The sequence below is a fragment of the Carcharodon carcharias genome, chromosome 17 (assembly GCF_017639515.1).
Source record: "Carcharodon carcharias isolate sCarCar2 chromosome 17, sCarCar2.pri, whole genome shotgun sequence".
NCBI lineage: Eukaryota > Metazoa > Chordata > Chondrichthyes > Lamniformes > Lamnidae > Carcharodon > Carcharodon carcharias.
In genome coordinates this window covers 44,100,898-44,245,076 of record NC_054483.1, presented here as the reverse complement: position 1 = coordinate 44,245,076, position 144,179 = coordinate 44,100,898, and the positions used below count along the sequence as shown (strand labels likewise).

General features: G+C 42.7%; 2 protein-coding genes across 3 annotated transcripts; both read right to left on the bottom strand.

The window, feature by feature from the left end:
• Window positions 1-59,025: 59,025 nt before the first annotated feature.
• LOC121290011 (neuropeptide Y receptor type 4-2-like) lies at window positions 59,026-61,197 on the bottom strand. Of its 2 annotated transcripts, none has more exons than XM_041210133.1 (2): window positions 61,126-61,197; window positions 59,026-60,786 (listed from the first exon to the last, which is right to left on the bottom strand). In XM_041210133.1, the coding sequence occupies exons 1-2, from the start codon at window positions 61,186-61,188 to the stop codon at window positions 59,596-59,598; spliced, it is 1,254 nt and encodes a 417-aa protein (XP_041066067.1). In that variant the 5' UTR covers window positions 61,189-61,197; the 3' UTR covers window positions 59,026-59,595. The 2 variants fall into 2 exon arrangements, with proteins under 2 accessions (XP_041066067.1, XP_041066069.1); XM_041210135.1 differs by lacking the exon at window positions 61,126-61,197 and adding an exon at window positions 61,034-61,092.
• Window positions 61,198-72,682: 11,485 nt separating this feature from the next.
• hells (helicase, lymphoid specific) lies at window positions 72,683-136,183 on the bottom strand. The gene is made up of 23 exons (XM_041210116.1): window positions 135,949-136,183; window positions 133,187-133,272; window positions 130,940-131,061; window positions 123,847-123,969; window positions 117,671-117,730; window positions 116,471-116,510; window positions 113,276-113,340; window positions 111,588-111,626; window positions 110,285-110,515; window positions 108,630-108,812; window positions 108,388-108,531; window positions 106,962-107,158; window positions 103,417-103,513; window positions 97,361-97,519; window positions 97,122-97,264; window positions 91,003-91,144; window positions 89,220-89,303; window positions 82,199-82,318; window positions 80,743-80,859; window positions 79,612-79,771; window positions 78,649-78,745; window positions 77,640-77,716; window positions 72,683-74,410 (listed from the first exon to the last, which is right to left on the bottom strand). Exons 1-23 carry the CDS (start codon window positions 135,954-135,956, stop codon window positions 74,304-74,306), a joined length of 2,601 nt encoding a protein of 866 aa, XP_041066050.1. The 5' UTR covers window positions 135,957-136,183; the 3' UTR covers window positions 72,683-74,303.
• Between the last annotated feature and the right edge of the window lie 7,996 nt (window positions 136,184-144,179).

Below are 144,179 nucleotides of genomic sequence, written 5' to 3'. Positions count from 1 at the left end.
ATTAGTGTGTGTGTGCCATGTTTGGTAGGATGATAGTGTGTTTGCAATGTTTGGATGGGCGATAGTGTTTGTGTGCAATGTTTGGAAGGATGATACTGTGTGTATGTCCTGTTTGGAAGGATGTTAGTGCATGTGTACAACGTTTGGAAGGATGATAGTGTTTGTGTGCCATTTTTGGAAAGATTTTAGTGTGTGTGTGCCATGTTTGGAAGGATGTCAGTGCATGTGTGCAACGTTTGGAAGGATGATAGTGTTTGTGTGCCATTTTTGGAAAGATTTTAGTGCGTGTGTGCCATGTTTGTAAGGATGATAGTGCGTGTGTGTCATGTTTGGAAGGATAATAGTGTGTATCTGCCATGTCTGGAAGCATGTTAGTGTGTGTGTGTCATGTTAGGTAGGATGTATGTGCATATGTGCAATGTTTGGAGGGATGTTAGTGAGATTATGCAATGTTTGGAATAATGGTAGTGTGTGTGTGTGCCATGTTTGGATGATTGTTAGTGTGTGTGGCATGTTTGGAAGGATGGTAGTGAATGTGTGCCATTTTTGGAAGGATGATTGTGTGTGCGTGCCATGTTTGTAAGGCTGATAGTGTGTGTGTGCCATGTTTGGAAGGGCATTATTGTGTGCATGCCATGTCTGGATGGATGATAATGTGTATGTGCCATCTTCGGAAGGATGTTAGAGAGTGTGTGCCCTGCTTGGAAGGATGATAGTGATTGTGTACCATGTTTTAAAGAAAATTAGTATATATGTGCCACATTTGGAAGGATGTTATTGTGTGTGTCCAATGCTTGGAAGGATCATAGTGCGTGTGTGCCACATTTGAAGGATCTTAGTGCGTGTGTGCAATGTTTGAAAGAATATTATTATGCATGTGCCATGTTTGGAAGGATGTTAGTCTGTGTGTGTGCATGTTTGGAACGATGTTAGTACGTGTGTGTGCGATATTCAGAAGGATGTTAGAGCATGTGTGCAATGCTTGGAAGTATGATCGTGTGTGTGTGCCATGTTCGTAAGGATGATAATGTGTGCGTGCCATGTTTGGAAGGACATTAGTGTGTGCGTGCCATGTTTGGAGGAATGATAGTGTGTGTGTACTATGTTCACAAGAATGTTAGTGAGTGTGTGACATGTTTGGAAGGATGATAATGATTGTGTACCATGTCTTAAAGAATTTTACTATGTTTATGACATGGTTGGAAGGATGTTAGTGTGTGTGTACAATGCTTGGAAGGATGCTACTGCATGTGTGCCACAGTTGAAGGATGTTAGTGCATGTGTGCCATGTTTGGAAGAATGTTAGTGTGTGTGTGCCGTGTTTGAAAGGATGTTAGTGTATGTGTGTGCCATGTTTAGAACGATGTTAGTATGTGTGTGTGCCATGTTCGGAAGGATGTTATTGCGTGTGTGCAATGTTTGGAAGGATGATCGTGTATGTGTGCCATGTTTGGAAGTATGATAGTGTGTGTGCCATGTTTGGAAGCATGTTAGTGTGCGTGTGTCATGTTTGGAATGATGTTAGTACGTGTGTGTGCGATATTCAGAAGGATGTTAGAGCATGTGTGCAATGCTTGGAAGTATGATCGTGTGTGTGTGTGTGCCATGTTCGTAAGGATGATAATGTGTGCGTGCCATGTTTGGAAGAACATTAGTGTGTGCGTGCCATGTTTGGAGGAATGATAGTGTGTGTGTACTATGTTCACAAGAATGTTAGTGAGTGTGTGCCATGTTTGGAAGGATGATACTGATTGTGTACCATGTTTTAAAGAATTTTACTATGTTTATGACCTGGTTGGAAGGATGTTAGTGTGTGTGTACAATGCTTGGAAGGATGCTACTGCATGTGTGCCACAGTTGAAGGATGTTAGTGCATGTGTGCCATGTTTGGAAGAATGTTAGTGTGCGTGTGCCATGTTTGAAAGGATGTTAGTGTATGTGTGTGCCATGTTTAGAATGATGTTAGTATGTGTGTGCCATGTTCAGAAGGAGGTTATTGCGTGTGTGCAATGTTTGGAAGGATGATCGTGTGTGTGTGCCATGTTTGGAAGTATGATAGTGTGTGTGCCATGTTTGGAAGCATGTTAGTGTGCGTGTGTCATGTTTGGAATGATGTTAGTGCGTGGGTGCTATATTTGGAAGACTATTAGTTTGTGTGTGCCATTTTTGGAAGAATGTTTTTGCATGTGTGCTATGTTTGGACGGACGTTAGTACGCGTGTGGAATGTTTGGATGGATGATAGTGTGTGTGCCATGTTCGGAAGGCTGTTAGTGAGTGTGTGCCATGTTTGGAAGGATGATAGTGATTGTGTGCCATGTTTTAAAGAATATTAGTATGTAAGTGCTATATTTGGAAGGATGATAGGGTGTCTGTGCCATGTTTGGAATGATATTAGTATTTGTCTGCCATGTTTGGAAGGAAGTTAGTACATGTGTACAATGTTTTAAAGAATATTATTATGCCTGAGCCATGTTTGGAAGGATTTTAGTGCGTGTGTGCCACGTTTGGAAGGATGTCAGTGTGTGTGTACCATGTTTGGAAGGATGTTAGTGAGTGTGTGCAATGTTTGGAAAAATGATAGTTTCTGTATGCCATGTTTGGAATAGTAATAGTGTGTGTGTGTGCCACATTGATAAGGATGGTAGTGTGTTTGTACCATGTTTGGAAGGACGTTAGTGCATGTTTGCCACGTTTGGAAGGATGTCAGTATGCATGTGCCATGTTTGGAAGGATGTTAGTGTGTATGTGCCATGTTTGGAAGGATTATAGAGGCTGTGTGCTATGTTTAGAAGAATATTAGTATGTTTCTGTTCTGTTTGGAAGGATGTTAATGTGTGTGTGCCATGTTTGGAAGGATGTTAGTGTGCGTGTGCAATGTTTGGAAGCATGATAGTTTCTGTATGCCATGTTTGGAAGGATGATAATGTGTGTGTGCCATGTTGTTATGGATGATAGTGTGAGTGTGCCATGTTTGGAAGAATGATAGTGTGTGTGTGTGAGACATGTTTGGAAGAATATTAGTATGTTTCTGTTATGTTTGGTAGGATGTTAGTGCATGTGTTCCATGTTTGGAAGGCTGTTACTACGTGTGTGCCATGTTAGGTAGGATGTATGTGCGTATGTGCAATGTTTGGAGGGATGTTAGTGAGATTATGCCATGTTTGGAATAATGTTAGTGTGTGTTTGCGCCACGTTTGGAGGGATGTTAGTGAGATTATGCAGTGTTTGGAATAATGGTAGTGTGTGTGTGTGCCATGTTTGGATGATTGTTAGTGTGTGTGTCATGTTTGGAAGGATGGTAGTACATGTGTGCCATTTTTGGCAGGATGATTGTGTGTGCGTGCCATGTTTGTAAGGCTGATAGTGCGTGTGTGCCATGTTTGGAAGGGCATTATTATGTGCGTGCCACGTCTGGATGGATGATAATGTGTATGTGCCATCTTTGGAAGGATGTTAGAGAGTGTGTGCCTTGTTTGGAAGGATGATAGTGATTGTGTACCATGTTTTAAAGAAAATTAGTATATATGTGCCATGTTTGGCAGGATGTTAGTGTGTGTGTCCAATGCTTGGAAGGATCATATGCGTGTGTGCCACATTTGAAGGATCTTAGTGCGTGTGTGCAATGCTTTAAAGAATATTATTATGCATGTGCCATGTTTGAAAGGATGTTAGTCTGTGTGTGTGCCATGTTTGGAACGGTGTTAGAACGTGTGTGTGCCATGTTTGGAAGGATGATACTGTGTGTATGCCCTGTTTGGAAGGATGTTAGTGCATGTGTGCAACGTTTGGAAGGATGATAGTGATTATGTGCCATTTTTGGAAAGATTTTAGTGTGTGTGTGCCATGTTTGGAAGGATGTTAGTGCGCGTGTGCAATGTTTGTAAAGGATGATAGTGCGTGTGTGTCATGTTTTGAAGGATAATAGTGTGTACCTGCTATGTTTGGAAGGATAATATTGTGTATTTGCCATGTCTGGAAACAGGTTAGTGTGTATGTGCCATGTTTGGTAGGATGTTAGTGTTTGCATGCCATGTTTGTAAGTATGATAGTGTGTATGTGCCATGTTAGGTAGGATGTATGTACATATGTGCAATGTTTGGAGGGATGTTAGTGAGAGTATGCAATGTTTGGAAGTATGGTAGTGTGTGTGTGTGCCATGTTTGGATGATTGTTAGTGTGTGTGTCATGTTTGGAAGGATGGTAGTGCATGTGTGCCATTTTTGGAAGGATGATTGTGTGTGCGTGCCATGTTTGTAAAGATGATTTTGTGTGTGTGTCATGTTTGGAAGGGCATTATTGTGTGTGTGCCATGTTTGGAAGAATGATAGTGTGAGTGTGCCATGTTCAGTACAATGCAAGTGTGTGTGTGCAATGTTTGGAAGGATGTTAGTGAGACCATACAATGTTTGGAACATGATAGTGTGTGTGTGCCATGTTTGGACGATGGTTATCATGTGTGTGTCATGTTTGGAAGGATGTTAGCACATTTGTGCCATGTTTGGAAGGATGATTGTGTGTGCATGCCATGTTTGTAAGCATGATGGTATGTGTGTGCCATGTTTGGAAGAAGGATAGTGTTTGTGTGCTAAGTTCGGAAGGATGTTAGTGAGTGTTTGCCATGTTTGGAAGGATGATAGTGATTGTATACCATATTTCCAAGAATTTATTATGTATGTGCCATATTTGGAAAGATGTTAGAGTGAGTATCCAATGCTTGGAAAGATGCTAGTGCGTGTGTGCCATGTTTGAATGATGTTAGTGCGTGTGTGCCATGTTTGGAAGGATGTTAGTGCGTGTGTGCCATGTTTGGAAGGATGTTGGTACATGTGTGCAATGTTTGAAAGAATGTTATTATGCATGTGTCTTGTTTGGAAGGATGTTGGTGTGTGAATGTGCCAGGTTTGGAACGGTGTTAGTACGTGTGTGTACCATATTCAGAAGGATGTTAGAGCGTGTGTGCAATGTTTGGAAGAATGATAAAGTGTGTATGCCATGTTTGGAAGGATGTTAGTGCTCATGTGCTATGTTTGGAAGAATATTAGCATGGTTCTGCCATGTTTGGAAGGACGTTAGTGTGTGTGTGCCATGTTTGGAAGGATGTTAGTGAGTGTGTATCATGTTTGGAAGGATGATAGTGATTGTATACCATGTTTTCAAGAATATTAGTATGTATGTGCCATGTTTGGAAGCATGTTATTGTGTGTGTGCCATGTTTGGAAAGATGTTAGTAAGTGCATGCCATGTTGTTAAGGATCATATAGTCAGTGTGCCATGTTTGGAAGAATGATAGTGTCTTTGTGCCATGTTTGGAAGATTTATAGTGATTGTCTACCATGTTTTCAAGAATATTAGTATATATATGCCATGTTTGGGAGGATGTATGTCGTTGTGAGCAATGCTTGGAAGGATTCTAGTGCGTGTGTACCATGTCTGGAAGAATGTTAGTCCGTGTGCGCCATGTTCGGAAAGATGTTAGTACATGTGTGCAATGTTTGAAAGAAAATTAATATGCATGTACCACGTTTGCAAGGATGGTAGTGTGTGTGTGTGTGTGTGTGTGCCATGTTTGAAAGGATAATAGTGATTGTGTACCATGTTTTCAATAATAGTATGTATGTGCCATGTTTGGGAGGATGTTAGTGTTTGGGAGCAATGCTTGGCAGGATGCTAGTGCGTGTGTGCCACGTTTGAAGGATGTTAGTGCGTGTGTGCCATGTCTGGAAGAATGTTATTCCGTGTATGCCATTTTTGGAAAGATATTAGTATGTGTGTGCAATGTTTGAAAGAATATTATTATGCATGTGCCATGTTTGGAAGGATGTTAGTGTGTGTGTGTGAGCCATGTTTGGAATGATGTTAGTACGTGTGTGTGCCATATTTGAAAGGATGTTTGTGTGTGTTTGCAATGTTTGTAAGGATGATCATGTGTTTGCCAAATCTGGAAGGATGATGGTGTGTATATGCCATGTTTCGAAGCATGTTAGTGCACGTGTGCAGTGTTTGGATGGACGATATTGTGTCTGTGCCATGTTTGGAAGAATGATAGTGTTTGAGTCCTGTGTTTGGAAGGAAGTTAATTTGCATGTGCCAAGTTTGAAAAAATGATAGTGTGTGTGTGTATCATGTTCGCAAGGATGTTAGTATACGTGTGCCACATTTGGATGGATGACATAATGTGTGCTTTCCATATTTGGAAGGACATTAGTGGGTGTGTGCCACATTTGGAAGGATGCTAGAGTATCTGTTCCTTGTATGGAAGAATTATGGTGTTTGAGTGCTGTGTTTGGAAGGAAGTTAGTTTGTGTGTGCCATGTTTGGAAGGATGATAGTGTGTTTGTGTATGTCATGTTTGGAAGGATGTTCATGTCCTTGTGCCATGTTTGTTAGGATATTAGTGCATGCGTGCTATGTTTGGAAGAATATTGTTATTTGTGTGCCATGTTTGGATGAATATTAGTGTGTGTGTGCTATGTTTTGAAAGAGCCTGGTGTGTGCATACCATATTTGTAAGGATGATTATGTGTGTGTCCCATGTATGGAAGCATGTTAGTGCGTGAGTGCCACGTTTGGAAGGATTTCAGTGTGGGCGTGCCATGTTTGGCAGGATGTTACTATGAGTCTGCCATGTTTGGAAAGCTGCTGGTGTGCTGGTGCCATGTTTGGATGGATGTTAGTGCATGTGTGACACATTTGGAAGGATGACAGTGTGCATGTGCCATGGTTGGAAGGACTTTGTGTGTATGTGCTATGATTGGAAGCATATTAGTGTGTGTGAGCAATGCTTGGAAGGATGCCTGTGCATTTATGCCATGTTTGAAGGATGTTACTGCATGTGTGCCATGTTTGGGAGGATGTTAGTATGTGTGTGCAATGTTTGAAAGAATATTATTATGCATGTGCAATATTTGGAAGGGAGATAGTGCATGTGTGCCATGTTTGGAATGATGTTAGTGCATGTGTACTATGTTTGGAAGTATATTAGCATGGTCCTGCAATGTTTAGATGAATGTTAGTGTGCGTGTGCCAGGTTTGGAAGGATGTTAGTGAGTGTGTGTCATGTTTGGAAGGATGATAATGATTGTGTACAATGTTTTCAAGAACATTAGTATATATGTGCCATGTTTGGAAGGATGTTAGTGTGTGTGTGTGCCATGTTCGCAAGGATGTTAGTATACGTGTGCCATATTTGGATGGATGATAAAATGTGTGTTTCCCATATTAGGAAGGACGTTATTGTGTGTGTGCCACGTTTGGAAGGATGCTAGAGTATCAGTTCCATGTTTGGAAGAATTATGGTGTTTGAGTGCTTTGTTTGGAAGGAAGTTAGTTTGTGTGTGCCATGTTTGGAAGGATAATATTTTTTGTATGCCATGTTTGGAAGTATGATAGTGTGTGTGTGTATGTCATGTTTGGAAGGATGTTCGTGCGTGTGTGTGCCATGTTTGGTAGGATGTTAGTGCATGTGTGCTATGTTTCGAAGAATATTGTTATTTGTGTGCCATGTTTGGATGAATATTAGTGTGTGTGTGCTATGTTTCGAAGGAGCCTGGTGTGTGCATACCATGTTTGTAAGGATGATTATGTGTGTGTCCCATGTATGGAAGGATGTTAGTGCATGAGTGCCATGCTTGGAAGGATTTCAGTGTGGGTGTGCCATGTTTGGCAGGATGTTACTATGAGTGTGCCATGTTTGGAAGGATGATAGTGTGTCTGTTACATGTTTGGAAGAATGATAGTGTTTGAGTGCTGTTTTTGGAAGGAAGTTAGTTTGTGTGTGCCAGGTTTGGAAGAATGCTAGTGTACGTGGGCCATGTTTGGAAAGATGTTAGTGCATGTGTGACACATTTGGAAGGATGACAGTGTGCATGTGCCATGGTTGGAAGGACTTTGTGTGTGTGTGCTATGATTGGAAGCATATTAGTATGGTTCTGCCATGTTTGGAAGAATGTCAGTGTACGTGTGCCATGTTTGGAAGGATATTAGTGCCTGTGTGCTATGTTTGGAAGGATGTTAGTGCTTGTGTGCAAAGTTTGGTATGATGACAATGTGTCTATGCAATATTTGGGAGGATGTTAGTGCATGTGTGCTATGTTTAGAAGAATATTAGTATGTTTTTTCCATGTTTGGAATGATGTTAGTGTGTGTGTGCCATGATTGGAAGGATGTTTGTAAGTGCATGCCATATCTGTAAGGATGATAGAGAATGTGTGCCATGTTTGTAAGGATGTTAGTGCATGAGCGCCACGTTTGGAAGGATGTCATTGTGTGTGTGCCATGTTTGGCAGGATGTTATTGTGTGTGTGCCATGTTTGGAAGGATGATTGTGTGTCTGCTCCACTTTTGGAAGAAAAATAGTGTTTGAGTGTTGTGTTTGGAAGGAAGTTAGTTTGTGCGTGCCATATTTGGAAGAATGATAGTATGTTTGTGCCATGTTTGGAAGGATGTTAGTGCATGTGTACTATGTTTGGAAGAAAATTAACATGGTTCTGCAATGTTTGGAAGAGTGCTAGTGTGTGTGTGCCATGTTTGGAAGGATGTTAGTGAGTGTGTGTCATGTTTGGAACGATGATATTGATTGTGTACCATGTTTTCAAGAATATTAGTATGTATGTGCCATGTCTGGAAGAATGTTAGTGTGTGTGAGCAATGCTTGGAAGGATGCTAATGCGTGCATGCCATGTTTGAAGGATGTTACTGCATGTGTGCCATGTTTGGAAGGATGTTATTACATGTGTGCAATGTTTGTAAGAATATTATCATGCAAGTGCCATATTTGGAAGGGAGATAGTGCATGTGTGCCATGTTTGGAAGAATGCCATTGTGCGTGTGCCATGTTTGGAAGGATATTAGTGCCTGTGTGCCACGTTTGGAAAGAAGACATTGTGCATGTGCCATATTTGGAATGATGTTAGTGAATGGGTATTATGTTTGGAAGTATATTAGCATGGTCCTGCAATGTTTGGATGAATGTTAGTGTGGGTTTGCCAGGTTTGGAAGGATGTTAGTGAGTGTGTGTCATGTTTGGAAGGATGATAATGATTGTGTATAATGTTTTCAAGTACATTAGTATGTATGTGCCATGTTTGGAAGGATGTTAGTGTATGTGTGTGCCATGTTCGCCAGGATGTTAGTATACGTGTGCCATATTTGGATGGATAATATAATGTGTGCTTCCCATATTAGGAAGGACATTAGTGTGTCTGCGCCATGTTTGGAAGGATGCTAGAGTATCTGTTCCATGTTTGGAAGAATGATGGTGTTTGAGTGCTATGTTTGGAAGGAAGTTAGTTTGTATGTGCCATGTTTGGGAGGATAATATTGTGTGTATGCCATGTTTGGAAGTATGATAGTGTGTGTGTGTGTGTCATGTTTGGAAGGATGTTTCTGTGTGTGTGTGCCATGTTTGGTAGGATGTTAGTGCATGCGTGCTCTGTTTGGAAGAATATTGTTATTTGTGTGCCATGTTTGGATGAATATTAGTGTGTGTGTGCTATGTTTCGAAGGAGCCTGGTGTGTGCATATCATGTTTGTAAGGATGATTATGTGTGTGTCCCATGTATGGAAGGATATTAGTGCGTGAGTGCCATGTTTGGAAGGATTTCAGTGTGGGTGTGCCATGTTTGGCAGGATGTTACTATGAGTGTGCCATGTTTGGAAGGATGATAGTGTGTCTGTTTCATGTTTGGAAGAATGATAGTGTTTGAGTGCTGTTTTTGGAAGGAAGTTAGTTTGTGTGTGCCAGGTTTGGAAGGATGCTAGTGTACGTGGGCCATGTTTGGAAAGATGTTAGTGCATGTGTGACACATTTGGAAGGATGACAGTGTGCATGTGCCATGGTTGGAAGGACTTTGTGTGTGTGTGCTTTGATTGGAAGCATATTAGCATGGTTCTGCAATGTTTGGAAGAATGTCAGTGTACGTGTGCCATGTTTGGAAGGATATTAGTGCCTGTGTGCTATGTTTGGAAGGATGTTAGGGCTTGTGTGCAAAGTTTGGTATGGTGACAATGTGTCTATGCAATATTTGGAAGGATGTTAGTGCATGTGTGCTATGTTTAGAAGAATATTAGTATGTTTCTTCCATGTTTGGAAGGATGTTAGTGTGTGTACCATGTTTGGAAGTATGTTTGTAAGTGCATGCCATGTCTGTAAGGATGATAGAGAGAGTGTGCCACGTTTGTAAGGATGTCATTGTGTGTGTGCCATGTTTGGCAGGATGTTTGTGCGTGTGTGCCATGTTTGGAAGGATGATTGTTTGTCTGTTCCACGTTTGGAAGAAAGATAGTGTTTGAGTGCTACGTTTGGAAGGAAGACATTGTGCATGTGCCATATTTTGAATGATGTTAGTGCATGTGTACTATGTTTGGAAGAATATTAGCATGGTTCTGCAATGTGTGGAAGAGTGTTAGTGTGTGTGTGCCATGTTTGGAAGGATGTTAGTAAGTGTGTGTCATGTTTGGAACGATGATATTGATTGTGTACCATGTTTTCAAGAATATTAGTATGTATGTGCCATGTTTGGAAGGATGTTAGTGTGTGTGAGCAATGCTTGGAAGGATGCTAGTGTGTGTATGCCATGTTTGAAGGATGTTACTGCATGTGTGCCATGTTTGGAAGGATGTTAGTACGTGTGTGCAATGTTTGAAAGAATATTATCATGCATGTGCCATATTTGGAAGGGAGATAGTGCATGTGTGCCATGTTTGGAAGAATGACAGTGTGTGTGTGCCATGTTTGGAAGGATATTAGTGCCTGCGTGCAACGTTTGGAAGGATGACATTGTGCATGTGCCATATTTGGAATGATGTTAGTGCATGTGTACTATGTTTGCAAGTATATTAGCATGGTCCTGCAATGTTTGGAAGAATGTTAGTGTGGGTGTGCCAGGTTTGGAAGGATGTTAGTGAGTGTGTGTCATGTTTGGAAGGATGATAGTGATTGTGTACAATGTTTTCAAGAACATTAGTATGTGTGTACCATGTTTGGAAGGATGTTAGTGTGTGTGTGTGCCATGTTTGCAAGGATGTTAGTATACGTGTGCCATATTTGGATGGATGATATAATGTGTGTTTCCTATATTAGGAAGGACATTAGTGTGTGTGTGCCACGTTTGGAAGGATGCTAGTGTATCAGTTCCATGTTTGGATGAATTATGATGTGTGAGTGCTGTGTTTGGAAGGAAGTTAGTTTGTGTGTGCCATGTTTGGAAGGATAATATTGTGTGTATGCCATGTTTGGAAGTATGATAGTGTGTGTGTGTATGTCATGTTTGGTATGATGTTCATGTGTGTGTGCCATGTTTGGTAGGATGTTAGTGCATGCGTGCTATGTTTGGAAGAATATTGTTATTTGTTCACCATGTTTGGATGAATATTAGTGTTGTGTGCTATGTTTTGAAGGAGCCTGGTGTGTGCATACCATGTTTGTAAGGATGATTATGTGTGTGTCCCATGTATGGAAGAAAGTTAGTGCGTGAGTGCCACGTTTGGAAGGATTTAAGCAGTGGTGTGCCATGTTTGGCAGGATAGTACTATGAGTGTGCCATGTTTGGAAGGATGATAGTGTGTCTGTTCCATGTATGGAAGAATGATAGTGTTTGAGCGCTGTTTTTGGAAGGAAGTTATTTTGTGTGTGCCATGTTTGGAAGGATGCTGGTGTGCATGTGCCATGTTTGGAAGTATGTTAGTGCATGTGACACATTTGGAAGGATGACAGTGAGCATGTGCCATGGTTGGAAGGACTTTGTGTGTGTGTGTGCTATGATTGGAAGCATATTAGCATGGTTCTGCCATGTTTGGAAGAATGTCAGTGTACGTGTGCCATGTTTGGAAGGATATTAGTGCCTGTGTGCTATGTTTGGAAGGATGTTAGTGCTTGTGTGCAAAGATTGGTATGGTGACAATGTGTCTATGCAATATTTGGAAGGATGTTAGTGCATGTGTGCTATGTTTAGAAGAATATTAGTATGTTTCTTCCATGTTTGGAAGGATGTCAGTGTGTGTGTGCCATGTTTGGAAGGATGTTTGTAAGTGCATGCCATGTCTGTAAGGATGATAGAGAGTGTGTGCCACGTTTGGAAGGATGTCATTGTGTGTGTGCCATGTTTGTCAGGATGCTTGTGTGTGTGTGCCATGTTTGGAAGGATGATTGTGTGTCTGTTCCACGTTTAGAAGAATGATAGTGTTTGAGTGTTGTGTTTGGAAGGAAGTTAGTTTGTGCGTGCCATATTTGGAAGGATGATAGTATGTTTGTGCCATGTTTGGAAGAATGTTAGTGTGTGAGTGCTAAGTTTGGAAGGAAGACATTGTGCCTGTGCCATATTTGGAATGATGTTATTGCGTGTGTACTATGTTTGGAAGAATATTAGCATGGTTCTTCAATGTTTGGAAGAGTGTTAGTGTGTGTGTGCCATGTTTGGAAGGATGTTAGTGAGTGTGTGTCATGTTTGGAACGATGATATTGATTGTGTACCATGTTTTCAAGAATATTAGTATGTATGTGCCATGTTTGGAAGGATGTTAATGTGTTTGAGCAATGCTTGGAAGGATGCTAGTGTGTGTATGCCATGTTTGAAGGATGTTACTGCATGTGTGCCATGTTTGGAAGGATGTTAGTACGTGTGTGCAATGTTTGATAGAATTTTATTATGCATGTGCCATATTTGTAAGGGAGATAGTGCATGTGTGCCATGTTTGGAAGGATGTTAGTGCATGTGACACATTTGGAAGGATGACAGTGAGCATGTGCCATGGTTGGAAGGACTTTGTGTGTGTGTGCCATGATTGGAAGCATATTAGCATGGTTCTGCCATGGTTGGAAGAATGTCAGTGTACGTGTGCCATGTTTGGAAGGATATTGGTGCCTATGTGCTATGTTTGGAAGGATGTTAGTGCTTGTGTGCTATGTTTAGAAGAATATTAGTATGTTTCTTCCATGTTTGGAAGGATGTCAGTGTGTGTGTGTGTGCCATGTTTGGAAGGATGTTTTTAAGTGCATGCCATGTCTGTAAGGATGATAGAGAGTGTGTGCCACGTTTGGAAGGATGTCAGTGTGTGTGTGCCATGTTTGGCAGGATGTTTGTGTGTGTGTGCCATGTTTGGAAGAAAGATAGTGTTTGAGTGTTGTGTTTGGAAGGAAGTTAGTTTGTGCGTGCCATATTTGGAAGGATGATAGTATGTTTGTGCCATGTTTGGAAGAATGTTAGTGCATGAGTGCTAAGTTTGGAAGGAAGACATTGTGCGTGTGCCATAGTTGGAATGATGTTATTGCGTGTGTACTATGTTTTGAAGAATATTAGCATGGTTCTGCAATGTTTGGAAGAGTGTTAGTGTGTGTGTGCCATGTTTGGAAGGATGTTAGTGAGTGTGTGTCATGTTTGGAGCGATGATATTGATTGTGTACCATGTTTTCAAGAATATTAGTATGTATGTGCCATGTTTGGAAGGATGTTAGTGTGTTTGAGCAACGCTTGGAAGGATGCTAGTGTGTGTATGCCATGTTTGAAGGATGTTACTGCATGTGTGCCATGTTTGGAAGGATGTTAGTATGTGTGTGCAATGTTTGAAAGAATTTTATTATGCATGTGCCATATTTGGAAGGGAGATAGTGCATGTGTGCCATGTTTGGAAGAATGACATTGTGCGTGTGCCATGTTTGGAAGGATATTAGTGCCTGTGTGCCACGTTTGGAAGGAAGACATTGCGCATGTGCCATATTTGGAAGTATGATAGTGTGTGTGTGTATGTCATGTTTGGAATGATGTTCATGTGTGTGTGCCATGTTTGGTAGGATGTTAGTGCATGTGTGCAATGTTTGGAAGAATGATCGTGCGTATGTGCCATGTTTGGAAGGATGTTAGTGAGTGTGTGCCATGTTTGGAAGGATGATGGTGTTGTGTACCATGTTTTCAAGAATATTACCATGTATGTGCCATGTTTGGAAGGATGTTAGTGTGTGTAAGCAATGCTTGGAAGGATGCTAGTGCATGTGTGCCATGTTTGAAGGATGTTAGTGCGTGTGTGCCATGTGTGGAAGAATGTTAGTGCGTGTGTGCCATGTTTGGAAGTATGTTAGTATGTGTGTGCAATGTTTGAAATAATATTATTATGCATGTGCCATGTTTGGAAGGATGTTAGTACATGTGTGCAACATTTAGAGAGATGTTAGTGAGAGCATGAAAATGTTTGGAAGGATGATAGTGTGTGTGTACCATGTTTGGACAATTGTTAGTGTGTGTGTGTCATGTTTGAAAGGATGTTAGTGCGTGAGTGCCACGTTTGGAACGATGTCAGTGTGTATGTGCCATATTTGGAAGGATGTTAGTGTTATGTTTAGAAGAATATTAATATGTTTCTGCCATGTCTGGATGGATGTTAGTGTGTGTGTTCCATGTTTGGAAAGATGTTAGTAAGTGCATGCCATGTCTGTAAGGATGATAGAGTGTGCGTGCCATTACTGGAAGGATGTTAGAACATGTGTGATAAGTTTGGAAGGAGGATAGTGTGTCTGTGCCATGTTTGGAAGGATGATGTTGTTTGTCAGCCATGTTTGGAAGGAAGTTAGAGCATGTGTGCCATGTTTGGAAGGATGTTAATGCACGTGTGCAAGGTTCGGAAGAATGATAATGTTTGTGTGCCATGTTCGGAAGGATGATAGTGCGTCTGTGTCATGTTTGGATGTATGATAGTGTATGTGTGCCATGTTTGGACGGAAGTTAGTGCGTGTGTGCCATCTTTGGAAGGATGTTAGTGCGCGTGTACTATATGTGGATGGATAATAGTGTTTGTGTGCCATGATGGTAAGGATGTTAGTGAGTGGGTGCCATGTCTGGATTGATGATATTGATTGTGTGCCATGTTTTGAAGAATATTAGTTTGTATGTGCCAGGTTTGGAAGAATGTTAGTGTCTGTGTGCAATGTTTGGAAGGATGCTAGTGCGTGTGTGCCACATTTGAATGATATTAGTGCGTGTGTGTCATGTTCTGGAGGAAGTTAGTACATGTGGGCAAAGTTTCAAAGAATATTAGTATGCATGTGCCATGTTTGGAAGGATGTTAGTGTGTGTGTGCCACGTTTGTAATGATGTTAGTAGGTTTGTGTGCCATATTTGGAAGGATGTTAGTGCGTGTGTGCTATTTCTGGAAGAATATTCATATGTGTGTGCCATGTTTGGAAGGATGTTAGTTCCTGTGTGCTATGTTTGGAAGAATATTCATGTGTGTGCCATGTTTGGAAGGATGTTAGTGAGTGTATGCCATGTTTGGAAGGATGATGGTGATTGTGTACCATGTTTTAAAGAAAATTAGCATGTATGTGCCATGTTTGGAAGGAATTTAGTGTGTGTGAGCAATGCTTGGAAGGATGCTAGTGCATGTGTGCCACATTTGGAAGTACATTAATATGTGTGTGCAATGTTTGAAAGAATATTATTATTCCATGTGCCATGATTGGAACGATGTTAGTACATGTGTGCAATGTTTAGAGGGATGTTCGTGAGAGCATGTAATGTTTAGAAGGATGACAGTGTGTGTGTGTCATGTTTGGACGATTGTTAGTATTTGTCTGTCATGTTTGGAAGAATATTAGTGCATGTGTGCCATTTTTGGAAGGATGATAGTGTGTGTGTGCCATGATCAGAAGGATGTTTGTGAGTGTGTGCCATGTTTGGAAGGATGATGGTGATTGTGTGCCATGATTTAAAAAATATTAGTATGTATGTGCCATGTTTGGAAGGATGATAGTGTTTGTCCGCCCAGTTTGGATGGAAGTTAGTGCATGTGCGCAATGTTTAGAAGTATCTTAGAATGTGTGTACAATGTTTGAAAGAATATTATTATGCAAGTGCCATGTTTGAATGGGAGTTAGTGCGTGTGTGCCATGTTGGAAGGATGTCAGTGCACTTGTGCAATGTTTGGATGGATGATAGTGTTTGTGTGCCATGTTCAGAAGGATATCAGTGAGTGTGTGCCATGTTTGGATTGATGATGGTGATTGTGTGCCATGTTTAAATGAATATTAGTTTGTATGTGCCAAGTTTGGAAGAATGTTAGTGCGGGTGCAATGTTTGGAAGGGTGCTTGTGCATGTGTGCCACGTTTGAAGGATATTAGTGCTTGTGTGCCATGTTTGGAAGAATGTTAGTGCATGTGTGCCATGTTTTGGACGAAGTTAGTACGTGTGAGCAAAGATTGAAAGAATATTAGTATGCATGTGCCATGTTTGAAAGAATGTTAGTGTGTGTGTGCCATGTTAGTAGATGATGTTAGTAGATGTGGGTGCCATATTTGGAAGGATGTTAAGACATGTCTACAATGTTTGGAAGAATGGTCGTGCATATGTGCCATGTTTGGAAGGATGTTAGTGAGTGTGTGCCATGTTTGGAGGATGATAGTGATTGTGTACCATGTTTTCAAGAATATTAGCATGTATGTGCCATGTTTGGAAGGATGTTAGTGTGTGCAAGCAATGATTGGAAGGATGCTAGTGCATGTGTGCCACGATTGAAGGATGTTAGTGCTTGTGTGCCATGTGTGGAAGAATATTATTATGCATGTGCCATGTTTGGAAGGATGTTAGTACATGTGTGCAACGTTTAGAGGGATGTTAGTGAGAGCATGTAATGTTTGGAAGGATGTTAGTGTGTGTGTACCATGTTTGGACAATTGTTAGTGTGTGTGTGTCATGTTTGGAAGGATGATAGTGCGTTTGTGCCATGTTTGGAACGATGTCAGTGTGTATGTGCCATATTTGGAAGGATGTCAGTGTTATCTTTAGAAGAATATTAATATGTTTCTGCCATGTCTGGATGGATGTTAGTGTGTGTGTGCCATATTTGGAAAGATGTTAGTAAGTGCATGCCATGTCTGTAATGATGATAGAGTGTGCGTGCTATTATTGGAAGGATGTTAGGACATGTGTGCCAAGTTTGGAAGGAGGATAGTGTGTCTGTGCCATGTTTGGAAGGATGATATTGTTTGTCAGCCATGTTTGGAAGGAAGTTAGAGCATGTGTGCCATGTTTGGAAGGATGTTAATGCACGTGTGCAAGGTTCAGAAGAATGATAATGTTTGTGTGCCATTTCCGGAAGGATGATAGTGCGTCTGTGTCATGTTTGGATGTATGATAGTGTATGTGTGCCATGTTTGGACGGAAGTTAGTGCGCGTGTGCAATGTTTGGATGGATAATAGTGTTTGTGTGCCATGATGGTAAGGATGTTAGTGAGTGTGTGCCATGTTTGGATTGATGATATTGATTGTGTGCCATGTTTTAAAGAATATTAGTTTGCATATGCCAAGTTTGGAAGAATGTTAGTGTGCGTGTGTGCAATGTTTGGAAGGATGCTAGTGTGTGTGTGCCACGTTTGAATGATATTAGTGCGTGTGTGCCATGTTTTGGTGGAAGTTGGTACATGTGGGCAAAGTTTCAAAGAATATTAGTATGCATGTGCCATGTTTGGAAGGATGTTAGTGTGTGTGTGTGTGTGCCACGTTTGTAATGATGTTAGTAGGTTTGTGTGCCATATTTGGAAGGATGTTAGTGCGTGTGTGCTATGTTTGGAAGAATATTCATATGTGTGTGCCATGTTTGGAAGGATGTTAGTGAGTGTGTGCCATGTTTGGAAGGATGATGGTGATTGTGTACCATGTTTTAAAGAAAGTTAGCATGTATGTGCCATGTTTGGAATGAGGTTAGTGTGTGTGAGCAATGCTTGGAAGGCTGCTAGTGCATGTGTGCCACGTTTGGAAGTACGTTAATAAGTGTGTGCAATGTTTGAAAGAATATTATTATTCCATGTGCCATGATTGGAACGATGTTAGTACATGTGTGCAATGTTTAGAGGGATGTTTGTGAGAGCATGTAATATTTAGAAGGATGATAGTGTGTGTGTACCATGTTTGGACAATTGTCAGTGTGTGTGTGTCATGTTTGGAAGGATGTTAATGCATGTGTGCCACATTTGGAACAATGTCAGTGTGTGTGTGCCAAATTTGGAAGGATGTTGGTGCTGTGTTTAGATGAATATTAATGTGTTTCTGCCATGTCTGTAAGGATGATAGAGTGTGTATGCAATGCTTGGAAGGATGTTTGGGCATGTGTGCAATGTTTGGAAGGAGGATAGAGTGTCTGTGCCATGTTTGGAAGGATGATATTGTGTGTCAGCCATGTTTGGAAGGGAGTTAGAGCATGTGTGCCATGTTTGGAAGGATGTTAATGCACGTGTGCAAGGTTCGGAAGAATGATAATGTTTGTGTGCCATGTTTTCAAGAAGATTAGCATGTATGTGCCATGTTTGGAAGGATGTTAGTGTGTGTAAGCAATTCTTGGAAGGATGCTAGTGCATGTGTGCCATGTTTGAATTATTTTAGTATGTGTGTGCAATGTTTGAAATAATATTATTATGCATGTGCCATGTTTGGAAGGATGTTAGTACATGTGTGCAATGTTTAGAGGGATGTTAGTGAGAGCATGTAATGATTGGAAGGATGATAGTGTGTGTGTACCATTTTTGGACAATTGTTAGTGTGTGTGTGTCATGTTTGGAACAATGTCAGTGTGTGTGTGCCCAATTTGGAAGGATGTTAGTGCTGTGTTTAGGAGAATATTAATGTGTTTCTGCCATGTCTGTAAGGATGATAAAGTGTGTGTACCATGCTTGGAAGGATGTTTGGGCATGTGTGCAAAGTTTGGAAGAAGGATAGCGTGTCTGCGCCATGTTTGGAAGGATGATATTGTGCGTCAGCCATGTTTGGAAGGAAGTTAGAGCATGTGAGCCATGTTTGGAAGGATTTTAATGCACGTGTGCAATGTTTGCAAGAATGATAATGTTTGTGTGCCATGTTCGGAAGGATGATAGTGTGTCTGTGTCATGTTTGGATGTATGATAGTGTATGTGTACCATGTTTGGACGGAAGTTAGTGTGTGTGTGCAATGTTTGGATGGATAATAGTTTCTGTGTGCCATGATGGTAAGGATGCTAGTGAGTGTGTGCCATGTTTGGATTGATGTTATTGATTGTGTGCCATGTTTTGAAGAATATTAGTTTGTATGTGCCAAGTTTGGAAGAATGTTAGTGTGTGTGTGCAATGTTTGGAAGGATGCTAGTGCATGTGTGCCATTTTTGAATGATATTAGTGCGTGTGTGCCATGTTTTGGAGGAAGTTAGTACATGTGGGCAAAGTTTCAAAGAATATTAGTATGCATTTGCCATGTTTGGAAGGATGTTAGTGCGTGTGTGCCATGTTTGTAATTATGTTAGTAGGTTTGTGTGCCATATTTGGAAGGATGTTAGTGCGTGTGTGCTATGTTTGGAAGAATATTCATATGTGTGTGCCATGTTTGGAAGGATGTTAGTTCGTGTGTGCTATGTTTGGAAGAATATTCATATGTGTGTGCCATGTTTGGAAGTATGTTAGTGAGTGTATGCCATGTTTGGAAGGATGATGGTGATTGTGTACCATGTTTTAAAGAATATTAGCATGTATGTACCATGTTTGGAAGGATGTTAGTGTGTGTGAGCAATGCTTGGAAGGATGCTAGTGCATGTGTGCCACATTTGGAAGTATGTTAATGCCTGAATGTTATTGTTTGAAGGAATATTATTATTCCATGTGCCATGATTGGAACGATGTTAGTACATGTGTGCAATGTTTAGAGGGATGTTCGTGAGAGCATGTAATGTTTAGAAGGATGATAGTGTGTGTGTACCATGTTTGGACAATTGTCAGTGTGTGTGTGTCATGTTTGGAAGGATGTTAGTACATGTGTGCCACATTTGGAACAATGTCAGTGTGTGTGTGCCAAATTTGGAAGGATGTTAGCGCTGTGTTTAGATGAATATTAATGTGTTTCTGCCATGGCTGTAAGGATGATAGAGTGTGTGTGCAATGCTTGGAAGGATGTTTGGGCATGTGTGCAAAGTTTGGAAGGAGGATAGAGTGTCTGTGCCATGTTTGGAAGGATGATATTGTGTGTCAGCCATGTTTGGAAGGGAGTTACGGCATGTGTGCCATGTCTGGAAGGATTTTAATGCACGTGTGCAATGTTTGCAAGAATGATAGTGTTTGTGTGCCATGTTCGGAAGGATGGTAGTGCGTCTGTGTCATGTTTGGATGTATGATAGTTTATGTGTGCCATGTTTGGACGGAAGTTAGTGCGTGTGTGCAATGTTTGGATGGATAATAGTGTTTGTGTGCCATGATGGTAAGGATGCTAGTGAGTGTGTGCCATGTTTGGATTGATGTTATTGATTGTGTGCCATGTTTTGAAGAATATTAGTTTGTATGTGCCAAGTTTGGAAGAATGTTAGTGTGTGTGTGCAATGTTTTGAAGGATGCTAGTGCATGTGTGCCGCGTTTGAATGATATTAGTGCGTGTGTGCCATGTTTTGGAGGAAGTTAGTACATGTGGGCAAAGTTTCAAAGAATATTAGTATGCATTTTCCATGTTTGGAAGGATGTTAGTGTGTGTGTGCCATGTTTGTAATTATGTTAGTAGGTTTGTGTGCCATATTTGGAAGGATGTTAGTGCGTGTGTGCTATGTTTGGAAGGATGTTAGTGCGTGTGTGCTATGTTTGGAAGGATGATGGTGATTGTGTACCATGTTTTCAAGAATATTAGCATGTATGTGCCATGTTTGGAAGGAAGTTAGTGTGTGTGAGCAATGCTTGGAAGGATGCTAGTGCATGTGTGCCACATTTGGAAGTATGTTAATGCTTGACTGTTATTGTTTGAAAGACTATTATTATTCCATGTGCCATGATTGGAACGATGTTAGTAAATGTGTGCAAAGTTTAGAGGGATGTTCGTGAGAGCATGTAATGTTTAGAAGGATGATAGTGTGTGTGTACCATGTTTGGACGATTGTTAGTATGTGTGGGTCATGTTTGGAAGGATGTTAGTGCATGTGTGCCACATTTGGAACAATGTCAATGAGTGTGCCAAATTTGGAAGGATGTTAGTGCTGTGTTTAGAAGAATATTAATGTGTTTCTGCTATGTCTGTAAGGATGATAGAGTGTGTGTGCCATGCTTAGAAGGATGTTAGGACATGCGTGCCAAGTTTGGAAGGAGGATAGAGTGTCTGTGCCATGTTTGGAAGGATGATATTGTGTGTCAGCCATGTTTGGAAGGAAGTTAGAGCATGTGTGCCATGTTTGGAAGGATGTTAATGCACGTGTGCAATGTTTGCAAGAATGATAGTGTTTGTGTGCCTTGTTCGGAAGGATGATAGTGCATCTGTGCCATGTTTGGAAGGATGATATTGTATGTGTGCCATGTTTGGAAGGAAGTTAGTGGGTTTGTGCCATTTTGGAAGGATGTTAGTGCACGTGTGTAATGTTTGGATGGATGAAAATGTTTGTGTGCCATGTTCGGAAGGATGTTAGTGAGTGTGTGCCATATTTGGATTGATGATATTGATTGTGTGCCATGTTTTAAACAATATTAGTTTGTATGTGCCAAGTTTGGAAGAATGTTAATGTGTGTGTGCAATGTTTGGAAGGATGCTAGTGCGTGTATGCCATGTTTTGTAGGAAGTTAGTACATGTGGGCAAAGTTTCAAAGAATATTAGTATGCATGTGCCATGTTTGGAAAGATGTTAGTGTGTGTGCCATATTTGTAATGATGTTAGTAGAGGTGTGTGCCATATATCGAAGAATATTCGTGCATGTGTGCAATGTTTGGAAGGATGATCGTGCATGTGCCATGTTTGGAAGGATGTTACTGCGTGTGTGCAAGTTTGGAAGAATATTCATATGTGTGTGCCATGTTTGGAAGGATGTTAGTGAGTGGGTGCCATGTTTGGAAGGATGTTAGTGTGAGTGAGCAATGCTTGGAAGGATGCTAGTGCGTGTGTGCCATGTTTGAAGGATGTTAGTGCATGTGTGCCATGTTTGGAAGAATGTTAGTGCGTGTGTGCCATGTTTGGAGCGATGGTAGTACATGTGTGTGCCATATTCGGAAGGATGATAGTGATTGTGTGCCTTGTTTGGAACGATGTTAGTATATGTGTGTGCCATATTCTGAAGGATGTTAGTGTGTTTGTGCAATGTTTGGAAGGATGATCTTGTGTGTGCTATGTTTGGAAGAATATTAGTTTGTGTGTGCCATTTTTGGAAGGATGTTAGTGCGTGTGTACAATGTTTGGATGGATGATAGTGTGCGTGTGCCATGATTTAAAGAATATTAGTATGGCTGTGCCATGTTTGGAAGGATGATAGTGTTTGTCTGCCCAGTTAGAATGGAAGTTAGTGCACGTGTGCAATGTTTGGAAGGATGTAAGAATGTGTGTACAATGTTTGGGTGGTTGATAGTGTGTCTGTGCCATGCTTGGAAGTATGATAGTGTATGTGTGCCATGTTTGGAAGGATGATAGGTTGTGTGTACCCTGTTCAGAAGGATGTTAGTGCGTGTTTGCAATGTTTGGAAGGATGAAAGAGTTTGTGTGCCATGTTTGGAAGATTGTCAGTGTGCATGTGCCATGTTTGAAAGGATGTTAGTGCCTGTGTGCTAAGTTTGGAAGAATATTAGTATTTTTCTGCTCTGTTTGGAAGGATGTTAGTGTGTATGTGCCATGTTTGGAAGAATGATCTTATGTGTGTGCCATGTTTGGAAGGATGTTAGTGTGCGTATGCCATGTTTTGAACGATGTTAGTACATGTGTGTGCCATATTCGGAAGGATGTTAGTGCATTTGTATAATGTTTGGAAGGATGATCTTGTGTGTGTGCCATGTTTGGAAGCATGTTCATGTGCGTGTGCAATGTTTGGAAGGATGTTAGTGTGTGTGCTATGTTTGGAAGAATATTAATTTGTGTGTGCCATTTTTGGAACGATTTTAGTGCGTGTGTGCAATGTTTGGATGGATGATAGTGTGTGTGTGCCATGATCAGAAGGATGTTAGTGAGTGTGTGCCATGTTTGGAAGGATGATCGTGATTGTGTGCCCAGTTTGGACGGAAGTTAGTGCGTGTGTGCAATGTTTGGAAGTATGTTAGAACGTGTGTACAATGTTTGAAAGAATATTATTATGCAAGTGCCATGTTTGGAAGGATGATAGTGCGTGTGTGCCATGTTTGGAAGAATATTATGATGCATGTGCCATATTCGGAAGGATGTTAGTGCGTGTGTGCAATATTTGGAAGAATGATCATGTGTGTGTGCCATGTTTGGAAGGATCTTACTGTGCGTGTGCAATGCTTGTAAGGATGATACTGCATGTGTGCCTTGTTTCGAAGGATGATAGTGTATGTCTGCCATATTTGGAAGGATGATAGTGTGTGTTTGCCATGACTGGAAGCATGATAGTGTGGTGTGCCATGTTTGGTATGATGTTAGTGTTTGCATACCATGTTTCTATGGATGATAGTGTGTGTGCCATGTTTGGTAGTTAGTAAATGCATGTGTGCAATGTTTGGAGGGATGGTAGTGAGAGCATGCGATGTTTGGACGGATATTACTGTGTATGCGCCATGTTTGGACGATTGTTAGTGCATGTGTGCCATGTTTGGAACAATGTTAGTACGTGTATGCAATGTTTGAAAGAATAGTATTATGCATGTGCCATGTTTGGAGGGATGTTAGTGTGTGTGTGTGCCATGTTTGGAACGATGGTTGTACGTGTGTGTGCCATGTTTGGAAGGATGATAGTGATTGTGTGCCATGTTTGGAACGATGATAGTACATGTGTGTGCCATATTCAGAAGGATGTTAGCGCGTTTGTGCAATGTTTGGAAGGATGATCTTGTGTGTGTGCCATGTTTGGAAGGATGTTAGTGTGTGTGTGCTATGTTTGGAAGAATATTGGTTTGTGTGTGCCATTTTTGGAAGGATGTTAGTGCGTGTGTGCAATGTTTGGATGGGTGATAGTGTGTGTGTGCCATGATCAGAAGGATGTTAGTGAGTGTGTGCCATGTTTGGAAGGATGATCATGATTGTGTGCCATGATTTAAAGAATATTAGTATGTATATGATGATAGTGGATTGTCCGCCCAGTTTGGATGGAAGTTAGTGCGTGTGTACAATGCTTGGAAGGATGTTAGAACATGTGTACAATGTTTGAAAGATTATTATTATGCAAGTGCCATGTTTGGAAGGGAAGGGAGTTAGTGCATGTGTGGCTTGTTTGGAAGGATGATAGTGCATCTGTGCCATGTTAGAATGTATGATAGTGTGTTTGTGCCTTGTTTGGAAGTATGATAGGATATGTGTGCCATATTTGGAAGGAAGTTAGTGCGTATGTGCCATGTTTGACAGGATGTCAGTGCGCGGATGATAGTGTTTGTGTGCCATGTTCAGAAGGATGTTAGTGAGTGTGTGCCATGTTTGGATTGATGATAGTGATTGTGTGCCATGATTTAAAGAATATTAGTATGTATGTGCCATGTTTGGAAGGATGATAGCGTTTGTCTGCCCAGTTTGGATGGAAGTTAGTGCATGTGTGCAATGTTTGGAAGGATGTTAGAACATGTGTACAATGTTTGAAAGGATATTATTATGCAAGTGCCATGTTTGGAAGGGAGTTAGTGCATGTGTGCCATGTTTGGAAGGATGTCAGTGTGCTTGTGCAATGTTTGGAAGGATGATAGTGTTTGTGTGCCATGTTCAGAAGGATATTAGTGAGTGTGTGCCATGTTTGGATTGATGATGGTGATTGTGTGCCATGTTTAAATGAATATTAGTTTGTATGTGCCATGTTTGGAAGAATGTTAGTGTGGGTGCAATGTTTGGAAGGGTGCTTGTGCATGTGTGCCACGTTTGAAGGATATTAGTGCATGTGTGCCATGTTTGGAAGAATGTTAGTGCATGTGTGCCATGTTTTGGACGAAGTTAGTAAGTGTGAGCAAAGATTGAAAGAATATTAGTATGCATGTGCCATGTTTGGAAGGATGTTAGTGTGTGTGTGCCATGTTTGGAATGATGTTAGTAGATGTGGGTGCCATATTTGGAAGGATGTTAAGGCATGTGTGCAATGTTTGGAAGAATGATCGTGCATATGTGCCATATTTGGAAGGATGTTAGTGAGTGTGTGCCATGTTTGGAAGGATGTTAATGCACGTGTGCAATGTTTGGATGAACGATAGTGTTTGTGTACCATGTTCGGAAGGATGACAGTGTATGTGTGCCATGTTTGGAAGGAAGTTAGTGGGTGTGTGCCATTTTGGAAGGATGTTAGTGCGCGTGTGCAACGTTTGGATGGATGCAAATATTGTGTGCCATGTTCGGAAGAATGTTAGTGAGTGTGTGCCATGTCTGGATTGATGATATTGATTGTGTGCCATGTTTTAAACAATATTAGTTTGTATGTGCCAAGTTTGGAAGAATGTTAGTGTGTGTGTGCAATGTTTGGAAGGATGCTAGTGCGTGTATGCCATGTTTTGTAGGAAGTTAGCACATTTGGGCAAAATTTCAAAGAATATTAGTATGCATGTGCCATGTTTGGAAGGATGTTAGTGTGTGTGTGCCATGTTTGTAATGATGTTAGTAGGTGTGTTGCCATATTTGGAAGAATATTCGTGCGTGTGTGCAATGTTTAGAGGGATGATCGGGCATGTGTGCCATGTTTGGATGGATGTTAATGCATGTGTGCTATGTTTGGAAGAATATTCATATGTGTGTGCCATATTTGGAAGGCTGTTAGTGAGTGTGTGCCATATTTGGAAGGATGTTAGTGTGTGTGAGCAATGCTCGGAAAGATGCTAGTGCGTGTGTGCCACGTTTGAAGGATGTTAGTGCATGTGTGCCATGTTTGGAAGAAGTTAATGCATGTGTGCCACGCTTGGAAGGATGCTAGTGCGTTTGTGCCACGTCTGAATGATGTTAGTGCGTATGTGCTGTGTTTCGAAGAATGTTAGTGTATGTGCGCCATGTTTTGTAGGAAGTTAGTACATGTGGGCAATGTTTGAAAGAATATTAGTATGCATGTGCCATGTTTGGAAGGATGTTAGTGTGTGTGAGCAATGCTTGGAAGAATGCTAGTGCATGTGTACCACGTTTGAAGGATGTTAGTGCATGTGTGCCATGTTTGGAAGAATGTTAGTGCGTGTGTGCCACATTTGGAAGTATGTTAATATGTGTGTGCAATGTTTGAAAGAATATTATTATTCCGTGTGCCATGTTTGGAACAATATTAGTACGTGTGTTCAATGTTTAGAGGGATGTGAGTGAGAGCATGTAGTGTTTGGAAGTATGAGAGTGTGTGTGGGCCATGTTTGGAAGGATATTAGTAAGTGCATGCCATGTCTGTAAGGATGATAGAGTGTGTATGCCATGCTTGGAGGGACGTTTGGTCATGTCTGCAAAGTTTGGATGGAGGATAGTGTGTCTATGCCATGTTTGGAAGCATGATATTGTTTGTCAGCCATGTTTGGAAGAAAGTTAGAGCATGTGTGCCATGTTTGGAAGGATGTTAATGCACATGTGCAATGTTTGGAAGAATGATAGTGTTTGTGTACTGTGTTCGGAAGGATGATAGTGTGTCTGTGCCATGGTTGGATGTATGATCGTGTGTCTGTGCTGTGTTTCGAAGTATGATAGTGCGCGTGTGCTATGTTTGGAAGAATATTAGTGCATGTGTGCCACAGTTGGAAGTATGTTAGTATATGTGTGCAATGTTTGAAAGAATATTATTATTCTATGAGCCATGTTTGGAAGGATGTTAGTACGTGTGTGCAATGTTTAAAGGTATGTTAGTGAGAGCATGTAATGTTTGGAAGGATGATAGTGTGTGTGTGCCATGTTTGGACAATTGTTAGTGTCTGTGTGTCATGTTTGGAAGGATGTTAGTGCATGTGTGGCACGTTTGGAATGATGTCAGTATGCGTGTGCCATGTTTGGAAAGGTGTTAGTGCATGTGTGCTATCTTTGTAAAAATATTTGTTTATTTCTGCTGTGTTTGGAAGGATGATATTGTGTGTGTGCCATGCTTGGACGATTGTTAGTATGTGTGTGTCATGTTTGGAAGAATGTTAGTACGTGTATGCCACATTTGGAACGATGTCAGTGTGTGTGTGTGTGCCATATTTGGAAGGATGTTAGTGCTATTTTTAGAAGAATATTAATATGTTTCTGTCATGTTTGGAAGGATGTTAGTGTGTGTGTGCCATATTTGGGAGGATGTTAGTAAGTGCGTGCCATGTCTGTAAGGATGATAGAGTGTGTGTGCCATGCTTGGAAGGATGTTAGGGCATGTGTGCAAAGTTTGGAAGGAGGATAGTGTGTCTGTGCCATGTTTGGAAGGGTGATGTTGTTTGTCAGCCATGTTTGGAAGGAGGTTAGAGCATGTGTGCCATGTTTGGAAGTATGTTAATGCACGTGTGCAATGTTTGGAAGAATGATAGTTTTTGTGTGCCATGTTCGGAAGGATGATAGTGCATCTGTGCCATGTTTGGAAGGATGATGGTGCTGGTCAGCCATGTTTGGAAGGAAGTTAGAGCATGTGTGCCATGTTTGGAAGTATGTTAATGCACGTGTGCAATGTTTGGAAGAATGATAGTTTTTGTGTGCCATGTTCGGAATGATGATAGTGCGTCTGTGCCATGTTTGGAAGTATGATACTGTATGTGTGCCATGTTTGGAAGGATGTTAGTGCATGTGTGCCATGTTTGGAAGGATGTTAGTGCGCTTGTGCATTGTTTGGATGGATGATAGTGTTTGTGTGCCATGTTCGTAAGGATGTTAGTGAGTGTGTGCCATGTTTGGATTGATGATATTGATTATGTGCCATGTTTTAAAGAATATCAGTTTGTATGTGCCAAGTTTGGAAGAATGTTAGTGTGTGTGTGCAATGGTTGGAAGGATGCTAGTGCATGTGTGCCATGTTTTGGAGGAAGTTAGTACATGTGGGCAACGTTTCAAAGAATATTAGTATGCATGTGCCATGTTTGGAATGATATTAGTGTGTGTGTGCCTTGTTTGTAATGATGTTAGTAGGTGTGTGTGCCATATTCGGAAGAATATTCGTGCATGTATGCCATGTTTGGAAGGATGTTAGTGAGTCTGTGCAATGTTTGGAAGGCTGATAGTGTATGTGTGCCATGTGTGGAAGGATGTTATTAGTGTGTGCCATGTTTGGAAGGATGAAAGTGATTGTGTACCATGTTTTAAAGAATATTAGCACATATGTGCCATATTTGGAAGGATGTTGGTGCCTGCGTGCCACGTTTGTAAGGATGATAGTGTGTGCGTGCCATGTTTGGAAGGACATTAGTGTGTGCATGCTATGTTTGGAGGATGATAGTTTTTGTCTGTCATGTTTATAAGGAAGTTAGTGCGTGTGTGCCATGTTTGCAACGATGATAGTTCACGTGTGCAATGTTTGGAAGGATGATAGTGTGTGTGTGCCATGTTTATAAGGATGACCGTGTGTGTGTGCTATGTTTGGAAGAATGTTAGTGCGTGTGTGCAATGTTTAGGTGGATGATGGTGTGTCTGTGCCGTGCTTGGAAGTATGATAGTGCATGTGTGCCATGTTTGGAAGGATGTTAGTGCATGTGTGCCATGTTTGGAAGGAGGATAGTGTGTCTGAGCCATGTTTGGAAGGATGATAACGTTTGTCTGCCATGTTCAAAGGAAGTTATTGCATTTGTGCCATGTCTGAAAAGATGTTAGTGCACGTGTGCAATGTTTGGAAGGACGTTATTGTGTGCATGCCATGTTTGGAAGGATGATAGTGTGTTTGTGCCATCATTGGAAGGATGTTAGTTCACGTGTGCAATGTTTGGAACAATGATAATGTGTGTGTGCCATGTTTGGAAGGATGTAAGTGCGTGTGTGCAATGTTTGGAATGGATGATAGTGTGTCTGTGCCATGTTTGAAAGGATGTTAGTACCTGTGTGCAATGTTTGGAAGTATGTTTGTGCATGTGTGCAATGTTTGGAAGAATATTAGCCTGCATATGCCCTGTTTGGAAGGATGTTAGTGTGTGTGCCATGTTTGGAATTATGTTTGTATGTGTAAGCCATGTTTAGAAGAATGTTTTGCCTGTGTGCCTTGTTTGGAAGTGTTTTAGTGTGCGTGGGCCATGTTTGGAAGGATGTTAGTGCGTGTATGCAATGTTTAGAAGGATGTTAGTGTGAGTGTGCCATGTTTGGAAGGATGATAGTGTGTGTGTACCATGTTAGCAAGAATCTTAGTGTCCGTGCGTGCCATGTTCGGATGGATGTTAGTGTGTGTGTACCATGTTTTGAGGATGTTAGTGTGCGCGTGCCATGTTTGTAAGGATGATAATGTTTGAGTGTGTGCCATGTTTGGAAAGATGATAGTGTGTGTGTGCCATGTTTGGAAGGTTAATGGTGTGTGTGTGTGTGCCTTGTTTGGAAGGATGTTAGTGTGTGTGTGCCATGTTTAGAATAACGATAGTGTGTGTGTACCATGGTAGGAAGAATGTTAGTGTGCGTATGTGCCATGTTCGGATGGATGTTAGTGTGTGCCATGTTTTGAAGGATGTAAGTGTGTGCGTGCCATGTTTTGAAGGATGTTAGTGTGTGCGTGCCATCTTTGTAAGGATGATAGTGTGTTGTGTATACCATGTTTGGAAAGCTGATAGTGGTGTGTGCCATATTTGGAAGGTTGATTGTTTGTGCCATGTGTGGATGGATGTTATTGCGTGTGTGCCATGTCTGGAAGGATGTCAGTGCGTGTGTGCAAAGTTTCGAAGGATGTTAGTGTGTGTGTGCCAGGTTTGGAAGAATGATAGTGTGCATGTGCCATGTTCGTAAGGATGTTAGTGCATGTGTGCCACGTTTGGATGGATAATGGTGTGTGTTTACCATGTTTGGAAGAATGTTAATGTGTGTGTGCCATGTTTGGAAAATGATAGTCTGTGTGTAACATGACTGGAAGGATGATAGTGTGTGTGTGCCATGTTTGGAAGGATGTTAGTTCGGGTGTGCTATGTTTGGAGGAATGTTATTATGTGTGCCATGATTGATAGGATGTTAGTGTGTGTGTGCCATGTTTGGAAGGATGATAGTGTGTGCATGCCATGTTTTTAAGGATGATAGTGTTTGTGTGCTATGTTTGGAAGGATGTTATTTCATGTGTGCCATGTTTGGAAGGATGTTAGTGCATGTGTGCAATGTTTAGAAGGATGATATTGTGTGTGTACCATGTTAGGAAGAATCTTAGTGTCCGTGTGTGCCATGTTCAGATGGATGTTAGTGTGTGTGTACCATGTTTTGAGGATGTTAGTGTGCGTGTGCCATATTTGTAAGGATGATAGTGTGTGAGTATGTGCCATGTTTGGAAAGATGATAGTGTGTGTGTGCCATGTTTGGAAGGTTAATAGTGTGTGTGTGCCATGTTTGGAAGGATGTTAGTGTATGTGTGCCATAGTTAGAAGGATGTTAGTGTGTGTGTGCCATGTCTGGAAGGATGTCTGAGATGTGCGAAATGTTTTGAAGGATGATAGTGTGTGTGTGCTATGTTTGGAAGGATGTTGCTTTGTGTGTGCCATATTTGGAAGGATGTTAGCGTGGTGTGCCATGTTTGGAAGGATGCTAGTGTGTGTGTGCCATGTTTGGATGGATGATAATGTGAGCCATGTTTCGAATTATGATAGTTCGGGTGTGCTATGTTTGGATGAATGTTATTATGTGTGCCATGTTCGTAAGGATGTTAGTGTGCATGTGCCATGTTTGGAAGGATGTTAGTGTGTGCATGCCATGTTTTTAAGGATGATAGTGTGTGGGTGCCTTGTTTGGAAGGATGTTATTGCTTGTGTGCCATGTTTGGAAGCATGTTACTGTGTGTGTGCCATGTTTGGAAGAATGTTAGTGCATGTGTGCTATGTTTCGAAAAACATTAGTATGTTTCTGCCATGTTTGGAAAGATGTTAGTGAGCGTGTGCAATGTTTGGAAGGATGTTAGTGTGTGTGTGCCATGTTTGGAAGGATGATAGTGTGTCTGTGCCATATTTAGAAGGATGTTAGTGTGTGTGTGCCATGTTTGGAAGGATGATAGTTTGTGAGTGTGTGCCATGTCTAGAAAGATGATAGTGTGTGTGCCATGTTTGAAATCATGATAGTGTGTGAGTGCCATGTTTGGAAGGATGTTATTGTGTGTGTGCCATATTTAGAAGGATGTTAGTGTGTGTGTGCCATGTTTGGAAGGATGATAGTGTGCCTGTGCCATGCTTGGAAGGATGATAGTGTGTGTGTACCATGGTAGGAAGAATGTTAGTGTGCGTATGTGCCAGTTTCGGATGGATGTTAGTGTGTGTGTGCCATGTTTTGAAGGATTTTAGTGCGTGTGTGCCACGTTTGGAAAGATGATAGTGTGAGTGTGCCAGGTTTGGAAGGATGTTATTGATTGTGTGCCATGTTTGGAAGGGTGATAGTGTGTGTGTGCCATGTTTGGAAGGGTGATAGTGTGTGTGTACCATGGTAGGAAGGATGTTAGTGTGCGTATGTGCCATGTTCGGATGGATGTTAGTGTGTGGGTGACATGTTTTGAAGGATGTTAGTATGTGCGTGCCATGTTTTTAAGGATGATAATGTCTGTGTGTGTGTGCCATGTTTGTAAGGATGATAGTGGTGTGTGCCATATTTGGAAGATTGATAGTGGGTGTGTGCCAGGTTTGGAAGGATTATATGTGTGTGTGTCATGTTTGGACGGATTTTAGTGCGTGTGTGTCATGTCTGGAAGGATGTCAGTGCGTGTGTGCAATGTTTCGATGGATGGTAGTATGTGTGAGCCCTGTTTGGAAGAATGATAGATCGTGTGTGCCATGTTTGGAATGATGTTAGTGTATGTGTGCCATGTTTGGAAACACGATACTTTGTGCATGCCATGTTCAGAAGGGTGATATTGTGTGTGTGCTATGTTGGGTAGGATTTTAGTCGATGTGTGCAAGGTTCGGAAGGATGTTACTGTGTGCGTGCCTTAATAGGAAGGATGATAATGTGTTTGTGCCATGTTTGGAAGGATGATAGTGTTTGTGTGCCATATTTGGAAGCAAGTTATTGCGTGTGTGCCATCATTGGAAGGATGTTACTACACGTATGCAGTGTTTGGAAGAATGATAGAGTCTGTGTGCCAGGTTTGGAAGGATGATAATGTGTGTTTGCCATTGTTGTAAGGATGGTAGTGTGTGTGTGCCATGTTTAGAAGGATGATAACATGTGTGTGACATGTTGGGAAGGATGATATAGTGTGCATGCCATATTCAGAATGATCTTAGTGCGTGTATGCCATTTTTGAAAGGATTTTAGTGTGTGTGTGCCATGTTTGGAGGAATGTTAGTGTGTGTTTGCCATGTCTGGTAGGATGTTAGTGCTTGTGTGCAATGATTGGAAGGATTCTGCACCAAGTTTGGTAGGAGGATAGTGTGTGTGCGCCATGTTTAGAAGAACATTTTTATGCATGTGCTGTGTTTGGAAGGATGTTAGTGTCTGTGTGCCATGTTTAGATGGATGATAGTGTGTGTGTACCATGTTTGGAAGAATGATAGTGTGCATGTGCCAAGATCGTAAAGATGTTAGTGCCTCTGTGCTTGGAAGGATTTTAGTGTGCATCTGCCATGTTTGTAAGGATGATACTGTATGTGTCCCTTGGTTGGAAGCATGTTAGTGCATGTGTGCCATATTTGGAAGCATGTTAGTGTGCGTGTGCCATGTTTGGAAATATGTTAATGCATGTGTACTATGTTTGGAAAAATATTAGCATGTTTCTGCGATGTTTGGAAGGATGTTTGCATGTGTGTGCCTTATTTGGAAGGATGTTAGTGCACGTGTGCCATGTTTGGAAGGATGATAGTGTGTTTGTACCATGGTAGGAAGAATATTAGTGTGTGCGTGCCATGTTTGTAAGGATGATAGTGTGTGTGTATGTGCCTTGTTTGGAAAGATGACAGTGGTGTGTGCCATATTTGGAAGTTTGATAGTGTGCGTGTGCCAGGTTTGGAAGGATGATCGTGTGTGTGTGTGTCATGTTGGGAAGGATGTTAGTACATGTGTGCCATATCTGGACGGATGTTAGTGCATGTGTGCAATGTTTTGATGGATGATAGTGTCTGTGTGCTAGGTTTGGAAGAATGATAGTGTGCATGTGCCAAATTCATAAGGATGTTAGTGCCTGTGTGCCACGTTTGGATGGATGATAGTGTGTGTGTACCATGTTTGGTAGGATGTTAGTGTGCATGTGCCATGTCTGGAGGGATGTTAGTGTGTGCATGCAATGTTAGTAAGGATGATAGTGCGTTTGCCCCTTGTTGTGAAGGATGTTAGTGCATGTGTGCCAGGTTTGGAAGAATATTAGTATGTTTCTGCTGTGTTTGGATGGTTGTTAGTATGTGTATGCCTTGTTTGGAAGGATGTTAGTGTGTGTTTGCCATGTTTGGAAGGTTGATAGTGTGTGTGTGCCAGGTTTGGAAGAATGATCGTGTGCGTGTGCCATGTTCGTAAGGATGTTAGTGCATGTGTGCCACGTTTGCATAGATGATAATGTGCGTGTACCATGTTTGAAAGGATGTTAGTGTGCGTGAGTGCCATGTTCGCATAGATGTTAGTGAGTGTGTGCCATGTTTGGAAGGATGGTAGTGTGTGCGTGCCTTGTTTGTAAGGATGATAGTGTGTGTGTGCCATGTTTGGAAAGATGATAGTGTGTGTGTAACATGATTGGAAGGATGATAGTGTGTGTGTGCGCCATGTTTGGAAGAATGATACAGTGTGTGTGCCATATTTGGAAGGATGTTAGTGAGTGTGTTCCATGTTCCGAAGGATATTAGCATGTGTATGCAATGTTTGGAAGGATGTTAGTGCATGTGTGCAATGTTTGGAAGAATATTAGTATGCATGTGCCATGTGTGGAAGGATGTTAGTGTGTGTGTGCCATGTTTGGGAGGATGATAATCTGTGTGTGTCATGTTCGGAACGATGTAAGTGTGTGTGTGCCATTTTTGGATGGATGATGGTTTGTGTGTGCAGTGATTGGAAGGATGACAGTGTTTGTGTGCCATGTTTGGAATGATGTTAGTGCGTGTGTACAATGTTTGGAAGGACAATAGTGTGTGTGTGCCACATTTGGAAGAATGATACTGTGTGTGCAGCATGGTTGGAAGGATGTTAGTTCGTGTGTGCCAAGTTTGGAAGGACGATAGTGTGTCTCTGCCATGTTCGGAAGGATGTTACTGCATGTGTGCCATGTTTGGAAGGATAATATTGTGTGTGTGCCATGTTTGAAAGGATGATAGTGTGTGTGTGCCATGTTTGGAATAATGAAACTGTGTGTGTGCCATGTTCAGAATGTTAGTATGTGTGTGCCACGTTTGGAAGGATGATAATGTGTGTGTGTGCACTGTTTGAAAGGATGCTAGAACATGTGTGCCATGTTTGGAAGGACGCTAGTATGTGTGTACCATGTTTGGAAGGATGCTCGTACGTGTGTGCCATATTTGGAAGGATGTTATTGCGTCTGTGCAATGTTTGGAAGGATGTTAGTCTGTGTGTGTGACATATTTGGAAGAATGTTAATGTGTGCGTCCCATGTTTGTAATTCTGATAGTGTTTGTGTGCCAATTTTGGAAGGATGTTAGTGATTGCGTGCCATGTTTATAAGGATGATAGTTCAAGTGTGCTATGCTTGGAAGGATGATAGTGTGTGTGTGCCATGTGTGTAAGGATGATACTGTGCGTGTGCCTGGTTCGGAAGGATGAGAGTGTGTGTGCTATGTTGGGAAGGATGTTGGTGTGTGTGTGACAAGTTCGGAAGAATGTTTGTGTGTGTGTGCCATAATAGGAAAGATGATAATTTTTTTGTGCCATGTCCAGAAGGACGTTAGTCTGTGTGTTCCGTGTTTGGAAGGATGTTAGTGTGCGTGTGCCATATTAGGAAGGATAGTAGTACGTGTGTGCCATGTTTGGAAGGATGCTAGTATGAGTGTGCCATGAATGAAAGAACATTCGTATGTGTGTGCCATGGTTGGAAGGATGTTAGTGCATGTGTGCAATGTTTGGAAGGATGTTAGAGCGTGTGTGCAATATTTGAAAGAAAATTTGTTTGCATGTGCCATGTTTGGAAGGATGTTAGTGTGTGTGTGCTATGTTTGCAAGGGTGATAGTGTGTGTGTGCCATGTTTGGAAGTATGATAGTGCGTGTGTGCCATGTCTGGAAGAATGTCAGTGCGTGTGTGCAATGTTTGGACGGATGATAGTGTGCGTGTGCCATGTTTGGAAGGATGTTAGTGCATGTGTGCAATGTTTGGAAGGATGTTAGAGCGTGTGTGCCATGTTTGGAAGGATGGTAGTGTGTGCGTGCCTTGTTTGTAAGGATGATAGTGTGTGTGTGCCATGTTTGGAAAGATGATAGTGTGTGTGTAACATGATTGGAAGGATGATAGTGTGTGTGTGCGCCATGTTTGGAAGAATGATACAGTGTGTGTGCCATATTTGGAAGGATGTTAGTGAGTGTGTTCCATGTTCCGAAGGATATTAGCATGTGTATGCAATGTTTGGAAGGATGTTAGTGCATGTGTGCAATGTTTGGAAGAATATTAGTATGCATGTGCCATGTGTGGAAGGATGTTAGTGTGTGTGTGCCATGTTTGGGAGGATGATAATCTGTGTGTGTCATGTTCGGAACGATGTAAGTGTGTGTGTGCCATTTTTGGATGGATGATGGTTTGTGTGTGCAGTGATTGGAAGGATGACAGTGTTTGTGTGCCATGTTTGGAATGATGTTAGTGCGTGTGTACAATGTTTGGAAGGACAATAGTGTGTGTGTGCCATATTTGGAAGAATGATACTGTGTGTGCAGCATGGTTGGAAGGATGTTAGTTCGTGTGTGCCAAGTTTGGAAGGACGATAGTGTGTCTCTGCCATGTTCGGAAGGATGTTACTGCATGTGTGCCATGTTTGGAAGGATAATATTGTGTGTGTGCCATGTTTGAAAGGATGATAGTGTGTGTGTGCCATGTTTGGAATAATGAAACTGTGTGTGTGCCATGTTCAGAATGTTAGTATGTGTGTGCCACGTTTGGAAGGATGATAATGTGTGTGTGTGCACTGTTTGAAAGGATGCTAGAACATGTGTGCCATGTTTGGAAGGACGCTAGTATGTGTGTACCATGTTTGGAAGGATGCTCGTACGTGTGTGCCATATTTGGAAGGATGTTATTGCGTCTGTGCAATGTTTGGAAGGATGTTAGTCTGTGTGTGTGACATATTTGGAAGAATGTTAATGTGTGCGTCCCATGTTTGTAATTCTGATAGTGTTTGTGTGCCAATTTTGGAAGGATGTTAGTGATTGCGTGCCATGTTTATAAGGATGATAGTTCAAGTGTGCTATGCTTGGAAGGATGATAGTGTGTGTGTGCCATGTGTGTAAGGATGATACTGTGCGTGTGCCTGGTTCGGAAGGATGAGAGTGTGTGTGCTATGTTGGGAAGGATGTTGGTGTGTGTGTGACAAGTTCGGAAGAATGTTTGTGTGTGTGTGCCATAATAGGAAAGATGATAATTTTTTTGTGCCATGTCCAGAAGGACGTTAGTCTGTGTGTTCCGTGTTTGGAAGGATGTTAGTGTGCGTGTGCCATGTTAGGAAGGATAGTAGTACGTGTGTGCCATGTTTGGAAGGATGCTAGTATGAGTGTGCCATGAATGAAAGAACATTCGTATGTGTGTGCCATGGTTGGAAGGATGTTAGTGCATGTGTGCAATGTTTGGAAGGATGTTAGAGCGTGTGTGCAATATTTGAAAGAAAATTTGTTTGCATGTGCCATGTTTGGAAGGATGTTAGTGTGTGTGTGCTATGTTTGCAAGGGTGATAGTGTGTGTGTGCCATGTTTGGAAGTATGATAGTGCGTGTGTGCCATGTCTGGAAGAATGTCAGTGCGTGTGTGCAATGTTTGGACGGATGATAGTGTGTGTGTGCCATGTTTGGAAAGATGATAGTGTGTGTGTGCCATGTTTGGAAGGATGATAGTGTGTGTGTGCCATGTTTGGAAGGATATCAGTGTGTGTGTGAGCCATGTTTGGAAAGATGATAGTGTGTGTGTGCCATGTTTGGAAGGATGATAGTGTGTGTGTGCCATGTTTGGAAGGATATCAGTCTGTGTGAGCCATGTTTGGAAGGATGATTGTGTGTGTGTGCCATGTTTGGAAGGATATCAGTGTGTGTGAGCCATGTTTGGAAGGATGATAGTGTGTGTGTGCCATGTTTGGAATAATGAAATTGTGTGTGTGCCATGTTTTGAAGGATGTTATTTAGTGTGTGCCATGTTCAGAAGGATGGTAGTATGTGTGTACCATGTTTGGAAGGATGATAGTGTGTGTGTGTGTGTGTGTGCAATGTTTGAAAGGATGCTAGAACATGTGTGCCATGTGTGGAAGGATGATACTGTGTGTGTGCCTGGTTCGGAAGGATGATAGTGTGTGTGTGCTATGTTGGGAAGGATGTTAGTGTGTGTGTGACATGTTCGGAAGAATGTTTGTGTTTGTGTGCCATAATAGGAAAGATGATAATTTTTTTGTGCCATGTTTAGAAGGACGTTAGTCTGTGTGTTCCGTGTTTGGAAGGATGTTAGTGTGTGTGTGCCATGTTTGGAAGGATGCTAGTATGTGTGTGCCATGTTTGAAAGAATATTTGTATGTGTGTGCCATGGTTGGAAGGATGTTAGTGTATGTGTGCAATGTTTGGAAGGATGTTAGAGCGTGTGTGCAATATTTGAAAGAAAATTTGTTTGCATGTGCCATGTTTGGAAGGATGTTAGTATGTGTGCGCCATATTTGCAAGGGTGATAGTGTGTGTGTGGCATGTTTGGAAGGATATCAGTGTGTGTGTGCCATGTTTGGAAGGATATCAGTGTGTGTGAGCCATGTTTGGAAGGATGATAGTGTGTGTGTGCCATGTTTGGAAGGATGATAGTGTGTGTGTGCCATGTTTGGAATAATGAAATTGTGTGTGTTCCATGTTTTGAAGGATGTTATTTAGTGTGTGCCATGTTCAGAAGGATGGTAGTATGTGTGTACCATGTTTGGAAGGATGATAGTGTGTGTGTGTGTGCAATGTTTGAAAGGATGCTAGAACATGTGTGCCATGTGTGGAAGGATGATACTGTGTGTGTGCCTGGTTCGGAAGGATGATAGTGTGTGTGTGCTATGTTGGGAAGGATGTTAGTGTGTGTGTGACATGTTCGGAAGAATGTTTGTGTTTGTGTGCCATAATAGGAAAGATGATAATTTTTTTGTGCCATGTTCAGAAGGACGTTAGTCTGTGTGTTCCGTGTTTGGAAGGATGTTAGTGTGTGTGTGCCATGTTTGGAAGGATGCTAGTATGTGTGTGCCATGTTTGAAAGAATATTTGTATGTGTGTGCCATGGTTGGAAGGATGTTAGTGTATGTGTGCAATGTTTGGAAGGATGTTAGAGCGTGTGTGCAATATTTGAAAGAAAATTTGTTTGCATGTGCCATGTTTGGAAGGATGTTAGTGTGTGTGCGCCATATTTGCAAGGGTGATAGTGCGTGTGTGCCATGTCTGGAAGAATATCAGTGCGTGTGTGCAATGTTTGGACGGATGATAGTGTGTGTGCCATGTTTGGAAGGATGATAGTGTGTTTGCCATGTTTGGAATAATGAAATTGTGTGTGTGCCATGTTTTGAAGGATGTTATTTAGTGTGTGCCATGTTCAGAAGGATGTTAGTATGTGCGTACCATATTTGGAAGGATGATAGTGTGTGTGTGTGTGCAATGTTCAAAAGGATGCTAGAACATGTGTGCCATGTTTGGAAGGTCGCTGGTACGTGTGTACCATGTTTGGAAGGATGCTCATACATGTGTGCCATGTTTGGAAGGGTGTTAGTGCGTGTGTGCCATGTTTGGAAGGATGTTAGTGCGCGTATGCCATGTTTGGAATGATGTCAGTATGTGTGTGCCATGGCTGGAAGGATGTTAGTGTGTGTGTGTGCTGTTTGGAAGGATGTTAGTGTATGTGTGCCATGTTTGGAAGAATGTTAGTGCGTGTGTGCAATGTTTGGAAGGATGTTAGCGTGTGTGTGCCATGTTCAGAAGGATGATAGTGTGTGCGTGCCATGTTTGGAAGAATTATACTGCGTGTATGCCCGGTTCGGAAGGATGATCGTGTGTGTGTGTGCTATGTTCGGAAGGATTTTATTGTGTATGTGCCATGTTCGGAAGAATGTTTGTGTGTGTGTGCTGTGTTTGGAAGGATGTTAGTGTGTGTGTGTCATGTTTGGAAGGAGGATAGTGTGTGTATGTGCCATATATGGAAGGATGATATTGTGTATGTGCTATGTTCGGATGGATGATTGTGTGTGTGTGCCATGTTTGGAAGGATGCTAGTACGTGTGTGCCAAGTTTGGAAGTATCTCCATCTTTTAATAAACCAGAACATCACAATAACAATACTTCACTGTCCAAAGCAAACACTATTAGCAATGCCATCTCTTTTAGAATTGTCATTAAAATGGTAAAGACTACTCAGTCTTGTAATGAAGGAAAATAAATAGATTTGCTCTGGAGCCATAGGGCCTGACATCACTACTGATGCCATGTGAAACTTGAAGCATCATCTAACTGTCGAATCTACTTGTGAAGAAATAAAAATGCCCATATCAAAGTATTTCCAGATTAGATTCAACTTAATACAAGTTAATTTCTTTTATAGTTAGTGACTTAGTAATCGTCTTGTCAATTTGCATTGAGATTAAAAGAGTCCAATTCACATCCACTTTGATATATCACCGTTAGCACAGTCTATTGGCAAGAGCTACAACATCAGAACAACTCCATCAAAAACAATGGCAACTTTCCAGATTATAAACTACAAGCAGATTCAACAGAGAATGATTAGGAGTTCAGACATCACAGTGCTAGCAATTTTACCCCAATATGTCGGCGGGTGTTCAGGCAATCCCCACAAGATCCTAAACCCTATTGTTTACTTTCAAAATCTCTCCTTCCTCCTGCTGGATCTGCTCATTTTACAGCACCTTCCTATTCACGGGTGAGGAGTCAGCCTTCACAGCCTGCACATCCTCTGACTATCCTCTGTGAGAACAATCAAAGCTCCCCACGTAGAGCCTCATCCCCAACCTGGCCCCCCCCCCCTCCAAGGCTCTAGCTCTCTTGGCCCCAGCACAACAAACTCTCTATCCAGCCGCCTGCCTACACTCGATTTGTATTTTAGCCTGAGGTTGTGAAATTCTGTGGATTTTAGTGATTTTGTTTACAGCTGTTTCAGTGTTATGGAAATTTGTTCACAATATCACAGTATCTTTACAGTGCAGAAGGAGGCCTTTCAGCCCACTGAGTCTGCACTGGCTCTCTGAAAGTGCATTCTACTTAGTCCCACTCCCCTGCCTTCTCCCCATAGCCTTGTACATTCTCTTTTGAATACTTTAATCGAACTTGCCTCCACCACCCTCTCAGGGAGCTTGTTCCAGACTTCAGCCACCCTCTGGGTGAAAACATTTTCCCTCAATTTACTCCTTTTGCCAATTATTTTGAAATCTGTGCCTCTATTTCTTGATGTTCTCTTGAGTAAGAACAGTTTCTCACTATTTACCCTGTCCATACCCCTCAGGATATTGAATACCTCTATTAAGTCTCTTCTCAGCCTTCTTTTCTCCAAGGAAAACAGTCCCAACCTCTTCAATCTATCCTCATAGCTACAGTTCTTCATCCCGGGAATCATTCTTACGAATCTCCTCTGTACTCTCTCTAATGCCTTTGTATCCTCCCTCAAGTGTGGCACCCAGAACTGGCCACAGTACTCCAGATGAGGCCTAATAAGACGCTAGTCTTATACAAATTCAAGATGACCTCCTTACTCTTGTACTCAGTGCCCCTATTAATAAAGCCTAAGATACTATATGCTTTATTAACTGCTCTCTCAACATGCCCTGCAATCTTCAGTGACCTATGTACATATACCCTGAGGTTCCCCTGTTCCTGCATTTACTTTAGAGTCTCTCCCTTTATCTGCCAAATCGAATCACCTCACACTTCTCTGCATTGAACTTCATCTGCCACATGTCTGTCCAATCCACCAACATGCCTATGTCCTTTTGAAATTTAAGACTATCCCCATCACAGCTGACAACATTTCCAATCCTATTATCATCTGCAAATTTTGAAATCATGCCCTGTATACCAGAGTCTTGGTCATTAATATATATCAGGAAGATCAAGGGTCTCAACACTGAACCCTGAGGACCTCCACTACAAACCTTACTTCAATCTGAAAAACAAACATATATCACTACTCTCTGTTTCCTGACACTCAGCCAATTTCTTATTCAAGTGCCTACTTTCCCTTTTATTCCATGACCTAGAATTTTGCTCACAAGTCTGTTGTGTGACACTATATCAAATGTCGTTTGAAAATCCATCAACAGCATTTCCCTTATCAACCTTTTCTGTTCCTCCTCAAAAAACTCTAGCAAGTTAGTTAAACATGATTTCCCCTTGATGAATGCATACTGGTTTTCCTTAATTATCCTGCATTTGTCTAATGGATTATTAATCTTATCCCGAACTATAGTTTCCAGAAGTTTCCCTACCACTGAGGTCAAACTGACATACCTATAGTTGCCAGCTTTATTCTTGCACCCATTTTTGAACAAGGGTGTAACATTCGCAATTCTCCAGTCACCTGGCACCTCCCCTGTGCCTAATGAAGACTGGAAGATTATCACTAGCGCCTCTGCAATTTTCACTCTCACTTCCCTCAGTATCCTTGGATGCATCTCATCAGCTTCTGGTACCTTATCTATTTTAAATAAAGATCTCTTGATTGTAAGTTCTTCTCATGTACCAGTTACCTCCTCTCTCACCTATGCTTGGGTAGCAAGTTCTTCCTTTATACAGGAACTCTTTCAACTATTTCTCCAGCCTCCACATGCAAGTCCCCTTTTTGTCTCTAATCAGTCTTCCTCTTTCTTTTACCACCCTTTTATTATTTACATGCTTATAGAAGACCTTGGGATTCCGTTTTATGTACGCTGCCAGTCTCATTTCATGCTTTCTCCTTGCTTTTTTATTAGTTTCTTTACTTCCCCTCTGGTCCTCCTATATTCAGCTTAATTCTCCATTATATTTTCTACCTGACATCTGTCGTACGTGCACTTCTTCCTTTTCATCTTTACCTCTATCTACCTCTATATAGAAAATTATCTTGAAAATGTTCCAGTAACACGCGCCCCTCTTGTCCTTTTGCACTATTCCTATCCCAGTTTATATTTGGATAATTGTAGTTCCCCCATTATGATTATTCTATAACACTTGCATCTCTGCGTAATTTCTTTGCAAATTTATTTATCCACATCCCTTCCAGTTGTTTGGACAGATTCAATGTATAAACCTTGAAAGGATCCAGACACATGGCAATGAGGGCTGGGCTGATCTTGGCAGCCAATGGCAGTGCCATCTGTGTGTTGAATGTTTGCTGTTCTCTCCTTAAACACCAGCCTTGGGATGTAGTGCTCTTCATTTATTACCAGTTAACTGCACCCTTCTACCCAAGTGGCAGCAATGAAGGAAGGTGTGGGGGGGGTTGGTCGGGTGGGGGGTGGTGATAAAGGGATGTGGGAACCAGATGAGCATGTCAGATGAGTGTACAGCCCATGTGGTGAGAGACGCCAACAGGGACCGGCTGAGCCAAAGGACCTGTTTTCCTGCCGGCGTTTTTGTTGCAGTCATCTTCAGTGTTCCCAAGTCCTCTAACATCGAGTGGAAAATCACACTGGGTTTTCCATTCAGGCTCGATATTTCATCTACTCCAAGCAAGCAATGATTTTAAACTAAAGGGCATTGCATTCCAACAGATCCTAATGGTGAAAATTGATATTGTGGGAGACAATGCCCATGCCAATGAATAAATTCTTGCCACCAAAATATACAGGAGGGCCAGTCAGTTTGACTTCAGTGTTAGGGAAATTTCTGGAAACTATAATAAGGGATAAAATCAATAATCACTTAGACAAGTGCAGGATAATTAAGGAAAGCCAGCATGCATTCATCAAGGGAAAACCATGTTTAGCTAACTTGCTGGAGTTTTTTGAGGAGGCAACAGAGAAGGTTGCGATGTACCTTTAAGGGAACATATCCTAAATTGCCATCCATCACCATGTACCATAGGCATGATGTAATGTATTCTGTACTCTGTAGACAGAACAGAGCAGCAGTCCTATAGATCAGAAATACTACATAACCTCCTAGTCACAATATCTGTATACAGCCTTATCTTTAAATAAAGAACTCACGTTATTGTTTTACCAACCCTTGTCATATGGTTGGTATGTTTGTAATAAACCGAGGAATGTAACAATTTCTATAGACCTTTATCACCTCTTCTGAACCTTTCACAGTCAATGAAATACTTTAGAAAAGTAGCCACTCTTAAATAGTGAAATACAACAGCCAATTTGTGCACAGCAAGCTCCCAATGACAGCAATGAAATTAATGATTAGTAAGTTGGTTCTCGTTGCTGTTGGTTAAGCTAACTTCTACACTTACAGTTTTCAGCTTTTGTCAAGCAGACTCCAGGTTAAAAGTGGGAACTGGGAGGAATTGTTGTTAACTTTAACAAGCAATTCTACAAAAAAGATGGGTGAACTTTTCTAAACAGCCTCCTGCGCCCTTCTACTTGCAGCTAAAACAATGATTTACTGTGAGGAATCTTGTTGGCAGAGACAAAGATTTTGAGACACTCTTACAGTGCTCGTGTGATGTGCTCCAATTGTTTTGAAAATCAACAACGTATTGAGCCCCATATCCAGGAAAGCTCAAACTACAGGCCACAGAGTGACACCTGTCACTAAGGTGAGATACCTGGGCCGTGAATGTCAATGGGATTTTAAAGGGCGGGTGAGATCATGTAGAGGTGGAAGGCTCCCAGGTCTGAGTGAGGCAGTCCGCTGCATCATCATAGACCGCTCCACATTCGCTAGCCAGCGCCAGCTCTGAAACTACGAACCAGTCTCTCTTCTCATGCAATTTCCCTGCCAAGAGTCTAAATCTAGTGCATACCCACCAAAGAATAAGGAGTGTCCAGCATGAACTCTACAAAAGATGGCAGCAACTTTTTGAAACCAGACTGTTCATATCACAGTAAGTTTGGTCTCTTTGAGCAGCAATTACTGAAAGTGTTAATGCCTTCAATTTTCTATAGGGTGAATTTATTCTGTGGAATTTCATGTCATATTTTAAACCATAAGGCCCTATGCCCAACAGCCATATTGGTGCTGGAGTTGGAGACCTGATTCAGGCTTCAAGCCTTTGCTGTGGTTGGGCCTGTGCTCAGGGAACATCAGGTATAGAGTAATAGCCAAAACCCAGAAACACATGTGGGCTCAAGGCAGGTCACAGGGCGTACTCACGGGATTAGCACCAAAGTGAAAGGGAGAGGGAAATCAACCCATTTGCTCAGAGAGAGAGGTAGAAAGAGAGAAATGAGAGATAAAGGAACAGAGAGAAGGGAAAAATAGAGGAAGAAATAAAAGACAGGTGAAAATAGAGGAATTGAAATAGAAAGAAAAAAGGTAGAGGGGAGAGAGAGAGAAAAAAAGTCTCTTTAAAAATGCACCTCCAATTTCAGAGTAAAACACTAAGGGCTTATCTGAGATGTTTATGACCATCTTAATTTATGCAGATACAGACAGCCACCAGAAGAGAGTGTGTGGTTCAAAGTGCATTCAGCCTCAACTCACCACAATGTTTCCAGGTCACCAATGTATCCAGTGCCCTCCCTCAATACTCCCAGACCCAAATTGGAGCTCCCCACAGCCCCCATCCTTGTGTCTCCTGATCTTCCTCCTTTTGTTCCCTCATTCCAGTCAGCCTACTTCTGGGTAGCTTGTTCTTCCAGTTTAGCCCTCAGTTAATTCAAAAGGTGGCGGTTGTAGCTGGTTACGGGATGGAGCAAAGAATTCAATGAAGAGTCCTGGGCAGGATAGCCCAACAGCTCAGGAAGAGACTAATGTGTGAAAGGGATCCTTAAACAGGCCTTAGGCTCCCTCATTTAGACATTCAAGGAGTCTAATGCCTAATTTAAGCACCTGATAAAGCAGGATCCCACGAGTCCCTTTGCAAATTTGTTATACAGTAGTTTGCATCCATTACACACTCAATAAAGGAGCCTAATTTCTACTCCCCAGACTTCCCCCACCCCCTGAAAGGCTCCCAGCCCTCCTCACTGAGTCTTAGCAGGTGCAGGCTGGCTCTGCTCCCAAGCCCTATTGTCAGTAATGATCTTTCTCTTGTCACAAGGCCATGCCCCTTTCATTTTGAAAATATGATTTTTCAACTTTCAACTGAGTGGAAATTTTGCAATTTGAACTGAGACAGAACAAACTGCTTAAAAATGCAAAGCTACATTCCAAGGTGAAGGTAAGAAACAAACAAATCACCCTCAGGGGAGTGTGACGAGAGAGACATTTCCTATAATCCAGACACCCATCGAAATTCGTAACTGTCTAAGGTAGAGACATTAAAAATGCAAAGTACTGGATGTTGAAACAATGGCTGCCGCAGACAGACCCGACTAAAACTTCTTGGAAATGCACAATGGGTGAAGTATTTCAAGACAAGGCTGTCCAGCCACGAGAGAGAGATTGCAGGCAGCACAGGTGGTGCCAAGAAAGTCCTCAGCAGAGGAAACAGGCTGAAGGCTGCTCTCTTGCTCTCTTTTGGAATAAGAGTGTCACCTGGTTTGAGAAACCAACTCTACCAGAAACCTAAGATAAAAGCAAAGCACTGCAGATACTGGAGGACTGAAATAAAAACAGCTCTGAAGAAGAGTCAGACAGACTCTAAACATTAACTCCGTTTCTCTATCCACAGATGCTGTCAGATCTGCTGAGCTTTTCCAGCATTTTCTGTTTCTGCCAGAAACCTACCAGCAAACTGAGATCTTGTGATAGTTGCAACATCTTCTACATCTGACCACATCCAGTAAACCAGATAATCTAAATCAGCTGCAACATTTAAAATCTACACCTCAAGGACAATCAAAGGATATTTGACTGTATATTCTTTTGAATTGGACTTTAACTGCCCTTATTTCTGATACTTGTGTGTAGGCCTGAATGATTGCATGATAGCCGAATGCTTGCCATCGCATTTTTATTATTTTTCTCGGGTTTAGTGGTCAATAAATTTACTTTATCTTTGACTCAAGGGAACCTTGTTTGATTGGCTCCTTATTGCTCACATCTTAAATAATTAAATACGTTCTGATTTGGAAAAGGCATATCCCTGTGAAAAAGAAACTTGAAACTTTGCTGTTACCAACCAAGGAAGTTTAATAAGGGGGAACCAATTTGTCCCTTCTCACCTGGCCGTAACACTCTCCATACACAGCAACAAAAAGTAGGTTTGCCATCTGGCTCATTCTCATCTTCTGCAGTCCTGTGTATACTTTGTTTCTCACTCTTCCTGCCAGACTACAGTGCAATCTGCATCCGGGTTCATAAATAATTGAGCTGCACTTGGAAATCACCCTCAGAGTTCAGATTGGAATGCTCCACTGAGGCACTCCAGATTGTTCCACCAAGGTCGAGGCTGTGAAATATTGTCAATGTGATGGAACTGCAATGACCAAAACTAAGACATATCATCTTTGGCTGGGGGAGAATGCTTGAGTATAACATAAACCCTGAGGTTAATAGTTTTCCATATTAGTCTAAATGAGCAAACATAAACAAGATCTCCTAGTATTAGCTTGTAAAGTGTTATTTTTGGTGGATGCCATGTTTTTTTTTACTGTAAATATTTAATTCTGGAGTGATAGCTATGGGAATAAAACTCTAAAAATGCAATGAATTGCTGGTGACAGGGCTGTTGCCAAGCTGAACTATAAACCCATCAGTGGAGACGGAGGCAAAGGTAGGTCATTGGAATTTTGAGATTTTCTTTCCTCTAGGACTGAAACAGAAGAGAATCAAGGAAATTTCAGCATGGAAACCATTCAGGCCCAAAGTTATTTCCTAACACTTTCCTCACACCCTTTACTACTTTTCCCCTTTGAATGTTCATCTGATTTCCGCTTTTAATGTCACGCCTGGCTTGGCTTCAATAGGCCCTTGTGATGGTGCATTTCCTTTGTTGTGCACATGACCCGGAAATAGAGGGATATTCATCACAGCTGCTCCTACAACATTGCTATTACTTCTCCAGATGTGCAAACGAATCCCCCTGTTTCTTCCATACATCAAGCAAGGAAAGTCCATTAGTCCATTAATCCTTTAGAAGACAAAAGGAAAATGCAAAAGGATAGTGTTAAGATGGGAGAATTTCATCAGATAAAGACAGAACGTGTTAGTGCTTGTGCTCCAACCAAATGTAGTAGTGCATGTTGAACGAGTTGCCACCAGACCCATTGATGTCTGTGTGCCTTGGGCTTTAGCAGCGGAGACTGAATCAGGGCAATGGCATGGGTATGAGGGCGTAATAGTTTTATTGGAGACAAGGGCACCAAAGGTGGAGGTCACCACTCCTCTCTCCCCAAAGTCCTTACAAACGACCATCTCATCTCTAATCTCCCTTTCTTCTCCAAAGTCCTTGAACATGTTGTCACCTCCTCAAATCCATGCCCATCATTCCTGGATCAAACTCCATGTTTGAATCCCTCCAATCTGCCTCTGCCTCATAACTGAAACAATTCTTGTCTGAGACACAAATGACAGTATGTATCACAATGACAAAGGTAAACTATCCCTCCTCATCCTTCTCGACCTGGCTGCAGCCTTTGACACGGTTGACCACACCATCCCCCTCCAACATCTCTCCACTGTTGTCCAACTGGGTGGGACTACTCTCACCTGGTTTCATTCTTATCCATCTAATCGTAGCCACAGAATCAACTGCAATGGCTTCTTTTTTTGTTGCCAAATGTTACCTCTCATTCACCCAGGGATCAGTCCTTGGTCCCTCCTATTTCTCATCCACATGCAATGACCCCATCATTTGAAAACAATGTCAGTTTCAACATGTTCGCTGACCAGACCCAGCTCTACCTTACCACCAGCTCTCTCCACTCCCCCACTGTCTATAAATTATCACACTGCTTATCTCATATCCAGCACTGGGTGAGCAGACATTTCCTCCAATTAAATATTGGGAAGACTGAGGCCATTGTCGCTGGTTGGTTTTGAACTCCATTCTGTAGCTACCAAGTCCAGCCTCTCCCTGGCAACAGTCTGACACCAAACCAGGCTGTTTGCAATCTTGGTGTCACATTTGACCCTGAGATGAGCTTCTGACCACAGATCCATGCCAACCCTGTTCGGTAAATCTTGGCACGTTATTGTTGAAATGTGTTTATTCTGTTTTAAACCCTAACAGCTCAAAAATGACAGCATTGGAGCCTGGAAACTCACATGTGTGTTTTACCCTTAGTCAGTCAAATGGTCCGGAGCCAAAGCAGATATTGAAGGTCACGTGCTGATTAATTACAGAGTGATGATTGTGACCAACACAGTGCCCAGTTCAGAACCAAACCCCAGCCACCAGCTCTGGCATCACTGTTGGTGCCAGTGAGCTGGGTCCAATTGCTCAGGTATAAAGGGAGACCCAATGTAAATCTCAGTGTAGCTGAGGGCAGATGGATTGGATAGTGGAGAAGAGCCAGATCACAAAGTCAAATTCAATGCTAATGACAAAAGCCTGGAATGCTAATCACCATTAAACACTTTTCCAGGAATGATGACATGAGCTGGAAAACAAAAACCCAGAAATGCTGCATTTTAGAAACTTTAATAGTAGCATGATCACAGAATTAAGGAATTTAGAGCGTTAGAAAGAGGTCATTCGAACTGCCCCAGCTCTCCCCCAGTTGACTTTTCCAGTCCTGTTTCCCTGCACACTTCCCATCACCATTCATAATCTTCCTTTCAATCCTCAGCAGATTCCTTTATAATTTTGAGACTCTGGGTGGAATCGTCCTAGATTAGCAGTAAGTGTGGTAGCAGGCGCACTCATTGGCTGCAATAGCAGCTTTTCAAGCTGTCCCAATTCCGCCTCATTAATTATGCATTCCCAGGGAATATGCCATTTTGATGGCAGATGGGCTCTCATTCGCCCGCAGCGCCATCACCTCACCACTTCATCATGCTGGGCACCATGTTTAAAGTACAGCCGCACTCACATCTCTCAGTGCTTCCAGCCCACAATTGCTGCAAAATAGACATGGCCCTGAAAGGCAGGAAGGCTGAAATCTGTGATTCAATGATGCTTCTCTCGAACATCTTTTGGACAGAGTGGAGGCTTGCCGTGATGTCCTCTACCCCCACTCTGGCCGCAGGATGGGTGGCCACCCCGTGCTGAAAAAGAATGAATGATCTCCTCCGTTCTGCCAGGTAAGTCACTCTTCTCATCACTCTCAACTCACACACTCACAAACCCTTCACACACCGCCATTGTCCTCATCCCATCCATGGGGCCACTCACCATCCACACAGGCCAGGCATACTTATCATTTAGCCTGGCAGGCATCCTGCTTACACTTTCTCCATCTGTATTCATGCAGGACAAGCTGGCACACAACAAGAGGGAGAAATCACAGACTTTTCATGCCTGAAATCAAGGTCCTCACAGACTTTGAAAACAAAACCATCCAGCTGGCTGGCGAGGATCTGGACCGTTCCTGTGCTGACAGTGAGGTCAGCGCTGCTCAACCAAGTGAAGATCCAGCAGTACAACATCCATCAGACAACTATGCTGTGAGTGATGTATCCTGTTTCACAGGTCACTGCCATGCAATGCGCTAATTATCTCCCCTTGCTTCCTCGGACACATCTGGGAAACAGCCGACGGAGTCCATAATCCAGAGCCTCCAATCAAGCCCTGAAGAAATCTCTGAAGAGGAATCTGAAGGCACCTTCATTGAAGGCCCATCACAGTGCTCACCCACACCCTCCACCAGAGCAGAGACACACAGCTCGGTGGTAACTAGCTTTAGAGTAGCCTCAGAATCACAATATGGTGAGCACATTGCACTGTCTGATCCACAGCAGGCAGAGGCAGGGACTTCCCAGGTTCCCTGCACTCGGGGGACTGCTGGAGGCCAGAAACCTGCTGAGTCTGAGTCAGGTGATAAGCTTCTGGACTCAGTCATGTCACAGTTGCCGGAGCTGCAAAGGCAAGCTCGGGAACATCAGGAAGGGATGGCCACTGCATTCCTCAGATTGCAAGGGACCATAGCGGAATCCATCCACCTTCAGGCTGAGGTGATAGCGCTGGTATGCCAATGCAACGAGGTCAAGACTGGTAAGATGGTGGCCTTCATGGAGACCTTGGTCCAGGAAATCGGACCTGCAATGCTGTGCGGGCTGAACTCCATCGTTGATACCATAGTTGGCCTCCAACACTTTATATGCGAGAAGAGTGCGGAGCAGCTTGCTCTCACTCCAGCTACCCCTTCTCCTCAAGCAGTCAGCCAGGGGCCCTCGGGCATTCATATGGAGGAGGATCAGTGAGTGCACACTCTGGGGCTATCCAGCCTGGTGACTCTGGGAGTGTCTGGTCCATCTGAATCTCCTCTTCCTGTGACCCCAGAAACTCCAGCTCCACAAGCCGAGGAGGGTGCCACTGCCACACAACAGGTCCCTGAAAGCAGGCTGGGACCCTTCAGGTCTCAAGAAACCAGAGGACGCCCGCCAAGGTCATCACAGGCTGCCCCCACCTCCACTGTGGATGTCCGGGGAGCATCAAGACAGGGTTAAGAAGGTGAAGAAGAACTAATTGCACAGCCTGGGCACAGGTGTTAATTACATATTGTTCACTATTGTTAATGAACTTCCAAGAATGTCTCCCTGCCTATGGCTCCTTGTTCTGAAGAACAGTGTTCATGCCACTCAGAAGTGAAGCCTTTCTGCACAAGATAAAGGCAGGTGTCTCAGTCCAGGGCCTCTTCCCTGTGCTCTGTGCAGCCTTCAGACCAAAGTTATGTTCTGGCCTCACACTGCCTGGACACATTACTGATGCCTGCACCTCGGTGGTGGTGGTGGTCATTGCTGCCAGAATGTCGTGGGCAGGCGCCACAGAGTTCCATCATTCTCTCTGTGTGCTCTCAGCACCTTTAAGGTGGGGCTGGCCCCATCTCATCAGCATCTGTGACCAGTGACGCTATGCTCCTGAAGGGCTCAGGTGCTGAAGGTGGACAAAGGATCAGAAGCTTTTAAAGTTTCCTGGCTGCTTCTCTATTATATGACCCGATCACAGAGTGCAAGAGAGCTGCCCTCAGCCAGACAGGAATCAGACATTCTCAGAGGCTATGTGAAGATCTATGGTGTGTCCTCACTGCATGTTATCATCATCCTTCTGCAATTGAGCTAATATTAGGACCCCCACTACGTCTCCATGACAAGAGCATTCTCACAAAGGGTATTTGCACTGCCATAAACCAGACTGGAGTCAAACATTCACAGATGCAATATGAGGTTCTATGGGGTCACCTCGCTGCATGTCGTCATCATCTTCCACAAATCCAGCAGCTATGAGGGCCTCCTGAGCGCACTTGCCTCATCTAGCCAGCGCGTGAGCCTAATCCCCATCAAGGACCTCCTAACCTTCATTGTCCACATCAGAGGAGGCCTCCAACTCCTGCATCTCCTCCTCAGCCAGCTCCTCACCCCATTGCAGCACCAGGTTGTAAAGGGCACAGCAGACACCAATGATGTGTGACACCCTCTGTGGACTGCATTGCCGGGCTCCACCAGACCGGTCCAGGCACCGGAACCTCATCTTCAGCATTCCGAAGGTCTGCTGCACCAAGTTGCGAGTTGCTGCATGAGCCTCGTTATACCCTCGCTCTGCTGCAGCCTGAGGCCACCACACTCCAATCATATCAATGTGGCTACATCTGAACTGTCTCAGCTGCAGAAGAATGGCCACTTTATACAAGGTTTCCCTAATGTGTGGCCACTTCCTTCACCCTCACCCCACACGTGCTTGTGCACTACCTTCAACTGCAAGGCAGCCCTTCCCACCCAACTAGCCTCAAACGCAAATTAGCCCTTGCCCAATGCACTTCAATCTTGAAGTCGACTCTCATGAGCACTGTGCAATGTTACTGTGCGCTCACCTAAGAGTTCCCCTCGAAGTGCAGCTCGCCAGGTACACGCCTTATATATGCTGTTGTGAAACACATCGGCAAGATTTATCCAATGTTGCGACATGATTCCAGCCAGTTGGGCTCATAATGATATGCAGGCGTATTGCAATGAGTGGATGATTGTAAATAGGTTTCACAAAGTCGTGAAACCGATTTTTGGCCTTCTCACCATATTGTCTGTTCACGCCATCAAACATGCCCAAAGCCAGCAGGCACGAAAAATTCCATTCCCTGTCTCAATAGCCTCTTGCGATAAAGCATTATAAATGCTAATAACTTCTTGATTATGAAGGAGAAAGGTCATCACCTGAAGCGTTAACTCTAAATCTCTCTCCACAGATGCTGCCTGGCCTATCGAATATTTCCAACATTTTCTGTTTTAATCCAGTTTACTGATTTCCACTCTGGTTCAACTTCATCTTGTTTCAATCTGACCCTTTCCTCCAATTTTCCAAACTTGCTAAGTTGTTTCCTAAGGAAGGATAAACTCTTCAAGCATTGTTTTGTGTGATTTCTTGACAGCAGTTAACCACCCTGTTGTGTGCTGCTGGTCTTGTTTGATTTTGAAGGTGTTTTTTTGACTTTTTGAGTCAGCTCTTAACTGATTATTTGTCAGTCAAAGATATATTTCCCATCTTTGTAAAAATCTGGAAAGTTTAACAGTTATCTCAAAGAAAATAAATGTCCTTTGGTCAGGCTGAGTTAAAATTCCATTTGAAATATGTGCTTCTGAAAGGGAATTGCATTCGGTATTGATTAGGAATGAGTGAGGATCCACTCGACAACAAGAGAAATGAGATACATGATGGAGGACACAGATATTAAAATCTGCCATATTGGTAGAGGAAACTAGTTTAAATAGCGCCTAGAGACAGGGGTGTGGATTGTCTCTCCATGTCCTCTGGAGGCACCGTGGAAACACTGAATTTAGCCTCATACATTCTACTGAAATGTTATAAATTTAATTTGTTGTAAATGGATTGAAGTGTAAACACTTTAAAGAGCCCCTTCTCACAAGCGCCCTGTAAGTAAAGTCCTGATCTACGCTGAGAGTCCTGGCACCCAACGTATTTCAAGATTTCTGAAGTTCGAAGTGTGGGATGTGATGTGGAGGAATTTTGGTGAAGCTGTTTGGATATCTGTTACGCTCCTTATTTATTGTCACTCTACCAATCCAGTAGATTTTAATATCTGTGTCCTCCATCACTTACCTCATTTCTCTTGTTGTCCAGTGGAACCTCGCTCATTCTGAATCAATACTGAATACAGAAACACATATTTCAAATGGAATTTTAACTCAATCTGTCAAAGGACATTTATTTCCTTCGAGATAACTATTAAACTTTCCAGATTTTTACAAAGATGGGAACTGTATCTTTGACTGACAAATAATCAGTTAAGAGCTGACTCAAAAAGCCAAAAAAACACCCTCAAAGCCAAACAAGATCAGAAGCACACAGGATCACAGAATCACGGAATTGTTACAGTGTAAGAGGCCATTCAGCCCATCATGTCTGCACCAGCTCTCTGAGCATTTTAGTGCCAATCTCCTGCCTTTTCCCCATAACCCTGCACATTGTTTCTTTTTAAATAATCATCCAATGCCCTCTTAAATGACTCAATTGAACCTGCCTCCACCACACTTCCAGGCAGTGCATTCCAAACCCTAACTACTCGCTGTGTGACATTTGTTTCTTTTGCAAAACACTTCAAAACTGTGCCCTCTGGTTCACTAGTTTATGAGCAGGAACAGTTTTTCCCTACCTACTCTGTCCCCAGATCTCTCATGATTTTGAAAACCTTTATCAGGTCTCCTCTTAGCCTTCTCCTCTCCAAGGACTCCAATCTTTTCTCATAACTGAAGTGTCTCATCCCTGGAACCATTCTCGTAAACCTCTTCTGCACTCTCTCCAATGCGTTCACATCCTTCCTATAGTGTGGTGCCCAGAACTGTACACAATACTCCAGCTGAGATCTAACCAGTGTCTTATATGAGTTCATCTTAACCTCCCTGCTCTTGTACCCTATGTCCCTATTAATGAAACCTAGAATACTGTATGCTTTAATAACACCTCTCTCTACCTGTCCTGCCACCTTTAATAATCTATGTACATATCCACCCAGGTCTCTCTGCTCCTGCACACCCTTTAGAATAATATCCTTTATTTAGTAAAGTTTTCCATGTTCTTTGTACTGAAGTGTATCATCTCACACTTCTCCACATTGAACTTCATCTGCCACCTATCTGCCCACTCCACCAATGTGTAAATGTCCTTTTGAAGTTCTACACGGTCCTCCTCATGGTTTACAATTCTCCCAAGTTTTGTATCGTCTGCAAACTTTGAAATTATCCCCTGCACACCAAGATCTAGATCATTTATATATATAGGTGGCTTTTAGGTGTTGTCACTGGACTAGTATTCCCGAGACCCTGAATAATGCTTTGGAGAATCGGGTTTGAATCCTAACCACAGCAGATAGTGAAATTTGAATTCAATAAAAATCTGGAATTAAAAGTCTGATAATGACCATGAAAGCATTGTCGATTGCCGTAGAAACACATGTGGTTCACTAATGTCCTTTAGGGAAGGAAATCTGCTATCCTTATCTGGCCTACATGTGACTCCAAACCCACAGTCCCTCTTAAATGCCCTCTGAACAAGGGCAGTTAGGAATGCTGCATCCCATGAATGAATAATGGAGAACTCCATTACAAACCTTTTTCCAGCCTGAAAAATGACCTTTACTCTCTGCCCCTTGGCCAATTTTGTATCCACGTTGCTACTGTCCCTTTTATTCCATGACAACCATGACCTATAACTTTCCTCAGTCTGTTGCTTGGCACTGTATCGAACGTCTTTTGAAAATCCATTTACACCTCATCAACGGCCTTCCCTCATCAACCATCTCTGTTACCATATAGTATTTTTAAAAATTCTAGCAAGTTAGTTAGACATTATTTTCTTTTAACAATTCCATGCTGACTCTTCCAAATCAATCCAGATTTTTCCATGTGACTATTAATTCTATCCCGAATAATTGTTTCTAGAAGTTTCCCCACCACTGAAGTTAAACTGACCGGTCTGTAATTGCAAGGCAGATCTTTGCAACCTTTTTTGAACAAGAGCGTAATGTTTGCAATTCTCCAGTCCTCTGGCACTTCCCCCAAATCCAGGGAACATTGAAAGATTATTACCAGCGCAATTTCTCTGCAATTTCTACTCTCACTTCCTTCAATACTCTTGGATGCATCTCATCCGATCTCGGTACCTTATCAACTTTAAGTACCGACAGCTTATCCAACATCTCCTCCTTATCAATTTTAAACCCTTCTAGCGACTGAGTTTCCTCCTCTGCCACCATGACCTGGGCAGCATCTGCCCCGTGGGTAAAGACAGATGTAATGAATTCATAAAGTATTCATTTAACACCTCAGCTATGCCTCTTGCCTTTACGTGTAAATCCCCTTTTTGGCCCCTAATCAGCCCTACTCCTCCTTTTACCACCCTTTTACTATTGATGTGCTTATAGAATACTTTGGGATTTCCCTTTATGTTAGCTGCCAGTCTTTTTTCATAATCCCTCTTTGCTTCTCGTATTTGCTTTTTAGCATCCCTTCTGAATCTTCTGTATTCAGCTTGGTTCTAAATTGCATTTGCTACCTGACACCTGGTGTAAGCACACTTTATCGTCTTTAACTTAATTTCTAACTTAATCTCCTTTGTTATCCAGGGAGCTCTGGGTTTATTTGCCCTACCCTTCCCTTTTGAGAGAACAGACATTGGCTGTGCACAAACCATCTCTTTGAAGGTAGCCTATTGTTCAGCTACTGTTTTTCCCACCAACCTTTGGCTCCAGTCTATCGGCCCAGCTCCTGCCTGGCGGTCACCCATTCCCTATCTGCCTGCCTGCCCCTAACTTGTGGTGTGAACACCTCTCTGAACATGCTATCCACATAGTTCTGTGCCTCACAGGTGCACCTCAGTGACTCTAGCCGCTGCTCAAGCTCTGAGATGCGGAGCTCAGGCTTGTGCAGCTGGTGACACTTCCTGCACATGGGCTCGTCTGGGTCATGAGAAGTGTCCACAACTCCCCACATGCCACGGGACGGGCATTCCACTTGGCTGAGCGGTCCTGCCATACCTTGGCCTTAAATTGCTTTTTTACTTAAACTTTAGTTGCTTTTACTTACTTGAACTTACTTTAACCTTACTCTTGTACAATTAACTATCAACTGGAGATTAGTAGATAGTAGAAATTCTTCTTCCTTACTCACAAATCAGCTCCCTCTCCCGTGCCCATAAATTCTTACTTTCCCTGTGCTTGTTAGAAATTTACATTTCTGTACTCGTGCAGTTTTCAATTCCCAACTGTCTCGGCTTTTTTATCTCTTGAACTCCCGTTGTTTTATCTCCTGAACTTTCACTGTTTTATCCCTGAACTCTCACTGTTTTATCTCCTGAACTCTCGTTGCTTTATTTCCTGAACTCTCACTCCTGAAGTCTTGCTGTTTTAACCTCCCTCTCCTGAAACCTGTTTGTTTAACCTCTCTCTTCCGAAGTCTCTCCCAAAGTTGCATACAGCAGAGTGGTTACCTTCTGTCAAGAGATCATACAAACAATGCTTGAAGAGTTTCTCCTTCCTTAGGAAACAATTTAGCAAGTTTGGAAAATTGGAGGAAAGGGTCAGATTGAAACAATATGAAGTTCAACCAGAGTGGAAATCAGTAAACTGGATTAAAACAGAAAATGTTGGAAATACTCAGCAGGCCAGGCATCTGCGGAGAGAGAAAAACAAAGTTAATGCTTCAGGCCGATGACCTTCCTGCTTCCTAATCAAAAAGATCACCCTACAATGGTGCCCTTTAGACTGAAAGCTGAGAGTGACATCAACTGAGTCTTTCTGCTATTTTAATCTGATGTGGACAAGAGTCCGACTGATCAAATTGCATTCCTACTGCATTCCATTTTCACACAGCTCGATGGCCAGGCTGTGTCTGTTCAAGTTTCTGCTTTGATTGATAATAGACCTATCATCAGCTATTGTCTAATTCCCTAAATTTTAGAAAAAACCAATACCATCTCTCAGGATATTCCTAAATGCTTCACATCCAATGAATCACTTCCAAGTATAGTCGCTGTTGTAATGTAGATAGTGATTTGCACAAAGCAAGAGCTCACTAAGAGCCAGTGAGATGAGTATCCAGGAGCTTTGTATTTGAGTGAGGGTGGAACATTGGTCAGGATTAACTCCTGGTGCTTTTCAGTTAGTGCTGTTGGAAATCTGACCATTTTGCCCCACTGAAAGATGTACAGCCATTTTGTACAATGGCCACTCTAGGGGTAGGTAGGATACGGTTATATGAAATAAAAATAGAACGCTGCAAAAACTCAGCAGGTCTGGCAGCATCTATGGAGAGAGAAACAGAGTTAACATTTTGAGTCCAATGTGAGTCTTCAGTTTTGAAAAAGCACTTTCTGTTTTTATTTCAGATCTCCAGCATCCACAGTATTTTATTTTTATTACAATTATATGTAAATGGTTGACAATAAAGCAGAATCCTTTACTTGCTCAAGTTGTAACTTGCAGCCTGTCCCATGTTAGGAATTGAAATTACCCTTCAATAGATAAATAAACTGCCCTGGAACTGCGAACCATGTGGCATTTTCAACAGACTGGGGAACTGCTTTACGTGAGATCCCACTCAAGCCACAGATATTCATGATGTACATCATGATCTTCATCCTGTTTTTAGAATGTTCTCCTCTAACAGACCTTGCTCTTAATTGGAACGTAAATGATGCCCTTTTCACCATCCCAATTCTTTCGGAAAGGTTTCTGAAGTGACTCTCCTGTCCCATTTCCTAACTCGCACCAAGTCCCACTCACCTATCCCCTCTGCTCTCTGACCCACAATGATTCCCAGTCCCCTGATGCCACCAGCTTCAAACTCTCATCTTTCTGTTCAAATTCCTCCATAGCTTCACTCCTTCCTCTCTCTGTAACCTCCTCTAGCTCTCTAACCTTCCAGTTCTTTACACTCCTTGGCCTCGGCTCTTGTGCATCCCAGTTCCTCTGTTTCTCCATCAGCCTTCAGCTGCCAAGATCCTAAACTCTGATATTCCCTCCTCCACTCTGATACCTCCCATCTCCTCAACACCTCTCTGATACCACTCGCACCCACTCCCCCCCATGCCCCTCAAGTATCCCCTCCCCCATACCCCTCTGGTATCCCCTCCCCCATACCCCTCTGGTATCCCTTCCCCCAATACCCCTCTGGTATTACCTCCCTACGCCTCTCTGCCTCCCTCTCCTTTGAGTTGTTTTTTAAAACCTGCCTCTTGCAGTTCGACTCAACTGAACTAAAAGTCCGTTTTCGGCTGCGACTCGGTCTTTGCTCTGATTACACCGCTCTGAAGTCCTATAGGCCGCTTTACCAACTTGAAGGCGCTTCTTCAATGCAAGTTGTGTTATTTTCGGAGTTGGTGGAGGGGTGGGGGGTATGTTTGTGCTGAAGCGGATCCCATGCTGACAGGAGGTGGCGCTGTCGCTGCGGCGGGCGGGAGCTCCGCCCGGGCCAATTTCATGGAATTTCCACCTTGCAGCTGAAGAGCTGGTGGAGCAAAGCAACATGGAACAATGTAAACAAACTCGCAAGAAATCAAAGGTGCAGTTGATTTCATCAGGAAATAAACTCGATCAGTTCCTTGTTGGACCCGAGGATGTAAGGATCAAGTGATTACTTACCCAAAATATTCAACTCGTTATTCTTCTAAAACCTCAGTAAGGTGATTTCTCCAGTGAATACTGGGGGCTTCGCGTCCTCGGAGGAGCAGCTAAAAACGACACCCATTCGATGGGCCGAATGTCTAAGATTCTATTCTTGTCAAAGAATTTGTTTATGTCAGACATCTGTTTAAATACTTTTACCAGTTTACTAGATTCAATCAGGAAAGAGCCGCGGTTTAAAGTTACCATTTCCTCAGTGAAAACGTTATAAAATACAGCGAATTATTTTACAATGAATAGAGTAACTATTGATAGAACATTCCAGTGAGTGAGTCATCCGGTCTTCATTCAGTAAATCCTTATGTGCATCTCCATCCATCGTACATCGATTGTATAAAAGGGAAAGAGTTTCAAAGCTAACATGATAGGAGTTCAGCTATAAATGGAGCCACATTTCAGTAAATGGAATTTATATAGTAACTGATCCTAATGAATACACACCAAAGTTGTAATTGGTTTATTTTATGACAATAATCTAAAATTTGAGAGCGTGCATAATTTACGTTAGGATATAATCTAAAACTCGGGAGTGATGTCTAGTTTGTGTTAGAAATGCAATGGCTATGAGAGTGATGCTCAATTTTACATATTTCTACAGTTTTAAAACTAAAGAAGTTACACAAATCTAACACTGAACCGAAGCAACGATAAAGACATTGTCTGAAATTCCCAAGTCTGTAAGTGTTCTTGCTGAGCGGGCACTGCGTGTGCTCTGCACTCATTTAACCGGCATAATGTCAGTTCCTTATCCCACGTTATTCCTACAACTCAGTCGCAGAGACGTCTTAGAAAGCTCTGAGTTCATGTTGGACAATGGGAAGTGTTCGCCCTCTGGCTGCCTGCTCCACTGACAGTGCATGATGATGGCCCGCAGCTCCTTCTTGAAGTTATTGTTCAGGAAGCCGTAGATGACGGGGTTGATGCAAGTGGAGGCCATTCCTGCCAGATGGCACAGGGAAAAGATGAGATTGTGGTGACAATGCATCACTGCTTCCAGATCCCAGTCTGCGATTGCATTGAATACATGTAAAGGTAACCAACAGAGGCCAAACCCGACAACCAGGAACCCAAGCATCAGGGTTATCCTCCTGCTGTTTGTCAGTGTGCGGTTATCCTCACTGGCTCTGTCCAACAGGTCCCTCCTTGCCCTGAGTCTCCTGTATATCCTGCAGTAGCACACTGCAATAAAAGCCAGGGGCGCACAGTACTGAAAGGCGAGGAGCCATGTGGTGTAGATCAGTTTCTGCTCTCTGGAGGGCCATGACTCCGTGCAGATGGCTTTGTTAACCAGCGGCGCAACGGGGGCGGGAAGCTCCCCGAACGGTTCATCTGTTAAAACATGAAAAACCACAAAGGGCAAGGAAATGAGGCCGGCCAGGGTCCAGATGAGCAGCACTGTCAGGTAGGCTTGCTGCACACTCGGTTTCCAACCTGTGGGGTTTATAATGAGTTGGTGTCTTTCTAAAGCAATCATGACCAAGGATAGAATCGACACTGTCACTGACATACACTGGATGAAGGGGACCACCTTACACAGGACTTCACCAAAGATCCAATAGTCCATTAGGGTATAGACTATTGTAAAAGGGAGACAGAAGACACAGATGATGATGTCAGAGAGGGACAGGTTGGCAATGAGCATGTTGGTCACATTCCTTTTCTCCTGTTTCGCTATCACACAAATTAAGCAAATGTTTCCCAATAAACCAACTGCCAGCACGGCACAGTAGGAGCTCACCAGGAAGCCAGTGAGAGCCGCAGAGGTCGGGCACGGATTTCCAAACTCCGGAATCTTCCAGCCTGACACATTGAAGGCGATGGAATAATTTGTATATTGCAGAATGGGATCATCTTCCATATCAGAGAGCCCGTGCTGTTTCTGTCCAGTTACCTTACTGGCAAACAGAGGAGGAGGCTGGGAGGCTGCCGGACATGACTGTAAAACAGGCACAAAACAGTGAGAATCCGGAGTGTAACCAGCAGGGCAGGTAAAAAAAGGTCTCTGGGGATCAACATTTATGTCAGCTAATTGTAAGTACAACTGAATTCGGCGAGAACCTTTAATAGGGTTTCCCTATCCCATATCCCGGATTATCGCAGACTTTGCATTCCAGGGCAATGGTAAACCGAGCTCTTAGAAATCCCTTGTTAGAGTATGGGTACCCAGATAATAGAAAACTCACGGGGTGAAAGCTGCCAGGCCAATCGGGAACCTGGTAACACGGACGGCGCAGCATCAGATCGGAGACAGGATCCCACCTTTAGTGTCTCTTACCTGCACAACACACACACACGCCTTCGCCACCTCACCTGGTCCAGTTTGGGATTGGGAGCTCATAACATTCCACTCCTGTTATCTACAGAAGTTGTTCAGGGTGAGGAGGGCATTCTGCTTTAGAAAGGACTGGGCTTCGAGTCTGCATGGGACTCTGTTTAAATAGGCTTCGATCCATGGGCTCGGATTGATGTGTGCAAATAAATCCAATGCGATCAGTCGCTAAACACGACCGCCCTCTCTCGGGCTGAGAAGTTAGAAAATAATTTCACCCTGAATGCAGGACCAGTCATTCCGCAGACAGAATCCTTTCCCGCTAGTTCCTATCCCCAATCAGCTACAATCTGTTATCTGCGGTTTTCTGATTCCCTGCAACAACAACTCTTCAGAAATAAAAACAGAAAATGCTGGAAAAACTCAGCAGGTCTGGCAGCATCTGTGGAGCGAGAAACAGAGCTAATGTTTGGAGTCTGTATGACTTCTTCAAAGCTACAGAGAAGTACAAATCTGATGAAATTTATACTGTTTAAGGGGGAGGGTGGAGCAGGTGAAGCTGGATAGAGGCCAGCGATAGGTGGAGGCAAAGGAGATATTGAAGTCATGAACAAAAGGACAAAGGTGCTGATAGTGCTAAAGTTAAGAAAGCAGAATGTAATAATAGCAGAACAAGGGTAGCATTGTGTGAAAGAACAAAATGGAACACAAGTAACAGATGGTCCTGTAGGGGATGGGGTGGGGGGAGGGGGCAGTGGTGAGAAATAAAGGATAGAAAATGGGATAGAAGGGGGATAAAAAAGAGGGGATAAAACCACTGATAAATTAATGAAAAAATAAAAATAAAAATGAATGCAGAGAAAAGGGGATTAAAAAAGGGGTGAAGATAGAGGAGAGAGTTCATGGTCTGAGGTTATTGAACTCAATGCTTAGTCTGGAAGGCTGTAAAGTGCCTAGTCGGAAGATGAGGTGCTGTTCCTCCAGTTTGCGTTGAGCTTCACTGGAACATTGCAATAGACCAAGGACGGACATGTGGGCACGAGACCAGGATGGTGTGACTGTTCGGACAACTTTTCTAAGCGTAACATAGTAACTAAGTATACATTGTTTCATATCTTCACACACTACTTTTTCCTTTGGGGAATGGGGTGGAATGTGTTGGAGGTATTAACAGGCTGATTATCAACCACTTTGAACCATGTTAGGAATTCTCCATCCTTGACCATCAAGTTCTGGAGTGGGACTTACACCTGAAGCTTCTGCTTCAGAGACAGGGATGTGACAGACTGAGTCACAAGACCTCTCCACTGAGTGTAAGTATGCAATTCACAGACTGCACTGTGGAAGCTGCCTGAGAGGAATTGGTCTCTTTTATTTCTTAAATAATGACGGTTTCTTTTGCAACATGAGTTGCAAACACATGATTTTTTTTATTGAAAATAGTGTTGTTGAAGGTCTTTAATCAACAATGGACTTATTGATGAAAGATTAGTCAACTCAGTGTCGAGGTATTTATTTATCAAGAGCAATGTATTGAGCATGTTGGAAATCTGAAATCAGAACCGAAAATGCTGGAAACGCTCAGCAGAGCAGGCAACAAGAGTAAAGAGAATTTGGTTTTGCTGTTTCTTTCTGGTACAATATTGTTCATATATATATATGTATACATACTTATACATATATAAAACAACAGCAAACATTTGTATTTAAATAACACCTTTAAACATAATGATTAGGTTAAGTAAGGAAAAGGACAAGAAACAATTCAGAATAAAAACAATTAATTTGAGGAGGGCCAATTTCAGGGTGGTGGGAATGGACTGTGTGCTGGACAGGCTGTCTGATCATTTAGAGAGTGGAGGAGTCCAGTGGCCTCTTGGCCAAGTAGTGCCTAGTGTCAGCAATTACACAACTAATGTTGTGTTTTCAGGTGATGTTGCCAGGGGAGACCTTAGAAATAGGGAGGGGAAAGGGAGGAAGGGAGAGAAAACAGGGAACTACAGACCTGTTAGCCTTCCCTTAGTAGGAAAAATGCTAGAATTTGTTCTAAAGGATGTGATAAATGGGTACTTAGATAATAATGATCTGATTGGGCATAGTCAACGTGGATTTGTGAATGGGAAATCATGTGTGATGAACCTGTTGGAGTTTTTTGAGGATGTTACTAACAGAATTGATAAAGGAGAGTTGGTGGATGTAGTATACTTGGGTTTTCAGGAGGCTGGTTAGCAAAATAAAAACACATGAGATAGGAGGCAATATAGTGGCATGGATTAAGGATTGGCTAACAGGCAGAAAACAGAGAGTAGGAATAAATGAGGCATTCTCGAGTTGACAGGCTGTGACTAGTGGGGTACCACAAGGATCAGTGCTTGGGCCCCAGCTGTTCACAATATACTTCAATGATTTGGATTTGGGGACCAAATGTAATATTTGCAAGTTCACAGCTGACACAAAGCTGGTGAGAATGTACATTGTGAGGAAGATGTAAAGTGGCTTCAACAGGATTTGGAGAGACTTAGTGAATGGGCAAGAAATAGCAGATGGAATATAATGTGGAAAAATATGAGGTTATCCACTTTGATCGAAGGAACAGATATGCAGAGTATTTCCTAAATGGTAAGAGATTAGAAAGTGGAGATGTACAAAGGGGCCTGGATGTCCTTGACCATAAGTCACTGAAAGCTAAGATGTAGGTGCAGCAGGCAATTAGGAAGGCTAATGGAATGTTAGCCTTTATCACAAGAGGATTTGAGTACAGGAGTAGTGAAATCTGGCTTCAATTGTTTAGAAGATTGGTTAGACCGCACCTGGAGTAGTGTGCAGTTTTGGTCCCCTTACCTCAGAAGGGATATTATTGCCATAGAGGGAGTGCAGTGAAGGTTCACCAGACTTGTTCCTGGGATGGCAGGACTGTCCTACGAAGAGAGACTGGGGAAACTGGGCCTGTATTCTCTAGAGTTTTGAAGAATGGGATGTGATCACATTGAAACTGACAAAATGCTTAAAGGAACAGACAGGGTAGTTGCAGGTAAGATGTTTCCCCTGGTTGGGGAATCTAGAACCAGGGGACACAATTTCAAAATAGGGGGAAACCACTTAGGACTGAGATGAAGAGAATCTTTGGAATTCTCTACCCCAGAAGGCTGTGGAAGCTCAGTCATTGAGTATGTTTAAAGCAGAGATTGATGTTTAGAACTCTGTCAGTGACATAAAGGGATATGGGGATGGTGTGGGAAAAAGGTATTGAACTGGATAATCAACCATATTAAATGGTGAACAGGCTCGATGGGACAAATGGCCTACTCTTGCTCCAATGTTCCCATAAGGGGGCCAAGGATGGGTCTTGGGGGAGGAGGGAGGACTGGGACAGGAAGGAGGGAAGAGATGGTAAACAAGGAATAAAGTGCAGGAGTGGGAAGAGAAGCCACTGCAGGTGTTTCACTTTATTGAATCACCAAAAGCAAGCTGATCACATTCAGAAAGAGTTAGATACGTCAGGGAACTGGGCTAGCAAAAGGCAGCTGTTGTTTAACATTGATTTTTGGAGTCATGAGATTGGCACAGAGGTAATATTTTAAAAATGAGATTAAACTACAGGATATGACACAAGAGTGATTGGGGTTACTGGTGAATCAATCTCAGAATCCATCAGCATAGTGTGCAATAGTAGGAAGGAGCAGAGAGCTGCTTGTACTGTGCAGGCAGAGTGAAAAGCTTAGGTTCGAGGAAGTAATTGAAATTGTAAAGTGTTCTACTTCAGTCCTATCTGGAGCATAAAAGCAGGTCACAGTCACACTTGCAGACAGAATGCAAGTATGCAAAAAAAAAAGCATCTGCTGTGTTTGGTCATCATGTACAATGAGTACTAAAGGAAGTACATATAAATAGCTGTCTCTTGCAGAAGCAGTAGATGGGCCCAGGAATGTGGTGTAAGCACATTAGTTGTTAGCTCAAATTTCAAAAATTTATTTGGAGAAAATGTTAACAAAAGAGGATTAAGTGGTCCTCAACCTCATCAAAGCAACTCATCCAGTCAGTGGTGCAATCTAACATCAGCTCCCCCACCACAATTTCTCTTCTCCTAACATCTTAATAGGTGACAGAACTGTCAATTTAACTTCGCTAAACTGTATTACAGTCTTGGACACACAAGACATACATGTTAAAATATACCTAAAGACTCAAAACAGGGGATTTGTTCAACAACCACTCATTGATGCAGTACATCAAGGATCTCCATCAAACTTCTGCCAAAGTGATCCAATCAGAAATACACCTGAGGATATTCTGAGCACATGTATTGCAATGAATTAGTTAGTTAGTATTGGTTGTGTTCTAATAGACGTTGTTTTAATGTAGTATTAATGGATGCATTTGTATGTCACTTCATCTGTGGCACCCAGCAAGCAGATATATTGCAATTGGAGTCCTACTATTTTCCAGTTTTGATTGAGCCATCTTACACACAAGCGCAACCAGAGATGATCTAGCCTGGCATCTCATAAAATGCAGAGATGAATGGGAAATCCCAAATTGAATGCTCTGATGTAAAGCTGTACAAAAGGGAAAAAATAATTAAATGTGCTTTGATTAATAATTTTTACCTATTTTACAGATTTACTATTTACTTAACCTTTATGCCTTGTTGTCTCTAGGCATTTTCCTCTTCAACATCCATAGCTGTTCCATTTTGCACTTTGAAATGTCCATCGCCAAGAGTGGATCAGTGGCAGCACTACTGACCAAGCTGGCCATGTTCTAAATAACATAGCTGCTAGACTGGGTCTGTGGCAGGTGGTGAGGGAACCAACAAGAGGTAAAATCATACTTGACCTCATCTTCATTAACCTGCCTGCTACAGATGCACCTGTCCATGAAAGTATCAGTAGGAGTGACCATCGCACAGTCATTGTGAAGACGAAGTCCTGCCTTAACATTGAGGATACCTTCCATCGTGTTGTGTGGCACTACCACTGTGCTAAATGGAATAGATTTCAAACAGAATATAGCAAATCAAGACTGGGCATCCATGAGGCACTGCAGGCATCAGCAGTAGCAGAATTGCACTCGAATACAATCTGTAACCTCATGGCCTGGCATATCCCCCACTCTGCCATTACCATCAAGCCAGGGGATCAACACTGGATCAAAGAAGAGTGCAGGAGGGCATGCCAGAAGCATCACCAGGCATACCTAAAAATGAGGTGTCAACTTGGTGAAGCTATAGCACAGGACTACTTGCATGCCAAACAGCATAAGCGCAAAATGATAGACGGAGCTAAGTGACCCCACAACCAAAGGATCAGATCTAAGCTCTGCAGTACTGCCACATCCAGTCGTGAATGGTGCTGGACAATTAAACAACTCACTGGATGAGGAGGCTCCACAAATATCCTCATCCTCAATGATGGAGGAGCCTAGCGCATCAGTGCAAAAGATAAGGTTGAAGCATTTGCTACAATCTTCAGCCAGAAGTGCTGAATAGATGATCCATCTCGGCCTCCTCCATAAGTCCCCAGCATCACAGATATCAGTCTTCAGCCAATTCGATTCACTCCACATGATATCAAGAAATGGTTGAAGGCACTGGATACTGCAAAGGCTATGGGCCCTGACAGCAACAGTGCTGAAGACTTGCATTCCAGAACGTGTCGCACACCTAGCCAAGCTGTTGCAGTACAGCTACAGCACTGACATCTGCCCAGCTGTGAAGAATTGCCCAGCTATGCCCTGTACACAAAAAGCAGGACAAATCCAACCCAGCCAATTACTGCCCCATTAGTTTACTTTCCATCATCAGTAAAGTAATGGAAGGGGTCATCAACAGTGCTATCAAGCTGCACTTGCTTAGCAACAACCTGCTCACTGATGCCCAGTTTGGGTTCTGCCAGGGTCACTCAGCTCCTGACCTCGTTACCTTGGTTCAAACATGGACAAAAAGAGCTGAACTCCCGAGGTGAGGTGAGAGTGGTTGCCCTTGACACCAAGGCTGCATTTGACCGAGTGTGGCATCAAGGAGCCCCAGCAAAACTGGGGTCAATGGGAATCAGGAATAAATCTCTCCACTGGTTGGTGTCATACCTAGCACAAATGAAGATGGTTGTGGTTGTTGGAAGTCAGTCACCTCAGCTCCAGGACATCACTGCAGGAGTTCCTCAGGGTAGTGTCCTTGGCACAACCATCTTCGGCTGCTTCAGCAATGATCTTCCTTCCATCATAAGGTCAGAAGTAGGGATGTTCACTGATGATTGCACGATGTTCAGTACCATTCGCAACTCCTCAGATACTGAAGCAGTCCATGTCCAAATGCAGCAAGACCTGGACAATATCCAGGCTTCGACTGACAAGTGGCAAGTAACATTTGTGCCACACAAGTGTCAGGCAGTGACAATCTCCAACAAGAGAGAATCCAACCATCGTCCCTTGATGTTCAATGGCATTACCATCCCTGAATCCCCCATTATCAACATCCTTGGGGTTACCATTGACCACAAACTGAACTGGACTAGCCATATAAATACTGTGCCTACAAGGGCAGGTCAGAGGCTAGGAATCGTGTGACGAGTAACCCACCTCCTGACTGCCCAAAGCCTGTCTACCATCACAAGTCAGGAGTGTGATGAAATACTCCCCACTTGCCTGGATGAGTGAAGCTCCCAGAACAATCAAGAAGCTTGACACTGTCCAGGACAAAGCAGCCCACTTGATTGGCACCACATCCACAAACATTCACTCCCTCGACCACCAATGCACAGTAGCAGCAGTGGTGTACCATCTACAAGACGCACTGCAGGAATTCACCATGACTCCTTCAACACCACCTTCCAAACCCATGACCACTACCATCTAGAAGGACTAGGGCAGCAGATAGATGGGAACGCCACCACACCCTGGAAGTTCCCCTCCAAGTCGCTCACCATCCTGACTTGGAAATATATCACCGTTCCTTCACTGTCAATGGGTCAAAATCCTGGAACTCCCTCCCTAACAGCACTGTCGTTGTACCTACACCACATGGACTGCAGCGGTTCAAGAAGGCAGCTCATCACCACCTTTCTCAAGGGCAATTAGGGATGGGCAATAAATGCTGGCCCAGCCAGCGAAGCCCACATCCCATGAATTAAGTTTTTAAAAATTGTGTGGTGGGCAACAAATTACCTTAATCCTGGTCATCTTACATTACATTACAGCATGCATTAGAGAAGCTTTCACATGCCAATGATGACTATATGATGGGGTGCATGGTTCCATCAGTGTTAATGCAAAGATGTCCCAAGCTAGGGCTCCATGGGGTAACCTTTATAGCCCAGAGACCACCTTTCCCCTTTCCTTAGTAGCCCAATTATAGGTGTCACATTAGATTGACATAAAAGGACAACATTAAGACAAATGCTTAGGAAGTAAACATTGACTTGCATGCTACAATGCTGATGGCCATAAACAGGGTGTACATTCATGGACTGAAATTCTTTCTGGCACTGGCATTGCCTGAGGGACCACACAAGGCTACATGGGTTCAAGATATACCCCATCAGTATACAAACATAACATAGGAACAAAAGTATACCATTTCACCCCTCGAGCCTGTTTCTGCTGCCATTCAATGAGATCACGGCTGATCTGCAACCCTGCTCTATCATTTTTAGATCCAAAGTGGATGACCTACATTGAATTCAGATTTTCCTCTTCAATTAATCAAACAATATTTATTTATAATTTTATGCTTATATCACCAATGCTTATAATGTTGCCTGTGTCATCTGAAAATTTGGATATCATCTAAGTCATTAATAAATAACACAGGGAAACCAATAATCACCTCTTGCCAATTAGAGTAACTGCCAATTATCCCTACTCCATCTCCTGCCACTGTCAATTTCCTAGCCAGGTTAATAATTTACCTTTAGTTCCATAAGCTCCAACCTTAGCTAATGAGGGACTTTATCAAATGCTTTCTGGAAGTTTATATACATAATACCTATAGACATTCCCTCATCCACTACCTTAGTCACCTCTTCAAAAAAATTCAGTCAGACAAGCGAGACCTATTCTTTACAAATCCATACTAGCTTTCTCTGGTCAATTGAAAATGTTCAAGGTGTTCTGTCACTTAATTATATACTAGCAATTACCTGACAATAGATGTCAAGCTATCAGTCTATAATTCCCCAGTTTCCCTGTCACCTTTCTCAAATTGCAGAGTGTTGTATATAATTTTCTAAAAGAAGGAAAGTTCCCTAAACAAGAGATCTTTAGAAGATTGTTAGAGCATCTAATGCCGCATAAACACAAGTTGTTAAAAAAAACACATTATAGTCCACAATATTAGAATTAAATGCAACTGTAAATCTTTTAAAACTGGTAAAATGTAAAATATGTAAAGATGGATTTTTTTAAAGGCATAACTAGTGAGCTAGATTATTGTCATCAGCTGGAAGAGACTATAACAAGCCTTGTCCTGTGGAAGCTGCTTTGAGCCCATTATACCATTGTGGTTATAGTTATTAGTCTATGTGGCTTTGCTTGGCAACTCACATTAATCATCTGCTTTAAAATACATCCAGCCTATCCAATATGAACAATTTACACCTCATAAATACCGGCTGCCCTCTGCAATATCCATTGTTCTTGTGCAAACCTGTTTAGTAAGTACCAGCATACTATCCCACAAAAAAAGGACACCACAGCTAATCCCATGTTTCAGGGTGTTAACGATATCTTGCAATTGTTTGTCACAACTCTGCTGTTTAAGCTGTGAAACCAGAAATTGTATCCTTGAATAGAACAAAGAACAAAGAAAAGTACAGCACAGGAACAGGCCCTTCAGCCCTCCAAGCCTGCGCCGATCAAATTGCCCGTCAACTAAAACATTTTGCACTTCCAGGGTCTGTATCTCTCTATTCCCATGGATATTTAACAGCATTATCTTCAAATTAATAAAACAGTTCCCTTTTAATTGTTCCATGGTACCACACATCTGGCAGATTGGAAAATCTCACCTTCAAGTCCAAAACACACATTGCCTCAGTTATTTAAGAAACCAGGGATAAACCACAATTAGCATTTGCTCATTGGTAAAATAAACCAGTCCTGTCAAGAACTACCATTCTAATTATTTGTAGCAGAATTCAATAATTGCACTCGTGTTGTGTCACAGGGCTGATGTTCAGAGACAAAACGACTCACTAAACATGGCTTTCAGCTAAACATGTTGACAAGAGCTTTGCCATCATCACCACGGAAAAGCTCCCCGAGAGGCCAGTACACTTCTCCAGGCATATTCTCAATGATGGCGATATTAAACTCTGGCAGATGCTAGAACGCAGTGTCTCAGGAGAGAAGCTATTATTCCAATTGGACATATCTCAAAACATTGTGCTCACTGACGAGTTTTGACTAGTCACAAGGAGTCTGGATGTTAGGAGAAATCACTTTATGCAAGAGGGAAGTTCCAGTGTGCAATGCTTTGCCAGATGCAGTGGTTGAGGCAGACAACATTCTTCCCATAAGAGGAAAGTGCATAAATATTTGAAGCCATGACAGAGTTAGGATCAGTTTTCCTTTGGTCTCGCAGACAACCAGCACTGACAGGATGAACCAAATGGCTCTCTCCATGCCGCAAATTGTTTAGCTCCTGAAGTAAAGATGATTTCCAGAAATATCCTTCCATTTTATCTCCAAGGTCCTTAGAAAATTCAAACGGACTCAGGTGGTATACTACATGTTGATCAGTCTTCATTTACAACTCACTCTGATTGACACAAAGATTAACTGTAATTGTTGACCTAGAGTCTCTACACCTGAACGAATAATGAATGAAGAATTAAGGATATTGAGGAAATTAAACAGTTAACAGGGCTAAATGAAACAAACTGCAGAAATTAAATTGAAACTTGTTATATAAGCAGTTGTCAGTGACAAAGTCCGGTGACAAAAAAGATTCAGTCAGCAGAAAGATTCTATTAAATGCCAATGAGAAAAGTGATGCATTGCAAGTAGGTTAGGCCAAGTATTATGTAAATTATAACTGAGTTTCAGTGAACTCCTTGTATGCCTTTGGACTAAGTTTCTTCTATGCAAATAACTCAATGTCACAGGAGACTGGCATTGCAAGTGTAAAGGTAACTTGTTCCCTTTTTAAAAAATTATATTTTCAATGTACTAAACAATGTTGACAGGATGCCAATCCAATAGTGGTGCAAAATAATCTTAGAATACTGAATACTTCTGAGAGGCAATTTAAATTTTACCAGTACATTCCTATCTACAACATTCCTTGATCATACACCAGTAACACTGAATGCTTTATCTAAACCACCTGAGGAGCCTTAGAGGGACAAAGCACCTTCTCAACAGAATAACACATTGTACATTACAATGTATAATACTGCGTTATCCAATCTATCAGTAACGCCTCTAGCATTTGGCTCTAAAGCCTAAAATCCAACTACAGGCTGCATACCCGGAAGTCCTCCCTCACAGCCCAAGTACAAATCCAAGATCCTAGGCTCACTCTCTACCTCAAACCTTGGCTCAGTTTATCTTGCCTGTATATGGTTCACCAGTTTGCACACAACCTGACTCTACCCAACTGCAGTTCTCACCCCCAACCTGGTATATATTGACAGCCATTCTGGATATTGAGTCAACTTGGTTTAATTTTTTTTAAAATATTCATTCACAGGATGTGGGCTTCGCAGGCTAGACCAGCATTTATGGGCAGTAAATCCCTAGTTGCCCTTGAGGTGGTGGTGAGCTGCCTTCTTGAACCGCTGCAGTCCATGTGGTATAGGTACACCCAGTGCTGTTAGGAGGGGAGTTCCAAGATTTTGACCCAATGGCAGTGAAGGATTGGCAATATATTTCCAAGTCAGGATGGTGAGTGACTTGGAGGGAAACCTCCAGGCTTCCATCTATCTGCAGCCCTTGTCCTTCTAGATGGTAGTGGTCGTGGGTTTGGAAGGTGCTGTCAAAGGAGTCTTGGTGAATTCCTGCAGTGCATCTTGTAGATGGTACACACTGCTGCCACTGTGCAAAGTGGTGAAGGGAGTGAATGTTTGTGGATGTGGTGCCAATCAAGCGGGCTGCTTTGTCCTGGATGGTGAACTTAATAATTGCACTTTTTTCACTGGAAGCTTTGCATTCTCCCTACATAAGACACCACATAAATGGGACATCTTTCTTTTTATAAAGACAAAGCACAAGAACTTGGGACATATGTAGCAATCATATAGGACAGAAAGGAGCTAGGTTTAAGGAAAGCTACACAATGGGTGTTCAATAATTAAAAGTTAAATATTCGTGATGCACAGGAAGAGGGATTAAGAATGGAAGTAAAGCAGAAAACAAGTGAGAGAAGTCAGCTGCAAGAAGACTGTTAAACTTCTGTGAAAACATTTAAACATGAAGAATGTCACAGATCTCCCCATGACTGATCTGCATTAAATGTTCAAGGTTTAATAACAGAATAGTCTCTGAACTCATCATGAGGAATACACTAATGTAGAAAAGTATCTGAAATTTGATTTACAATATGGAAAATAAAATGCCAGCACTGTGACCAATTTGAAAATTTTATTTCTAATAAAAACGTTTTATTTTTTACAGTTTATACATCAGCATTCAGCACACATCAGGGATTGAAGTTTGAGGTGAACGAAAGGTCCTGGTCCCTGGTCTTGACGATGCTGAAGTATTCTAGTCCTCCAGGTTTTGTTTTTACAAGCAGGGATCAGTCTCCTATTTGTAGTGCTAGACATCTGTTTATAGAAAGTCTTGACTAAGCAGTAACTAAAGCTGCAGTATTCAGGTCCTACAAACTTTATTCCGATATTTTCTTTAAACCCCAATTGAATCCCTGTGCAATTATCCAAACCCAAATGGTTTAAAGAAACAGCAGCATTACTCTTTCCCAAGAAAACTGAAATCTCAAAGGTTGCATTTCTTAGTTTCCAGCAGGTTTAATACGTCATAATTATCACTAACCATTCTACTCATTTCACATGAACTATTGCTGTCAATAGCACTAAAGAGAAGAAAATCCACACTTCTAACTGTTCCCAAGAATAGGCTTTCATGATCCTAGGTGTTGTTACTGGAAGTAGCTCAGTGCCAGCCCTCATCCCCTAGCCCTGGGTTCAACAGAAGTGGTGACGCATTGCAAACGGAAAGCAAGGTGCAATGAGCAGTGCTTTGTAAGATTTCCACTTCAGCTCCGCTCTCCTGGCACTCTAATTAAAACAAGTTGTGTTTGAGTGAGCAATGGGTCCCACCCTGCGCAAGTTACACTGGCAACCCCTTAGCCTCATGTGGTAACAATTAACAGGTGGAGGGAGGAAGGGGAGAGAGAAATTTGACTGCTGTCAAACAGTTTAATAAACTGCACATTCAGTATATTTGACACAAAACTCAAAAGGGGGGGAGAAATCACAGATTTTTAAATCAATAACTGAAGCATTGTCTGTCAGAGTGGGGAGAGCAGCGTCCAATGACACCACCCTGGTGCCGATTTATTTAAAAACAAGACTAAAAAAAAAACAATGGTGGCAAATTCTCTTCTGACGGTGAAGGAAGACCATGAGAATTTAAAAACATCCAGTGGTACATTGCCAGACTTCTCAATTCTGAATCAGATGCCAACAACCAATGACTGGCATTAATTACAACAGTAAGGCACACACTGGTACTCCTGGCAAACTGATGTCAACTTCCTATTTCTCTTGATCAAGGCCTCCTCCGCTGAGACCATACATGTGCAAATATCTTAAGAGGGTAAGAGCGCAACATACATGTAAACTAAACAGAATTATATAGAATAAAATGCAGAAACAAACAAAAAAAATCACAATCTTTATTTGCCCATTCCACCTGTCCGGTGGTTAAAGGGTGAAATTAAACTCATTATTCAGGTTCCAGGCAGCGATAAGTCTCAAACTGAAAAAAACAATCTGCATTTGCTACTGTGCAAAAAAAAAAAACACTTCTTTAAAAAAAAGTCCCACTTTAAAAACTTTAACAGCAGGATGGCTTGTTAGATCAATAACCTTAAGAGAGTGCAGACTGATCCTAAATCTGCACTCCAGGAGTGACTTTCACTCAAACTATGACTCTTCCCTACTGGGAAAGGAGGACTGGGAACAGCACAACTAACACCTGAATAAAGAGATGTCTCCAGCCATCTCTCACAGCCCACACAGTTGGATTCCTGCATTCGTGTCACCACTATCAAGTACTCTGAAAACTTTGTCTGTCTGGTTTTTGATTCCTGAGGTACGTTTCTTCATTTGTTCTGTAAGAAAACAAACCAAATACGACATACATCACACTGGCAATGGTGCATACAAATTGACATGTCTCAAAAACAATTCTTCCAAATAACATTTCAGGAACTCTACAGTGCATCTCTCCAGTACATTTGCAAATCAGTACAGTTTCTTGCTTACATTTACCGCAAAGTGTTTTTCTAAGTAAAGGTGAGGGATATGAGGGTATTGTTGAAAAAAAAAAAGAGACATATAAGCTTTTTGTCTTGCACTCATCAGGGCACTCGCAAGACTACCAGTATAAGGGGGAAAAAAACAACAATTTATACTGAATGTGAAGTGCTGATTGGTTGGCAAGTAGCACTGCCGTGGAGAATGCACCACTGATCGTGACTGACAGTTAACTGCCAAGCATTGTTTAAAATCTTCAGCTGCATGTAACAATTTCCTTACATGTCTTATTGGGCTTCATCTGGCGCTCAAATTCATCTATAAAATGGAGCAGTCAAATGAACTCCCTTTCCTGGACATACTAGTTGATAAATCTGCCAGGGGATTCTCTACTACTGTCTACCACGAGCCTACCTTCACTGGTCAATACATACGTTGGGATTCTTATAGTTCCACATGCTATAAGATTGGTATTATCGGCAACCTTGTAAATAGGGCCAAGCCTGTTGCTCACCATGCACCCTATTTCAGCATCAAGCTTGCATCAAAGACATTCTGTGGGATAATGGTTATCCTGATCAGATCATTTTGTGCTGTATATCACAAACTCACGAACGGTCCTAAGGCCGTCACTTTTCAGCCCTAAAAGTGCCCAGTCTACCTGGAAGAGCAGGGTATCTCAAAAATTTGAGCAACAGGTGAAGCTAGCTGTTTCACACAGCTACTATGCAGTAACAACACGAGTGGTATTCACCACTAACAGGATGCTGCCGTCAAGCCAAAAAGACATTCTGCCTATCACACAAATGAGTAATGTGGCATATGAATTTTAGTACCAGTGTGACGCTAGGTACGTAGGCCATACATCCCAAAGACTAGTGGATCATATCAAACAGCCGAGCCACTGTTCATAATGGGCAGGGTGCAGACCTTACCCAACCAGCTCATGCTTGCAAAACTCAAAACAGTTTAAGACCATCAGTCGGGGTTGCAATGAGATGCGTGTTTGTGTACTGGAAGCTACATATATTAACACACAGGAATTTATTCTTTGCAGACAGAAAGAACATGTACATACATTGTTTAGCTGAAATAGGCACAAAATAAGCGACAGCCATTCGCTGACTCATTCCTCAGGGCAATGCCTTGACCAATCAGGGTCAAACTGCCTGGTTTAAATTTCAAACAATGCTTGACAGTTAACTGTCAGTCACAATCAGTGGTGCAATCAGCACTCTCTTTGAATACAGTTTAAATGGTTGCTTTCCCTGTTATATTGGTATTCTTGTGAAATGTCCTGATGAGCGCAGGATGAAAAGCTTAATCATGTCTCTTTTTCCAGCAATGCTCAAGTTCTGTATTACCAAACGATTCTTTGAATATGAGAATGTTTATTTCTTTTCCTCATTAACTGCTCCCTCCCTCAGCTACAGTCCTTCTCTTCAACTCCAACCTCCTTTTCCTCTCCAGTGTCTTTGAACTTGTCTCCTCCCAAAACTTTCCTGCAATCCATTTTTGAATCCCTTAAATCAGATTAACAACCTATGTGACTCAGAATACAACAAATTATCCCTCCTCATCCTTTTCAACACTCTGAAGCACCTTGAGATGTTTTACTGTATTAAAGGTGCCATAAAAAAATACAAGTTGTTTTACCTGAAGCCTTTCACATAGTTGACACACCATCCTCCTCCAATGTCTTTTCTCCATTGCCCAGCTGGGTGGGACTACCCTTCCCTGGTTCCACTCGTCTTTCGAATCACAGCCAGAAAACTACCTGCAATGGTTCTCTTCCTGCTCCTACAACATTACCCTCACCTCATTCTATTTCGCATCTACATGCTGCCCCTCCGCATCATCTAAAAACACAACGTCCAATTCCACATGTAAGCTAATAATTTCATTTCACTAGCAACTCCCTTGACACCTCCACTGTTTCCAATTCGTCAGACTGCTCGTTTGACATCCAGTTTTGGATGGTGAGCAGAAATTCCTCCAACTAAATATTGAGGGGAAGGCCGAAGCCATTATCTTTGGTCCCCACCACAAACTCCATGTCCTAGCCACAGACTCCATCCCTCTCCATTGCAACTGTCTGAATCTGAGCCAGACTATTTACAAGCTTGTATTGTATTGTATTTGATCCCAAGATGATCTTCTGACCACACATCCGCACCATCGCTAAGATTGTCCAACCGCAACCCTGTCTCTGCTGATCTGCTAAAGTCCTCAACAATACTTTTGTTACCTTTAGATCTGACCATTCCAATGCTCTTCATGGCAGCCTTCCATCTTGCACCTTACATAAACTTGTGCTTATCTGAAGTACTGCTGCCTGTATCTCATTTTCATCAAGTCCTGTTCACATATCACCCCTATGCTCACTGGCTTAAACTGACCTCTGGTTTCGCACGCCTCAATTTTAAAGTTCTCATCTTTATTTTCAAATCCCTCTTATGGTCTAGCCTCTCCCTAACCACCTCCCAATCCTACAAATCTTTTGGAGATATCTGTGCTCTTCTGATTCTGATTTTAGTCACTCCATTGGTAGCAATGTTTTCAGCTGCCTGCCTCCTAGGGTCTGGAATCCCCTCCCTAATTCTAAGTGAATATTTGGAATTCTTTACTCCAGAGGGCTATAGATGCTCAGATAGTGTCTGTATTCAAGGCTGAAATCAATGAGATAATGGATAAAAAGGATTGGGTAGGACAGTCAAAATCAAAAATCAGCCATTATGCTATTGAATGCTGGAGCAAGCTTCAGGCCACATGACCGACTCCTGTCTATGTGAATCTCTCTGCCTCTCTATTCTCCTTTAAGATGCTCCTTAAAATTCAACTCTTTGACCAGCTTTTTTTTTAATCTGTACTGATATCTCCCGTGGCTCAGTACCAAAGTTTAAATGACAACGCACTTGTGAAGCACCTTGCGTTGTTCTCAAACTTTATACGGTGCTATATAAATGCAACATATTGTTGTTGGATATTATATTTCAGATCAATACTGAAGGCTGTAATGGTGGGGTCTAGTTTTCACACTAACAGGGTGCTCAATAGAAACACGGGCACACGTTTTGAACTTACTGCTGAGGTCACTGCGATCCAACAGGGTCTGAAGGTCAATATCACTTATCACTTTCTCAGTGGATCCCTTCACCACTCTGTTGGAAAGATTGACAAAACATTTCAAGCAAGTGAGATTTGGCGATGTGCTGAGCTGATAGTCTGCACATAACTAGTAGAAAGCAAATTAATTAGGATTAGTCAATTCACTGCAATTAATCACTGCAATAACTAACAGATTCAGTTAGCTGAATCTGGGGCCCCATTCTTCTTCCAGTTAGTAATATCTTTATCCTCTGTCCTGTATAAAAACATCAGTGTGTTCAAACTGCAAATGTTGATGAATTATACAAGGGAACAAGCATCCATTCCAAACAGCACTAGAACCCAGCTATAAACTACTGAGAAATGTTTATTGTCAACAGGGAAGGAAGCTTCACTCCATATCCTGGCACAGTGCCTCAAACCAACACAAGACTGGAGTGGAGTCAGTGTCTACTCATGCATTGGGCCTTGTCTGAGAGCAATTTAATTAGTGTGAATCCTATGAGAAAGACCAAGTCTCTTGGGCTTCTACAACTTATAACAGTCCTGTCCGAGAATAAGTTAGGGCAGAAAATAGACTTGACATGATTCTGGAATTAATACACAAGCAAAATATTGTGATGTTGAAAATTTGAATACATATAGAAAATGGTGGAAATACTCAGTAGGTCAGGCAACATCTGTGGAGAGAAACAGAATTAATGTTTCAGGTCTGAGGTTACAGACTGTTAGCTCTGTTTTACTCTCCAAAGTTGCTGCCAAGCCTGCGTGATATTTCAAGGATTTTGTGTTTTATTTTATGATTCTGGAATTCAGATAGTATGAATGTAGGGAAGAGTGTGGGATAACAATGCAAATTCGGATGAAAGTTCAGAGAAACAATTTTAAATGCAACGTGGGACTTTGAAACAATATGAGAAGCTAGACCCCAAACTCTAAAGAAACACACAAAAAGGCTAAACAGTTTCTATTGCTTCTACTTTACCTTTCATGATCGCGAGACTTCAGCAACTCCATCAGCTCTGTAGAATCTAGACAGCTCCGAGACTGCTTCAAGCCTGACTTGCCCCCTTTGAACTTATCTGAACAGGAATGGAAGAAGAGACATTTGACCATTCTGAATGAGACAAATGAAGTTTTAAGGATTCAACAGTGCAGCAAGATACACTTCTTTCACTGCAGCAAGATACACTTATTTCACCACAGCAATCCAGGTTCCTACTGGTACTCATAACTCAAAAGGCCACAGGCTGGCCAATGTCATAAATGGAAAATGTCATACTGGGTACATTAAAGGGTTAAAAACAAAAAAACTGCGGATGCTGGAAATCCAAAGGGTTGTTTGGAGGCCAAGTTAGAGGCACATCTCTAGATAGAGAGTAAAGTTTTTTTTCTTATTTCATGATTAGGTGAGAGTGGTGTTGCTGCGGAAATGGAAAATCTTGGCATTTCAGACACCCAGTGTCAGTTTGTCTCAGATCAAGCAACGTTCATCTGGATTCAGAGCCTGTCCTGCCCCAACCCCACGGGACCATCCTGGACTATACCAGTGACATTTTCTTCATTCCTATACTATTCTTCCTGAGGGCCTGACTGAGATAATGCCAAAATAGGGACACTTTAGAGTAAGCCAATTCCCACTAGAAGCTGCATTTAGACTACTGAAACATATTTCAACAGGAGCCTTACACACACAGGACGACATTTCATCAGTCTGGCTTGGATTTCAGCCAAGTTACCAGAGGCTTAGGTCAGCATCTAACTCACGTTCTTCTGTGTAGTTCTCCTTACTCTGTCAATAATGTAGACAATGGGTGCCTAAAATAAAAGTAGGTGCTGCAGTGCTAAATAAGCAAATCACATTCACTGAGAACAGAGTAAAGGTGAGTTGTCAGATGGTGTTTCCTCTACCCTCCCAACCAAGAAGATGCTATATTCAAACACCAACTTTTATGTATAACCATCTTTTCGAGTCGCCTTTTTGCTGTAGCTTTTTCCACAATCTTCTCATCGATGGTATTAGCAGTTACCAGGCGATATACCACAACCGGTTTGGTTTGGCCAATCCGATGACAACGATCCTGAGCCTGAAGATCTGCCTGAGGATTCTGGAACGATATAAGGTGACACACCTCAAGTTTCAGTAAAAGAATTCTGTCTGTCATTGAGTTAACGGACTCAGCACTGATACTGGCTTCCTATTAACGCTAACATTCAACAATGTTAATACTGTTTCAGCATGAAATTAATATTATTGCCTATGCTAACTATGCTACATGACACCAAAATGAGTTGCCTAGAAGATGCAGAAACAATTATGTATGAACATCTGATGCCAAGGACAGGTAATACATACAATGACCTGCAACAACGACCTGCAAAATTTGCTGCTGCCACTGTTTGAATGCAGTGCCACAGGCTGGGCAGCCCTCAAGTTGCTTCAGCAAGTGGTCATTATTGAAGTTAAACTACCTAGGCAGCGATTTTACTCATTCAGCTTTTGGAGATCATCCTCGTTTTAAGTGTGATTTTTGGTCAGGCAGAAGAAAAGCCAGGCCCCTCCCCCCCACCGAATCTAATTGGAAATGGCTGCAACTGTGAAGAGGTGGCGATGCTTACACAATTAGCGTTTAAAATTTACATTATTTGCTACATTTTCCTGCAAATTGTGCCAGGAGCAGATATGTCACTAAATTCCCCATTCCAAACACATTGCAATAGTGCAGAGTGCAAATGCAGTGTTATAGATCACCAATAAACTATAGGAAACACCATCAGCATCTCAAATTGTTCTCAGCACCAACAGGCTTGTATATCATTCTTGCATTAAAATAGTTCAATGTGCCCTCTTTGTAATGCAAATGTCACAGCGAGATGCCACAGAATGTACATGAATGGTAAGTGTTAAAAACACAGATTCCAAATGATATTACAAACTGCACTTTACTGATCAGCGACAGCAGATTCTAGCTAATGCACAAGAAAGGTGCTCAATCACATGGGATTGTCATAGGATCAACACCAAATCTCAGCCGGTAGCTTCAAAGCCCCAAAGGGATTGTCTGGGAACGGTGCTTACCCAATCACTGTCATATATAATGACAGTGTCTGCTGCTGTCAGGTTAATGCCCAAACCCCCAGCTCGAGTGCTCAGTAAAAAGATGAAGACTTCAGGATCATTGTTGAAATTGTTTATCTGCAAAAAGAACCAAAGGCATAGCAATTATAACCATAACTTTCTAATGAGAAGCATTGTGCTCCAACCCACTATCCATCCAAAACTCACGCTAGTGATATTTTTGGATTATTGCAAACTGCATCCAACATCAGGACAAAGCAGAAACAGGGAAATATAATCCAGTACCTTCTCACTATGTTTCCAGCGCTCTGATAAATTATGCTAAATTTTGAAATGGGGACATTTGGAAGGCACTATTTAATTGCCCATCCCTGAGGCCAAAAGCCCAACATACTGTGGGACAGGGCTATACACAGGCCAGACTGGAAGGACTGGTTGAGAGATAGAATGAGACAAGGTCAGCAACCAAACGGGGTAGTAGTGGTTGGTTCAGGGGCCAAACCAAGAGGTGCAGCAGGTTGTTTTCACAAAGGACAGTGAACCAATTGGATTTTTCTGCCAATCCAGCAGCTTTAATGTAATTTTCTTTTCCCATGATGCCAACTAAAAATCCCTCGAATTGCCAGAATTGAGTTCAGCTTTTCGGTTGCTAATTAAGACCAGATTCCATAAATTTGCTTTTCCCTATCACTTTCCCCCCCACCTCCCCAACACACTGCCCAAAAGTTAAATAAAGTAAAACTCCAAGATATCCATCTAATCCTAGATTATACATCCCTGCCTAATTATTTTCCTTTAAATGACATTCCCAGACTCCCAGCAGCTCCGGAAGCTACAATTGCTTAATGACAGCTCTAACTATACGGATTCCTGCAACCACTGGTCCCATTCAACCATCCCAATCTGTAAACCTTGATTCCATTTAACCACCTCTAATTATTTTTAATCTCTCAGTCCCATTTCCAATTTGGCTTTTTTCTGCTGTATATGTTGATACATTAATTGCTTTATCAGATTGTCCCTTCCATCCATCTCCAGGGAATATTCAACATCCTTTGGTCAAATCTTGAGCGGTGCATGCTTCAATTTTTTTTAGTGCATAGCTGATTCATTTAAAGGGCCGATGTGCTTTGATCTTTTTGCACAGTCACATATGTACAGGCAACTTAAAACAGGCAGCTTATGTGTAGCCTTGAGGGAACATTAGTCTTGACCACTATTCTATGCAGCCTACAACCTCAGAAAGCTGAAAATCTCAAAGCAGCAAGTAACTTTGCATGAAAAAGTCTAATCTCTTTGGTAGCATTCAGTATTTCCAAGTTTTAAAAGTAGTTTTTTGCTGCGCACCCTTTTGCTGGCTTTGTTTTAAAAGGCAGATAGCCAAGATATAAAACGGCTTAAAGCTTAACAGCAGGTAGGAGAAGAGTTTCAGATGCAGCCTCTCAGAGAAACGTACATTTTCCTCGCGCATAATGTAAGACATGGAGCCATCCAATCGGCTGTATTTATAGTCCCTCAGGTAGCAATAGTCCATTAGGATGTCCAGCATTGATGTCATTTGAGAAAATAACAGCACCTGTTAGAAACAAATCAAAAAGTCACCAGTCAGAACAAAGCAGAATGCTGAATTGAATCAGTACTGGGAAATTAAGCTTTGTAAAGCTTGTCCATCTCCTGCCATCCAGAGTGCTATTGTATGTCAAATGGGATTTGCCACAGGTGACAAGTGGATTGTGTCTGGTAGAATGTGCTGACAGCACAGACTAGAAGTCTCTACTTCCACGTACTTTCGGTTTTGGAAGATTCACATTTCATTGGCTGGGTTTTTGGTCAAGCTTCAAAAGGTGATAGAGAATAATACTGGGCAGCCCTGTGGCTTAATTTTTCGGTTCTTGCAGCAATGTGACATGGGGGTCAAGAGCCTGGATCCGATAAATCCTATGGGTGAATTTCATTTGACATTAGAGACCCAGGTCCAGGTATACTGATAATTAGCAAAGGGTCATGTCATTTTAATACTGAAGAGGTGCAGATGATGTTCTGGAAGGTAATGTAGGGATGTCTTTGTCTGACATTTAAATCAACACTTAATAATTGTTAATTAATTTGCTGTTATAATTTGGGATTTATCTAGCAGCTTGATAACAGTGTTTCCTAAATCTGCAATTCCATATAAGTAAAAACAAATAAGAAAGGAGCACCAAAAGAAACAAAAAAGGTCTCTGGGCTTCTAGGAGTAGATAGTGTATTAGGTACTGCGGATTATGGCTCTCTGGTTACCACTTTATTGTTTTTAATGAGCCTGCTCTGTAGGTTATAGTCTACATCACAATCTGAAACAGCCTGTTTATTCTTCCACTTCAAGACCTAGACAAGCACGAAAGGGCTAAATAAGCCAACAAGGGTTCCTGTTCCACTCCCGCGGTTACAACATTATCAGATTTGAGGCATGCAGGCGAGGAAGGGTTTGTTTACAGCAATGCATTCAACACTGCTGAGAGAAATATCTGACTAAAGTCCAAAAACAAACAGGAATATCCCAGAGAATCCTCCTCCTAAAATAAATGCCAAACAACATGCATAGACATCACAAGACGACAAGGAACATTAAGTATTACTTATGAAACTTAAAGTGACATTATAACTTTGGTTCAAACATGGATAAAAGAGCTGAGCTCCCGAGGCGAGGTGAAAATGACTGCCTTTGACATCAAGGCAGCATTTGACCAAGTGTGGCATGAAGGAGTCCTAGCAAAACTGGAGTCAATAGGAATCAGGGGGAAAACTTTCTGCTGGTTGAGTCATGCCTGTGATCATTGGAGGTCAGTCGTCTTAGTTCCAGGGCATCACTGCAGGAGTTCCTCAGGGTAGTGTCCTAGGCACAGCCGTCTTCAGTTGCTTCATCAATGACCTTCCTTCCATCAGAAGGTCAGAAATGGGGATGTTCGGTGATGATTGCACAATGTTCAGCACCATTCACAACTCTTCAGATGCTGAAGCAGTCCATGTCCAAATGCAGCAAGACCTAGACAATATCTAGGCTTGGGCTGACAAGTGGCAAGTAACATTTGCATCACACAAGTGCCGGGCAATGACCATCTCCAACAAGAGAGAATCTAACCAATCACCCCTTGACATTCAATGGTATTACCATCACTGAATCCCTGAGGGTTACCATTGACCAGAAACTGAACTGGGCTAGCCATATAAATACTGTGGCTACAAGAGCAGGTCAGAGGCTGAGAATCCTGCAGCAATTACCTCACTTCCTGACTCCCCAAAGCCTGTCCACCATCTACAAGGCACAAGTCAGGAGTGTGATGGAGTACTCTCCACTTGCTTGATGAGCGCAGCTCCAACAACATTGAAGAAGTTTGATACCATCCAGGAGAAAGCAGCCCACTTGATTGGCACCACATCCACAAACATTTACTTCTTTCATCACCAACGAACAGCGACAGCAATGTGTACCATCTACAAGATGCACTGCAGAAACTCATCAAGGTTCCTGAAGCAGCACCTTCCAAACTCACTACTGTTACCATTTAGAAGGACAAGGACAGCAGACAGATTGGAACACCACCACCTGGAAGTTCCCCTCCAAGCCACTCACCATCCTGACTTGGAAATATATCACCGTTCCTTCACTGTCAATGGGTCAAAATCCTGGAACTCCCTCCCTAATAGCACTGTAGGTGTACACCACATGGACTGCAGCAGTTCAAGAAGGCAGCTCACCACCACCTTCTCAAGGGCAATTAGGGATGGGTAATAAATGCTGGCCTAGCCAGCAATGCCCACATCCGTAAATAGAATCACAGAACACTACAGCACAGAAAACAGGCCATTCGGCCCTTCTAGTCTATGCTGAAATATTATTCCGCTAATCCCATTGACCTGCACTAAGTCCATAACCCTCCAGACCTCTCCCATCCATGTATCTATCCAATTTATTCTTAAAACTTAAGAGTGAGCCCGCATTTACGTCAGATGGCAGCTTGTTTCACACTCTCACCACTCTCTGAGTGAAGAAGTTCCCCCTAATGTTCTCCCTAAACCTTTCCCCTTTCACCCTAAAGCCATGTCCTCTCATGTTTGTCTTTCCTAATCTAAGTGGAAAGAGCCTACTCGCACTTACTCTGTTTATACCCCTCATAATTTTGTAAACTTCTATCAAATCTCCCCTCATCCTTCTACACTCCAAGGAATAAAGTCCTAACCTGTTTAATCTTTTCCTGTAACTCAACTCCTTAAGGCCCGGCAACATCCTAGTAAATCTTCTCTGCATTCTCTCAATCTTACTGATATCCTTCCTGTAGTTAGGTGACCAGAACTGCACACAATACTCCATTGTGTTGGCCTCACCAATGTCTTATACAACATCACCATAACATCCCAAATCCTTTTGATTTATGAAGGCCTGTATGCCAAAAGCTTTCTTTACAACCTTGTCTACCTGTGACACCATTTTCAGGGAACTATGTATCTGAACTCCCAGATTCCTTCGTTCCTCCGCTCTCCTCAGTGCCCTACCATTTACTGTGTACGTCCTACCTTGGTTTGTCCTTCCAAAATGCAACACCTCACACTCTTCTGCATTAAATTCCACCTGTCATTTTCTGGCCCATTTTTCCAGTTGGTCCAGATCCCTCTGCAAACTTTGAAAGCCTTCCTCGCTGTCCACAATGCCTCCAATCTTAATGTCATCAGCAAACTTGCTGATCCAATTTACCACATTATCATCCAAATCATTGATATAGAGAACAAACAACAATGGTCCCAACACAGATCTTGAGGCACACCACTAGTCACAGACCTCCAGTCTGAGAAGCAATCATCCACTACCACTCTCTGTCTTCTCCCACACAGCCAATTTTGAATCCAGTTTACAACCTCTCCATGGATACCAAGTGTCTGAACCTTCTGAACTAACCTCCCATGTGGGACCTCGTCAAAGGCCTTACTAAAGTCCATGTAGACAACATCCACAGCCTTTCCTTCATCTACTTTCTTCGTAACCTCCTCGAAAAACTCCACAAGGTTCATTAAACATGACCTACCACGCACAAAGCCATGCTGACTATCCTTAATCAGCCCTTGGCTGTCCAAATAACTGTATATCCGATCTCTCAGAACACCTTCCAAATATTTACCTACTACTGACGTCAGGCTCACTGGCCTGTAATTACCTGGTTTATTTTTGGAGCCTTTTTTAAACAATGGAACAACATGAGCTACCCTCCAATCCTCCGGCACCTCACCCGTGGCTAAGGACATTTTAAATATTTCTGCCAGGGCCCCTGCAATTTCTACACTAGTCTCCCTCAAGGTCCAAGGGAATATCATGTCAGGCCCAGGGGATTTATCTACTTTTATTTGCTGTAAGGCAGCAAGCACCTCCACCTCTTTATTCTCTATATGTTCCAAGACACTACTGCTTGTTTCCCTTCCTTCCTTATACACTATGCCAGTTTCCTGAGTAAACACTGATGCAAAAAAACTGTTTAAGATCTCCCCTATCTCGTGAGGCTCCACACATAGACGACCACTCTGATCTTCAAGGGGATCAACTGTGTCCCTTACTATCCTTTTACTTTTAATATACTTGTAGAAACTCTTCGGGTTTACCTTCACATTATCTGCCAAAGCAACCTCATGTCTTCTTTTTGCCTTCCTGATTTCCTTCTTTAGTATTTTCTTACATTTTCTATACTCTACAAGTACCTCATTTGCTCCATGTTGCCTATACCTGCTTTACACCTCTCTCTTCTTCTTAACCAGATCGCCATTATCCCTTGAAAACCAAGGTTACCTATGCCTGTTAACTTTGCCTTTAATCCTTACAGGAACATGCAAACTCTGCACTCTCAAAATTTTGCCTTTGAATGCCTTCCACTTACTGAACACATCCTTGCCAGAAAACAACTTATCCCAATCGACTTTTCCTAGATCCTTTCTCATTTCCACAAAATTGGCCTTTCTCCAATTTAGAATCTCAACTCGAGGACCAGATCTATCCTTATCCATAATTAGCTTAAAACTAATGACATTGTGTCACTGGACCCAAAATGTTCACCTACACATACTTCTGTCACCTGACCTGTCTGGTTCCCTAACAGGAGATCAAGTATTGCATCCTCTCTCATTGGTACCTCTACATATTGATTTAGAAAACTTTCCTTAACACATCTGACAAACTCTAAACCATTCAGCCCTTTTACAGTGTGGGAGTCCCAGTCAATATGTGGAAAGTTAAAATCTCCTACTATCAACTTTCTGTTTCTTACATCGGTCTGCTATCTTTCTACAGATTTGTTCCTCCAATTCTCTCAGACTATTGGGCGGTCCATAATACAACCCTATTAGTGTGATCACACCTTTCCCGTTCCTCAGCTCCACCCATATGGCCTCTGTAGACGAGCCCTCCGGGCTGTCCTGCTTACGCACAGCTGTGATGAAAAAATGAATAAAAAATAAATAATTAAAACAAACGACTCAGCAGGGAGTAAAAGCAGGCTTGGTTTTCAACCACTACCACCTCAGTCCTATGGCTATATCATTTCTGAGCTGTCAACATCAAGTCACTTGGGTGACAATTATAATCAAGGAGCAACAGATTACAAACCACTCAAAAGTACAGAGCTGTGTTTTAAGAGTGACATTTCAAAACAGGTCACAGATTAAAAGTCACGAGGGCCCAAACTTAAATTTCTAAATTTTCTCTAGTAACTCTTTGTTCTCTTCAATTACATAATAGAGGCTGATCATTCAACCCCCTCGGACATTTTCCGCCATTCAAAACAACCATAGCTGATCTTCTGCCTCAACTCCACATTCCCACTTGCTCCTCATATTCTTTGATTCAATGTGACACCAAAAACGTCCATATCAGCCTTAAACATACTCAATGATGGAACATCCACAACCCTCCAAGGTAGACAATTCTAAGGTTCACAATGCTTTCGAGTGAAGAAATTTCTCATCTCAGTCCTAAACCATCGGCCCCTTATCTTAAATCTGTGCCCAGTGTTCTAGATTCCCCAGCCAGGGGTAAGAGCCTCTTAGTGGCTACCCTGTCAAGTCCCTTCAGAATCTTATATGTTTAAATAAAATCACCATTCATTCTTCTAAACTCCAGACAGTATAAAACCAATTCAATAAGCATCTCATCAAACAAGAACACTCATCCCAGGGACCAATCTATTGAACCTTCACTGCACTGGCTCCAAGGCAAGTATATATTTCCTTAGATATGGAGAACAAAACTGCACACAGTATTCCAAGTTTGGTCTCAACAAAGGAAAGTACAGCACAGGAACAAGCCCTTCAGCACTCCAAGCCTGCGCCGATCATATTGCCCGTCAACTAAAACATTTTGCACTTCTGGGGTCCATATCCCTCTATTCCCATCCTATTCATGTACTTGTCACGCTGCCTCAAACACCACTATCGTACCTGCTTCCACCACCTCCTCTGGCAGCGAATTCCAGACACTTAGTACCCTCTGCATAAAAAATTTGCCCCGCACATCACCTTTATAGTTTTCTCCTCTCACCTTAAATCTACGTCCCCTAGTAATTGACTCTTCAACCCTGGGAAAAAGCTTCTGACTATCTACTTAGTCCATGCCACTCAATTTTGTAAACTTCTATCAAGTCGCCAGGTTCTATATACTTCCAGGTTTAATGCTTTCTCTTCGCTGCTTCTAACGGCATCTTATACCATTAACCTAAGTTGAGATGTGTTTTTACACAGCCAGATGACACTACTCCAGATGGGCACAGTTAATTACATTAGTCATGGGGTTACTTTTCCCAAAGACTACAATTCCTGCAGCAAAGTCCAGCTCTGGCTGTACTTGAAAGAGGTGATTTCACCTGCAATAATCCGTCTGAACTCTACAGCTGGTACACAGGATGAACTGGAGGAGTGGGCCTCAGTTCTACATACACTCAAAGTTGATCATATTGCAGGCAGCAGTCAGTGTTTTAACACTGTATTTTGCATTTACCCAAGAGGGATGTCCTGGGACTACTGTGCTGCACAAAATGCAAAAGCACAATTAACTATGCCCAAAGATAAATCTGGAACAAACGTATCTGGGTAAAGTCTTATAGTTTATCTCTACTGAGCTTGTACATAACCCAAGGACCAGTTGCAAGAAGCAAATTCCAGGAAAACAACGCAATTTAAATCCAGGCCCTTGCCAAAAGTAGGCTTCTTGAGGTAAGGCTCACTGAACTGATTTGCAACAGGTCATATTCCAACTAGTCTCCAGCCTCATCCTACCAGGAACTAGGAGTAACTTTCTATCTTTGAGGTTAAGTTTTGATCAAAGTTGTGATCACTGCTAATCCCAAATAAGCAATTTGATTGCAGGTGCTTCCTATTTGTCTTTGAGTGAATCAGCATTGTTCAAATAATGAGCAATTTGAGCTGAATAGAAAAGCATGCAGAGATAGACATAGATAGATCACCTTGTGCCCTCTTCTGCTGAGTTCTGGCAGCATTCGGTCCAAAATAAGAAATTTTCCTGAGCTTTTCACCAACTCTTCATCTATCTACAGGAAGCAGATTGAAAATGTGCAATGTCAAGTCCCTAAAGAATGCATAAACTTTACACAGTGATTTAGGAATTCAAATGCAATCATTAAAAATGTATAGAGAACTTAATTAAAAAGAAAAATAATTTGATCACTGGTTTTATAAATAGGTTTATAAAATTAACTAGAGGCAATGCTAAATATATGCAGATCATTTGATGGGCCCAGTTAAAATATCATGTCCAGTTTCCGAGCCCTGACTGTAGGAAGGGCCTTATGGCTAGGGTGAGTGTTGAACCAGATAACACCAGGAATGAAAGGATAGAGAACAAAGAAAATGAACTGTTTTAACTAGAACAAAGAAGCTCAAGAGAAGATTTCAGAAATGTTGAGGATTATGAATGATACTAGATAAGATAAAAGGAAAAAGTTTTTTCCACTAGCCAGTGAGTCAATAACAAAATGGTATGAGTTTTAAAATCATTGAAAAGGAGAAGGGAGGGATTAGAAGAGGGCTGGTGGGTCCTGGATCGTCCTACTGGAAAAAATGGGGAGAAACAAGCCATTCTAAGTTATTTTTAATTTTTAAAATATTTAAGAGGGTGTGGGTAAAAGGGCAGGGGTTGGGAGAGAAAACATGGTTCAATTTTACAGCTGAAATTTTTTCAAAGAAATTACAAATACAATAATATAACTTATTGGTAAACTGGTAGTTAATTACTAAAATCAGTTCTTAACCAACTTCCTCTAAAATTAAACCTTGAGCTAAGATAAACAGATTTCCTTCCAAATTTGAAGAGAAGAAAAAATACATTTTCTGTTTTCTTACTAAAACTGGGTACCGAGATGCAGCACATTGCAGCTGTGAGGCTAGGCTGCCCATCCTGCACTCGGCTCACCTTGGATGGTGATGTTTACACATCTCTGCACAGAAAAGCTGAATTTGGATTTCTTACTTCATGGACAATACTCTTTATATGGACCAACTGTCGGTCTTCCTTCCCAACAGAGTACGCTGGCAAGGACAGCAGGGCGCTGACAGTTACCACACCAAGAGACCTTGAAAATGGATTTCATCAATCAATGGCTAGCTCAGGTCACGCACCAAAGCAAGTTCAAAACTGTCTTCTGGGTATAATCAACAATTATTATCCCACTATCACATTGACAGGAGCCACCACAATAAACATAGGTTTTAAAATTTTATGAAACATTAACTAAGAAGTAAAAAGCCTGATAGCAAGCCCATAAAAATGGTATTTGCGAACAACACGAGTTGCCAATTAGTTTGACTTAAAAATAAAAGCTCCCTTCATCTATTTGTGATGTTCAAAATGAAAATTGATTCTTGGGGTTCAGTTTACCCCCTGCTGATTTTCTACAGCAGAAATAAAACCCAAAATAAATTAGCAGCATCCACCCGGCTATGAACATCCTATGTTTAGTTTCCAACTGGAGCTGAATTAGTTGACCTCAGGATGGGCAGTAATATTGGCACAATTGTCTTGGGCAAGAGAGAGAAAAGCAAGATGGGATCTTTCTCCTGCTGGTAATTATACACGAAGATAGAGAAACTCGACCACATGCCCCAACAGTCAAGTAGCTTGAACTATACGCTAGATCACCCATTTCAGAAGCAGGAGGGGGTTTTAGTTCAAAGTGGATACAAAATGTTGCAAGTCAACTGAGGATGTTAAGGAAATCATATGGTTTTCACCTTAAACTCCTGAGTTTTGAGGTCCAGTGGGTATTCAATTAGGTAAGGGTGGTTACAACACTTCCTGAGCAGCATCAACACATTCTGCAATTTCAGGTGGACTTCCTTATCTTGTGGGATATAAACATCCAACACAGGCCTGCTGAGAAAATATAAGAGACAGCAAATTACTTTCAGGACTACCAACTAAAGGATAACTTGTTACTCTCTCAGCCCTGGTTCAGTGATGGCAGTCACCACTTCATACCCCACTCCAGAAACTGCAGAATAATCCAGGACTGGCACCCCAACGCAGTACTAAGATAATATTACATTACCGCAGGTGCCATCTTTCATATGATGTGCTTAGTCTCAGCAGGATGTACAAGAACCCATGGGGCCATTTTCCAAGAACAGGTGAGCTCTCCGTTGGTCAGTATTTATCCAACACTGAAAACAAATCTGATCAGTTTTTCAGCAGTGGTTGAGGGGAACCTGCTGTGTACAAATTGGCTGTTTTATTTCCCTTCATTATAGCAGTGAATAACTTCATTAGCTGGTAAACAGAAGCCATAAAGCTGAGGAAAAATGGCTGCTTAAGGTTCAAGAGGCCAATAGAGCAATCATCTCAATTCAGCTTCAAATTGTGAGTTCTCACTGGAAGGGAGGTAATGGTACCTCTCCAAGATCACTGCAAGCCAACGTGTCATTGGCATAAAGTTTTTATAGTAACAGATGACATTACACACTTTATACAGCATCCTGTGTGTAACATGATGTGACAGTGGTTCGGAAAGAGTATCACAAGCTGCAACATTTCAGCTTGGTGGCCTCTGATGCAAGGTCATTGACCTGAAACATTAATTCTGTTTCTATCTATAGATGCTGCCAGAGTATTTCAAGCATTATCTGTTTATATTTCAGATTTTCATCATTCATAGTACTTGGCTCTCCTACCACAAGCTGTGGTATAGAACTACTCAGGTATTGAAGGATGCAGATCATGAATGATTTAGCTGATTCAGCTAGGGCGCACACAACTGGTCTCATTATTATATTTCACCCCTTCCTTGGATTCACCTAGTCCTGTTGAAGGGTCATGAGGACTCGAAACGTCAACTCTTTTCTTCTTCGCCGATGCTGCCAGACCTGCTGAGTTTTTCCAGGTAATTCTGCTTTTGTTTTGGTCTCATTATTGCTGGGCAGGAGGGAGGAGAGCCAGCCAATGATTTTCCTCTTGGTTATTGCCCAGCAAGTGGGCCAGTTATGGATATAGAGAATTCTATCCCCCGATCCCCATTTATAGAAGACTTCCGTTAAAAGCCATGGAAATAAAGCTAACTTGTTTTAAAAAGAGCTGAAGAAACATCTAGCATTTTAAAAAGATTGAAGGTTATTAGGAAGTGTCAAAGTAAGTATCAACGCAAATAGACTGCTCCTTCTGAATTAGTGAAGAGGAGAGGGACTTTGTACCAGCCAGTAGTCCAGTTTCTCCACTTGCTGTTGCCCACACTGAGTATCAGCGGGATAACCCCCATACCCCGAGATCCATTTTCCAGCAGAGATCACTAGAGCACAACTGAGAATGGGCTGCATTCCAAACCCTGCCATGACAGATCAACAAGTGAAGAGGGCTCTCAATAGAGCACTCATTACCCCAACATTATTACAAGTTTGCAGCTCTTCCTTGAGGTTTTCCCCTGTCTGGTTGATGCTCTGTGACTAAAAAGCTGAAATTTATTTATTTATTTTTTTTAAAAAAGAGCTTCCATCTCGCTGAGGCTTCAGGCCAATCAACATCTAATCAGGGGTCAAAATAATTTCTTACCCCAACCTCAAGGGTTAGTTTTGTTTCTCAAAAAAAGGTCTAGCTTAATTTTGTTGGTTTTCAGAGGCTCCAGACATCTCAGCCTCTCCAACTTGCAAAAGCTACAGTCACTGGGATAGTCCATTATCAATGGAGAAGATGAAGGGGAACAACATGGCAGTACAATTTTGTTTCAGTGTTTACTGTCTTGGTTATCATCTTTTTCTCATGAATTTCCAATGGTGAGCCTCAGCAATCTCCAATATTAAAACACACTAATTTACAGCTGCAAATTACCAGACAGTGACAGGAGTAGAAGCCATGACTGACAGGAACATAGGAACAGAAGGTCGTTCAGACCGTCATTCAATATGATCATGGTTGATTGAACACTTCAATGCCTTTTACCCACACTATCCCCATAACCCTTTATGTTATTGTTAATCAGAAATCTATCAATCTCTACCTTAAATGCACTCAATGACTGAGCTTCCACGGCTCTCTGGGGTAGAGAATTCCAAAAATTCACAACCCTCCGAGTAAAAATAATTCTCCTCATCTCGGTGCTAAGCAGCTTCCCTTTTATTTTGAAATTGTGTCCCCTGGTTCTGGACTCCCCAGCCAGGGGAAACTTCTTACCTGCATCTACCCTGTCTATTCCTTTAAGTATTTTGTAGGTTTCAATGAGGTCACCTTTCATTCTTCAAAACTCTATAGAGAATACAGGCCCAGTTTCCCCAGGCTCTCCGGAACAAATCTGGTGAACCTTCGTTGCACTCCCTCTATGGCAATAATATCCTTTTGAGGTAAGAGGACCAAAACCGCGCACACTACTCCAGGTGCAGTCTAACCAAGCTGCAATTGTATAGAAGCCAGACTTCGCTACTCCTGTACTCAAATCCTCTTGTGATAAAGGCTAACATTCCATTAGCCTTCCTAATTGCCTGCTGCACTTGCATCTTAGCTTTCAGTGACTTATGGACAAGGATACCCAGGTCCCTTTGTACATCTCCACTTTCTAATCTTTTATCATTTAGAAAATAATCTGCATATTTGTTCCTTCTATCAAAGTGGATAACCTCTCATTTTTCCACATTATATTCCATCTGTCATGTTCTTGCCCACTCGCTAAGTCTGTCCAAATCCTCCTGGACCACTTTACATCTTCCTCACAACACACATTTCCACCTAGTTTTGCATCATCCGTGAACTTGGAAACATTACATTTGGTCCCCACGTCCAAATCTGACATATATTGTGAACAGCTGGAGCCCAAGTACTGATCCTTGCAGTACCCCACTAGTCACAGCCTGCCAACTCGAGAATGTCCCACTTATTCCTACTCTCTACTTTCTGCCTGTTATCCTTAATCCGTGCCGCTATATTGCTTCCTACCCATGTGCTCTTATTTCGCTAATCAAGCTCCTCTCGGGGACTTTTATCAAAAACCTTCTGAAAATCCAAGTATACTTCTTCCGTTGATTCTCCTTTATCAATTTTGTTAGTGACATCCTCAAAAAACTCGAACAAGTTCCTCAAACTTGAGGTGCATTGGAAAAATACATTAAAAGGTATGACTGAACAAAGGTGATGGGTAGTCTTTAAAGAATATTACAGCACCTATACATTCCTTCAAGCTGCGAAATCCCAAAAAAAGGTCCGTCAACTGTGGCTGACAAAGGAAGTTAAGGATTGTGTAAGATTAAAAGAAAAGACTTATGAAGTTGCCAGTAGTAGTAGGAAACCTGAGGATTGGGAGGTTTTTAGAATACAGCAATGGAAGACCAAGAAACTGGTAAAGATCATGTACCTTATTACCTGAACGCGCACAGTACTTGCAGGGAGTGACCTTAACTTTGTCTTTTTGACATCATTTCGCATTCTAAGCATACTCAATGCTCTTTGTTTCTCCTACCTTCTGGTCTCACTACTACTTCCTGTTAGCAACTTTTCTTTCTTCCAATTTCGGCCACCCCTCAGGTTCCCACCCCAAACAAGCTAGTTTAAACCCACAACAGCACTAGCAAATCTCCCTAAGTATATCAGTCCCAGTCCTGTTAACATGTAACCCGTCCAGCTTGTACAGGTCCCATCTGCCCCAGAACCGGTCCCAATGCCTCATATCTGATGCCCTCCTTCCTACACCAGTTCTTCAGCCAAATAGTTAATTCATTTATCTTCCTATTCCTATGCTCACTAGCATGTGGCACTGGGAGTAATTTTGAGATTACTGCTCTGGAAGTCCTGTGTTTTAATTTCCTTCCTAACTCCCTAAAATCTGCTTTCAGGACCTTATCACTCTTCCTATCTATTGTCGTTGGTTCCAATGTGGACCACGACTTCAGGCTGATTCCTCCTCCTCCTGAAGGATGTCCTGCGTATCCCTCATCACTAGCCAGGGGATACAAACAAAATTCTAATACCATCTCCTATCAACACCTCAACTGAAACCAGCTACCCCAACATAAAACAGGAATCAAACTTGGGGCTGTTGTGGTCTTGTGGCTTAATATTATAACAAAGTACATTTATCTACCAAGTCACAAACAACCAGATCAGAAATGACACATCACCAGATTGACTGGATGATCCAAAATGTCATTAAAAAGGACTTACTATAATCAAAAGAAAACAAAATAAAAAAGTTTTTTTGTAGAAAAAAAGTCTATGAGGTGTGATAGAAAAATGATTGTGATTATTAAATCAGCTTTCAGGAATGAAATGCTATTTTCAAATTGGAGCCCATTCAATTAATTCAAAATCTCAGAAGGATTCCACCATAGGATTACAGGGAAATTAAAATGAGATGGACCTTCTCTCTGCTGGCTGCTGCCCTCAGACATTCTTGGTACAGACAGCTCCCCAGGCCTGATCCCAGCCTCATTACTAGGTTTCCAGCTACCTCCTCTATTCTTTTTCCACTTCTTCTCCTTGGCCTCCTGGAGGATGTTGAAGTTAGTCAGTCAAATGGGACTGACTCATCGTCCAGGATAACTGCGCCTCAACTGTCAATCACAGGTTCCCTCCCTCCTGCCTTTCCAGCTCCTCCAATCTTAGATTTTCTGTCCATAGAGGAGCAGCCAGAGGAAGGACTGAACCTTTGATTGGAGGAGCTGGAGCATCGAGCATGGGAGAGACAGAATCTGTGACTGGATAAGCAGCTACTCTCAGATTCTCTCTCTCCCTTGCTTGCTGTTTCTCCAATCAATTCCGCAATATTTTCCTGCTCTCAACAAGTTGCCTACGCCTGCAATTGTTTAGCTCACTTAGTCTACTTTGGACTACAGAGGAGTCATAATACAAGGTATGATGTACAGGGGCAACCATTCTTGAATTTTTCGCAGGCTACTTGAGGTTGAGGGCGAATTCTCCTGCCACCCATGTACTTTGAACTCTGCACCCAACAACTCTGCTTATTTTGACAGCTGTAACAAATTGCACCACAGCAACCGAGACAATCCACAACATTCCAAACAGTCAGTTCATCCTATCTCACAATGCTAATGGATCCTTTAAAAAAAGATCCAGATCCTCACCAAAAACTAATCAGTTCTCCCTTGGATCACATTCTGTGCACTGAGTTTCACTGAAATCTATCCATTAGGTTTTGAGATTATAGTGTTTACAGACAAACAAGGACAAAAACATTATCTCTGCCCACCTTCAGTGGCGGGGGTAACTAACTCAGGTCAAATATCTTACTGTGTGGTCTGGACACCTTAGCACCACACTAGACAGTGCTTGTAGCTACTCTGACACTGGGAGGAACTGCCCTGCCCTTTGACCAAACATAACTGAAGACCACATAACAGGTCAAGAGGAGAAATAGAGTTTGTATTAATATAATGCCTCTATATAAATAGAGAATTTACAAAATACTTCATATACAAATGATTTATCATATAGGCAAATTTAGTAGCCAATGTATGCAAAGCAGGATCCCACAGAAAATAAATGAATAGTCAGTTAATCATTTTTCTAGTGGCATTTAAAGGGCAAATATTGACCAATACTGGAAGGGTTTCTGGCTCCTTTTCAAATAGCGCCAACAGATCTAGGTCACATTTGTCCAAGCCAGCATCTCCACCACCAAAGGATGTCACTTCAGACACTGCAGAATTTCCTCAGGCCTGCAGGATTTCCTCAGGTCTGCACTGAAGTGTCAACCTAGATTATATACTGAAGCCCCGAGTGTGGACTAACCCCATGACCCTTTGACTCAGAAGAGAGAACATAGACAACCGATTCATGAAGTCATCAGCGAGTATCAAGTGGTGGTAATGTTAAGTTTAATGCTGGGGCCATCAGGACAACCCACATCCCAATTACCAACCTCTGCTCATGGACATTCTGCTGCATCACAGCAATCATTTTCTCCAAGTCATCATCATCGTAATTCTCAGTATAATTCACTAGCTTCCTGCTTCGGCGTTTCGGACGACCAGTAGGGGTCAACTGTGGTTTCTCCTGCTCAGGCTGTTTGGGGATGGGAGAAGAGAATTGACAATTGCAGCAAACTTAAAATCTCAGAAATGAAACATCTCACCACATTGTTTTATAACGCACACATACCTCCTGTCCCAGCAGTGTTGTGATGGTCTTGTTGACTATGGCCTTGTAGAAGGACTCCTGCTTTTTGCTCAGAGGTGCATAAACCACGATCTCCCGCTTTGGAGGAATATCCAGAGTGACATCAGACTTCAATCTCCTCAGCAAGAACGGAGTCAGAATCTGCAACACCAATAATATTCCATCCAGAGTTTGATAACCACCACCGCACAGACTCCATGCTGCTGGATAGTAGCTATTACCCAAAGTTCACCATTTATAGAGATCCCACAGGTGCTCAGTGAACTTCACTGCTCATCAGGACTTCACAGTTAAGCACTCATGGGTCAGTTGACCAATGGGTCTAGACTGGGCACAAACTCACGTCTCAGGCATGATACAAAAGTTACACAAAAATCTACCAAGCCACTGCTTACTGCAAGTCACACATAGGAGCATTACTCTATGTAAAAGACAACACATTACTGAATTGTAGGTGTTTGACCATTTAACACTGGGTGAGTTCAGTTCCAGTGCTAGGTGTTCCTGCATTCAAAAATGACTTTATACACACCTTTTTACACTTTCCAGTGAATTACTATTAATTTTAAGCAATTATTTTGGAAACGCCAGTCTAATTTCCCTTTTACATTTCAACAACTTGCCCCGGATTCTTAACAACTTTCATTTACCTTGATCTGCACTGTAATACGAACAAGGAGTAGGCCATTTGGCCCTTCAAGACTGCTCCACCACTTAAGATCATGACTGATCTGATAATAACCTCAAATCAGCATCCCGCCTACCCCCGATAACCTGTCACCCCAATGCTTACCAAGAATCTATCCATCTCTGCTTAAAAATATCCAAAGACTCATGGCCGTCAGAAAAATTTTTGCCTCATCTGTTTTAAATGGGCGACCCCTTATTTTTAAACAGTGACCCCCCTAGTTCTAGATTCTCCCACATCCATCCTGTCAAGTCCCCTCAGGATCTTATATGTTTCACTCAAGTCGCCTCTTGCTCTTCTAAACTCCAGCGGATACAAGCCTAGCCTGTCCAACCTTTCTTCATTAGACAACCCACCCATTCCAGGTATTAGTCTGGTAAGCCTTCTCTGAATTGCTTCCAACGCATTTACATCCTTCCTTAAATAAAGGTGGCCAATACAGTACACAGTGCTCCAGATGTGGTCTCACTAGTGCCCTATACAACAGAAGCATAACCTCAACAGAAAATGCTGGAAAAACTCAGCAGGTCTCACAGCATCTGTGGAGAAAAAAAAGTTAAAAGTTTCGAGTCCTTATGACTCTTCTTCAGAGCAGCTCTTGAAATAGAGGTGCTGACGTTTGGAAGTAATGATGGTCTGGTCCTATGATCTACCAGCAATGGAATAGAGGGACTCCCAAGATCAGGCAATACCAGCATAGGGATCCCAAAGTTAAAGCAGCATTGAGGTTCAGCAATGCCAGAGAGGAGGAAACCTATGGTTTTGTAGAACAGTGATAAAATGTGGGTTTGAAGCACTGGACTCCTGGAGTCAGGAAGCAATGAAGGAAGTGACTGGAGGATGGGACAGAGGGGGAAAAGAATTTGTAAATGGTCTCTTGGAACAGTAATCAAGCAGATGACATGAATATATAAACAAGGGCAGCAGATGCATGGAAGCACCACCTTAGGAACGGAGGAGCAGGAATAGGCCTGCTCCACCATTTAAACTAATCATAGCTGATAGTCTACCTCCACGTCACTTTTCCCCCACTATCCTTTGATGTCATTAGCATCCAGAAATCCATCGATTTCTGTCTCGAACATGCTCAATGATTGAGATTCCACAGCCCTCTGGGGCAGAGAGTTCTAAAGATTCACCACCCTCTGAGTGAAGAAATTCCTCATCAGTCTTAAATTGCCTGAGACTGTGTTCCCTGGTTCTAGACTCACCAGCCAGGGGAAACATCTTATCCATATCTATCCTTTTGAGCCCTGTAAGAATTTTCTAAGTTTCAATGAGATCACCTCTCATTCCAAGCTCTACAGAAGACAGGCCCAATTTCCTCAATCACTCCCCACAAGACAATCTCACCATCCCAGGGATTAATCTGGTAAACCCCGGCTGCACTCCCTCCATGGCAAGTATCTCCTCCCTTAGGTAAGGAGGCCAAAATTGTACACAATACTCCAGGTGTGGTCTCATCAAGGCTCTACACAATTGCAGCAAGACATATTTATTTCTGCACTCAAAGCCCCTTGCGATGAAGGCCAACATACCATTCGTCTTCCTAATTGCTTGCTATAACTGCATTTTAGCGACCATGAACAAGGACGCCTAGATCCTTTTGGACATCAACATTTCCTAGCCTCTCACCATTTAAAAAATACTCTTTGTTTTTTCTACCAAAGTGGATAACTTCACACTTATTCACATTATATTCCATCTGCCATATCCTTGCCCATTCACTAAGCCTGTCCCAATCCCCTTGAATCCTCCTTGCATCCTCCTCAACTCTCATTCCAATCTAGTTTTGTGTCATCGGCAAATTTGTATATATTACAATTGGGTCCCACGTCCAAATCATGTATATAGATTGTGAACAGCTGTGGCCCCAACACCGATCCTTGCAGTACCCCAGCAGTAACAGCATGCCATCCTGAGAATGATCTGTTTATTCCTACTCCGTTTTCTGTTAACCAATTCTCAATTCATTTTTTTTTTTATTCGTTTGTGGGATTTGGGAGTCACTGGCTAGGCCCATTCCTATTGCCCTTGCTCAGAGGGCATTTAAGAGTCAACCACTATTGGAGTCACATGTAGGCCAGTCCAGGTAAGGGTGGCAGATTTCCTTCTCTGAAGGGCATTAGTAAACCAGATGGGCTTTTGCAACAATCAGCCCATGGTCACCATGAGACCGTTAATTCCAGATTTTTATTGAATTCAAATTCCACCATCTGCCATGGTGGGATTCGAGCCCCGGTCCCCAGAGCATTATCCTGTTTACTAACCTCTTGTGTGGGGCCTTATCAAAAGTCTTCTGAAAATCTAAATACGCCAGTCACTGGATCGCCTTCATCTATGCTCCTGTAATATCCTCAAAAAAGTCCCAACAGGTTTGCCAAACATGATTTCCCAATCATCACATTAAGTGCCCAGTTATCACTTCCTTTATCATTGATTCTAACATTTTCCCTACTACTGGTGTCAAACTAAAGGTCTGCAGTTCTGTGTTCTCGCTCCCTCCCTTCTTAAATAGCAAGGTTACATTTGCTACTTTCCAGTCTGTAGGAACTTTTCCCAATTTCTATACAATTTAGAAAGATAATGAGCACTAATAACTCTATTGCCACTTCCTTTAACACTCTGGGATGCAGCTCATCTGGTCCAAGGGATTTATCAACCTTCAATCCAATTAATTTTGAGCACTACTTCTTTACTAATACTAAATTTCTTTCAGTTCCTCATTTCCACAAGTCCCTTGGTTCCCAACTATTTCTGGGAGATTTTCTGTATCTTCTTCCAAGACGACAGACAAATTGTTTAGTTTTCCACCATTTCCCTATTATTCATTATAAATTCTCCTATCTCCACCTGTAATAGACCCTTGCTAACTTTTCGTTTTCACATACCTAAAGAAGCTTTTACCGCCTGCCTTTATTTTTCTTGCTAACTTGCATTCATATTCTCTTTATCACTTGCTTGGTCCTCCTTTGGTGTATTCTAAATTGCTCTTAATCCTCAGGCTTACCATTTTCCCGAGCAACCTTATAAGCCACTTCCTTTGATCTAACGCAACTTTTAACTTAATTTGTTAGCCACGGTTGATTCATCTTTCCTGACAAAACTTGGAAGCACTGTGAACTGAGGAGGACATAGATATGCTAGTGGAATAGGTGGACAGGTGGCAGATTAAATTTAAAGGAGAGGAACAGGAGGTGCTACATCTTGATAGGAAGAATGGGAAGGGGGCAATATAAAGTAAAGGATACAATTCTAAAGGAAGTGCAGGAAGAGAAAGACCTTGGGAATATGTGCACAAATCACTGAAGGAAGCAGGGCAAGTTGAGGAAGTGGTTTAAAAGGCATACAGGATCCTGGACCTTATTATTGAAGCAGAGTAAAAAAGCATGGAAATGATGAAGAACCTTTATACAAACACTGGTTCAGCCGAAACTCAAGTAGTGTGTCCAATTCTGGACACCGCAGTTCAGAAAGGGTGTAGAAAAGATTTACGAGGATGGTTACAGGGACGAAGATCAATTACATGGATAGATTGGAGGAACTTTGGTTGCTCTCTTTGGAGGAGTGAGATGTGATAGGGATGTTCAAAATCATGAGCGATCTAGACAAGAGAAAATAGAGAGAAACCTCTGGCCAAAGGTCCCAGAGCCTAGGGACATTGGCTAAAAATGACTGGCAAAAGAACCAAAAGCGACATGAGCAACATAAACACATCGAGTGGTTAGAATCCGGAATGCACTGCCTGTATGTGTGGCGGAGGCAGATTCCATCATTGCTTTCAAAATGAAGTTGGATAAACACTTGAAAGGAAAACAAATATTGCGTTACGGGGAAAACGGCTAGTTAAATTCTCTTTCAGAGAGTTGACACAGGCTTGTTGGACCGAATTTGATTTATGCTGTTTCTATGTAGGTATGGAAGTGGGGGAAGGGGTGAAAATCACAAGTGAAAAATATTTGGGTAAACTTGAATTCACTGCCCAAGACACTGCAGCAGGTTCCTGGATTTTTTTTTTGTCTTAACTACTGCAGTTATAGGAACAAATCTTATTTTATGATTGCTAGAATTTTAAATCCAATTAAGGTTTCCTAATTATTTTCTCACACCAAACTCTTACTGAAAAATAGTCCACTTGAAGTTCTCTGACTTTCCACTGAGAAAAAATAAATTAGATTTTTGAATTCAGAATATAAAGCATATAGAATGTTCAAATCATTTGTGTAACTTGCTTTGTCCATGCACCCATCTCTCTACTGAAATTAAGTACTTGTTAATTTAAAACATGAAATACTGTCAGCCAAAAATGTTCTAATTTATGGTTCCAGGTTATTTTCAACTAATTTGAAAGACAATTTATGCAAATCTGTTGTTTTTTTTTCCCATTAGTTATATCTGAAACTTTACTTTGAGTTCAGTTAAACAGGTTAAAGGGAAAAAAAATAAAATCTCTCAAAAAATGCATGAGAGCAAATTAATGGCCTGTGTTTCTGCAGTCATTTATTGGTAGACTTTGCACATTAACTGCAGATATTTGTAAAATGTTTATTAGTTTCCAAATCGTTATTTGCACTGTTAAGTCACAAGTTCTTACACTCTCATTTACTACAAATATGAAATTTGAGCAACTGAAGTGCAAACACAACACCTGATGCACGTTATGTGCCTGGCAGGCGAACCATTTCTGATATATTAGGAGTTGACCTACTGTTATGTTGCACATGGTGGCCAAGCCAAGCGCAGTGTTCAAAGTGAAATGGATTAAAGGATTGGAGAGATTTTGGAAAGAATGTACAGATATAATTCAATCCCCATTTTAAAGACATACTCCGGGTTTCTTTGGGAAAATATCTTTGGTATTTATATTTAAGGTTAGAGGAATTTGGAAAGAGAAGTTTCTCCGCGGGGCAGACCAAGCAGCTTTGTCATGCAAACTGAGGCGCTACAATAAATTTGCATTAGTTCCCATTCATTATGCAAGCATAAGAATTTAAAATGGGAAATAGGTTTTTGCAGAAAGGAAGTATGCACAAATATAAAATGCTGATATAGACAGACACAAAGATGGACAAATAAAATACACAATGGATTGAAAGATTATTTTTCATACCGGCAAGTGAAATGTGCTTGATAAAATAGAAAAAAAGTACCTTAATCTTTCTAATATCTGTTCATACCCTGAATAAGTGAATAAAACAGCTTTGAAATAGAAACAGTACTGAACATGAATGAATGGAAGCAGGAGAACAATGAAAGGGATATAAGTGGAAAATACAGATATTAAAAAGGCAATCTTCAGAATCAGAACTGAAGCGTTCGGAAAAACATCTGCACAATTAAACAAATCTACCTGGTGAAGCATGTGCAGAATGTTTTGCTCCTGCTCGCTGGCAACTATATCTTCAACATTTTCCGTGATGCTTGTAATGTCAAACCAAGATTCAAAACTAGGGAACAAAGAAAGATTGCAATTATCACAAAAATAGTTCCTAGTTCAAGAAAATGTAGTAGCTATTACCTTTTTGCTACAAATTCTCAGGGTCAGCACCACAAGCCTCCATAAGCGGGCCTCGGTCCCCTACAACCTGGAGTGTACCCTTTAACTGCCCGATATCTAGGTAACACAGCAAGACTCGGGGGCCACAACAGAGAACCAACTAGTAGCTGGTATACTAATGTATCAAGTCACATATCTATTTTCCTCTCTTCAAGAGACTCGAATAAATGCTCAGAAGACCAAGAATCAGACTGTAAACCAACAGATTTGATTAAAAGAGCAAGGAACAATGAATTGATACATAAAACAATAAGGATGCTGTTCACTCTCTATATACTTATGTAGTGAAATTTGCTGCAGTTTCAAACTAGCTGTATCAGTCACCAGACTAGCTCAATCTTAAAACAGCTCTACTGCTGACTGGGAAGCTAACTTAAAATACAGGTCATCTGCTGGGGAAAACACATTTTGATGGTATACCGAAATACAGGGTTATCTTTTCTTCATATTCCCCAAAGTATTGCCAAGGCTTTAATGATGGCATATGATACTTACTAAGCAATGTCAAATCTGGGCCAATGAATCCAGTTGTCACCTAAAACTCCCTCCTGTGTTTTCTTTAACACTTGGCATCTAGCAAACTACCACATAACTTTTCCTTTCAGAAATAGCTGTGTAATTCTCATATTTAACCCCTCAGGTACTTGCTAAAGTACAAGTTAAAAAGTTAACACACTTGAAATTTTATTCACTTTGAACAAAATCTCTGGCATGTCTAAACTTGATTGTAGAATCTAATTTTTAAAAAATCAAACTCAGCATTTTATTAAGGGCTACATGATGAAGGTACTTGGCACAAAGGCTGAAGAGGTAGATCAGCACCAAACTCCTTTCTGGAATCAGAGAATGTGAGGATCTACACCAGCAGGATACTAGGTTAGCAGCTGAGGAACAGAGTACAAACACAGGAAGCACTCAGGCAGTAAGGAAGCATCTGTGGGGAGAACAAATAGATCTACTTTCTGGATGCGAGCATCCTTTGTGAAACAGATCACCTCACATTTATAAACCAGTCCTGCATCAGTATCACACACATTTGGGTCAGATAAAAAAAAAACTTGCATTTATATAACACTTCAAAACTACCAGGTGTTTCAAAGCGCATTAAGCCAATGAAGTATTTTTGAAGTGTAGTCGCTGTTGTAATGTAGGAACCGTGGCAGCCAATTTGTGCACAGTAAACTCCCACAAACAGCAATGTGATCATGACCAGGTAATTGTTTTTTTTGGTGATGCTGTTTGAGGGATAAACATTGGCCAGGATACTGGGAGTAACTCCCCAGCTCTCCTTTGAAATAGTGCCATAGGATCTTTACATCCACCAAAGAGGCAGAGGAATCTTTTATGTCCATCAGAGGGGGCACAATTATAGGCTTAATGCCTCATTCAAAAGACACTCCCTATGTACTTCACTAGAGTGTCAGCTTGATTTCTGTGATCAAGTCCTGGAGTGAGACGTGAACCCACTGTCACAACTTGCATTCATATTGCACTTTTAAGCAGGATATTGTCCCAGAGGCCTCAGAGCCAAATCAAACCAAGGAGCAGCTGTTCGAAGAAACAACCTAAAGTTTGGTCAAAGATATGGGTTTTAAAAGGAGAGGAAGTTGAAGGTGGATGTACAATAAAGTTCCCATTACTCTCCATATCGTATAAATAAAGTCAATTACTGCTGAATTCAGGACCACAGAGCTTAATTAAGACAATTCAAGCCAACAGAAGATTTCATCACCCCCTGCACCTCAACCCCCTCCCACGGTACCTTCCCATGCAATCGCAGAAGGTGCAACACCTGCCCCATTACACCCACCTTCTCACTGTCCAAGGGCCCAAACATTCCTTTCAAGTGAAGCAGCACTTCATTTGCACTTCCCTCAATTTGGTCTACTGCATCCGCCACTCCCAATGCGGTCTCCTCTACATTGGAGGCGCCAAACACAGACTGGATGACCGCTTTGCGGAACACCTTCAGTCTGTCGGCAAGCATGACCCAGACCTCCCTGTCACTTGCCATTTCAACACACCACCCTGTTCTCATGCCTATATGTCCGTCCTTGGTGTGCTGCAATGTTCCAGTGATACTCAACACAAACTGGAGGAACAGTACCTCAGCTTCCAACTAGGCACTTTACAGCCTTCCGGACTTAATATTGGAGTTCAATAACTTCAGATCATGACCTCTCTCCTCCATCCCCACCCCCTTTTTCCAATAATTTATCATTTTTAACAAATATATTTTTCTTTTCCTACCTATTTTTAAATTTATTTTGATCTATTGTTTTATCTCCACCTTTTAGCCCATTTCGATCCCTTCCCCCCACCCCACTCCCACTAGGGCCATCTGCCACTAGCTTGTCCTGCTTGCTACCCTTAATGCCCCCAATAGCACATTCCTTAGATAATATCACCATCAACACCCCTTTGTCCTTTTGTCTATGACATCTTTGGCAATCTCCTCTTTGCCTTCACCTATCACTGGCCCCCTACTGAGCTCTACCTGTCCCGCTCCCCTCCATCAGCTTATATTTCACCTAATTTCTCTATTTCCTTTTTCTGACGAAGGGTCATACGGACTCGAAACATCAACTGTATTCCTCTCCACAGATGCTGTCAGACCTGCTGAGTTGCTTTTGTTGTAGAAGCTTTCATCCCCTCAGTCTGGCCTAGATTTGAATTCAAGTTACATAAGTGAACAGTGCGAAAACAGGCCATTGCCAGCTTTTATTCTCCACATAAACCACCTCCCACCTTACTTCAGCTCTCATATCAACATATCCTTCTACTCCACTTCCGCTCATGTATTCATCTAGCTTTCCCTTTAAATGCACCAATGACTTTAGGTTGCAGAGCTGCAAGTTCACTGCACTATTCATCATCCTAACTCATCAAGTGTCACAAAAGATCAATGGAATCTCCCTTTACCATAAATCTGTTCTGATGAAATGCTGAAGGGAATATGAAATGGAATTAAATGACAAGCCCTTCCGTTATGGACTTTTCCAGGTACACTAAAAGCCCCCCAGTCACCCCAGTAGCTTTTCTTCCCAAAGCTGAACTGTGATAGTGAGTGCTGACAGGCTTTGTAACTGCAGAGGTAATCACAGCTGATGTCAATATTCTCACCTGATAGGGATCAGACAGCAGAGTACAAGCTGATCTTTCCGTTCTTATTCTAAAGCCACAGAAATCCCTATAGCAAACCCAGCCAGGAAGGATAACTCAGTATATTAAGCTTGAGACCTTCTACTCTTACAGCTCTGTTACAGTAGGTGGCGTCTTTGAGAGAAAAGGCCAGTTAAACTCAACAGTGCAGTATCCAGTCCATTCACAAGGGCTACCTTTTCAAGTCGTCAAATACATCAGGCAGTAGAAAGTTGAGCAGTGACCAGAGTTCAGCCAGGTTATTCTGGAGAGGGGTTCCAGTCAACAGCAGCTTGTTGTCAGTGTTGAACCTTTTCAACTCCTGAATCAAGCGGCAATTTAAGTTCTTGATTCTGTGGCCTTCATCCACGATGAGGTATTTCCAGTGACAATTCTGTTTATTTTGGGGAAAATAAAATGCAACTGTCAAACAAAATTTTCAGTTACAACTATGGATCGAGACAGTGGAACTTAAAACTGAGGCACTACCCACTCCCCTTTTGTCCACAGGTGCTGGCACTTACTGGAGGAGTACAGGTCCATAGGAACCAGACTTCACCTAATGGCCTTTCATGAGCAAGCTCAGACTCAGTGTTGGTTGGATTCAGGACATTACGCCCCAGCAAAATTCGTAGTTGAGTCAGCTGGGCAATAACAGCAGTGGAACACTTACCCTGACCAGGATCTGTTCATGGGAAAATTAATAATTCTGAAACAGCCCAGATTTAAAAATGACCGAATGCCCTCAAGTCAAAGTACATTAAAGTGGTAAAATTAACTTTCCAGGGGCATTGACTTAGGGACAGGAAAACAATAACGAGCATTGCTTACACCTTCTGAACACCAGCCTGGCCTTCCTGCTGGAAAGTGCACACAACTGGATGCTGATCAATAAATGAACAAGCTTGCTGACACTCGCTCGTTAGGCTCAATCACAAAGAATGGTCACTATGGCATTGTACCAAATGTTCCAGCATCAGTAACAATACACCCAAACACAAGCAAGCATTGACAGGAGAAAAGAAACAGTGTGTTATAACATTACAAATCTTAGTAACACATGAAACGAACAGAAACATTAGTATTGCTGTTTCCTGGTGCATGCCAACCAATCAGATCCTCTTTCATGTAGTATGAATTATTGTTCCCTTCGAGATTTGGTATTCTTGCTATTCTGTCCTGATGTGTGCAAAAAAGAAGTTTCAACAGGATGTCTCTTTCCTCAGCAACACTCAATTTCTATACTACCAAATGGCTATTTGTAGAGATATTAGTATAATCAACTAATGGTCCTCCACTGAAACCAGTGAGTATAAACTAACCAATTAGGCTGCAATTAAACCAAGGTATAAGTAGCCATTCCAACATTGCTAAAACCAGTGAGAGCTAAACAATCAACTCTTAACAAACTCCATTTCAATAACTCCATCTTGCACAATCTTCGATGTGACATATCAGCTTATAAGCAGGGAACTTTGACAAAGATGCTTCGTTTTTAAAGTATGTTATTCAAATTTTTTCCATAAACCTGACAAAGGTTACATAGAACTCATGACCTTTTGACATTTGACCAGAATGCTACCTGACTCAACCAAATTTTGAACCAGAAAGGTACCCACGCACCTGGAAGTGTTTTCTGTCCCTCATGGCTATTTCATAAGAAGTGATGACAACTGGTAAGATGTGTAGAGAGCCCTGCCGTTTGTGGACTTTACGCAGGCTTTGAAAACGATCTTTCTGGCTCCCGTGATAAAGCAGCACAGGAATCTGAGACACAGAAGTAAACACATTAAAATACACTCTGCAAAAATCACTTCCCAAAACTAAGGTGTGTAGTAGAGTCAAGATCACCCCGTCAGTCTCACCTCTGGGGTGAATCGCTTGAACTCCGAGACCCAATTTGGTAGAGTAGACAGAGGGCCACAGACAAAGAAAGGTCCAGGGACCCCTCGATCCACCATCATGGCTATCATGGCGATGCACTGGACGGTCTTCCCCAGGCCCATCTCGTCTGCCAGAATCCCATTAATACCATTTTCCCACAGCATCTAAGACAGAAAAATAATCACATTAGGACCCCTCCAAGATGCTTACACCAAACCACCTTGAATTTACTGCTTTATAAGAAAAACCGTGTGCACTTGGTGTAAAGTAACATTACAAAACCAAAGTCCCAAGCTCAACAGTAGGTCTACTGAGTTAGTCAACATTAGTGTGGTGGGCAACCAGGACAGGGGAACTGATCCCAGCCCTTGGGAGTTCCCAGACATGGGAACTGATCAGGGAAAAGAGAGATAGTTAAGATCAGTCAGATCCTACTTGTGGTCACTATTGTGCACAATTTCTGCAGGAAGCACTAAGACAGTATCAGGCTCAGCTTCCATAGCTAGTCTGCCTATTGACACTCACTCATCAGGCTGGTCACATTTGTGTGGTAAAAGAGACCTCCCAGCACCCATGGAATGTCTTCTTCATCAGACAGCAGGACAGAGAGAGGTAGAAATACAATCGCTGCAAATTTCATATATGCACATAATAGCCAACTCCAATCAGTCTCTCAAGCAGATTCTGTCACCCTACGATCAAGTGTAATTAGTTGCTTGATAGCTAGCTGAACTATACAGCCCCAGGTCAATATCTAAATGAACCCACACAGAATACAGTACTGCAATTTTAGGCATCCTGCCATATATATTCTCTTATTTTTTTTTTAGACAGTAGAGTGAAGAACAGTCCAGTATTACAAAAGTTAGTAGCGAACTTACAAACTGATCTATTTGATATGTAACGTACAGTTTTCAAAGTTAAATTTAATCAATATCTCACTGCTCCTCATATTTAGAAGTAGAATAAAATCCCTTTGATATAGGACCACAAGTCAGCAATATTTTTTTTCCAAACAAAAATGGCTTTGATGCTTCTTCTACTGTTCTAGACTTAAAAGTACAGGCGGGAGCAGTGGAATGGGAAGGGGGAGGGGATTAAAAAAAACACAAAAACGAAAAGTGACAGAGGCAAAATAATGACCTATGATTCCCACTCCCTCAAAATTTGTTTCTCAGATTGTTCAAGCCTATCACCTTCAATGGGAAACCTTACTGATTTTTGTTGGAACCACTGAAACAGATCAGCTAAGGCCCCTGTTTTTTCCAGATTAAATAATTAAAAGATATGTAATCTTAACAGCAACATTAAGACAATGAAAATGGTGTCACACAGTCATCATCAATCCAGCATGTACTGTTGCAAATACATCCCATCATGGACCTGAACAAAGGACGCTGCTGGACAAGGTTCCCTATAAAAGTTTAAATGTTTTTTGTGGCCAATTCTTTCCATGCACGGTATCTTTAAATTTCTGCACAGGCAAACAGTATTAAAACAGAACAAGGCCCACATGGTAACTTTCAGGCTACACACGTGCAGCACGGCTTTCAAAATTGCTCCCGTGTCCCCAACAAGCAGCCGGTTAACTGCACGCCAAACCCCAATAGGAAAAAGACAAGCATTGTAAACTCACCCGCAGCCACTCCATACCCTCCACCTGGTACCACCTCATCACTCCACCCGTGAAGAGTTTGGGCTGTTGATATGGAACTGGTTGGCTATTCACCTGCCTCACAGGGTCCAGGAGATGCTGAGAGTTGTGGCGGACAGTCTGGGCCAGCCGGTCTTTGATGGCAAAATTTGAATCTTGGTTCTTCGCAATATCTTCAGCCTCAAGCTTTTTCAGAGATGTTGTATCGGCGTTCTTTATTAAAGATTTTAAAACAAATTATTTACAGAAATAAGATCTGCATACAGGGTGTCAGTTCAACATTGCACATGATCATTGTACAGTGATCAGGTGAATGTCCACTCCCCTCTCAGTTAGTTACGATAAACTATTTTCACAAAAGGGTTAAGTCTCAAAATTGAATGAGCTTGGCTCAGAATGCAAAATCACTTCACTTGGCACAAATTTGGCAATCCACAGTCCAACTTGAAAGCCACAGGCTTGTGACTGAAATAGAAAACCAGTGATATTGTACAGCACACTTTTGACCACACAGGGGGCACCGCTGTTGGGTCACTAAAGAGGGAACTTTACTATGCCTCCAACTGTGCTATATTTTACCTAGAAATGTTCAATGATAATGTGATAGAATGTGCTCAATTTGAGCACCAACATTCTTTACTTTGTGCCAAAAATTCAACACAAAACTTGCAACGTAGCTTTTGTTGATGGTGGCCAGGGTGAAAGATGGCATTGGAGTAGAATAAAGGCAGATAGGCAAGTTATACCCTACAACTACTTTGAGCTGTAGAATTGGAAAGTCAATACTCTTGACAACCATTCTGCTCTATAACCCCACTTTTCTCCTTTCAAAAGTCATTTCCCTGTGTTGAGGAATACTCATGAGGGGCACTGGTAGCTCTCTGGTACCTTGCCCAGGGGGACATCTTCATGTGCAAGCCCAGAATATGGTAGTGGGCTATTCAACTGTAACACAGGACAGCCACCACCTTCTACTCAAATCCTATCTTCTCCATTGTTCCAATACACAAGCTTTGTGGTAAAAATTCCCAAATGGAGATTAAGAGCAGGAACACCTGATATGATGTACAGAATGAAGGGAATACAAAGCCAGCCTCCAAAAAAAATTTCCAGTGTGTTACTTACTAGAATTTATGGTGAGATGGGTTGAGAAACTTGCACTACAAACATGGAGGACATCTAGTGACAATGCACTGAACCAATTTCTGTTCTATCCTGCCCAGATTTAAAATTGTTTCTATCTCTACCTCCTGGTTCACAACATCACACAGTATTAATGACTTACCTCATCTGTTTTAGCCTTTTTAACCCTTGACAAAATGTCCTATAAAAAGCAAAAAGTTAATCAGCAGGGATTTGTAAGAGCTCAACAAATGCATTTTGACCTTTTTATAACATAGATATATGATTGTCTCATGCATTCACTTTGTCTTTGTAATAAAGATCCCACCGCTTATAGCGGATGTAATGGTGTTACCAGGATTAGCCTGCTAGAAGCGTGAAGAGGTATTTAGCCTTTTAGAGACCTAGAGAACACAAAGAAAGAAGGAAACAAACAACTGGCTGGATTCCAATACCGTTCTGTAGTTATTAACAAACTTTAATGTGAAAAGGAATTAACAAATGGTTTGTCCATGTTATACCACAATTGCAGATTAAGAATCAGAAGCTGGTAAAATTCTGGTAAAAAGGATTTCTTAAATCTCTGCAGAAGCTGCTGGTAACTGCACGATCAAAGAGATTTTATCTCACAAAAGGTAAGGGTTAACAATAAATGTGGAGGCTTGAAAGAGCACAGAATAATCAGTGGAGGGAATTAGATATAAATGTGATATGAAGATGCAAAAACCTTACTGAATTACCCAAAATAGGTAGTACATTTAATACGTAATAAGCAGTAACTGATGGGACAGGCAAACAGTGCTATTTACAAAATATAGGCAGTTTCCCGTGATGAACATTGACTGCATAAATGGGGACTGGACATAATTTTACAAATGCATGGAAGATGCCACAAAAGACTGGCTATAAAAATGAAAGCTATTTATATTAAAAAGAAAATAGCCAGCTTGACAGAGAGCTGGCTAGTGAACAACAGAGGTAAATTGAGGTTTTCACATTGGTGAGATTTGGCTAGTTTATTTAAAAATTCATGGGATGTGGGCATCACTGGCATTTATGGCCACCCATGGTGCGCCCAGGGATGCTCATTGGGATTTTTCATTTTCTATTGATACAACTTTTTCTGGATCAGAGAACAAGGTGATTGACATTTTGCTGACATTCTCAAATTGGGAGGTAGGGCAAAAATGAAGAATTCAGGAGGGTACAAAGAGATTGGCACAGTTGGCAGATAGGGAGCAAAGACAGGTTAGTTTAAGAAATATGAAGTACAATATTTTGGGAAACTAAAATACCAGGAAGGAGTAATATTTAAAGCCTTGAAAAACTGGTCTTCGTTCACCAGAATAAATGAAGTTAAGGAGATGGCAGTATTATAAAGTTTTCAAAATTAGGAAACGTCAGACAAAAGATCAAACGGAAATGGAACGTTTTGTCTCTCCACAAATGCTGCCTGACCTGTTATGCATTTCCTGTTTTTACTTCAGATTTCCAGTATCCTTGCTATTTTGTATTGTATCAGAGTAACTAGCCTAGTTAAGGACCTAGCACTAGAGTGAGCACCAGGCATGACACAATGGGCCAAATACTTCCTTCTTGTGCTCTATTTCTATGATTTTTTTAATAATTTTTTTTTAAAATAAAAACACCCAGTAACACCGTGGCATGAAAGCAGTGGCAGACATTTGACTCGCCATGTAGCAGATGCACAAGGTCAAGTCTCTGAGGCTGAATCTTAGAAGAACTGTAGCAGACAGGGCTGAATAATTAAAGACATTACAGCTTCCTTCAATACAAATGACATCGGGAGCAAGAGACCAGATATTACCTACAGAGGAACAGACATGTTACCTCCTTGCTGATATAATCGGAAAGATTGTATGTTGTTTCTTCTCTTCCTCTTTTCTTCTTTATTGCTATAATTTTTAAAATCAGAAAACAGGTTATTTAACTGACTGGATCTTCGAATGATGTGCAGTCTCCACGATACACGTAAACATTACAGACCTTGATCAACTCTGAGGATATCATATTCTCAGCCAAATACCTTAATGAAATAAAAGCAAAAACCTGCGGATGCTGGAAACCCAAAACAAATACACCTGGAAAAACTCAGCAGGTCTGACAGCATCTGCAGAGAGGAACACAGTTAATGTTTTGAGTCCATATGACTCTTCAACAGAACTAAGGAAAAATAGAAAAGAAGTGAAATATAAGTTGGTTTAAGGGGGGTGGGACAGGTAGAGCTGGATAGAGGGCCAGTGATAGGTGGAGATAACCAAAAGATGTCATAGACAAAAGGACAAAGAGGTGTTGAAGGTGATATTATCTAAGGAATGTGATAATAGGTGACATTAAGGGTAGAAAGCAGGATGAGCAAGGTACAGAGAGCCCTGGTGGAGGTGGAGTTGGGGGGGGGGGAAGGCGTCGAAATAGGCTAAAAGGTAGAGATAAAACAATGGATGGAATTACATTTAAAAATAATGGAAATAGGCAGGAAAAGAAAAATCTATATAAATTATTGGAAAAAAGGGGGATCGGAAAGCGGGTGGGGATGGAGGAGAGAGTTCACGATCTAAAATTGTTGAACTCAATATTCAGTCTGGAAGGCTGTAAAGTGCCTAGTCGGAAGATGAGGTGCTGTTCCTCCGGACTAGGCACTTTATAGCCTTCCAGATTGAATATTGAGTTCAACAATTTTAGATGGTGAACTCTCTCCTCCATCCCCACCCCCTTTCCGATCCCCCTTTTTTCCAATAATTTATATAGATTTTTCTTTTCCTGCCTATTTCCATTATTTTTAAATGTACTACCATCCATTGTTTTATCTCTACCTTATAGCCTATTTCGATCCCTTCCCCCCACCCCTCCCCCACTAGGGCTATCTGTACCTTGCTCGTCCTGCTTTCTATCCTTAATGTCTCCTATTATCACATTCCTTAGATAATATCACCACCTTGAAAACCTCTTTGCCCTTTTGTCTATGACATCTTTTGGTTATCTCCACTTATCACTGGCCGTCTACCCAGATCTACCTGTCCCACCCCCCTTTAAACCAGCTTATATTTCACCTCTTTTCTATTTTTCCTTAGTTCTGTTGAAGACTCATACGGACTCCAAATGTAAACTGTGTTCCTCTCTGCAGATGCTGTCAGACCTGCTGAGTTTTTCCAGGTATTTTTGTTTTACCTTAACAATGAAGATGGTACTACATCCCAAGCATATGAAGCCTTCAAAGTAATTTCTGCCAATACTTATTCCAAAGTTGCAAAACATGTACAGAACTTGGTTGAACACACTTGGAAGCATCGTGCGTAGTTTTGGTAATCATATTATAAAAAGGACAGAGACACAGGAGAAGATATAAACATTTACAAGGATGTTAACAGAACTTGGGGTTATACCTAGAAGGAAAGCGTGAATAGGTTTGGTCTCTTTTCCACTGACAAAAGGCAACTGAGGGGTGACCCAAAAGGTCTTTAAAATTATGAAAGGTTTGAAACAGTAAACAGTGTTTCTACTTGTGCGGAAAAGCAAAACTAGGTCATCAATACAAGATGAACATCAAGAAACTACATAGGTAATTTAAAGAAAACTTCTTTACTCAGAGTGATGAAAAAAAGTGGAACTCTCATCCACAGGGAGTGGTTGAGGCAAATAGTAAAGAATCAGTTAAGGGAAAGCCAGATAAACACTTAAGGGATAATGGAATTAACGATTGTGCTGACACAGTTAGATGAAGGAATGGAAGGATGGGAGGAAGCTTGAGTGTAGCATAAGCACAAAACATGGTCTGTTTCTGCACATGTTGTTTACAGGATAAAGGAAGATAGACTAAATTAAAACATTAAGTCATTCACATAGCTCCACCTACAAATAGAAATGTGGGAGATGGTGGTTATAAACAGCAGCAATTCAAGGCGGCAGCTCACACCACCTTCTCAAGGTCATTTAGAGATAGGTAATAAATACTGGCCTAGCCAGCGACTCCCACATTCCATGTATAAAAAAAACATACGTAGAGGCAAAACCCTGCATGATGTTGCCGATGTTCTCTTGGTACCAGTGAGCTCTTATTACCAATGACATTGCAGGAGGTGAAAAGGATCTTCAATGCTAAAGGTTCAATTTATGTCAGAGGTTATTAGACTGCATACTGTCAATGTTTCTTCATCATAGCAGAAGAAATCCATAATTTTGGATGTAATGCAATTTCCTAACCAGTTCTAGAATAATGCCAAGGAATGGTGCAGCTATCCCATCCAGGAACATTCTGTGAACTGGACATTAAATTGGCAAATGGCACCATCATGTCTAGACAAAAAGCATTTGACAATTGCAAAAGTCTCCAATTGTGACTGGACGATTGGTTGTAAATATTGTGCCAAATAGATTGGCAGATAGATACTGGAGTTGGTGAAGTGTTAATCCAACCATGGAGACACGAATCTGTATACGAGAGACAGATATCTTCTTGGGGCTCAGTTAACCTTGCTAAACAACTGAAACGTCATTTCTGCCCAAGCTTTCTGTGCAAGCTAGTCAGATCTGAAATCAGAACACTGAAGGATTCGATAAATTTAACAGGACTTTTTTTTCTTAAAAAGATACTACCAAATGAACGCAAGCATTACATTTTTAAATCTCAAAAAAAGCAATGAAAAATACCTAATTTAATTAAACACTCCAATAATTTATACCACAAGAGACTTGACTGAAAATGTCAAGACAATTGAATGAATACAAGTGCTCAGTTGGATTGATTGAAAGTGGATTATAATTATAATCTTCTTTGTAACAAATTGTTCATAGAAACTAGGAGTAGGCCATTCAGTCCTTCAAGCCTGCTCCACCATTCATTATGATCATGGCTGATCATACAACTCAATAGCTTGCTCCCGCTTTCTCCCCTTCTTGAAAGCATACAATGTTTTGGTCTCAACTACTTTGTGGTAACGAATTCCACAGGTTCACCACCCTCTGGGTAAAGAAATTTCTCCTCATCTCAGTTCACAAGACCATTGTAGTTTTAAAACAAACATATACCTGTTTCAGTTTCTTGTATTGACCAGTTGTCCCCATTCACCTGGACACATACAAAAGAGAATCAAATTAATGATTTCACCAGAAACATATCGATTTGAGGAATTTAATTAAAAGCACATCTTTTCTTAAAAAAAGCCATCAGTTTAGTACTGGTTTTATACAGTACTTTAACAGAAATGAGATATTGAGGGATTCCAAACCATGCAACACTTGAACAAGTTTCATTCTCATCATGCAGAACTCCAGGGACACCACTTGTGGCAGAGTTCAAAAACCAAAGGCACAAATTACAATTGGAAATTAGGCAGGAGAAAGTTAAGTCAGAGAAATCAGGTAATTACTGAGGTGGTTACTGAAGCAGAAAGAATAAAGGGGTCCAAAGAAACAATTAAGCTCGACTTCTGGAGGGAAATAGGAGTGAGTAATTGAGGGAGAAGATGGAGTTGATTAATAGAAAAGATGAATATTGAATCTAGTCTTGGCCGAGTGCTTGCAATCTCACAGGAGTCAGGTTGTAGGTTCAAGTTCATATAATCAAGGCAGATGCTAAGTGCAGTACTGAAGGAGTGCTACACTGTCAAAGGTGCTGTTTTTCAGGTGAGACATTAAATGAAGGTCCCATCTGCCCCCTCAGGCTGAAGCAAAATTCCTACTGCAGTACTCAAGGTGCTCTTCCAGTCTCCAAGCCAACATTTAACTATCAAACAAGACCACTGAAATAATTTAGCACCCAACTGTTTTCAAACCTATAAGCAAATCAATGCTATAGCAAATAATGCAAATTGACTTGTGTTTTCCTACATTACAACACTGACAAGTACTCTGTCAGCCATAAAGAGCTTTTGGATGTCACCAGGTTATGATAGGTGCTATATAAATGTAAGCTTATTCTTCATGTTAGAAGCACAGAACTCTTGTACCATGTGATGGACACTGTATTGCTCTGCTCCCAAGAAGAAATTTCTTTCTTCAGGGATTTGCTAGAGCATGGAATGATTTTTCACAGGCAGTAGTTGATGCACAGATCATTGAATTTTGCCAGTGAAGTGTAGATAAATGTCTGACGCAGGTAGCTAAATGGCCTGCTTCAAACAAATTCCTGATTCTGCATTAGGATGAAGGAGTGCAAAATAGAAAGTGTTGATTCCCTACACCTTAAATACTTCAAATAATTCCAAGATAAAGATGTCTAGCCATTACCGTTTGAGCTGTCACCAGCAGCTTTTTCTTCTTTTCGAGTTTTGCTTTTCTTTGCTGCTCCTATTAGAAACAAAGACAAAAAAGGTATTTTGTTTTTAATATCAGAGCATAATTTAAAAAAACTAAAATCAGAGGCAAATCTACCCTTCCAGGATGAGATTTTACCAAGTGACCTTTTAGAAAGAAAAATTAATTTTCTATTCTCCCCCATTCCCTCCTGAAGCCAGTCTCATACCCACAGACAAGCAGTTATTCAGTAACTCACTGGCTATACTTTTAGGTACAAATCTTTCACCATGGGATAGAAACAAACAGAACTTGGCTCTGTTTCTGTCAGATAGCCATATCTACACTCCAGCAAGTATCAGTGAACAAGGTATCGCGGAAAAAAATTGGGGTGGTAAATAGTGATGAAGGTAGCTTTAGAATACAGGAGGACATAATCGGGCTGGTCAGATGGGGTGATCAGTAGCAAATGGAATTTAATCTGGATAAGTGTGAGGTCATGCACATGGGCAGGACAACAAGGCACAGGAATACATGATGAATGGTAGGACCCTGGGAAGTAACAAGGGTCAGAGGGGCCTTGGTGTGCATGTCCACCGGTCCCGTAAGGTAGCGGGACAGGTAGATAAGGTGACATATGGGATGCTTGCCTTTAAGAGTCGATGCATAGGATATAAGACCAGGAAGGTTATGCTGGAACTGTATAAAACGCTGGTTAGGCCACAGCTCTGGTATTGCGTGCAGTTCTGGAATCCGCATTATAGAAAGGATGCGATTGCACTAGAGAGTGCAGAGGAGATTTACCAGGATGTTGCCTGGGCTGGAAAGTTTTAGTTATGAGAATAGATTGGCTAGAATCACACAGTGCAGAAGAGGCCTCTTGGCCCATTGAGTCTGCACCGACATGTGAGAAACATCTGACCTACCTAACTAATCCCATTTACCAGCACTTGGCCCAAAGCATTGAATATTATGATGTGCCAAGTGCTCATCCAGGTACTTTTTATAGGATGTGAGGCAACCCACCTCCACCACCCTCCCAGGCAGCGCATTCCAGACCATCACCACCCTCTGGGTAAAAATGTTTTTCCTCACATCCCCCCTAAACCTCCTGCCCCTCACCTTGAACCTGTGTCCCCTCGTGACTGCCCTTCAACTAAGGGGAACAGCTACTCCCTATCCATCCTGTCCATGCCCCTCAATCTTGTACACCGCGATCAGGTCAGCTCTTAGTCTTCTCTACTCCAACAAAAACAACCCAAGTCTATCCAACCTCTCTTCATAACTTAAATGGTTCATCCCAGGCAACATCCTGGTGAATCTCCTCTGCATCCCCTCCAGTGCAATCACATCCTTCCTATAATGTGGCGACCAGAACTCCACACAGTATTCCAGCTGTAGCCTCACAAAGGTTCTATACAACTCCAACATGACCTCCCTACTTTTGTAATCTATGCCCCGATTGATAAAGGCAAGTGTCCCAAATGCTTTTTTCACCACCCCACTAACATGCCCCTCCGCCTTCAGAGATCTATGGACACACACGCCAAGACCCTTTGTTCCTCAGAACTTCCTAGTGCCATGCCATTCACTGAATACTTCCTTGTCAAATTACTCCTTCCAAACCATATCACCTCACACTTTTCAGGGTTAAATTCCATCTACCCTTTATCTGCCCATTTGACCATCCCGTCTATATCTTCCTGTATTCCAAGACACTCAATCTCACTGTTAACCACCTGGCCAATCTTTGTGTCCTCCGCAAACTTACTAATCCTAGCCCTCAACATAGTCATCTATGTCGTTTATATGAATGACGAATAATAGGGGACCCAGCACAGGTCCCTGTGGGACGCTACTGGACACAGGCTTCCAGTCACTAAAGCAACCTTCTGTCATCACCCTCTGTCTCTTACAACTAAGCCAATTTTGAATCCACCTTATCAAATTACCCTGTAACCCATGTGCATTTGCCTTTTTTATAAGTCTCCCATGTGGGACCTTGTCAAAGGCTTTGCTGAAATCCATGTAAACTACATCAACTGCACTACGCTCATCTACACACCTGGTCACCACCTCAAAAAATTCAATCAAATTTGTTAGGCATGACCTCCCTCTGACAAAGCCATGCTGACTATCCCTGATCAAACCTTGCCTTCCCAAGTGGAGAAAGATTCTCTCCTTCAGAATTTTTTCCAATAGTTTCCCTACCACTGACATGAGACTCACTGGTCTATAGTTCCCTGGCTTATCTCTACAACCCTTCTAATATGGTTCTGCTATTTAAGCTGTTCTCCAGTCCCATGGCACCTCCCCCGTGGCCAGAGAGGAATTAAAAATTTGGGTCAGAGCCCCTGCGATCTCCTCCCTCAGCAGTCTGGGACACAAGTCATCTGGACCTGGAGATCTGTCCACTTTTAAGCCTGCCAACGCCTCCAATACCTTGTCACTCCCTGTATCAATTTGCTCAAGAACCTCACAGTCCCTTTCCCAGAGTTCCATACCTTCATCCCATCTTCACCCAAGAGAATGAGATGTGAAGTATTCGTTTAACACTCTACCGATTTCCTCTGGCTCCACCCATAGATTGCCCCCTTGGTCCCTAATGGGCCCTACTCTTTCCCTGGTTATCCTCTTCTCATTGATATACTTATAGGATATCTTGGGATTTTCCCTTTTACCTGCCAGAGCTTTCTCATATCCCCTCTTTGCTCTCCTAATTGCTTTAAGCTCCAGCCTGCACTTTCTGTACTCCGCTAATGCCTCCGCTGATTTGCTCCATTTGTGCCTACTAAAAGCCTCCTTTCCTTCTCAACTTATCCTGAATATCTCTGGTCATCCATGGTTCCCTAGGCTTGTTACTCTTTCCTATCACCCGAGGGGGAGCATGTTGAGCCTGTATCCTCCCCATTTCCTTTTCGAATGTCCCCTACTGCTCTTCTGCAGATTTCCCCACAAGTAGCTATTACCAGTCTACCTTGGCCAGATCCTGCCCTATTTTACTAAAATCCATTCTCCCCCAATCCAAAACATTTTTTTGGAATTTATCCATTTCTTTGTCCATAACAAGCTTACATTGTACCATGTTGTGGTCGCTATCACTAAAACGCTCCCCCACCACCTCAGCCACCTGTCCAGCACTGCGCCAGCCCTTGTTAGACCCTCTACATATTGACCTAAAAAGTTCCCCTATACACATTTCAATAAATCCACTCCATCCAAGCCCTTAACACTATGTCTATCCCAATTAATGTTGGGAAAGTTGAAATCACAATATAATTACCCTACTGTTATTGTTTTTACACACCTCTGCAAATTGTGCACATATCTGCTCCTCAATTTCTCGCTGACTATCTGGGGGTCTATAATAAACACCTAACAATGTGGCTGCCCCTTTTTTATTCCCAAGCTCTACCTACAAAGCATCATTTGATGCCCCCTCCAAGATGATATCTCTCCTTACTGCAGTAACTGACTCCTTAACTAATAATGCAATGCCTCCTCCTCTTTTCCCCCTCCCCTGAAGATTCTATATCCTGGAATGTTGAGCTGCCAATCTTGCCCCTCCCTCAACCACGTCTCTGTGATGGCTACTATATCACAATTCCACGTGTCAATCCTCACCCTTAACTCATCCGTTTTACCTGTAATACTCCTGGCATTAGAGGCCATCCAGCCTTGCCTTACTCCCCTGAAACTTAATGCAGCTGTACTTCCTCTGACTTGATTGTTTTGCTGTATTATGATGTGTCTTTAGTCTGCTAACATTCTGTGCCCCCTCTCCCTGCCGAATTGGTTTAAACTCCTCCCAACAGCACTAGCAAACCCACCCGCAAGGATGTTAGTCCCGCTCTGGTTCAGATGTAGACTGTCCCGCTTGTACAGATCCCACCTTCCCCAGAAACAACCCCAGTCATCCAGGATTCTAAAACCTTCCCTCCTGCACCAACTCTTAAGACACGTACTCATCCAAGTTATCCTCTTATTTCTGTGCTCACTGGCGTAATCCAGAGATTACAACCCAAGAGGTCCTGCTTTTTAGTCTACTGCCTAACTCCCTGAATTCTTGATACAAGATCTCATCCCTCTTTCTACCTATGTCATTGGTACCAACATGTACCATCACCTCTGCCTTATCACCCTCCCCCTTCAGGATGCCCTGTAGCCGTTCAGTGACATAACCACAATAGCGACTATCTGTTCCCAACTATAGAATCTCCTATTATTATTGCTCTTCCTCCCCTCCTGTACAAACAGGCTGCATGTAGTGCCAGAAGCTTGGCTCTGTCTGCACTCCCTGGAGGAACCAGCGCCCTTATCAGCCTCCAAAGTGGAATTTTGACCAATTTGTGAGCGGGACCCCAGGAGACTCCTGAACTACCTGCTTGTTTCTCTTGGACACCCATTCCCTTCCTTCCACAAGTCCCTTCAGCTGCAGTATGGCCACCTCTCTAAACATGCTATCCATGATGCTCTCAGACTCGTGGATGCTCCAGTGTCCCCAGCCGCCGTTCCAGCTCTGAATCCCAAGCTTTCAAGAGTTGCAGCTGGACACACTTCCTGCACACATACTGGTCCGAGGCAGTGGAAATGTTCCCGCTTCCCACATAGAGCATGAGGGGCACACCACAGCTTTGAGCTCTTCTGCCATGACCTATTCCTTTAAATTAAACCTTTTAAATCAATTACTTTAGGGCCCTTCTATCCTGATCCTCGTTACTACAGAATATACAAACTATAAACCACAAAGACGACTTTAAATTAGAAGCGATAAAAGTAGTAAATACTTAGCCGACCTTACCCACTACTTACCAATCATTTCTCTCCCTTGTAGCCTCTACTGCAGCAGGGAAAGACCACTCTCTGAAGATTTAAGAAGTTGGATAGCAAAAGTGCAAAGAGCCCCTCTTCCCCTCGGCACCAAACTGCCAATCCCACACTCACTCTGGCTGTGTCTCACTCAGGATGAGGTCTCTCCCCTGATCGTGTGCAAGACTAGGGTTATTTTCCCTGGAGCAGGGGAGATTGAGGAGGACATGAGGTACATAAAATTATGAGGGGCATAGATAGGGTAGACAGGAAGGAACTTTTCCCCTTGGTGGAGGGATCAATAACTAGGGGGCATAGATTTAAGGTAAGGGGCAGGAGGTTTAGAGGGGATGTGAGGAAGAATTTTTCACCCAGAGGGTGGTGAGAATCTGGAACTCACTGCCTGAAAGGGTGGTAGAGGCAGAAACCCTCATAACATTTTAGTATTTGGATGTGCGCTTGCAATGCCATGGCACACAGGGCTATGGGCCTAGTGCTGGAAAATGGGATTAGAATAGTTAGGTGCTTGTTTGACCGGCACAGACTCGATGGACCTTTTTCTGTGCTGTAGACCTCTATAACAATGAACTGAAACAGGAGCTCCAGTTGATTGCAGCCCTGCCTATCCCAAGTGTACAGAAGCAACTACTGTTTCATCATCTAACTCAGCAGAGAACTGCTTTGAATGGCTGTGTCATTTTAGCAATGTCTTTATCCCTCGAAGCTCAAAAGAGCAACACGATCATCACTACTTCATCATTCAAATAGATTGGACAAACCATCAAAAAATTGTGGAGTCCTGAACCTTCAAACTTGCAGCAAAATCTTCAAAGTTTCAAACTGAAAACTAAAGTAGTTATCTGGCAGGTACTTTGAACAGGGAGGGAATGTTAAATTCAATTCAGAAGACAGGAAAAAGTAAGAACAGACCATGTGGCCCATTCGCCATGTTCCTCCCACAGCCTGTGCATCCCCTACCCTATCATAAGCCTTAAGCTACCCATTTCATTTCCTTTCAGTCCATATACACTCTCCTCGATCATGGACTCCACCACCCACTCTATCTCCTACAGCAGGGTGACAACATGAAGTTTTGTATAAATGTCCAAGGGCGACCAAGCAAACTACAGAACTATCAAAAAATAAAAATCAGAAAATGCTGGAAATACAGAGCTGCATATAACATAAAGACAGGTTAACAATTCAGATGGGATCCTTTGTTATAATTTTTTTGATTTCTAGCCTTCAGCTTTTGTTTAGGATTATCCATTCAACTTTTCACTTCCATTATTCATTCCTGAATAGACAACATACTCCACCACCACAGCATCATATATGAAACCAAACAAACACAAAGTTACCTCCAACTGTTGCTGCTCCATTTTTGTCAATAAAAACTTTGAATAAATGTTACTCTTCTCCAGCAAGTGCTGCAATCGCTTATAACGCATTTCACGCGAGTCTTTTTCCCAGAACATTTTGGCCTAGAAAAAGAAATGTGTCACAAAGAAATTTTGGCCAATAATTACACAGCAATACAATTATTAATTTCTACTTTTAACCTCACTTTCTGTGAACATAAATTTAGCCAGATGAATTCTTTTGTTTTACAAGTAAGAATGCATCAGGCACAAATCAGTAATTTCATTCTCTCCTAACTGACCCAAGAATATCCAGCTGAATACACTGCAATCTCGTCACTGCAAAATAATTCTCATTCTGTGTTTCACTAATGGGCCATTTGGACCATCAAGCCTGTATTGCCATTCAATAAGATCACTGCTGATCATCTTTGGCCTTAAGTCCTCTTTCCCGTCTGCCTACAGTAAATTAATTTTGCAATGAGTTACTCCTGGACATCACGAGATGTTACAGGGCATAAATTTATAGTACAGGAGGTCATTCAGCCCATTATTTATTGAAAGGGAAGAACGTGCCGGGTAATGGGGAGAAGGCGGTGGAGTGGCACTATGTAAATTGTTCTGATGGAGAGCTGGCACAGACTTAATTGGCTGAACGGCCTCCTTCTGTTCTATAACAATTCTGTGACCTTTATGACAGCCAAAGAAAAGCTAACCAGTCTAATCCCACTTTCCAGTTTTCAATCCATAGTAACAGCACTGCAAGTACATATCCAAGTATTTGTTATAAATGCCTCGAGGGTCTATACATCCACCACTCTTTCAGGCAATGAGTTCTGGACGCCAACCATCCTCAAAAATATTTCTCAGTTTCCCTCTAATCTTTCTGGCTATTACTTAAATAATATGCCTCCTGCTTAATGACACCTCTGCTAAGGGTAATAGGTCATTCCTATCCACTCTATCTAGGCTCCTCAATTTTATACGATATAATTTACTCTCCTCGGTACCAAAGAAAATAACCCCAACATTAACAAAAGCAAAATCCTGCAGATACCAGAAAATAGAAATAAAACATAAAATACTGGAAATATCCGGCAGCATATGAGGAGAAAGAGTTAACATTTCAGATGAACAACCAAAGAAAAGCATCCCGTATATCTTGTTACCCATCTTCTCTACCTGTCCCGCGAGCTTCAGGGATCTGTGGCCCAAAAGTCCTTATGTTCCACAACACTTCTCAGTATCATACCATATATTGCAAATTCCCTTACTTTCTTTGCCCTCTCCAAAAGCATTACCTCACACTTCTCTGGATTGAATTATATTTGCCACTTTTCTGCCCACCTGTCAGTCCATTGATATCTTCCTGCAGTCTACAGCTTTCTTCCTTTTTATCAACCACAATCAATTTTTGCATCTTTTGCAAACTTCATAATCATGCCCCCTACATTTAAGTCTAAATCATTGATGTATACCATTAATAATAAGGGAACCAAGTACAGAGTCCTGCGGAAGCCCAGTGGAAACAGTCTTCTACTTATAAAACCATTGGTATACCATTACCCTTTGCTTCCTGCCTCTGAGCCAATTTTGGATCCAACTTAACCACTTGCCCCTGGATCTTATGAACTATTACTTTTCTGACCAATCTGCCATATGGGACCTTGCTAAAAATCCATGCTATCCCTGATTTCACTTGGCAATATTTTTTCATGCCCTCTCTCTTTGCTTTCCTTATTTCCTTTTTAGTTTCACCCTCGTACTTTCCTGTACTGCTGTCTGTAATATTGAGATCTCGGTGTTTGACATAAGCTTTCTTTTTTTTTTGCCTGATCTCTTTATGCTATGACATCTAGGGTGGATTTCTAGGTTTGAGAGCTCCACCCTCTCTCTTTCCGGGGACATATTTGTTCTGAATCCTCTCCATCTCCTCCTTGAATGCCTCTCACCGCTCGGGCACTGATTGATCTTCAAGTTGTTGTTGGCAGTTCTCTTTTGCCAAATTACATTTCGGTTTAGTAAAATTGGATTTTCCCCAATTTAAAAGTTTTACACTTGATCTATCTTTATCCTATTCCAGAATCTAACTGAATTATGAACATTATCACAAAAATGTTCTCCCACTAATACCAGATACCCCTTCTACCAGCCCAGCTTCATTTCCCAAAACCAAATCCAGAACTGCCCCAGCTCTTCTTGTGCATGCTTTGTACAACAACCCAGGGTTTATTTAACACGTTAATGTAAAAAAAAATCACAGGAGCGTTATAAAACAAAATATGACATCATGCCAGAAAGAGATTATTAGGTCAGTTAACCAAAAGCTTGGTCAAAGGAGCAGATCTTGAATAGTGTCTTAAAGGGGAAATGCGAGGTGTACCTAAAGTGCTATTAGGAAGACAGTTCCAGGATTTTGACCCAGCGAAAGTGAAGGAACAATAATATAGTTCCAAGTCAGGATGGTGTGACTTGAAGGGGAATTTGCAGGTGACAGTGTTGCCATGTGACTGCCACCCTTGTCCTTCTAGGTGGCAAGAGCTTGAGAGTTTGGTGGAAGGAGTGAATGTTGAAGGTGGTGGGCGGGGTGCCAAACAAGTGAGCTTTGTCCTGGATGGTGTTGAGTTTCTTGAGTGTTGCTGGAGCTGCACTCATCAAGATAAGTGGAGAGTATTCCATCACACTCCTGTGCCTTGTAGAGGGTGGACAGGCTTTGGGGAATCGGGAGGTGAGTTACTTGCTGCAGAATTCCCAGCCTCTGACCCGCTCTTGTAGCCACAGTATTTATATGGCTGGTCCAGTTCAGTTTCTGGCATGTAAAAGTACATAAAAAGAAAAAGATTAGTGCAGATAAATGTAGGTCCCTTACAGTCCGAAATGGGAGGATTTATAAGAGAGATCATGGGAACGGCAGAGCGATTAAAAAACTAGTTCAGTTCAGTCTTCACGGAGGAAGACACATAACTTCACAGAAACATTAGGGAACCTAAGGTCTATGGAGGAGCAATTGAAGAAAATTACCCAAAAAAAGTGGAGAAATTAATGAGACTGAAAGCCGATAAATCTCCAGGGCCTGATAATCCATATCCCAGGGTACTAAAAGAGGTGGCAATGGAAATTGTGGATGCGTTGGTTGTCATCTTCTAAAATTCTCTAGGTTCTGGAACAGTCCCAGCAGATTGGAGGTCGGCAAACGTAACACTACTATTTAAAAGCGGAGGGAGGAATCAGGGAATTACAGACCGGTTAGCCTAACATCAGTAGTAGGGAAAACGCTAGAGTCTATTATAAAAGATGTGATAACAGGACACTTAGAAAACATCAACGAGATTAAACAAAGTCAACACGGATTTATGAAAGGAAAATGATGTTTGACAAACCCACTGGAGGTTTTTTTTGAGGGCATAACTAGCAGGTTAAGGGAAAACCAGTGGATGTGGTGTATCTGGATTTTCAGAAAGCTTTCGATAAAGTCCCACATAAGTGTGCAAAATTAATGCACATGGGATTGGGGGTAATATATTGGCATGACTTGAGAATTGATTAGCATACAGGAAACAGGGAGTAGGAATAAATAGGTCTTTTTCAGGTGGCAGGCAGCGACTTGTGGGGTACCACAGGGATCAGTGCTTGGACCCCACCTATTCACAATATATATCAATGATTTGGATGAGGGAACCAAATGTAATATTCCCAAGTTTGTTGATGACAAAACCAGGTGGGAATGCAACTGGTGAGGAGGATGTTAAGAGACTTCAAGGCAGTTTAGACAAGTTGAGTGAGTGGGAACATACATAGCAGATGCAGTATAACGTGGATAAATGTGAAGTTATCCACTTCAGTATGAAAAACAGATTTGCAGAGTATTATTTAAATGGTGGTAGATTGAGAAATGTTGCTGTACAAGGGGACTCCTTGTACACCAAACACTGAAAGCAAGCATGCAGGTGCAGCAAATGTCAGCCTTCATTGCAAGGGGATTTGAGTACATGAACAAGGATGTTTCACTGCAGCTGTACAGGACCTTGGCAAGACCACACCGTGCGCGCAGTTTTGGTCTGCTTTCCTAAGAGAGGATGTACTTAGCATAGAGCGAGTGCAGCAAAGGCTCACCAGACTGATCCTGGGATGGCCGATTGTAGTCTGAGGAGTGATTGGGTCGGCTAGGCCTGTATTCACTGGAGTTTAGAAGAATGAGGGGACCTCATTGAAACGTATAAATTTCTGACAGTGTGGGAAAGACTGGAAGCAAGAATGATGTTTCTTCTGGCTGGGGGCATCTAGAACAAGGGGTCACAATCTCAGGATACTGGGTAGGCCATTTAGGACTGAGGTTCAGGGAAATTTGTTCAGTCAAAGGGTTGTGAACCTGTGGCATTCTCTACCACAAAAGCTGTGGAGGACAAGTCACTGAATATATTTAAAGGAGGAAACAGATTTCTAGACTCCAAAGGCATCAAGGGGTATAGGGTGAGCACAAGAGTATGGAGATAGGGGATCAGCCATGATCATACTGAATGGTGGAGCAGGCTATAAGGGCCAAATGGCCTACTCCTATTTTCTATGTTTCTATGGTCAATGATAACTCCCAAGATGTTGATGGCAGGACAATTCAGCAATGGACAAGGCCATTGAATGTCAACAGGTGATGGTTAGATTCTTCCTTGCTGGAGATGGTCATTGCCTGGCACTTGTGCGGCACAACTGTTACTTTCCACTCATCATGCCAAGCTCGATTGCTGTCCAGGGTTTGCTGCACATGGGCACAGACTGCTTTGTATTTGAGGAGTTGCACATTCTATCCTCTATTAACTTGAGGTCACCCAAAACTCTCCTGCCTGTGACTTAACTCACAGCAAGTCCCTTTTCCCTATTACCCCTGTGCTCACAGAAACATCAGCCTTCTCTTTTGCATTGATATGCTGGGTTCTTCCATCATTGAGGCTAAGGATATTCATGAAGCAGTCTCCCCCAGTTAGCTCTTTAATTATACCAATATTCAGAACTGATGGTGGTAAGACTAAGGTTTCAATCTAATCCGTTGGTTGTAGGATTGTTTGGCTCTCTCTCATCCTGTTTCCATATTTAGCATGTATGTAGCCCTCTGTGTAGCTTCACCAGGTTGGCAACTCATTTTTCTGTATGCCTGGTGCTGCTCTTGGCACAGTCTCCTACACTCCTCATTGAGCCAGGCTTGATGGTAATGGTAAAGTGAGAAACATGCCAGGCCATGAGTTTACAGATTGTGGTTGAATACAATTCTGCTGCAGATACCTACAGCGCCTTATGGATGCCCAGATCAGTTCTGAATCTATCCCATCCCATTTAGCAGATGGAAGTGTCACACAACACAATAGAATGTGTCCTCTGTGTGAAGACAAGATTTCATACCCACAAAGGCTGTGATGGTCACTCCTGCCAATACTGTTATGGACATACGAAAGATAGATTAGTGAAAATGAAGTCAAGTAGGATTTACCCCCACCCCACCGCCCCCCCCCATCTTAAACCAGCTTATATTTCACCCCTCTCCTATTTTTACTTAGCTCTGCTGAAGGGTCATGAGGACTCGAAACGTCGACTTTGTTCTCCGCCGATGCTGCCAGACCTGCTGAGTTTTTCCAGGTTATTCTGTTTTTGTTTTGGTTTTTCCCTCTTGTTGGTTCCCTCAACACTTGCCTTGGGCCCAGTCTGACAGCTATATCCTTCAGGACTCGTCAGCTCGGTCAGTAGTGATACTATCAAGACACTCTTGGTGATGGACATCGAAGTTCCCCATCTAGAGGACATTCTATGCTCATTATCCCCTCAGTGCTTCTTCAAGTGGTGTTCAACACAGAAGGATAGATTGATCAGCTGGAGGGGGGCAGATGATGGCAATCAGCAGGAGATATCCTTGTCTGAATTTGACCTGACACAATGAGGCTATTGGTAGAAGCAGAGATAGTAGAGATAATTGATGGGATGAAAACTGAGTTGCTTGAGGCCAACCACGTAGTGTGGAACAGGAGTCACAGGCCAGACTGGATAAGGACTGCAGAGTTCCTCGCCTGAAGGACATCAGTCAGCCTTCCATGCTTTTCTATTAATTTTCTTCTTTCCATTTCGAGCTTTAATTCGAAGATCACATTCCCACCTCCCCACTAAACTAATTTAAATCTTCTCCAACAACGTGAACAAACCTGCCTACCACAATATTGGTACAAGCCCTGTCGAGAAGCCACATCTCTGGTTTGCACAAGTTCCATTTCCCCATAACTGATCCTAATATACCAGGAATCTAAAGCCCTCCTTTTCTCACTATCTCTCTAGCCATATACATCTGCATCATCCTTTAATTTCTATACAAACTAGCAGTGGCACTGCGAGTAAACAGATTAGTATCTGAGATCCTGCATTTTAATTTGTTTCCTAGCTAAAAGCAAGATCTGTCATGCCTCAAATTTATTTACATAATTACTTCATAAACACATTCCAGTGCTGGAAAGAAAATCATCCCAACCTCCCTTCTTATTCCTAACTTCCTTGCTTTCGCTGTTATGCCTGATTTTGCAAACTTCACCTTAAAGTCTCTTTCAAAGGGAAGTCCAACTTCCTTTATATTTCTGTAGAGCTTATACTCCTCACTTAATATCCCTGAACCTTCCCTTCACCCCACTCCCACATATAGACAAAGAACAGAAGCCAAATTATAGGACAAAATGAAGTTAGGAGTCATGTGGAACATAAACACTAGAGCTGTTGGGTTGAAAACGCCTATGCTGTAAGATTCTATATGAGTTTGCTGCAGCAGCTGCTACTGTTTTTTATTCATTGGGTGTGGGAGTCACTGGCAAGGGGCATCCCTAATTGCCCTTGTTCACTGCTGTGGTTTCCACAGCAGATTTCCAGATGGGTTTCTACAATAATCGACAATGGTTCAATGGTCATCATTAGGCTTTTAATTCTGGACTTTTATTGAATTCAAGTTCCACCATCTGCTGTGGCGGGATTCGAACCCATTACCATGTCTCTGAATTACTAGTCTAGCGACAATACCACTGCACCATCATCTCCGCTGTGAATTATGTTGTAATTTATAGAAGAGCTTTACCTGTTGCATCAGCTTTCTCTCCTCCTCCTGTCCTTCCTTCTCCAGCTGTCTTTCCTCTTCCAACATGCTGGCTGTTATGATCTCATTCACCTCATGCTCAGCCAACTCACCGTTTCTGGACTCTGAAGGGAAACACAGGGCAGAGCACTTATTCAAATTCTTACAAATAACCTCCTGATTGCTCAATAAAGTCATTGCCCAATGAGCTCCCAAGCCATACATACAAATGATCCCAAGTTTGATTTCATGCTGTGCTGAATTGGCTCAGATATTTACCCTTGGCTGACCTGGGCTAGGAAGGGGAATCTCATCATGATCAGACATTTTCAGTTTTCCATCAGAACACGAGAGAATATTCCTTGGCCATGACTACCACAGCCTGCCAATACTCGCCTACTCAATTTGCACATGAAGATTGGCCATTTGACTGAGGTACTAGAAAATTGCCAATGCCCAGAGACATAACCTCACAGCAGCCCCACATTTAAACAGGCAAAACATAATAAACTGGTTTCCACCAGGGCCTGGCAACAGACACTACCTGGAGCACTCAACTTCTTGCTTTACACAAAGTCATACAGTGCCTATGATTGTCAAGGCACACAGCTGGCTCCCAAAACATTGCTGTATAGTCCCTTAGGATTTCTTTGAGTTGGGGGGGGGGTGGAAAAAGAGTCATTGCAAAAGTCAGTCCTAACAGAGATCCCAATGTTTCCATATCTGCAGCAAAAGAAATTGGTACTTGTACTCAATTATCATAAATTGGCAGCACTTAATATCAGTTACTTCTCAACAAACCAAAGCATGGAGACCCTGCCGTTACTTCATTCCCTTATTCATCGATTCCTGCTGCATAGGGTGTGAGCATGACAGTAACAAAAACAGAAAATGCTGGAAATACTCGGCAGGTCTGGTAGTATCTGTGGCGAGAGAAACAAAGTTAATGTTCCCGGTCAAGGACCTCTCTTCAGAACAGAAGGAAAAATAGAAATGAAATAGGCTTTGGGCATGTGAGAAGGGGGGAGGAAGAACAAAGTGGAAGGTCTGCTGTAGGGCAGGAGAGATTAACTGATACAAGATTTCATGTTACAAAAGACATGGACTGGTAATGGTTGCAGAGTGTCTAGAGTGGGTGTGAATGGCAGAATGAACAGCTTCATCCAATCTGATCGGGGGTGCTTGGTAATGCTTGACATCCCATTATCCAGTGCTAACACCCTTCAGTTGGACCGCCCAAAGAAAAAACAGTTTTCTGCCAATGTCAGAATTTAAATGTGACTCATTTGTATTACGAATCTATTGTAAAGTTAGTAAAGAGTCAAAAGCAGAACTCTGGAGACCAGACTTGCACAAATAATTGTATCAACTATTTCAGAATGCCTGGGAATGTTAAAAGCCAACATTATATGTAGTTTGTAATCAACACCAATCTTATGCAACATAAGCCTTGTGAAGAGAAAAAACACTTTTTTTAAAAAGATACATATCCCAAAGCGCTTCAGAGAAGCAATCAGACAAAATTTAACACCACACCAAAGATATTAGGACAGGTGACAAAAGCTTGATCAAAGAGATAGTTTTTAATGAGTCACAAAGGAGGGGAGAAGTTTAGGGAGGAAATGTCAGTGATGAAGGTATAGCAGTTGAAGGCATGGCCAATAAGGATGAACAAGACGCCAGAATTGGTAAATCAGGAATGTTGGGAGGACTGCGGGAGATTAGAGATAATAAGGGATCTGAAAACAAGGATGGAAATATTAAAATTGAGTTGTTGCTGGACGTAGTCCTAATGTAGGTCAGTGATCTTACAGAGGTAGAAGTAGGCCAATTAGAATGGACATGTTCAGCAATGCTTGCTGCTGAACAGCCAACTGGAGGCTTAAACAATCAACTGGTGACACACTAGACAGCAGGTGACATACCTGACAGTCCTTTAATATTGAGAACTTCAAGGCATATCAGTCAGTAATTATTTCAAAACTCCATTATGGCTATTAGATAATGTGGTTGGGATTTTTGGATATCACATTAGGTTGTATATGGGCCAGAAGGAGCCAAAGAAATTTCTGGCGGAATTACCCATCAAATGTCACTGTATATGTGTCAGTGAGGACTCGATGGGCCGAAAGGCCTCTTCTGCGCTGTGTGATTCTGTGAAAACAAGAGGTGTCTCCATGCAAAAGCAAAGATTAAATTTACACATTGTAGCTAAAGAGGCCATTGATAGGAGTGCACGCTGAACTTTACCTGTGACAGAGCCAGCGTCTAACACCTCTTGCTCCTCACTGGAGTTCACTTGAAGACAAGATTTGTTTCCGTCACCTTTGATAATACTAAAAAGAAAAATGGTAAATCAGAAACAAAGAAACAGGAAATAAAAAGACATGCAACTGAAGGTAGAGGGTTTAAGTAAACCACAGGCAGACACAAACTCAAATAAACACACAGGCAGCAGGAGACACAGTAAGGGACATTACAAAAGTCAGACAAATGAAACCAGAAACAATCATGGCATATTGGGGGCGGGGGGGGGGGAGAAGGTGGCACGGAGAGTGAGGCTTGGGAAGGCACTGAACACAGAGACACTGTCAGGAACATGTAGATGCGAAGTCAAGGCAGGGGAGGGTGGGTGTTTGCGGGCGGGGGGGTTTTGTGAGGGGGAAAGAGGAGGGGGCGCGCGTGGGGAAAGTGGGGGGGAGGAGCGAGCGCCTGTGCCGAGGGGAGGGGGGGGGAGGAGCGAGCGCGCGTGCCAAGGGGGGGGGGGGGGGGGGGGGGGGGGGGGGGGGGGGGGGGGGGGGGGGGGGGGGGGGGGGGGGGGGGGGGGGGGGGGGGGGGGCTGCGTGCGCGTGCCAAGGGGAGGGGAGGAGCGCGTGCGCGTGACAAGGGGGGGGGGGGGAGAAGCGCGTGCGTGTGCCAAGGGGGGGGGGGGGGGAGGAGCGCGCGCGCGTGCCAAGGGGGGGGGGGGGGGGGGGGGGGGGGGGAGGAGCGCGCGCGCGTGCCAAGGGGGGGGGGGGGGGGGGGGGGGAGGAGCGCGCGCGCGTGCCAAGGGGGGGGGGGGGGGGGGAGGAGCGCGCGCGCGTGCCAAGGGGGGGGGGGGGGGGGGAGAGGAGCGCGCACGCGTGCCCGGGGGGGGGGGGGGGGGGGGGGGGGGGGGGGGGAGGAGCGTGCGTGCGTGCCAAGTGGGGGGGGGGGGGGGGGGGGGGGGGGGAGAGGAGCGCGCGCGCGTGCCGGGGGGGGGGGGAGCGCACACGCGCGCCAATGGGGGGGGGGGGGGGGGGGAGGAGGGAAGCGCGCACACGTGCAAAGGGGGGGAGGAGCGCGCGTGGGTAAAGGGGGGGAGGAGCGCGCGTGGGTAAAGGGGGGGAGGACAGCGCGCGTGGGTAAAGGGGGGGAGGAGCGCGCGTGGGTAAAGGGGGGGAGGAGCGCGCGTGGGTAAAGGGGGGGAGGAGCGCGCGTGGGTAAAGGGGGGGAGGAGCGCGCGTGGGTAAAGGGGGGGAGGAGCGCGCGTGGGTAAAGGGGGGGAGGAGCGCGCGTGGGTAAAGGGGGGGAGGAGCGCGCGTGGGTAAAGGGGGGAGGAGCGCGCGTGGGTAAAGGGGGGGAGGAGCGCGCGTGGGTAAAGGGGGGGAGGAGCGCGCGTGGGTAAAGGGGGGGAGGAGCGCGCGTGGGTAAAGGGGGGGAGGAGCGCGCGTGGGTAAAGGGGGGGAGGAGCGCGCGTGGGTAAAGGGGGGGAGGAGCGCGCGTGGGTAAAGGGGGGGAGGAGCGCGCGTGGGTAAAGGGGGGGAGGAGCGCGCGTGGGTAAAGGGGGGGAGGAGCGCGCGTGGGTAAAGGGGGGGAGGAGCGCGCGTGGGTAAAGGGGGGGAGGAAGCGCGCGTGGGTAAAGGGGGGGAGGAGCGCGCGTGGGTAAAGGGGGGGAGGAGCGCGCGTGGGTAAAGGGGGGGAGGAGCGCGCGTGGGTAAAGGGGGGGAGGAGCGCGCGTGGGTAAAGGGGGGGAGGAGCGCGCGTGGGTAAAGGGGGGGAGGAGCGCGCGTGGGTAAAGGGGGGGAGGAGCGCGCGTGGGTAAAGGGGGGGAGGAGCGCGCGTGGGTAAAGGGGGGAGGAGCGCGCGTGGGTAAAGGGGGGGAGGAGCGCGTGTGTGTGAGAGGGGAGCGTGTGTGTGTGAGGGGAGCATGTGTGTGAGAGAGAGGGGGGAGGGGAGCGTGTGTGTGAGGGGGAGGGGAGCATGTGTGTGTAAGGGGGGGAGGGGAGCGTGTGTGTGTAAGGGGGGGAGGGGAGCGTGTGTGTGTAAGGGGGGGGGAGGGGAGGGTGTGTGTGTGTGTGTGAGGGGGGGTGGGGAGCGTGTGTGTGAGATGGAGGGGAGGGGACCATGTGTGTGTGAGGCGGGGGAGGGGAGCATGTGTGTGTGAGATGGGGGGAGGGGAGCATGTGTGTGAGAGAGAGGGGGGAGGGGAGCGCGTGTGTGTGTGTGAGGGGGGAGGGGAGCGCGTGTGTGTGAGGCGGGGGAGGGGAGCGTGTGTGTGAGGCGGGGGAGGGGAGCGTGTGTGTGTGAGATGGGGGGAGGGGAGCGCGTGTGTGTGTGTGTGGGTGGGGGGGGAGGGGAGCGCGTGTGTGTAAGGGGGGAGGGGAGCATGTGTGTGTGAGGCTGGGGAGGGGAGCGTGTGTGTGTGTGAGAGGGGGGGAGGGGAGCGTGTGTGTGTGAGATGGGGGGGAGGGGAGCATGTGTGTGTGAGATGGGGGGGAGGGGAGCATGTGTGTGTGAGAGGGGGGAGCGTTGTGAGAGAGGGGGGAGGGGGGTGTGTGTGAAAGGGGGTTGGGGGAGTGTGTGTGTAAAGGGGGGAGGGGAGAGTATATGTGTGTGTGAGAGGAGGGGAGGGTATGTGTCGGGGGGGGGTGGTGGGGAGGGGGAAGAAGGGTGTGGGTGAATGTGTCCATGTCGGGGGGCGGGTGGGGGGGTAGTATTAGGTGCCCAGGAGTCGCATGTGGTCGGGTCCCCACCCGGCATTCCGCACTCACCCGTTCATCCTGCCGGCCACAGAATCTCAATCCGCCCAAAACCAGCAACCCGGATCCGGTGACTCGCCCTCTCTCCCGATTTAATTTTTTCTATCTCGGTATTTTTTTCTCTCTCTCTCTCTATCTGTCCCGGTATATTTCTCTCTCTCTCTCTATCTATCCCGGTGTTTCTCTCTCCGTTTTTCTCTCTTGCGCGAGCCACAACTTTCGCGCCTCTTCTCGGTCGAGTCCAACTGAACGGGGACGGGGGTGGGGGGGGGGGTTAATGAGGTCAGAGTCAGTTCCAGCTCCGTGAGTCCAGCCCGAATTCATGGTATTTATTATAGAAATTATTGAAATTGTCTTCTACTTTTAAAAAAGCATGTCTACACCATCTTCTTTATCAGGTTTTCCGTATTTATAATTTAAATTCAGTCCCCTTCACCCCCCATTTATTTCGACTTAGTCAAAAACCCCGCTTGTGTAATCGAGTTGTGTAATCGAGCGGAGCGCGCACGGCGAGGTTGCGCGCCCTGTTTAGGGGAGCGCGCGCGACCTGAGTGCGTGCACTGGATAGGGGAGCGCGCACAGCGAGGGAACGCGCAGGGTTGGGGAGCACATGGTTGGAGCTCGCTAAATGGGATGAATTGAGAACTGATGGAGGGGCTTAAAGGTGGGCAGCCATGAGGCGCTGTGCCCCAGCAGCAGAATTGTACTCAAGCACAATCTGTAATCTCAAGGCCTGGCATAGTCCGCACTCTCCTATTAAGTCAGATTTAAAGTCAGATAAAAGCAAAAAACTGCGGATGCTGGAAATCCAAAACAAAAACAAAAATACCTGGAAAAACTCAGCAGGTCTGACAGCATCTGCGGAGAGGAACACAGTTAACGTTTTGAGTCCGTATTGACTCTTCAACAGAACTAAGGAAAATAGAAAGGTGAAAAAAAGCTGATTTAAGGAGGGTGGGACAGGTAGAGCTGGATAGAGGGCCAGTGATAGGTGGAGATAACGAAAAGATGTCATAGACAAAAGGACAAAGAGGTGTTGAAGGTGGTGATATTATCTAAGGAATGTGATAATAGGTGACATTAAGGGTAGAAAGCAGGACAAACACCTAGTGGGGGTGGGGCTGGGGTGGGGTGGGGGAAGGGATCGAAATAGGCTAAACGGTAGAGATAAAACAATGGATGGAAATACATTTAAACATAATGGAAATAGGTGGGAAAAGAAAATCTATATAAATTATTGGAAAAAAGGGGGATCGGAAAGAGGGTGGGGATGGAGGAGAGAGTTCATGATCTAAAATTGTTGAACTCAATATTCAGTCCGGAAGGCTGTAAAGTGCCTAGTCGGAAGATGAGGTGCTGTTCCTCCAGTTTGCGTTGAGCTTCACTGGAACAATGCAGCAGGCCAAGGACGGACATGTGGGCATTAGAGCAGGGTGGAGTGTTGAAATGGCAAGTGACAGGGAGGTCTGGGTCATGCTTGCGGACAGACCGAAGGTGTTCCGCAAAGTGGTCACCCAGTCTGCGTTTGGTCTCTCCAATGTAGAGGAAACCCCATTGGGAGCAGCAAATGCAATAGACTAAATTGAGGAAGTGCAAGTGAATGCTGCTTCACTTGAAAGGAGTGTTTAGGGCCTTGGACAGTGAGGAGAGGGGAAGTAAAGGGGCAGGTGTTGCACCCTTTTGCGGTTGCATGGGAAGGTGCCGTGGTAGGGGGTTGAGGTGTAGGGAGTGTTGGAGGAGTGGACCAGGGTGTCCCGGAGGGAATGATCCCTGTGGAATGCCGCAGGGTGGGTGAAGGGAAGATGTGTTTGGTTGTGGCATCATGCTGGCGTTGGCGGAAATGGTGGAGGATGATCCTTTGAATGCGGAGGCTGGTGGGGTGATAAGTGAGGTCAAGGGGGACCCTATCATGGTTCTGGGAGAGAGAGGAAGGTGTGACGGCCTCATCTTCCGACTAGGCACTTTACAGCCTTCTGGACTGAATATTGAGTTCAACAATTTTAGATCATGAACTCTCTCCTCCATCCCCACCCCCTTTCCGATCCCCCTTTTTTCCCAATAATTTATGTAGATTTTTCTTTTCCCACCTATTTCCATTATTTTTAAATGTATTTCCAACCATTGTTTTATCTCTTCCTTTTAGCCTATTTCGATCCCTTCTCCCCACCCCACTCCCACTGGGGCTATCTTTACCTTGCTCGTCCTGCATTCTACCCTTAATGTCACCTATTATCACATTCCTTAGATAATATCACTTAGTTCTTGATTGGTAAGGGGATCAAAAGTTACGGGGAGAAGGCGGGAGAATGGGGTTGAGAAACTTATCAGCCATGATTGAATGGCGGAGCGGACTTGATGGGCCGAATGGCCTAATTTCTGCTCCTATGTCTTATGGTCTATCACCACCTTCAACACCTTTGTCCTTTTGTCTATGACATCTTTTGGTTATCTCCACCTATCACTGGTCCTCTATCCAGCTCTACACCCCCCCCCCCTTTAAACCAGCTTATATTTCACCTCTTTTCTATTTTTCCTTAGTTCTGTTGAAGAGTCATACGGAATCGAAACGTTAACTGTATTCCTCTCCGCAGATGCTGTCAGACCTGCTGAGTTTTTCCAGGTATTTTTGTTTTTGTTTCAAAGTCAGGTACCCTGATTCATTGAAGAGTGAAGATTGCAGTAACAGGCATTGTAGTATTATGGTGTTCAGGTTTAATATATGAAACTGGAGAAACTACTGCCTGTATGATGTAAGAAAGAGAGAGAGAGTCTCATGACCAGGAGTCCAAAAGGGGAAGCTCATGGTTTAGACTGAGTAATACCTGTTATCTTGTACATCTGTAAATAGTAATAGAACAGATCTTGGCATCCATGAGGTGCTGTGGGCCATCAACAGCAGAATTGTATTCCATTGTAATCTGTGACCTCATGGCCCGGCATATCCCTCACTCTACCATTACCATCAAACCAGGGGATTAACCCTGGGTCAATAAATGCAGGACAGCACGCCAGGAGCAGTGCCAGACATACCTAAAAATGAGGTGCCAATCTTGTGAAGCTACATAGGACTATATGCATACCAAACAGTGGAAGCAGCATGCAATAGGGTTAAGCAATCCTGTAGTCCTGCCATATTCAGTTCTGAATGGTGGTAAGTAATTAAAGAGCTAATTTGAGGAGAAGGCTTCATGAATATCCCATCCACAATGATGATGGAACTCAGCACATCAATGCTAAAATCAAGGCTGATGTTTTTGCAACCATCATCAGCCAGAAGTGCCAAGTGGATGATCCATCTCGGACTCCTCCTGAGGTTCCCACCATCAAAGGTGCCAGTCTTCAGACAATTCCGTTCACTCCACATGATCATTGGATACAAAGACTGGGCTATCTCATCTGCAGTACCGAAGGCTTGTACTCCAGAACAAGCCATGCCATTAACCAAACTGTTTCAGTACAGCCACAACATTTGCATCTACCTGACAATGTGGAAAATTGCCCAGGTATGTCCTGCCCACAAAAAGCGGACAAATCCAATCCGACCAATTACCGCCTCATCAGTCTACTATCGATCATCAGCAAAGTTACAAAAGGTGTCATTGACAATGCTGTCAAGCAGCACTTAGCAACAACCTGCACATCAGTGCTCAGTTTGGGTTCTGCTAGTTCAATGAAGAGTGCAGAAGATCTTGTTCGGAGCTGCACCAGGCATACCTAAAAGTGAAGTGTCAACCTGGTGAATCTATAACACAGGACTACTTGGTGCCAAACAACAGAAGAAGCATGCAAAAAACAGAGCAATCCCACACCAACGTGTTCACAGGGACACGATGTACAAGCCTCTAGATAAAGGAGGAAAAAACGTGCCCAACATCGCCCTCATCCTGATGGCCACCTTTGTGTGCGGCTGCATCAAGCTGTGCATAGACCCTCGGTACGCAAACACCAAGCGTCACTACATGCTGAGGTTTTCCTTGTCCCCAGTGTTGCAAAGGATGGGTCTGGCCGTGCTGCCACAGAATGCTCCAAGTAGTTGGACCACCTGTCCCTCGTGGAAAAATTTATGCAGAGATACACCTTCAACCACAGGCAGCAGTTGGCACATAACGTCCTAGAGGCCCTGTGGGAAAAGGAGATGGTGGATCCTGTTGGATTGTTCCCCAAACACACTGTCAAAGTCATTTAGCAGAATGCCTCATCACCAGAACTTTCCAACAAGCACCAAGATGTAGCCTGGCTGGTGGTAAGAAAGGCCCTCCCTTAGAAAGATCCTTCCTACATGCCAGGAGTCTTACCCTCTCTATATGTTGCCCTTGATGTTGCCTGTGGTGGGGAAGAGACCGTTGTTCACCTTTTTATGGAATGTGCCTTTGCAAAGAAGGTCTGGAGAGAGATGCAGTGGTTTTTGTCGAGGTTCGTCCTCAGCAGTTCCGTGACACAGGACTCTGTGCTCTACGGGCTGTTCCCAGGGGGACACACCAAGACAAACATCAACTGCGGCTGGAGGATCACCAACTCGGTGAAAGATGCTCTTTGGTCTGCCCAAGATTTGTTGGTCTTCCAGTACAAAGAGTTGTCCCCGACCGAGTGTTGCAGACTGGCACATTCCAAGGTCCAGGACTATTTGCTGAGGGACGCACTAAAGCTAGGAGCAGCTGCTGCAAAGGTGCAATGGGGAAGGGTCGCTGTCTAAGACCTTTCTGCCATAGTGCACCAAGGGGCAGGGAATTGTATAGACCCCTCAGGCTGTACGACTCACAATAAATGTATGTAGTGAATACTAAATGTATTATAATTGTATTGAAACACCTCAGAGTGCAACACAATGTATGTCAATAACTCCAATACCATTGCACTGTCTACTGCCTGTAATGACCACATTGAAATGACTGTAATATTTATTGTATTGAAGCACCTCATGATCCATGTGTAAAAGTTGAATATGATTGCACTTTTTGTGAAGGCCATTCAGAAGTGTTTTGTACTGTTCTTTCAGATATTTTATGAATAAAGTATATTTTTCCAAAAAAAATTCCCACACCAAAAGATCAGATCTAAGCTCTGCAGTCCTGTCACATCCAGTCGCGAATGATAATGGAAAATTCAACAATTAACCAGTAGAGAAGACTCCACAAATAACTTTATCCTCAATGATGGAGGAGCGCAGCACATCAGTGCAAAAGATAAGGCTGAAGCATTCGCAACAATCTGCGGCCAGATGTGCTGAGTGGATAATCCATCTTAGCCTCCTACTGGGTCCCCCAGCATCACAGATGACAGTCTTCAGCCCAATTCAATTCACTCCACGTAATATTGAGAAATGGCTGAAGGCACTGGATACTGCAAAGCCTATGGGCTTTGAAAATATTCCCACAATAGTACTGAAGACTTGTGCTCCAGAACTTGCCATGCCCCTTGCCAAGCTGTTCCAGTGCAGCTACAACACTGGCATCTACCTGGCAATGTGGAAAATTGCCCAGGTATGTCCCGTACACAAAAAGCAGGACAAATCCAACCCGGCCCTTCAGTCTACTCTCAATCGTCAGCAAAGTAATGGAAGGTGTTATCAACAGTGCTGTCAAGCAGGACACACTAACCTGCTCACTGGCACTTAGTTTGGGTCACTTGGCTCCTGACCATATTACAGCCTTGGTCCAAACATGGATAAAAGAGCTGAATTCCAAAGGCAAGGTGAGAGTGTCTGCCCTTGACATCAAGGCAGCATTTGACCGAGTGTGTGATCAAGAGGCCCTGGCAAAATTGACATCAATTGAAGTCTATTTAAATTCTTGTAGAAACTCTTACTCTCTGTTTTCATATTACTTTCTCTCATACTCTGCTTTGTCCCTCTTTTTTTTAATAGCCATTCTTTGTTTTTTCTTAAAATCTGACCAATCTTCTGATCTACCATTAATCTTTGCAGTTTTGTACAGAGTTTCTTTCAATTTGATACAGTCCTTAACTTTCTTATTCAGCCATGGTGATGCATCCTTCTCAAAGAGTCTTTGTTTCTCATTGGGGTAAATCTTTGCTGAGACTTATTAAATATATCTTTAAAAGTCTGCCACCGCATTTTTACTGTCCTATCTTTTAACCTAGTTTCACTAATTGGATTTAAGGAGGAGAGAGAGAAGTGGAAGAAATTAGGGAAGGAGTTCCAGAGCTTAGGCGACAGCTGAAGGCACGGCCATTAACGATAGAGTGATTAAAATCAGAAATATTCAAGAAGCTGACACTGCAAGACAGAAGCTGACACTGGAAGACAGGGTTTAAGGGTACGTATTACGTATAGGTGGCTTACTAATCCTCGCAGATCTCATGAGGGTATAAACTACCTGAGATCTAGACTTTTCACTTCAGGGTTCTTGACTTGTAGTTGCATTGGCACCCTGTGTATTATTGGTGTGTTGATTGTTTTCGTGATGGCCTTCCACAATTTCACTTTCCGAGTTCATCTTTGGATATGTTTTAGATGCAATTGGAGCACTGGGTGTTATACAATTGTACAATTCCCTTAGCTGGCTTCTGTTTGTCCTTAATGTTGCCCTGTTTGGTGTTGTGACCTCTTAGGATTGATGTTCACTGCACACTTTAGATACTTCCACAGGTAACCAGGTTCCTTGGGTAGGATGTAAGACCTGAACCTTCTGTCCTTTGTTGGTTTTGAGATGTTTCTCCTGTATCCCTGAGATTTGGACAGGCAAGGTTGTCCTAACCTGCCTCTCGAACATGATTTCTGTTGGTGATGGCAAGCCCATGTTTAACAGTGTTGCTCTCAAGTGTAGCATGGCAACATGGAGATTTTGTTTTGTTTCTCTGTACTTCATGATCAATGCCTCAACAGTGTGAACCATTCATTCAGCAAGACCATCAGTCTAGGATAGTGTGGCGAGGCTCACATGGTCATTTGGCACACTTGTCCCTAAAAGATCTGTCAGCATATTGTGGCCTATTGTTTGATATAATCTCTTCAGCTGTACTATAACAAACTGAATATTGATCTCATTGTATCTGCAACAAATGCACTCGAAGTATTGTCTGATGATTGGAAACTTGGAAGAGTAATCAGTAACTAGGTGAAAGTTGTTGCCAGGGGCAGTGAATAAACCTGTTGCAATTTTGGACCAAGGATGCAATGAATAAACCATGTGAGGCTGTAGCAGTTCTTTGTATTGGTGTGGTTGGTGACTCCGCCATGCTCCACATATAGCCACTACCTTCTCGTTATCATTGTTGATACCTGGCCAATACACAGTTTCCCTTGCCAGATGCCTTGTTTGCTCCTTGGCCATATGCCACTGGTGTAACTGTGACAATACGTCTTGGCAAAGAGCTTCAGGTGCAAGCACCTGTTTTTCTTTGACAATGACACCTCTTGAAATACCTAGTTCTTCTTTGTACGGTCAAAAACATCTGAGGGTGTCTGGCACTTCTTGATCGTATAAAGCCAACTTTCTAAAATAACTTTTATAATGCCTTCAGTCACGGATCATTTGCTGTTCCCTCCTGATTTTGGTTGTGTTTGGGTTGACCAAAGCTCAACAGATCGACATTGAGTACATCATCTACTTCAATGTCTATGCTATCTTACTCACAGGTGTAGCAAAAGAACTGCAGTTTTTTCAGATTCGGTAACCTGCTCAGCGTGTCTGAAGTGACCATCTTGCTACCCTGTTTGTAACGGACTTCAAAGTTGTAACCCTGTATTTTATCAGAAGTCATTGTAGTCTGGGTGGAGCACTTGTTAGTGGCTTGCGCCAAATCATCTCCAATAGTTTATGGTCAGTTTCCACAATGAATCGTTTGCCAAGTAGGTACATGTGGAACCTTGTAATACTGAATACCAGAGTGTCTTGGGCTCTATGTTCAAATAATTGATTGGGCTTGCGATATATGGCTGCAGGATGACAAAGATTGGGTCCTTAATATTGAGGGGTACATGACATTCAAGAAGAGTAGGAAGCTGGGTAAAGGTGGAGGAGTAGCACTGTTAATCAAAGAGGGCATTAGTGCAATAGATGACCTTGGTTCAGGAGATCAGGATATAGGATTGGTTTGGAGATGAGGAATAGTAAGGGGAAAATTCATTCGTGGGAGTGGTCTACAGGCCCCCTAACAGTAGCCACAGTATAGGACAAAGTATTCAAGAGAAAATGTTGTGTGTTTGTGATAATGGGATGGCAATAATCATGGGCGATTTTAATCTACATATAAACTGGAAAAAATCAGATTGGCAGTAGTGA

Excerpts from the sequence above, each read along its gene's own strand:
- LOC121290011 (XM_041210133.1), bottom strand. The coding sequence starts at position 61,188 with ATGAGCTCCCAATCCCAAACTGGACCAGGTGAGGTGGCGAAGGCGTGT. Across the intron at positions 60,787-61,125 it reads CGTGTGTGTGTGTTGTGCAG|TCATGTCCGGCAGCCTCCCA; the intron begins GTAAGAGACACT and ends CCTGTTTTACAG.
- hells (XM_041210116.1), bottom strand. Across the intron at positions 103,514-106,961 it reads GTATTTGACGACTTGAAAAG|TTTTGAATCTTGGTTTGACA; the intron begins GTAGCCCTTGTG and ends TTTGTTCCCTAG. Across the intron at positions 77,717-78,648 it reads AAGTCTCGCGATCATGAAAG|AGTGGTGAAGGGATCCACTG; the intron begins GTAAAGTAGAAG and ends TCTTTCCAACAG.